The 130186-nt window shown below is 50.3% G+C and overlaps 4 long non-coding RNA genes and 3 pseudogenes across 12 annotated transcripts; 2 read left to right on the top strand and 5 right to left on the bottom strand.

The window, feature by feature from the left end:
- LOC147914261 (signal-regulatory protein beta-1-like) overlaps positions 1-7608 on the bottom strand; it is a 27859-nt pseudogene extending 20251 nt beyond the window's left edge.
- LOC101405616 (signal-regulatory protein gamma-like) overlaps positions 1-20735 on the bottom strand; it is a 66539-nt pseudogene extending 45804 nt beyond the window's left edge.
- Positions 20736-23913: 3178 nt separating this feature from the next.
- LOC147914262 (signal-regulatory protein beta-1-like) lies at positions 23914-29187 on the bottom strand (annotated as a pseudogene).
- Positions 29188-44766: 15579 nt separating this feature from the next.
- Positions 44767-48346, top strand: LOC147914263 (uncharacterized). Its single transcript, XR_015555625.1, has 2 exons — positions 44767-45344; positions 48119-48346. It is a non-coding gene; the product is annotated as an uncharacterized LOC147914263 (long non-coding RNA).
- A 314-nt stretch (positions 48347-48660) lies between these two features.
- Positions 48661-98409, bottom strand: LOC147914264 (uncharacterized). Of its 9 annotated transcripts, XR_015555617.1 has the most exons (8): positions 98313-98409; positions 97768-98004; positions 61859-62011; positions 54717-54873; positions 54509-54566; positions 52789-54410; positions 49315-49397; positions 48661-49212 (listed from the first exon to the last, which is right to left on the bottom strand). It is a non-coding gene; the product is annotated as an uncharacterized LOC147914264 (long non-coding RNA). The 9 variants fall into 9 exon arrangements; XR_015555623.1 differs by lacking the exon at positions 97768-98004 and having other exon boundaries at positions 54717-54812; XR_015555616.1 differs by lacking the exon at positions 97768-98004.
- LOC147914265 (uncharacterized) lies at positions 57805-58840 on the bottom strand. Its single transcript, XR_015555624.1, has 2 exons — positions 58639-58840; positions 57805-57966 (listed from the first exon to the last, which is right to left on the bottom strand). It is a non-coding gene; the product is annotated as an uncharacterized LOC147914265 (long non-coding RNA).
- A 9277-nt stretch (positions 98410-107686) lies between the features above and the next one.
- On the top strand, positions 107687-110177 carry LOC147914266 (uncharacterized). The gene is made up of 3 exons (XR_015555517.1): positions 107687-107930; positions 108230-108343; positions 110121-110177. It is a non-coding gene; the product is annotated as an uncharacterized LOC147914266 (long non-coding RNA).
- The last annotated feature ends 20009 nt before the right edge of the window (positions 110178-130186 follow it).

Raw genomic sequence — 130186 nt, forward strand, 5'->3', positions numbered from 1 at the left:
AGAAGGATTGGCATGGATGTTAGCTCAGAGCTGATCTTCCTGAAAAAAAAAAAAAATCAGAATGGGAGTTCATTTGTACTCAAGAGGCAATAGAGCAACTCAGTGAGGCTGGGGAGTTGGGTTAGACAGGAATCCAGAAGACAGAATAACTCTTGATGCATGGACATGAGTGTGTAGTTCATGGCCAAGTCCCAAGGCAATGGATGAGAGATATCCTGATAGATGTAGACTTGAATAGTTTCTCACATTCTGGGGAGATGTTGTGAGCCAGTCCCCAGAGCTAAGACCCATGGCCCCTCCTCAGGACCATGTTTGCAAACCCAGCTCTGGGGGCATCAAGGACTGGGAGATGGAGCAGCAGGAGTGTGTGAGCAGGCAGGTCTCTGGGGAGGGGAGGCATTTGGAGCAGAGTCATGGAAGCTTCTGGTAGGATCCTTCCCTTAGGCAGGGCCCCTCACAGAAGGAAGGAGACAGCAGAGATTGCGGGTGGCACACAGCAGGAAAGGAAGGAAGGAGCTGTGGGAAACATGTCCACATTTACTTATCTGCTCATCATTATAGAAATGTTCCCTGTGTGCCTCCTATGTCCCCGGTGCTGTTCTCCTCCTGAGAAAACTGTCATGAGACGACAGGTTGACCCTGCGATAGGACTCTGCTACCTCAGCCTTCCTCCCCGGGGCCTGATTCTCCTTCCCCATCCCTTCCACTCTGTCACTCAGAAGGTCAGAGCAGGAACAGCCCTCAGAGCAGCATCTAGGACTTCTCAACATTACTCTAATGTGTGGGTTCCTTTTACCCCATGAGCCCCAGCGTTCAAGTAATCTACAGAAGGTCTCCAAGGGAACCGCTCACTCAGCTCCCCTTCATTCAGCCTCCCGCTGCCCACTTCCTCCACAGAACCACAAGGACTCTGTGGACACCCTTTGAAAACCCTTGATCCAGCCCTCCTCCTGCAGGACCCCACACAGTTCCTCGGATGGAGAAACTCTGAGAGGGAACCACAATACTCCTGAGTGTATTGAGGGAGGTGTGTCACCTTCTCTTAACTCCATGTGGGCCCTGACCCAGTGTGACCTGTGGGATGGCCCCTGTTACTGACCTTCCCCTTTATGGGACAGACCTTGGCCTGCCCTCCCAGCCCCGCGACTTACAGTCAGGCCCTCCACTTCCTGTGGACGTAGATGGCAGAGACTCCGATGGCCAGCAGCAGCTTTGCGCTTAGGACGAGGACTACCAGAGGGACAGTAGACAGCTCTCGGCCTGGAAATCAAGGGACAGGAGGAGCCATTAGAGGGGCCACAAAGGAGCCATTCCTAGGGCCTCCACTTCCTCCATCTGAGGCTACCCAGGCCATCAACATTCTGAAGCTTTTGAACTTGCATCCTGCTCAACCTTGAGGCAGAAATTAGGGTTACGATGTTCCTCATTCTGACTCACCCCCTTCTCAAGCTACCAGTGTTGTCCCCCTGGAGGGAAGGGTGGAGAATGTGTACTCAGTGACCTGTAAGTGTGTCTCCTGGTTGACTTACTTGATCCTCATACCTCTATGGAGCAGGTGTTATCCTCATTCCGATGAGGCAACTGAGGCTCAGAGACATTAGGGAGGGTCACAAGACTAGTGGGATTCAATCCTAGGGAAATCCATCATTGTTCTCCTGTAGAATGACCCAGAGACCTTGCCTCTTGGACTAAGGCATGTCCAAACTGTCAGAGTCATAGGAATGAATGCCCACACAGCATGCAAGTGGAGTGAGGACAGGTTTCACAGTCAGTGGGAGAGATGCAAGGCTGTCCTCGTTCACAGCAGGGGCGAGGTTGGATGACCCCATGTTCTCAGGAGCTGAGGGAGCCCTCAGGGTGCCTGACCTCATGAGACCTGCTGCCTGGAGAACACCCTGGTGAGTCTAGGAAATGGGGTCTCATGCTTGGGAGGGTCTCAAACACCATCCAGCCCACCTGGACCCCAGTGAGGATGTCAGCTGAAATCTTTCTCTTAGACTCTGAAAATTGTATCTAAAGACGTACATTTGGGCTCTTTGCATTTTTAGAATGACCAGTTTTTGCTTTTAAAATTAAATGAATAATGATAATAAAATAACTTTTTTTTTTTTTTTTTTTTGCTGAGGAAGATTTTCCATGAGCTAACATCTATGCCAATTTTCCTCTATTTTGTTTGTGGGTCGCCACCACCGAGTGGTGTAGGTCCACACCTGGACTGAAATCCAGCTGCCGAGGGGGAGTGCACTGATCTTAACCACTATACCATGTGGTGAGCCCCTAAGATAATTTTTTATAAATAAAATTATCCTTAAGGAAGGAGAGGAGACCTCTTCTGGGGGTGTTAGAGGATGACAGTTCTCATTGAGCAGCTCTCTGAGACTTTCTGTCAGGTGAAGAAATTGCAATGCTCGAGTGCACCTCCTTCTGGAGGGCAGCTCACATCTGAGGAACAGGTGAACTGGAGTATAGAGGCTCAGCCCTCTCCCCTCCACTGAAAACAGCTCTGAAAGACCACCCTGGCTCCACAGCTCTGTGAGAGCACGAGTCTGTGTTGTACCTGTGCACAACACAGGTCACCAGCTCCCTGTCCCAGTCCTGCTCTCACTCCCACAGGCATGATGATCCTAGCTGCACTCCATAAGAAGCTCCACATTCTCATGTCCATTTCAGAGTCTGCTTCTGAGCATACTTGACCTATGGGAGTCCATCTGGGAGTGGTCGGAAAGCCAACTCTAAAATGCAAATATGGAACTGGACCACTCATCAGCTGGCTGGCCAGGAGGACCCCAGCACTGGCAGGAGGTGGAACAGGGGAGGCCCTGGCTCCCCCTAGTGGAGGAAGTGTTTAAACTTCACCAGTGGTGAACTGGGAGGGTGTAACCAGAGGAATGGAGTACTTTGGGGTCAGGCATTTGAAATTGATGTGGGAAATGGTAATTATAAGGACTATGGAATTAATGGCTGTTGCTGTGGCATCAATCCTTTGGAAAAAGACAATGAAAAGTAAGAGAGATGAATCACAAGGGAAAGGTCAAGTGTGAAAGCCAGAGGACTTCCAGCACTGCAGAGTCTCATCTCCCAGAGCCAGAGGCAGAAGAAGCTGAGGATGGGCCCAGGACATCATTATATTAGCAGAGCTACAGAGGAGGCTGAATTCTCAACTTCGGTGGGCCTGTCTGCCAGAATAGGGCCCTGATGGGGACGTATGGGACCCTGAGATGTGGGACAGGGACACATGGGCCAAAGCACTCAGGACACTTCAGTGACTTCTGGGCACTGAGGACAAGGGCGGCATCACACTCCTTGTCTCCAAAAACGGCGTCTCCAAACCAGAAGGAAACACAAAGGGGGGAAAGAAAATTCTACAGAAAACTAGATCTCTGTATTAGTTGCAGAGAAAATGCTAAAACTGCAAAATAACTGTGAGTTAAAGAAAAAAATCACCAAACCCTAGTGCACAACCTTTCACTGGGCTGCCATCTCAGTCTCACCCAACCACCAGGAAGAGTGATGATGGCTCAGGAGAGCAAAGTGGCCTGAGAGATATTTGGAAAACTCACCACCAATATTAAATCCATCATAAATTAGAAAATGTTTCAAAAGTGTGCTGCAGAGCAGAGCTCAGAAGGAGTGTCAAAGTATGCCTGATTGAAAAGGGCTGGCACAGAATCCTAAGAGTGTGTGAATATGTTACTTACATGGGAAAAGGCACTTGCCTTGGTGATTAAGTTAACTATCTTGAGATGAGGACATTGTCTTGGATTATCTGAGTGGGTCCAGTGTAATCACAAAGATCCTTATAAGTGAAAGAGGGAGGCAGGCGAGTCGGAGAAGGAGACGTGATGGCAGAGTCAGAGGTCAGCGTGAGGTGGGGCCCTTAGCCAAGGAATGCAGCTGGCCTCTAGGAGCTGGAAAAAACAAGGACTCGCATTCTCCCCTAGAGCCTCCAGAAGGAGCACAGCCCTGCCACCCACTGTGGACCTCTGACCTCTAGAGCTGTAAGGTAATAAATTTATGTCGTTTAAAGCCACTCAAGGGGCACGCCCAGTGGCGCAAGCAGTTGGGTGCGTGCACTCCACTGCAGTGGCCTGGGGCTCGCCAGTTCGGATCCTGGGCGTGCACCTACGCACCGCTTGTTAAGCCATGCTGTGGCGGTGTCCCACATAAAGTAGTGGAAGATGGGCATGGATGTTAGCCCAGGGCCAGTCTTCCTCAGCAAAAAAGAGGAGGATTGGCATAGGATGTTAGCTCAGGTCTGAACTTCCTCACGAAAAAAATAAAAAATAAAGCCAGTGAAAGTGTGGTAATTTGTTACAGCAAGGATAGGAAACTAATACAAGGAGGCTGGGACATTTCAAAAGGACAGATGTGACTATTGTCACTCAATTTAAAGTGTATATCTTCTGAGAGGAAAAGGCAAAAAAGAAGGAGGAAGTGCTGTTTGGCAATAGAGTAGTGAAAGGAAACAGGAAAACGGGGGGAAGGAAGTTTAAGGTCCAAAAAGACAAAGAGAAATAAAAAACTCAGAGGCCTAAAACCTTTGTCCCATTGTCAAAACCAACCAACCAACCCAAACTCCATTAACATGCCTGGATTATGCTGTGCTGAGAGAAGAGAGGGCCATTAAGCTAGGAATATTGTAAAGCGCACCAACACCGTAGAAATGAACACAAAGATGTGCATCCTCACGCTAGTCCCATTGGACCCAGGACTGCAGTGGCTGGAGCCCTCAGATGCCTGAGGCAGGCTGGACATCCTGCTGCAGCAGGGTCATAGAGGCATCTTGCACTTTGCTCCAGCCCGCCAAGATGGACAACCCAAAAACCATTTCCCTCCTCAGTACATTAGCGAGTGTGCTCGGTCAGGCACAGTGACAGCACCCAGAAGTAACAGCCCTGGTCTGAGCCTCGCGGGAGATGGAGACTAAGGAGCAAACCCAGGCTGGTCCAGACAGGATGGTGTGGACCCGCCTCTCTCTGCTCTCCCCCTTCAGTACAATCTGACTCCTAGAAACAATGGGAGGTACAAGCACAGGAGGACACTGACAGGAGGACGAGGAAGCAGACTGACTGGGCCCTGAACACTGGAGGGAGAACACAGTGGCCAGGGGTCTAGATCCCACTCTCCTGACTGCCCAGCACAGGAGGAGACCAGGATGGCATTAGACAAAGGAGAAGTGTATCATCAGTGATCTAAGTTCCTGCCTCAAGAAACAAGCAAAAGAGGAACAAAAGAAACCCAAAGCAGTAGGAAGAACAGAAATAGTAAAGAAAAGAGGAGAAAAATCAACCAAATAGAAAACAGAGAAGCAATAGAGAAAATCCTTGAAACAAAAAGCAGTTTCTTTGAAATGACCAATAAAATTGAAAAACTTGTAGCAAGACTGATGATGAAAACAGGAGAAATGACACATTGCCAATATCAGCAGTCAAAGAGGAGACATTACTACAGACCATGCAGATGTCAAATGGATAACAAAGGGAGATTGTGAGCAACCCTACAGACAACTTAGAGAAAATGGATCAAATTCCTCAAAAAGCACAACCTGCCACAATTCACCTCATATGAAATGAAATAATTTAAATAGCCCCAAACTCTTCAAATTCTTTTTCAAATCTGAAAAAGGATTCTCCAGGTCCAGATGGTTTCACACGAATATTCTACCAAGCATTTATGGATGAATTAAAACCAATGTTGGGAGACAAAAACAGCTATAAAAGAAATTTGGGAAAATGTGAATATATACTCCATTTTAGATGGTATTAAGGAATTATTGTTAATTGTATTAAGCGTGTAATGGTATTGGTTTTGTAGAAAAACCAATGTCTTTAATCATATGACCACACAGTAGTGAACTCCATTTGCACCTGGATGTGCATACAAGACTAAGTTATTAGTGAACACAATTATGCAACTTCAGTTATGTCTTTTGTTTTAAGGGAAATTAGACAATTTCCTATCTTCTCTTTTCTACCAGGCAAGGTCGTGGACACTCAGTGTCCCGGGTTGACCCAGCAGATGAGGACAACACCACAGGGCGTGTGGGAAGGGACGTGGCCCTTTGAAAGGTCCTCTGGAGTAAAGATTCCTGGAAACCTGACTCGACTCCCTTCTGTTGTTACCTGAGAGAGAAATAAGACATATTTTCTTCATAGAAAGAGGGACTCTGTAGGTCTTTGGGACAATGGCCAGCTGAGGGGAACGTGTCTCTAATTAGCACATATGTCCTTTACAGGCTGGTGGTCCCTGTCATCAGGGTCTCAGAATCACCTTGATTAGTTTAATCCAATGACCTCGTCTAATGGCAAAACGTCTTCAACAATATCTCCCCCATTGCTCCCCAAGTCTCTTCTGTAAAACTACAAACTCTCAGGGTGGTTGAAACAGGAAGGAGATCATAGAGGAACTGGAATTTGCATATAGTAAAGGTGCCCTGGTGGTTGTGATTATTGCTGGCCCATTGTCACAAATCAGGGAACAAAGGAGGCCTGTACTGTGACCACTCAGTGTCACCAAGGTGACTGGTCCAGACTCACACCCCACGTCCTCAGGGCTCTTCTTCCAGCATTTCACAGAGTAGGAGGTGCAGGCGTGTGCTGGGGTGACATTACTGATGTAGATGGAAAAGTCTAGGATGGAATAGAGACTAGGCAGAGGTTAGAAATGGCAAGGAGGAGGGAGGTGGCCTGACATGGATGGTGATGTAATCATTGTTAGGTGAAGAAAGCAGGAGGCAGGATGCTACGAACAGGATGAGCTACCTCCTTCCCTACTTCTTTCTCTAATGTGTATTTATGTCAAAAGACCTGTATTGGGGCCGGCCCTGTGGCGTAGTGGTTGAATTAGGTGCACTCTGCTTGGCGGCCTGGGTTCATGGGTTCAGATCCCAGGCAAGGAACTACACCAGTCATCAGCCATGCTGTGGTGGCGACCCATATATAAATGGAGGAAGATTGGCAGATGTTAGCACAGGGCTGATTTCCTCAAGCAAAAACAGAGGAAGATTGGCAGATGTTAGCTCAGGAGTAATCTTCCACGAAAAAAAAAAAAAAAAGATCTACAAAGACATGTACCAAAATCTTACCAGGGATGACCCTTGGAGTGTGGGATTTGGGGGAGGGCAGCTTACTTCCAAGTTCTACTTTATATTTATGGACTTTTAGATTATTCTGTGATAAGCATGAATTACTACTTTTAACGTAAAAAAAAAAGATGAGGAGTCAGGTCAGTAGGAGTGGAGGCCTCGCCAGGGGTTCCACCTGTGTCCTGCTCCTTCTGGTGGGCAGAGGCCTCCAGGGTCTGGCGTTTGGTGACCGCCGGCTGCCCATCATGCTCCACCTGGCAGGTGAGCACCACATCCTCCCTGTGGGCAGATGAGTTCACCAGAAGCCAGCTCATCCAGTTAAAGGTCCCATCCTTCTTCTCTACGAGGGTCAAGGCCATTTCTGTTCGGGACACATTTCCGTTCTCCAACCAGGTCAGCTTTAGGTGCCGGGGGTAGAACTTGTTCACCTGGCAGGTGACGTTCATCAGGTTCCCTGCCGTGGGGTGTCGCAAAACCTCCAAGGTGGGCGGAACTGAAACAGCACAGGGCAGAGGCTCTGACATTATGGAACAGACAGATCACAGAGGAGGGCTCCGTAACTTAGCTCCCACCACCACAGATGGGAATCACCCAGGACAGTGCTAGGCATGCAGCAGGCGCTCAAACACTGAGAGGACTCTCTGCATATGAATGAAATCACAAAGCACAGTGCCAGGCTCACAGTAGGTGCTCAGGGACTGGTAGCTCTTTTAGGGTCATAAGCACAGCCCCTGGCATACAGTGGGAGCATAATAACTGTATCAAAATAAATGAAATCACCAAGCACCTGGGGGCTGGGCTTAGAGTACATGCTCAGCAACTAGAGCTGCTATTGGTAAAGTGGACGACACAACCTAGCACAGAGCTTGGCATGGGGCAGGGGTTCACCTGGCAGCTGCCATTCGAATGGCTGAGTGACCAGCACATCCAGGTGCCTGGTGATTGGGAAGGATGGTCAGGAACTAGATTCCGGGAAATCCAGGCCTGGAGCAAACAGCAGGGGGAGGAGCGGACTTGGGGGCTTGGGGGCAGATGGGGGCTTGGGCTGGGGTGAGGGGCGTCTACCTCGGAGGGTCTCAGACAAGTTGGCCCTCCCACGAAGAGGAGGGCCCCCCTGCAGGGTGACGTGGACCACCTCGCAGATGACCTGGGAGCGAAGGTCCCCCGGGGCCAGCACCACCTTTGCTGTGCTGGACACGCTGTAGGAAACACTGTCTCCCTCTGGGTCCACGTTGGTCTGGGAGGCTGGGAGCTCATTCCCATTTTTGAACCACTTCAGGGTGATGTTTCTGGGGGAGAAGCCGTGGGACTCGCAGGTGAAGCTCACTGTCTGCTCAGGTGGGACCTTCGCCGTGGGGTCCGATACCACGGGGGCAGAGGGTTTGGCTAGAAAAGGAGCATTTATAAACAATAAACATGACTGTGATTATATCACTGACCATAAGTGTGTGACGCTCTTAAGAACCTTCACATACAGTATTTTTTTTTTAAAGATTTTATTCATTTATTTATTCTCCCCCCAAAGCCCCAGTAGATAGTTGTATGTCATAGCTGCACATCCTTCTAGTTGCTGTATGTGGGACGCGACCTCAGCATGGCCGGAGAAGCGGTGCATCGGTGCGCGCCCGGGATCCGAACCCAGGCCGCCAGCAGCGGAGCGCGCGCACCTAACCGCTAAGCCACGGGGCCGGCCCACATACAGTATTTTTTAATCCTTCTAATAGTGCCGGGAGGTTGAGTCATCATCCTCATCTTACAGAGGAGGACACACAGGTTCCCAGAGGTGAACTCTGAGGAAGGGGGTAGGTTGTGGGGAAACTCAATTTCTACCCTGTCTATGCAGGAAATTTGTCAATATCCAACAAATTAAAATACACACACCCACTGACCGAGCAATGCCACCTCCAGTGGGCATCTCCCACTGGAGTAGAGTGGTGCAGCACTGGTTTAATATCCCAAGGTTGGGAACAGCTTTGTATCCATCAATGGAAGACTGTAGAATGTATATGCTATCTCCCTACGATGGATGTTATGCAGCTGTGGAAACAATGGGCAGCTCTAGTGCTGACATGGATTGCTTGATTGGGGGTGATTGGCTGAAGGTTGGGAGAGGTTCCCAGTCACCTTGGGCCTCAGGTTCTGAATGTGAGGAGCTTTCTGAACCTTTGGAAAACTGACATAAAGGAGAAATGCTGGCTCCCTGTTCAGTGATTTGGTGCAGCGAGCTTTTATCCAGCATTTACTATGGGCCAGCCTCTGCCATCGAAAGAGTGTGCAATGTCAGCACAAGAAGTAGCCTGCCTGGAATCAGATCCAGGTTCTGATATGATCCCCTTACACACTGGTCCTGTGACTGTGGGCACGTCCACCATCATCTCTTGGCCTGAGGCTCCCCATCTGTACCTGGGGCATTGGGCTTGATGGGTCTGAAAGTCCTTCCTGTGCAAGACATTTCAAGATTCAGGATCCGGGGCCTCTGGCAGAAAACCTTAAACGAGTTTCTTTGCTGCCTCAACAGTGAACCCCTAAATCAGTCACATGGGGAACCTCTTCCCTGGGTGAGAGACATTCTGAGATGACCCAGCTCTGCCGGGAGCCTTCAGTGACTGTGTGAGTTGGTCTCTGAATCACACGAGGGTTTCCTGGACAGACACACAGCAAACACCCAACCTGTGCACGTCTCCTCCAGCCGGGCTGTCAGAGCAAACAGAGAGTCTGGGCCTCTTAGGGATTCCTCTCAGTGTGATGTTTCTGAGGATGAAGTGAAGAAACACACATTCTCTCCTCCCTGCCCTGCCTGGATTTCTCCTCACAGGAAGAGAAGGGAACGTGAGCTTCCTGGGAAAAGAGCCTTTGCCTGCTGTGTCCACTGCTGCTTCCACAGCACAGAGCAGAGCCTGGCACACAGTAGGTGCTCAGTAAGTGCTGAGTAAAGGAGGACTCGGCCACATTGAGGGGCACTCTCTGGGGACAGGGGCGAGATCTGACCGTATGACTGGGGGAGTCACTCAGACTTTCAGTTCCCTTCTCCCTGGAACAAAGGGCTGGACGGGATTGGAAAAGGCAAGGGCTGTGGAGCCAGGCAGATGGGGGTTCAGACATTCCCCCCCACTTACCAACTGTGGGGTCTTGAGCAACTAGCACGACCTCTGCAGGCCTCAACTTCCCTGATCTGTGGAAGGGGGTGAAATCAGATCATGAACATAAGCACCCATTGCCACACCTGATTCTTGCTGTTGCTAAAAGAATGGAGGGCGTTATTGTTGACTTGCTGTCACACACCAGGGGACGAAGGAGGCCCACGCTGTACTCACCACTCACGGTGAGCTGGGTGCCTGGTCCAGACTTAAACTCCACGTCATCATGGCTCCCTTTCTGGAACTTCACACAGTAGTAGATACCAGTGTCTGCTGGGGTGATGTTACTGATGCGGATGGAATAGTCCATGCTGTTTCTCTTTGTGGTGTCTGCAACATTTGTTACTCGGGGGAAGTGGCCTCCTTTGAAACTGTAGATTAACTCCCGGCCTGTCCCTGTCCCCCTGAACCACTGGACGTTCCCCACAGGGAGCAGGGAGGTCAGGGTGCAGCGCAGAGTGGACGTCTCTCCAGCTGCAAGGGACACTGACTTCTCAGGCTGAAGCACCTGCAGCTCCTCACCTGCTGCTCCTGGAGGAAAACAAATCCATTATTTATTCACCCCTATGTGATCTTGTAGCTTTTCTCAAGTGTTTATCAACAACAGCTTTCACTGACCGAGTGCACAGCACGAGCGGGCCTTGAGCTCAGCACATTGCATACCTTCACAAGAAGCCTGCAATATGAGACCCTAGTACAAATGGGGAACTGAGGCACAGAGAGGTTAAGAGATGTGGCAGAGAGTGGGTTTGAGTGCCTGTGCCCTCTCTGGGGGTTTCATGCTTTGCCAAATATTTCTGGCTGTCCACTTTCTGGCCTCAGGGCGTGTTGCATTTCTGGACCTTTGCATTGGGTAGGACCATGAGATGTTTTTAGACCATGAGTTGTGAGCAAGAGTGATGAAGGAAGTTAGTGGATATGCATTTAACTACAAGAACCTCTATGCATCAACTTCCCTCTTATGCAGAGATCCACATGCTCAGGATGGGTCTGCTCCATCAACCTGGAAACTTGAGTGGCACTGATGGGCAGAGCTCCCAACACAGAATGAAGATATAGTTTAATGAAGAAGTAAAACATTCTTTCAAGTACCTGGGATTTTTTTATCCATAGCATAATCATGTGGCATTAGTGTCCTAATCCTGCTGTAACGAATTACCAAAAACTTAGTGGCTTAAAACAATAGAAATTTTTATCTTATAGTTCTGGAGGTCAGAAGTCCACAATTGGTGTTGCTGGGATAAAATCAAGGTGTCAGTCAAGCCACATTTCTTCTGGAGGCTCTCTTCCTTGCCTTCTAAGTCCCAGCGGCTACACATATTCCTTTTCTCATGCTTCCAGTCTTCCTATCACTCCAACCTCATGCTTCCATTATCACTTGTACTTCTCTACCTTTGACTTTCCTGCCTCCTTCTTCTGAGGACCCTTATGATATCACTGGGCTCACCTTGATAATCTAGGATAATCTCCCCATATCAACAGTCTTAATCACTTCTGCAAAATGTAAAAAAATTGCCATGAAACGTAAAATATTCACACGTGCTGAGTATTAGGAAAAGGATCACTTTGGGGGGCCATTGTTCTGCCTACCACACAGGTCTCTTCTGACTTTCAGAAACCAGTTTCCATAACAAAAATCTGTGTATATGGCATTGACACACAGGTTGAATAAGGCAACTTATTGGAATATGGATGAAGGACTATTCAAGCAGTCCACTGGTGAAACACTCTGAAAAATAAAACTAGAAATCAATAAGAGAAGGAGAAATGGAATATCCACAAATACAAAGAAATTAAGCAACACACTCTTAAAAAATCAATAGTCAAGGAAGAAATCACAAGAGAAATTAGAGAATACCTTGAGACAAATGAAAACAAAAGTACAACATACCAAAATATCATAAATTAATAACTATATACCTTAAGACATTAGACAAAGAAGAGAGAAATAAACTCAAAGATAGGAAAAGGAAGAATATAATAAAGATTAGTGCAGAGATAACTAAAATGTAAATAGAAAAACAACAGAGAAAATCAACAAAACCAAGAGAGGTTCTTCAAAAATATCAACACAATTGACAAATCTTTGGCTAGACTGACCAAGAAAAACAGAGAGAAGACCCAAATAACTAAAATAAGAATTTAAAGAACACTACCAAAATTTTGCAGAGATAAAAGAGATGATAAAACACTACTATGAACAAGTGTACACCAGTAAATTGGATAACCTAGATGAAGTGGACAAATCCCTAGAAATACACGACTTACTAAGACTGCATCATGAAGAAATAGAAAATCTGAATAGACCTTTAACTAGGAAGGAGATTAATCAATAATCAAAAATCTCCCAACAAAGAAAAGCCCAGGAGAACCAGACTTCACTGGTGAATTCTACCAGACATGTAAGGAAGAACTAACACTAATCCTCTGCAAATTCTTCCAAAAAGTTGAAGATGAAGAAAGTCTTCCTATCTTATCCAGAGTCATTCTGAGACTCATTTGAAGGCCAGCATTTTCCTAATGCCAAAGCCAGACAAATGCACTACAAGATAACACAGACCAATATCTCTCACAAAAACTGAAGCAACAATCCTCAACAAAATACTAGCAAACCAAACTCAACAGCATATTAAAAAAATTTCACACCATGACCAAGTAGGATTTATTCCTGGGATGCAGGAATGGTTCAACATATAAAATTCAAACCATGTAATCTATCACATTAACAGAATGAAAAACAAAGGCCACATGATCACCTTATTTGATGCAGAAAAGCATTTGACAAAAGCCAAATTTTTTCATGATAAAAACAATCAATAAACAAGGAATAGATGGAAACTTCTACAAAATCATAAAGTCATATATGAAAAACCCACAGCTAACATTGTACTCAGAAATGGAGAAAGTCTGAAAGTTTTTCCCCTGAAAATCAGGAACAAGAAAAAGATGCTCACTTTTAGCATTTCTATTCAACACAATACTGGAAGTTCTAGCAAAAGCAATCAGGCAAGAAAAATAAATAAAAGGCATTCAAAATAGAAAGGAAGAAGTAAAACCACCTCTGTTTGCACATGACGTGATTTAATATGTAGCAACACCAAAGATCACACACATACACACACACACCTGTTAGAACTAATAAACAAATTAAGCAAATTTCCAAATCAATGGGTAAAAATCAGTTGCATTTCTATACACTAGTGATGAACAATCCAGAAAGGGAATCAAGCAGACAATTCCATTTACAATAGCATCAAAAAGTATAAAATTCTTAGGAGTAAACTGAACCATGGAGAGGAAAGACTTGTACACTGAAAAGTAGAAAACATTGCTGAAAGAAATTAAAGAAGACATAAATAAAGGGAAAAACATCCCATGTTCATGGGTTGGAAGACTTCATATTGTTAAGATAAATACTGAGTACTACCTAAAGCAATCTACAGATTCAATACAATCTGTGTTTGGATTGGTGGTTACCAGAGGGGAGGACGGGAGGGAGTGGGGCGAGAAGGATGATAAGGCACATGTGTGTGGTGATGGACTGTAATTAGTATGTGACTGGTAAACATGATGTAATCAGTGCAGAAATAGAAGTATAATGATGTACGCCTGAAATTTATACAATGTTACAAACCAATGTTACTTCAATAAAAACAAAAAATACAATCTCTGTCAAATCTCAATGGCAGGGGGCCGGCCTGATGGCCCAGCATGTAAGTGCACACGCTCCACTTTGGCGGCCCGGGGTTCATAGATTCGGATGCTGGGCACCCACCAACGCACTGCTTCTCAAGCCATGCTGTGGCAGCGTCCCATATAAAGTAGAGGAAGATGGGCATGGATGTTAGCCCAGGGCCATCTTCCTCAGAAAAAAGAGGAGGATCGGCATCGGATGTTAGCTCAGGGCTAGTCCTCCTCACAAAAGAAAAAAGAAATCATAATGGCAGAAATATTTTTTGAGGAAATAGAAAAAAGCATTCTAAAACTCGTATGAAATCCCAAGGGACCCCAAATAACCATTCTGAAAATGAAGAACACAGTTAGAGGACTCACACTTCCTGATTTAAGAAGTTAGTACAAATCTACAATAATCAAAGTAGATTGGTACTGACATTACAGATATATAAACCATGGAATGGAATAGAGAGCTTAGAAATCAACCCTCGCGTACATGGTCGAGTGATTGTTCAACAATGGTGCCAAGGCCATTCAATGGGGAAAAAACAGTGTTTTCAACAAATGATACTGGGAAAACTGGATATCCACACGCAAAAGACTGATGTTGGACCTTTACTTTATACTATATACACAAATGAACTCAAAATAGATACAGGCCCCTATGTGAGAGCTTGAATTATAAAATTTTGAGGAAAAAACCACAGGTAAAAGTCTTCAAGACATTGGATTTGGCAATGATTTTTTTGGATATGACACCAAAAGTACAGGCAACAAAAGAAAAAATATGTAAATTGGACTTCATCAAAATTAAAAACTTCTGGACATCGGAGGATACTACCAAGAGAATGAAAAGACAACTCACAGAATGGGAGAAAGTATTTGCAAAGCATGTATCTCATAAGGGATTGATATCCAGAATATATGAAGAACTCCTACAATTCAAAAACAATTTAACAGAAAACCCAATTAAAAATGGACAGAGGACTTGAAAGACGTTTTCCCAAAGAAGATATACAAATGGTCAGTAAACACAAGAAAAGATGCCCAACAACACTAGTCATTAGAAAAATACAAATCAAAACCACTATGAGACACTCCTCCACATTGCTTAGGATGCCTATCATCAAAAACAAAATAAAAAACAGAAAATAAGTGTTGGCAAAATCGTGGAGAAGGTGAAACTCTTGTGCATTGCTGGTAGGAATATAAAATGTTGCAGCCACTGTGGAAAACAGTGGTGGTTTCTTAAAAAGTTAAACATAAAATTTACCATATGATCACAACAATTCCACTCTTAGGTATATACCCCAAAATATCAAAAGCTGGGACTCAGACACACATACATCAATGTCCATAGCAGCATTATTCACAATAGCCAAAAGGTAGTAGAAACAACTCAAATTTCCACCAAGAGATGAATGGATAAACAAAATGTGGTGTACAAATATTATGGAATGTTATTCAGCCCTAAAAAGCAGTGACATTTTGATACATCCTCTAACATGGATGAAACTTGAAAATATTATGCCAAGTGAAATAAACCAGATGCAAAAGGACAAATATATGATCCCACTTATATGAAGCACCTAGAATAGGCAAATTCATAGTAACAAAAGGTAGAACGGAGGTTAGCCACTGGAGGGAAGGAGGAAAGGGGACTTACTGTTTAACGGGAACAGAGTTTCTGCTTAGGATGTTGAAAGAGCTCTGGAAATGTATGGTGGTGACTGTTTCACAACATTGTGAATGTACTTAATGCTGTTGAATTGGATCCTTAAAAATGGTTAAAATGGTAAATTTTAGGTTATGTGTATTTTGCCACAATCAAAAATATGTACTAACACAAGGTGATCGCCCCACGAAGAGCTTTCAAATTGGACAAAATGGCTCAAGGAAAAAGACAAAATGTGTGGTCCCAAAGGCTCATAGATTTGAGAAACCTGCTCTTTTTTTTTTTTTTTAAATTTTTTGTTTATTGCAGTAACATTGGTTTATAACATTGTAAAAATTTCAGGTGTACATCATTGTACTTCTATTTCTGCATAGATTACATCATGTTCACCACCAAAATACTAATTACAACCCATCACCACACACATGTACCAAATTATCCCTTTCACCCTCCTCCCTCCCCCCTTCCCCTCTGGTAACCACCAATCCAATCTCTGTCCCTATGTGTTTGTTTATTGTTGTTATTATCTACTACTTAATGAAGGAAATCATACAGAGAAACCTGCACTTGAATGGAGAGATAGAGCCGTGGGAGCAAGCATGGAAACAGCAGACGTCAAATTTGTGTTTCGAAAAGAATTGTGGGTGGTTGACTGTGTTTGGACAATGAGTTACGAGTTGAAGGGACACGAGTCACCTTTGGGCCAATCACTGAACTGCAGGGGCAAGACTTTCCAGTTCCATTTCACTGCCTCAGGGACTAGCCAGTTTCTGGACACAGAGAGAAATAGAAAATCATTCCTTCTTATCTTAAGTGTCCTAAAAAACACGCCTAGGTTCTGGTGGCAGGGATATAAATCAGAGGAGCAGGCTGTTGTGGCGCCACAGATAAATCCTGTGTTCTTTTCTATTTCTTGTCTACTCCTCAGGGAAAAAAAATGTGCTTTACCTTTGCAGAGTGTGAGCTGGTGACCCCCACCCACTTAGCACTGTTTATAACCAAACCTGCCTCCTAAGGAAGCACATGCTACTCCAGGGCAGGTCCTTTGGTGTGCCCAGAACATCAGGTGGTTTGGGTTTTTAAGTCTGGAGAAGAAGATTGGAACTGCTAAGAAAAAAAAAATGGGGAGAAATATGAATGAATCTTGGAGGGAGAAATGGAAGGAATAGAGGAGGGAGGAGAGAAGACGGAGCAGAGGGTTGAGATCCATCTGCCATCTGTGCATCTGTAATTCTTGTATTTACTTCTCTGGCCCAGGCCTTTCCCCAGAACTCTGGACTTGTATGTCAACTGCCCACTGGACGTGTTCCTTGGATGGAAATAAACATCTACAGTTAACATGACCCAAAGTGAACTCCTGAATTTCCCCCACAGCCCTCTGTGTCTCAGCTGAGGCACCCTTACTCTTCCAGATACTCAGGCCCCAAACCCTAGGAGTCTGTCCCTCTCATTCCAATCCTATGCATCAGGAAATCCTGTTGGCTCCACTCCAGCATGCATCCAAAATCTGGCCTCGTCCCCCTATCTCTACCAGCCACTGTCTTGGTGCAAGCCACTTCTTGTTTGCAGGAATGCAATAACCTCTTAAATGCTCTAGTTGTTTCTATTTATGTCCTGTTTAGCCTACTCTCAACCAAATGCTAGAATAATTTAAACTCATGTCAGATCATGTCACTTCTCTCTTCAAAACCTTGCAATTGCAGCCATGTCACTCAGCGCAAAAGCCCAAACCCTTGAGCACAGCAGGGAGATCCTACTCTCAGGGCCTTTGCACATGCTCTTCTCTATCAGGAAGGCTCTTTGTCCATACCACCACAGGACTCACCTCTGCACATTCTTTTTCTCTTTGCTTAAATTTCCCCTTCTCAGTGATTCCCCTACCCTATTTAAAATACATCCCACCCTACAGAAGCTCCCAATTCTCTTATCCAGCTATACTCCAATTTTCTCCTTAACACTTATCACTTTCTAATACGCTATAGTCTTTACTTATTTATTAAGTCTATTGTTTACAGTCATTTCCCCACTAAGACATAAGCTCCATGATGTCAACTACTTTGTCTCGTTTATTCACCAATCCACCCCAAATTCCTATATCAGCTCCTGGCACAGAGTAGGTATCCAAAAAATGCATGTATGATGTGTGACTTGCCCAGTGTGATGCCTCTCCAAGACCCTGAAGTCAATTTTAAATGGGTAATCTCTGTGGAAATTATGTCATTACCTGAGTTTCTCGTGTAGATGACTTGGTGAAAAACAAAAGCAAACTGCACTTACTCAGGAAGCAGAAGAGCCCAGGAGAAGAAAACCACAAACCCTCTTCCCCACACCCACCCTTCCCCACACCCAGTGGCAGAAACTGCAGAAATCTCATGGGATGGAAGGAGGGTAACGGTTAAACCCATGAGCTCTAGAGTCAACTGCCTGAGTTCAAATCACAGCCCTACTGTTGACCACTGAGTGGCCCTGAAGCTCCCTGTGCTTCTATTTTCTTTCTGTAAGGTAGAGGTGACAAGAGTATCTGCCTTGGATATAATGATCACATGAGATAACAGTCATAGGCATTTCCAACAGTGTCTGGACATGGGGAGTGTTCAAGAAATCAAAGTTATTACTCATTAGATTCCTGAGGCAAGGAGGCTTCAGCTGACATTCGATGATATAGACATGGATATGGATACAGACATGGTTATGGATATAATTATAGATATAGATCATATAGGCAGGAGTCTCTGTATCTTTATCCTCGTCTCTCCTCCTCACCTCTATCCAGCACGGAAGAGGGACTCCAAGATAGTAACACACGAGAGAGAGAAGTTTGCTTCTCTTAAGAGTTTGGGGAGGGTGAGGGGTAATTTAGAGAAGTAGAAGGAGGCATGTTGGCTGAGAGACAGAGAATGTTAAACATCTGTTCAATGTGCATTTCATGTAGACTGAAAACGATTTGAAGAAAACTATAAGGAAAGCCTTTTAAAAAATCCTGTGTGTGTGTGTTTGTGTGTACACTTCCTCACACCCACTCATACACACACACAGATGTAAATACACACATTCACAAATAGATATAAAAGTATGGCCTAGCATGGTAGTATACAGGTTTTTTTTAGCATTAAATAAAACTATAATAAATATTAAAAGGAAAACAATTGGCACATAGGAACCATGCAACACATCATTAAGAAAGGTTTGCGGTTACACACAGCAGAAATGGAACTCTGGTGATCTCTCAGCGGCGTGATGGTGTTGACTGTTCTTCTGTTTGCTTCTGTGTACTTTCTGATTTTTCTGCAATCGGCCTCCACTGAGAAGCCGAGCAGCATAACATGGTAAAGGAATGAACTCTGGGGCTGGTCATCCTGGACTTGAATTCCGGCTGCTCCACTGCATTAGGTAGGTGACACTGGGCAAGTTACTCTCTCTGCCTCAGTTTCCCCATCTGTAAATCAGGGATAATGCTCATAGCTATCACACAGGGTTGCTGTGAGGATTAGACGAGTTAATATACACAAAGTCATCCTTGTTGCTGTTTGAAGCACCATCTGTTTCGACGACTCTGGTGACCAGCTGCACGTGATGGATCCACAGAGAAAATGCTCAGATCCCTGATTTCATGCTCTCAGATAATGCCCGGTTCTGGGCCTTCTGTGGTAGCTCTGAGTGGTGCGCCTGTGTTTACCTGGAGGCCCTAAAGGTCCCCAGACAGAGGGAGAGGGTTCTACCCCAAGGAATGCTCACCTGTTAGTCCCAGCAGTAGAGTCAGCAGCAGGCAAGGAGGAGGGGGGCGGGGCCAGGAGGCAGGGACGGGCATCCTGGAGGCCTGAGGAGCCTGCTCTGTCCCAGTGTGTGTGCTGGGGAGAACCCTGACCTCTGTGCTCTGTGGAGAGGAGGAAAGGCCCGCCTCCCATGATATAAGAGGAAGCGCCTATGACAAGGTGACATGGCTGTGACGTTAACCTGCTCCTAGATTCTAGACAGTTCCTGCTTCTAAATTGTGAAACAGGAATCAGGTAGAGAAAGCGGCTACAGTTGAGGGGTCATTCATCTTCTGTTTTCAGACAGACTTGGACAGGCCTAGCAGAAATAATGCTTCTTTCCTGCCCGGGTCCTCTGCTCTCTCCACTGGGCCCCTCACCCCATCTTGAGGTCTTCATGGTGATTCCCCATTTGGGAGCCGCAGGCCAAGAAGGATCTGTGGCTGTGGGCTGTGTCTGTCCCAAACTCCCAAGCCCAGCATCCTAGGATGTGGCTGGCTTGTGGCCTCATTCTGCACCAGCCTCAACCAAGAGCTACTCAGCTGGAGGAAGGAGGAGGGTTTTCCAGGGCCTGCTCAGCTTTGGGACAAAACCAGGTCTGTTCCTGAATGACTCCCTATTCCAACCCTTTATTGATAAAAGTTAACCCAAATGCACTGTGCAGTGTGGACCTCAGAACTTGTATGTGCCCACATCCAACAGAAGGAGTCATATCCTGACTTCTTCCAGGAGATGAAGTGAGTTATATGACCCAGCAATTAATATTTTGGGCATTTGTCTCATAGAAATGAAAACTCATGTCCACACAAAAACCTGTGCATGAATGTTTATAATAGCTTTATTTGTATAGCAAAAACTAGAAACAACCAAAATGTTCAATAATAAGTGAATAGTTAGACAAACTGTGGTGCATTCATTACAAGGAAATACCACTCAGCAAGAAGAAGGAATGAATTATTCATATGTGCAACAAGTTGTAAGTTTCCTGAAGGCATTATTTTGAGTGTACAAAGTCAATCTCAGAACATGACATACTGTGTGATTCCACTTATAGAGCATTCTTGAACTTATAGAGATAGGGAACAGACTGGCATTTGCCAGAGATTTGGTATGGTGGGGATGGGAGTCACTCTAAAGGGCCAGCACAAGGGAGACCTTTGTGGTCATGGAATTGTTCTGATCCTGAGATGGTGGTGGTTACACAGACACACACATGAGAGGACCAGCATAAGCAGTAGGTGGGAATGTTACAAGATTCAGCATAAACAACAGTCTCATCGTCGTTATAACATAGACGCTGACTAGTAAGTTATCCAAAATTATAGTATAAATATATTAGGTGATGGAGAACAGAAAGTGTGCATGTGTGGCATGAAGTCAGGAGTAATAGAACATCATGTCCCCACCTTCATAGTGGCAAGTCAATAAATAATGCCTAAAAGTCAGAAATCAAGAAGAAGCAATATGAGGGCCAGCCCAAGTGGTGCAGTGGTTAAGTTGAAGCGTTCTGCTTCGGCGGCCCGGGGTTCACTGGTTCAGATCCTGGGCGCGGACCTGCTCACCACTCATCAAGCCATGCTGAGGTGGTGTCCCATATAGAAGAGCTACAACTCTACAACTATGATATACAACTATGTACTGGGGCTTTGGGGAGGAAAAAAAAAAAAAAAGAGGAAGATTGGCAATAGATGTTAGCACAGAGCCAATCTTCCTCAAAAAAAAATTCTTATTAAAAAAAAGAAGAAATAGCAATATGAGCATGCTGTATGTGATAGGGCAGTAAAATCTAAAATAATCAGTTAAAGAGTTGAAAATGGTTGCCCCTGGGAGGTGGAAGTGATGGGAGGTTAGGGAGGTACAGTTTTCATATGTAGAACTTGTAGAACTATTTGACTCTTAAACCCTGTGCGTATGTAACTTGCACAAAGGTGAAAACTAATTTTAGATAATTAGATTAATGTTATCAGAGTTACATATAAAAAGAATGCCCATACTATTAGCATTAATAAGAGAGTTTTATAAGCTTGCTGGATATAAGATTGATGTTCAAAACTCAATTACAACCCTATTTAGTAGTCAAAAACCACTGAAAACAGTAATAATAATTTTTAAAGATTCCATCAAGGAGAAAACATTAAAGATAGCTATAACTAGGGATGCATAAGACCATTATAGGGGGAAAAACCTATAAAATTGTGAGTTGAATGTCTTAAAAGCAAACCTAAATAGAGGTATATCATATCCGTGAAAGGGAAACCTCCATATTAGAAAGATGTCAGTTTGCCTGAATTAATGAATAAATTCAACGCAGTCAAATAATAATTCTAAAAGGGTTTTCATGAAACCTGACAAAGTGATTCAAAAAAGCATTTCGGGGGCCGGCCCAGTGGCATAGTGGTGAAGTTCCCATGCTCCGCTTCAGTGGACCAGGATTCACAGGTTTGGATCCTGGGCGTGGACCTATGAACCGCTTATCAAGCCATGCTGTGGCAGGCGTACCACATAAAATAGAGGAAGATGGGCACGGATGTTAGCCCAGGGCCAATCTTCCTCAGCAAAAAGAGGAGGATTGTCAACAGATGTTAGCTCAGGGCTAATCTTACTCACCAAAAAAAAAAAAAAAAAAAAGCATTTGGGCCAAGAATAGCCACAATAGTTGTGAAAACAAGAAAAGGTGGGAAGACTTTCCCAAAAGAGGAATCAAAACTTATCATAAAGCGATTCTAATTAATAGAGTGTAGCCTTGACAGAGAGAGAAACAAGAAGCTCAATGGAACAAAGACCTCATAAAACATACCCGCAAATTTATGGAAACTTAATAAATGGCAAAAGTGGCGGTACAGATCAGTGAGTGCTGGATAATTTACCATTGTGGAAGAAAAACATAAGATCTCTTCCACCTGTCATACACAGACACACACTCACATATACAGCTGAAAAGTATAACTAGATCAAAGGTATAAATGGAAAGAACAAAACTTGAATAAAAATTAAAAACTCCTTTTTCTGTAACAAAAACTCCCAAATGATACCAACACTGCTGCACTGGGGACCACGGTACAGGAACAAGAGGCACTCTCCCGTATGTGCCCAAGGAATCAAAGGTAAAAATGTTTGTTGCAAAGTTGTCCTAGGAAAATACTAGATAAAGCCTCAATATCCATCATGAGAAAAACAGATCAATCATGGCATATCCTTACAATGGAAATCTATAGGGCAGAAATTAAAAAGTGGAGCTACATATATAAACCTGACTAAATCCCACAAACTATTAACCATAAAAATTAAAATAAAGTTCTAGAATGCTGTATACAGTATAACCACAATGATATAAAATTTAAAACAAGCAAAGTAATATTAAATATTGCTTAAGGATTTATACATATGTTGTAAAAATATAAAATCATGCTTGAGAATGATAAACACCAATTCAGGACAGTGTTTTTAAAAGAAACAGAAGAACATAGTGGCACAATATTAATATTTTGCAAAGACAGGATGGTAGGTCCATGGATATTTTTTATATTATTCTTTATATATTTCAGAATAGAAAAAGGCTTCTTCAACTTAGTGATTTCAAAATTCATATGTGTTAAAAGGAAATCATACTTCAAAAGCTCTGGATAAAAGTACAATCTGCTCTGAGAATTAAGGGTTGTTCATGATCAGGGGCAGGATGGAAACCTGTTTTCTTGACATGCTTGATTCTCTTTGGGTGGAGGCAGGGCCAGTCTGAAGCTCCATGCATCAGGGTCCAGACATCCTGAGCCCCTATGACTAAAGTCCATCCCTGACTCAGCTGCAAATATCAGAGAAGGAACATCAGGAGGGTGTGTGGAGGGAGCATGTCTGGTGGAGGTGGGGATGGTAGAGTCAAGGGCAGGGCTCTTGGGTAACCTCCAGGTCCTTGCGGCAGCTTCTCCCTGCTTGAGCCCCTTGGGGAGGGCAGGAGGCAATGCATCACAGGGCATGCAGGAGCTGTAGGGAAAACAGGCATTCATTCATTCATTCATTCATCCATGTATCAATTCCACAAATATTTATTGAGCACCTACTATGTGGCAGGCACTCTGTTTGTCCTGGGTTCATGGTGCAGATCAGAAATGAAGATCCTACTCATTACACCCCAACACCTCTTTCTGAGTTCTGAACTCTCTCCCATAGCCATATTTACTTTGCCACAAGTCAGCGCCTCAGATAGGTTCTATGAGTTGACTTTAATGATACTTTCTTTATTCATTCCAAAGACATATCATATAAAAACTGAATTATATAACAGTTTATGGGGGGACTCTGGAGTTTGGCTTTCAAAACTTTGACCTTCATCCCACTTCCATATCTTGGATTCCCACCTTCATTTGAAAATCTTCAAACTCCAGGGCACTACACCATACATGCGAGCTGGAAGCCTCTGAGAATTCCAAGAGACAGTTGGAGAAACTAAGAGTGTTCACCACCTTTTCTTGAGGCTAGATGACTCTTGCAGGCACCATGTGACTTTGTGGGCTTGCCCTGGACTCCTCTTGCCAGCCCATGACGGTGGCCCTGACCTCCCTCCCTAAGGACTATGGCCTGCCCCCAACTCTCCTGTTACAGCTTCCGCCACCTGTTGATGTAGGTGACTATGAAACTCATCACCAGCAGCACCTTGAGACCCAGGAGGATAGCCACAAACATAAAGGCAGGCATCTCTGGAGCTCATATCAGTGAGCAGAAGGAGACAATAAATGGGGCTCTGTGAATTTAAATACCTCACTCCACTCAGAGGACAGAGGAGAACCAGCTGATCACAGGAGTAGACGCGAGCTTACCTGGGCTCCCAATGGGCTTGTGTGTGTGTAGGCTGCAGCAGACAGTGTGAGGTTGGCCCGAACGGGAGTCTGTGCCTCATACTGCACTTTATCTGCTAGCACCGCTCAGATCCCTGCACCAAGAAACTCACCAACTGCAAGCCTCCCAGGGTGGAGGTCCCATCGCTATTCTGCTTGGACGTGGGTTGCTCAGCTATCTTGAACATATGGCACTTCTCAGCCACGCGAGATGCACACTCTGTGGATAGAATCTCTGCACGTGGCAGGTAATAGCCACCAAATCCAAGGAGGGTGAAGACTGGGGCACTGCCACTGCAGAAATAATGTAGCTTGCTTCCCATCAGAAAGGACCAGTTTGGAGGTTTTCACCCACATCTGCATATCCTGCTGGGTGAACGTTTCTATTATTTCTGCTGGACAACAACAAAAAAAGGGCATAGAGAAACTGAGTGGTAAGTGGGATCATCCCATGAGAAAGAATTCTTACAGCAGGCAGCTGAAGGCCAGCTCTCTCAGGGAGAGAGAGAATGCAGGTCAGGCCCCTGTTGTGAAGATGTGTTGTTCTGCCAGCCTGGCATTCCCCTCACCCTCTCACTGGTAGTGACACCGGCTATAAAACACACAGGCAGACACAGAGGCTCACGTCCTTGTGGGAAGCTGTCCTTGCCCACTTCAGGTGGTTCTGGAGAGCTGTCAGTCCACACTTGGCTTACCCCTGTCGCCCCAGCCTGGCCAATATTAACCCTCCCTTCTCCGCCCACTCTCCTCCCAGCCAGTCATTCTTTCTCTCCAGCTGATCCTGCTGAACCAAGCAGTGCGCTCCTCTGGGTCTGAACTGCTAGCGAGCAGCTCCCCCTAGTGGAGAAAGTTATCTGAGGACACAAAGGGTGAGAGAGAGAGGACGTGAAGGAGGATTAGGACCCGGGTGGTGGAGGGGGAGACAGAGGATGAGGACGGGGAAGAGGAGGAGGAGGAGAGAAAAAGGGGCAGAGAAAGGAGAGGGAGAGAGAGCACACTGAGCAGTAGAAGAATGAGAATCCTGCACCTGCACGCACCCTGTTCCTGGCTGAGTTAAGAATTCTGGTCTCTCTTTAAAATAGACTTCCCGGAACTTCCAGCTGAACCAGTCTTGATTACTAGCCCTCCCAGAAGGCACTTTGGTGCCCAAAAGTCCTTACTCTCTGCCATTTCCTGCACTCAAGTGTTAAGACTGAGATCTTTCAACCTGAAGAGTGCGTGGAATTGGGGAAGGGGAGTCTCACTCCTTCTTCTTGGTGGGGGTGTGGGGGAGGGAGCGAGGAGTGGAATTTAGGGGGGAATGCCTGCGAGTTTTATCACCAGCTTAGGGCATCCTGCCTCCCATCCCCTTCATCCAGTGCTGCCCTGAGTCACTGACCTACTGTTGTCTACACCCCAGGCAGAAGGCCCCAGTTTCTACCCTGACCCTGCCAGACATGCTGCCCAGAGGGGCTGGGTGAGAGCCCGCACCCACTTTTCTCAGCCTGCTGCCTGAGCAGGGTGATATTCGCCTGGACTGGGGGCAGCTCTAGAGGAAGGCAAGCTCACTCCCGTCCAGCATGGCCTCTGCCTGACATGTGTGCTCCAGAGAGCAGGTCCTGTCTGGCTTTCTCGTGACCTGGGGGGACTCCACGGTCTGGATCTTGTGCCTGTTCTCCATCCAGATGAGCTGCAGGGACGAGGGATAGAAGTGGCTCTCGTGGTACGTGAGATTCACTCTCTGACGCACATGGACGTGTGTCCCAGAGGACTTGGTGATCTTCAGGGTGGGGACAACTAGACAGAGGGACAGAAAGAAACAGCTGATGAAATTACCCCTGCCCACCTGCCCCCTAACTTTCCCTCCCCCAGGAACCAGCACAAGATCTCTCACTCTCTCATCAGTTACCTTTTCTTTAAAGAAAGAAATAATTTTTTCTTGTATGCTCAATGTAAGGCAAATAGAGCTAAATGTTAATATTCATTAATATGGGTCCAGGTACATGAGTGTCTGATATTTTATTTTCTGTATGTTAGAAATATTTCATATCATGAACTATGACTTTAAGAATTACTAAAATACGATGTCCTGAGGACAGGGACTTCATTTTCATCATTGCTCTATCCCCAGTACCTAGAATGGTGCCTGGCACACAGCAGAGATTCACTGTATGTTGAATAAATGATAAATATTTAAAATTAAAAACTAATAACCATGATATTAATAGAGTAAAGATGCTTGGCATGGAAGATTGGGCCCAGAAAATAATAATAATAATAAGATGAAACACTCATAAACAACTCCCTGTGTGCCAGGCAGGATTCTAGGTGCTTTATAAGGAATAACCCATTTAATCCTCACATGAAACTTATAAGGTAGCTCTTAATTTTTTCCCCACTCTAAGAGGAAACTGAGGCACAGAGAGGTTAAGTAACTTACCCAAGATCACACGAGTTGTGAAGCGGGACAGCCAGGATTGAACCAGGTGGTCGGCTCTGGAAGCTATGCCTTCACCGCTGTCCTACGAGATCAGACATGGTAATAAGGAATTCTGGTCTCCCATTTGTGAGATGGGGCTTCAGCCGAAAGAATTTGAAAGCCAATGCTGCCAGGGAAACGATGACCCCCACACCACCCCACTGCCCGCTCACCTTGGAGCACTTGGGAGGGTCTCTGCCAGGGCCCCGCGGGTGACTTCATAGGTGACCTCTGATGAGACATCTTGTCGGGCCAGTGTCACTCACACCTTACTGGGGACGTGATGGAGTAATTGCCTTTGTTGTCAGTCACCAGGTGCTGAGCTGAGGCTGGATGCTCATCTCTGTCCTTCATCCAGCTGACATTGAAATCCCAGGAGCTAAAGGGGCCAGCGGTGCTATAGAAAGGCACCAAATTTCCTGGGGTTGTCCTCCGAGACGTGCCCGTCAGATAGATAAAGGGCTGCCCAGCTACGAAAGAGGGCATGTGACTGCACAGAGTGGGACACATCCAACACCAACAGCCTGTAAGAGATGCCCATGGTGGGTCAGGCCCTGCGGACTTACTGTGCGCCGTGTCTGGCTCCAGCCTCGGGGAGTGTATGAACAGATGATAACAAGCAAACAAGCAAATAAATCATTACGACTGGATCTCAGTGACTTCAGGGAAACGCAAAGAGTGTAGAGATGGAAAATACTGGGGGAACTTATTCTAGACGGGTGGTGGAAGATGGATTCCTGGAGGAGGTGACATTTTGAGCTGAAACTGAGGAATGGATAGGAGCCAGCCATGGGAAGGGGCAGGGAAAGAACATTCTAGAAAAGGGGAAGAGCAGATGAGAAGCATCTCAGATACGAAGAGCTTGGTGGACTTGGAAACTGAGAGTTCTGTAGGACTCCAGCATCATGGGCAAAGAGGTCCAGATCAAGAAGAGCCTTGTGGGACATGGTGACACTCTTGACTCTATTCTGGGTGTGATGGGAAGCAATCAGAGACTTTAAACAGAGGGGAAAGGGGGTCTCATTGGCATATTTTAGGAAATAACTGGGGTTACTGTGTGCAGAGGGGAAAGGAGAGTGGCAGGATGGGAGCAGGGAGACCAGCGGGAAGGCTGGCACAGACCTCCAGGTGTGAGGTGATGGTGCCTGGACTAGGGTAGTGAGACATGGAGGGACCCTAGACATATTTGGAAGAACAGCCAATGGGACTTCGTGATGGACTGGATGTGGGATGAGGGACAGAATGAATTATGGGTAAATAATTCTTAGGTTCTTCTCTTGAGCATCTGGGAGGATGGTGGTTCTAGTTTTTGAGATGGGGAAAACTGGACCCAGTTGGATGGGAGAGGTGTGATGAGGAATCAAGGTTTCCACTTTGGACATAAGTGTGAAGTTGAGAATCATTGCAGGCCCAGATGGTTGTCCTTCCTAATCAGGTCCTTTCCATCAACACCTCATTGGGCCTCCATCCTCTTGCTTGCTCACCTCCAGTGACGGGGAGCTCTCCACCTGAGGCAGCTTCCTGCATCCTCACAAAGCTGGGACTATGACAAAGCACTTCTGATGCTCACCTAGGATCTGTCTCCTGGAGTCATCCCAAGACAACTGCAGGACTAGACTCTTCCCTTCCCCTGAGGACAGAGATCTGACAGCAGGGACCTCTCCAAGTCTTCACCACATCTCCTGAGCACCTGCTCTGAGCCAGTATGGGAGTTGGGTGCTGGAGACACAGAGATGTGTCAGATGGGACCCCTGCCCTCGAGGAACATCTGGTCAGGTGTGTGGGGAAACGAACCAGCATTGACAACACAGGGTGATGGGTGATGAGGGCAGCTCTGGAGGCTTGGGAGCATGTCTTCTTAGCACAGAGCTCTAGTGCCTTCTGCATCATGCTCTCCTCTCCTCTGGTAATCGTCACCCCACCCCACACAGCACCCTGTGATTTATAAAACACTTTAAGGTGTGGGTGCTCATTTTCATCTGCATCTTCACCATGGGAGGCTGGTACTATTGTCCCCACTTTCCAGAAGAAGAAACAGAGACTCAGAGAGATTTAGGGACTTGCACAAGGTCACACCGTGACCTGTCAGTGGCTAAGAAGGGACGTTAAGCAGGTCTACCTGACTTAGGGTCATCACTCAGGGGGTTCCTTTCTCCCTCTGTCTTCCCACCCTCATGCCCTTTCTGACCTAGATCTGGTAGCCACCCAGACCAGAGCTGATGTCAGGGAGACTGGGTAGGAGGTGGGCTCCTCTTTCACTCCCTGACCTCCTCCTGGCCCCTCATCATCGTGTCACATTGTCCTCCTCTTGACCCCCAAGATCCCATCATCTCCATTTCTCACAAGGTCCACATGGGGAAAAGATGCAAAACAGCCCCCTGGCAGGCAGGCACATGGCTCAGCTAGGTCCTCTGGGCCTTGGTCTCCCACCTGCAACACAAAGTGGCTGGATTGTAATCCCCGAGGGCCTCCTGCCTGCTCTGAGGGTCTATGTGGGCAAGACTCAGACTCACCTGCGAGTCCCAGAAGAAGGGTAGGCAGGAGGGAGCCCAGGGCCTTCCCAGGTGTGGCACTCATGGCGAGAGGGTCACAGAGTCTCTGATCTGTGCGGGGCACCAACCCCCAGATGAGGCTCTACATGAGCCCAGGATCCACTGCCTGGTCTCCTGACTGCCTGGGGAGGGCCACGTGCTTCCTGGCCCCCCACCCACCCCCGGGCCTGGAGCAGTGGTTGGAGCCACAGTGAGAGGTGGTCACTGTAACCCAAGCCTCCTTCTAAACACCAAATCTTCAGGCCTGAGGTCTCCAGCCTAGGAGACGTCTGCTGCCTTTGGTCTGGGTGCTGACTGTCTCTGATGCCCCACAAGCCAGAGTGGGAAGGTGCTGGGCTCAGCCACAGCACTGAGCCACAGAGCTCCCTCTGATGTGGTGAGCCTCCTCCATGCTGAACAGACTGACGGAGAGCCTGCTCTGGTCCAGGCCCAGGCATGGCTTCTGGGACCACAGAGAGGATGAGATGGGTCCAGGAAGGGATGGTGAAGTGGGCCTGGACATGTATGACCAAATAAAACAAAAAGAGCGTAGACTTGGAAACCAAGTCCCTGCCCCACCACTTTACTAGGCTCCCACAGCGTCAGCCGGGGCTTCTCCTGTTGTCCAGAATCATCTACCAGGCTCCGAGTTGGGAGAAGATGAATGATAAATGCAGCAGCCATTGCCCTGGCCTCTCCCCTTGATCCCTCACCATCCCCTTACTCTGCTCTGCTCATTGGCTTCCCCAATGGCCAGACCTGACGTATACACCTATAGGTTATGATCTGTTTCCCCGTGAAAAACGACTGGCCATGAGGATTGCTGTCTTTTGTTTGCTGTTGTAACCAGCACCCAGCACTGTCTGGGCACAGAGTAGGTACTGGGTAATAATGAATGAACATGTGGGGCCACGTATGTTCCCAGGGCTGATAAAAAGCAGCAAAGTGTGGCCTGCGCCCCCAGCCATCCCACCTCCCCCTGCTCTGTACACTCAGCTAACTGGGGGGGGGCTAGTCTGCCTGGGGGAGACTGCTATGGAATCTCTCCCCTCACAACCCCCACTGCTGCCTCAGCCAAGCAAGGCACCCCGAGAAGATGAATCCTAGAGATCGGGGTGCCTGCAGGAGGAGGAGGCCGGCCTCTCACCCCCGGGTGTCTTCTGAGGAAGACAGTGGTCTTGCTGCCCCGAGCACGAGAGAAAGGAACTGAAGAGAGAGGGCAGGGCAGAGGGATGGGGTGGCAGGGGAGCAGCCTGAACTTCCCCCATGCAGAGTGGAAGGGGGCGAGGTCCTCGGAGAGACGCCAGGGTGGAGGGTGGCCCAGCTCAGAGCATCCTGTCGACAGCCCACTCAAGACGGCAGCATGGACTCCAGGGGCCGGAGCTGTGGAGCTGAATCAGATCATACCCGAGGGAGCTGTGCAGCTGGCACCCCCTACAACACACACACAAGTGCATGCACACACATGCACACATATGCACACACACATGCACACACACACATGGCCCGCCAAAGGATCCACACCTGCCACCCAATTCAGGGAAGGGAGGGGGAACAGAAGAACGCTTTGCTTCCAGCCCTTCCAGATCCCTCGGTGGAGACTTGGGGGCAGCACTGGCTGTGGTGAGAGAAGGAGGGTATGATGTTGACACTACGCTGGACGCGATGTTGACACTGGGAACCAGCCTAGCTTGGACGGGGCTTTAAACAGGGCCTGATGCAGAATAGCTTTTTCAGAAAAGTTTGATGAAACGATTCATCCATGGTTCCATTCTGCAAGTGTCCAGAAACGTGGGCTCTGCCTAAGAGACCAGAGAGAGGCAGGAAGGAGAAAGTTGACAGAGCCGAGGTGAAAGCAGCGCTCAGAGACCAATGAAACCAGGTCAGGTTGGTCCCCTGCAAAGTGCAGACAGTTCAAGGAAGCGGTCCCATCAGCCACCGGACCTTGGTCAAGCCAGAGCCTCAGTTTCCTCATCTGTCACAAGAGGCTAGTGACATCTACCGTGACTGGGTCTTGTGCGTATGAAGTCTAAAGTCCTGAGCATAAAACAGGAGCCAAATAAATGTGTGTTTCCACCCTAAGAAATGTGACCTGCCCCCATACCGCATCTTCACGCTGCTGCCACCTGTTAACTCCTCCCACACCCTTCTGCTCTTAGGTCAGCTCTGCCCATAGAAACACAGTGTGAGCCACAGAGGGAGTTTAGATTTTCCAGTGTCCACGTTGAAAAAGTAAAAAGAAACAGGTGAAGTTAATTTGAACTAATATATTTTATTTAATCCAACACCTGAAATCATAGCACTTCAACAGTAAACAATATAAAAAATATTGTGCTGTTTTACATTATTTTTTCCCTTAGTGTTTGAAATTTTCAACCAAGTGAAATGCAGTCCCGCCAAAACCATAAAGTTGTGTTTAACGAGAGCTATATATCTATGTTACACTGCTTCAGTTTTTAAATTTAAATGTCAATAAATTAAGATTAAGTACAATTAAAACTTTAGTTCCTCTGTGGCACCAGCCACATTTCAAGAGCTCAGTAACTACATGTGGCCAGTGGCTGCCGTATTGGACAGCACGGTCTTGGGTGACAGTTCCTTCCTCAGGAAAGCCTTCCCCACCCTGACGCCCCCCCCCAATAGGTTCAGGTACTTCCCTTGCATAGCATTCATCCCAGCTGTATTTAATTTTTAATTTGCAATTACAGTCATGTGTCACTTAATGTTGGGGACACGTTCTGAGAAATGTGTCATTAGGCAATTTCATCATTGTGCGAAAATTACAGTGTACTTACACAGACCTAGATGGTACAGCCTACTACATACCTGGGCTCTATGGTACAGCCTATTGCCCCGAGGCTACAAACTTGCACAGCATGTTACGGTACTGAATACTGTGGGCAATTGTAACACAATGGTAAGTATTTGTGTACCTAAACATATCTAAACACAGAAAAGGTACAGTATAATGAAATGGTACACCGGTATATGGCACTTACCATGAACGGAGCCTGCAGGACGGAAGTTGCTCTGGGTGAGTCAGTGAGTAGAGAGTGAATGTGAAGGCCTAGGACATTACTGTACACTGCTGTAGACTTCATAAACGCTGTACACTAGGCTACACTAGATTTATATAAAACATTTTTCTTTCTTCAATAATTAACCTAGCTTACTGTAACTTTTTTTACTTTATAAACTCTTTAATTTTTTTAACTTTTTGACTCTTTGTATCAACACTTAGCTTAAAACACAAACACATTGTACAGCTGTACAAAAATATTTTCTTTCTTTATATCCTTATTCTATAAGTTTTTACCTATTTTTAAAATTTTTTTTTTTTCTTTTTAACTTTGTTGTTAAAACGAAGTCACAAACACACACATTAGCCTAGGCCTAGACAAGGTCAGGACCATCAATATCACCCAGGTAGTAGGCCTTAAAAGCTGCTATAACTCCTTGATCCATTGGTTGGATCAAAGAGGTGGTGTTTAGAGGGAGAAACACCGCTTTGATATTGGGATGAAGATCACCAATCAGAGGAGGATGGCTGGGAGCATTATCAACAATAAGCAAAATCTTGAAAGGTATGCTATTCTCCAAACAGTACTTCATTTCATTGATAGCAATTCAGGAGGGCATCTTGGAAGAGGAGCTGGTTCGTCCATGCCTTCTTACTGCTCCTGTAGTACAGTTACACTGGCAGTGTGTGTTTACTGATATGCTTGAAGGCCCTGGGTTCTCACTGTGCCAGACCACAAAGGGTTTCAATTCGTAGCTGCAACATTGCCCCCAAGCAAGACTGTTATCCTGCCCTTAAAAGTTTTGAACCCTGGTATTGACTTGGCCTCCTTATGGATGAAAGTCCTTTTGGGTATCCCTTCCCAGAATAGGGAAGTTTCATCCATATCGAATATTTGCTCTGGCAAGTAATTTTCCTCCACAGTCAGGCTGATCTAGAATTTTCAAAAATTCTTCAGCTGCCTTCACATCAGCACTCGCAGACTCACCACTCACTTTCACATTATGTCATGAATAATGATTCTTGAATCATTTAAACCAGCCAGAGCTAGCGGTAAATTCAACATCATAGTCGGGTCCAGCCTTATCTTTCAACATCACCAACAAACTTTTTCACTTGGCTGTGATTGTCACTGTGCTGAGAGAGATACGCTTCTGTGACTGGTCTTCAATCCAGGTCCCTAGACGTTTCTCCATGTCTGATATGGGCCCTTCTTGAATTTTTGTTAGTCTCACTGCCTTCAATGAAGCAGATCCTTTAACAGGTCTCGTCACTTTGTTCTTGTTCTTAAAGGTCGTAGCTCTGGTGAGATGGGACGTGCCTGACTGGTGAGCAACAACCATCACTGATTTTCCATCTTCGCAGTCCTTAATCCCTTTTAATTTTGTTTCCAGGTCAGTCATCAATGTGGCCTCTTCCTGGCAACAATAGCAGTGGATTTTGTGGACTCTTAGAGGCCATGATGAACAAAACAACACAAGAGTAAATCAAGCACAAGAGAAAATGATGCAATCAAGAGACGCAGTAAACACGAGATGTGTGAGGCTGCTGGCAGCATAAGGTGGCACTCTGTTTTACAGTAACCTTTTCTTTTTGTAAGTAGAAAAAGTACACTCTAAAATAATGATAAAAAGTATAGCATAGTAAATGCATAAATCAGTAACATAGTCATTTATTATCATTATCAAGTAGTATGTACTGTACATAATTGTATGTGCTATACTTTTACACAGCTGGCAGAGTAGGAGGTTTGTTTTCACCAGCATCACCACAAACACATGAGTTATATGTTGCACTACGATGTTACTATGGCTATGACGGCACCAGGTGATAGGAACTTTCCAGCTCCGTTATAAGCTTATGGGACAACCATCGTATACACTGTCCATCATTGATGGAAACATCATTATGCAGTGCATGCTTGTGGTTGCAATATGACTCTTCCCCTCGTTAGACTGTAAGCTCTGCGAGGGCAAGGACCATGTTCTCGTTCAGTACTGTGAGTTAGTGCCAGGAGCATAGTAGGTGCTCTTTGAATGTTTGTTGGATGGATGGATGGATCCTTGGATAAATAAACAGGAGAGGGTTTGTGCTATTGGAGTAAGGAAAAGGAGGAAGCACTACCAATGAGAAAGCAGAGGAGACTCCCTGGAGGCAGTGACCCTGTATTCAAGGACCCCTGCATCCACACTTTGGCTTAAGTGCCCCCATCTGCAGGAAAGGAGGAGAGTGGCCACACCAGGGTGGGGCTATTGGGGCTGGGTAGACATGGGCGGCCTGCTCTGTGAGGCTGGAAGGCTCAGGGAGAAGTGGGGAGATTGGAGTCCTCTTGGGGTGGTAGGAGGGCCCAGGTGCCCACAGTCTCCCTCAGGCTGAGCCCCATGCCCACTAGGCAAGGCTCAGTCTCCTCTGGGTGCAGCCAAGCCAGTCTTCTTCCCGAGTCCAGTGCCAGCAGGAAGTGGGTCTCACCCAGTCTGTAAGCTCTGCCTATTATGGGGTCTGGGGCCCCAAGAGCCCTCATTATGAGTATGGGCCCCAGCCCTGGTGTCAGGGGCTGAAGGAACAGAGAGGGACAGAGAGAACCTAGCTCCACAAAAAGGGGACATCAATGCTCCCTATATCCAACCCTTTGCTGCAGGGAGCCATTATCTTTCACCCTCACCCCATCATCATAGACAGGCTTACACCAGCTTAGGCCACTCCTGTCACTCTGCTGCTCCCCAAACAAAGATCTATCTCTTCCCAAGATGATGACCCAACTCCTGAAGAGCAGGGAGCCGTTCCTGTCCATTTGCTCCATGTCTGAGTCCTCAGGGCCCAGCACAGCGCCTGACACAGAGTAGCCTCTGAACACGTTTGCTCAATGAATTCATTTCATTATCAGTTTCTTCACTCCTGCAACAGCTCTTGATAGAGCGCCAGTTATGTGCCAGGCACCATTCAAGGCACTGAGCAACTGAGCAGTGAGCAAGAGAGGTCTCCACCCTCGAGGAAGCTACATTCTAGAGGGGAGGCTGAAAATAAAGGGACAAATGTGCAATGTCATTTCAGGGAGGGTTAACTGCATGAAGGAAAATACAGAAGGCAGGGGAGAGAGAGTGCTGGGGTGCATTTGGGACAGGGTGCATAGGAAGACCTCTGGGGGAAGGGGCACGTGAGCTAAGCCCTGAATGAAGGGAGGAGGGAGCCACGGGGAGATCTGGGGGAAGAGCTCCAGAGAAGGAAGGCAGCACGCAGAGTAGGCATGAGCTGGGGCGTCTGAGCACCAGCAAGGTCACTGTGTGGGAGCAGAGGGGAGTGGGGCAGACAATCATGGGAGAAACCACAGGGCCTGGTCTTGTAGGCCGTGGTAAAGAGGTTGAATTGTAACGTGTGTGCAATGCATCGGTGGGCTGAGAGCAGAGGTGTGACAGGATAAATTTATAAATTAGTAACTCACTCTGGTGGCTGTGGGGGAGTGGGTGGGAGGGTCAGGGAGGAAGCAGGGGGAGGAGAGGAAGCCTGAGGCCCCTGCAGCTGTGGACAGCTGGACACAGGGTCTGGATCTTGGGGGAGAGAGACGGGTGGTGGGGAGGGGGAATAGACATTTGCAAATTGTCATCATGTGAACGGTTTCTAAAGACACTGCATAGGATGAGACCAACTCCAGAAGGAATGGAGAGGAAACAGAGGGAGGGTCCAGGGCTGTGATCTGGCTCTGCCACCAATTTGCAGTGTGACCTTGGGCCATCTCTCTGGGCCTCAGATTCTACAACTGGACATGGAGGGTTTGGGCCAGGAGATCTCTAAGGACCCTCTTCCCCGAATATTCACGGGCCTGGTTTCTTCTCCTGCACTCGGGGGTCCCAGGCCTCACTCACACGCGGCTGCTGAGCCTGCCTCCCGGGCACAGGGCCGGGGTCAGCATCATGGGTATCCGACCCTGAAGCTGCCCGGGGCCCACACTCAGAGAGGCTCAAGCTTGATTTACTGCTCCGCTCTCACTGTCTTGAAACACTTCCTGATTTTTGAACAAGGGCCCTGCGTTCTCAGTTTGCACCAGGTTCTGCTAATTATGTGGTCTGTGCTGCCTCCTGCCCTTGCCCTTCTGAGGTGAGGGGAGGCAAACTACCCCAGAGTGAGCAGGTCTGATGCGGGGGGTAGGAGCCCCCTCAGGTTGCTATGTGCCAGGACCAAGGACCCTGCAGGGCCCCTCTGTGGCATCCGTGTCTTTGACATCACCAGCAGCACCCTCCCACCACCCCTCAGACTCTGATAACCCACGCAGTCCCAACACTTCTCTGTTCCAGGAGCTGAAGACTCAGCCACTACGGATGGACTGGCCCCAGTGACCCCCACAAACACAACAATGGGAGATGATGGGTGGAGATCAGAGCCTTAACCCCAAAGACTGGCTTTGATGATGGGCTTTGAGGTGCAGTGCACTTAGGTGGGGCTCATGTGTGGGAGCAAGTGGAAGAAAGTGACCCCAGCGAGAGGAAGTGACCTGCTCGAGAAGATGCATCCAGAGAGACCAGCAAGCCAGACAGCACCAACCGGGAAGTTACAGCAGGCTCGTTTTGACTTCAGAGAAAGGACTTTCTAACAATTCCTGCTGTCCAGCAATGAAACTCTCACCTTCTGAGGGGCACTTCCCTTTCCAAGGGTTGAAAGTACAGGCTCAGGTCAGGGACACTGGAGGAAGACGCAGGCTGAGCAGCTGGACTAGAGAAGTGTTTTTCAAACCAGAGGCCACAACGCAATTGTGGTCACGAATCAATTTAGTGGACCTAAAGCAGCAATTGTTAAAACTGGAAAAGAGAGGAGAGGAAAGAAGAGACGAGAAGAGAAGCGAGGAGGAAAGAAATATCTGAGTTTATCCCACACAGTAAGGGAAAGTACCGTTTCTTGAAACTTTCAGCGTGTGTGTGTGTGTGTGTGTGTGTGTGTGTGTGTGTGTTTGCACTGGATGGCAACATAAAGTACTTTACTAACTGTGGGTGGTAGTCAAAAAGATCAAAATCCCTGGGACATTGGTCTCTAAGATCCTTCCAACTTTGCAGTTACCTGAGGCAAGATTCTTAGATTTTATGTATGAAATTGTGAGACCAGGAGTCTAAGATTCGGGGCTGGCCCGGTGGTGTGGCGGTTAAGTGCGCGCACTCCACTGCTGGCGGCCTGGGTTCCGATCCCAGGCGCGCACGGACGCACCACTTGTCAGGCCATGCTGTGACGGCGTCCCATATAAAGTAGAGGAAGATGGGCACAGATGTTAGCCCAGGGCCAGTCTTCCTCAGCAAAAAGTGGAGGATTGGCATGGATGTTAGCTCAGGGCTGATCCTCCTCACACACACACACACAAAAATGGATTCTAAGATTCAGTTATTTCTTTTTCATTCATTTACTTCGCATTTATTTAATACTTGTTCTCAGCCATGATGGATGCTAGGGGCACAGAGATAGTCAGAACTAGTTCCTGCCCTCGAGTCGGTGATAGAGACCAACACTGAAACAGACAATTACAGCACTGCGGGGTAAGGGCTTCACAGCCCTGGGCTAGGATTGGTGCATATTTCACCCCACCCTGTGAGGGAGGTGCTTTTCTCAGCACCATTTTGCAGATGAGAAAATAATCGTCCTCAAATGATCACATACAGGGTTAGTCAAGGATCCCTAGCGGAGCCATGATTTGAACCAAAGACCACGTGAGCACAGGGCTATATTTTTAACCACTAGACCACTGTGTGAAGGGCAGGGGTGGGGGGTGTGGAGGCTCAAGGAGGAAGGGACTGACCGGGGCACTGGGGTCAGGTGAGGAAGAGGTCAGCAAAAGTGTCACAGCAGAAAGGACCGTTGAACTGTGTCTTGAAGGAAGAGTAGGAATTTGATGGCTTCCTTTCCTTAAGTGACAGCCCAGAAGCCATGCTGAAAATAGGAGATAGTGTGGGATTTACAGCAGGAAGATCTAGTTTGATCTTTAGTCTAGCTTTTCCTAGCTATGTGACCCTGGGCAAGTCGCCTAATCTCTCTGGGCCTCCATTTCTTCATTTATTAAATGGGGGTTATCATGAAATTAGAGATAATGGATGGAGTGCATCTAGCACTAGCACAGTGCCTGGCAAACAGTGGGAGCTTCATGCTAATTGCAACCCATCGATGAAGTTTCCTGAGTTTGAATCCCAGCTCTGACCCTTACCATCTGGGTAACCTGGGGCAACAGGCCAACCTCACTGTGCTTCAGTTTCCTCATCTTTCAAGGGGAATAATAATAGTACCTATCACATAACGTTATGAAAATAAAATAAATCAATACCTGTGAAGTGCTCAGAAGAGTTTCAGGCACAAATCAGGTGCACGACAGAGATTGGCCACTGTTGATGCTTCTATGTGCTACACGCTATGATAAGAGCTTTATAATTTTATTCATTAATTAGATCAACAAACGTTCGTGGAGGTTTGCCATGTTCTAGGCAATGTGTAAGGTGCATCAGGGGATCTCAATTCGTTTAGGACATGGCGGGAACCCTGAGTGTGACACGGAGTTTGTTTTCTAGGGGGAGGGGCAGTGGGGACAGGATGGGGGTGGGGGTGACATAGGTTGTGAGAAATGAGGCTGGAGAGGTGGAACGGGCCAGACAATGAAAAAGACATCATGTGATGTCATCCTGTAAGCTGGGGAGAGCCATGGAGAGTTTCAATCTGGGCAATTTTTATTCTTAGAATTTTTGATTCCCCAGTTGAAAACTCTGAGTCTATGTGTCAAAGTCTTTGTGATTCCAAGAAGATTATAGTCCTTTGACTTCATGACCCTTAATGTCTTTCACTGGCTGTAGTTCGATGCTACGAAACTGGCCACAACGGGGCCTTCTGGTTTCAACTCTGACATGGAAAGAGCTCGAAGGTCATTACTCCTGTCCTTATGACAAGAAAAAGTTGGAGAAGCTAAAAATCAATGACTTTTCTGGAATCCCTCAGAGAACAGAGGTTGCAAGGCAAACTGTCACCCCAAAATCTGGGGAGTCAGGTGCATCCAAAGAGATATGGTGCCCAAGACTGGCTTACCTGTAGCAATTCCCTAAGTCGGGGGGACACTTGAGGACTAATTCTGATGAAGTGCTGAAGGCTGAGTGTGGGCTAACGTATGAGCCAGAAGCTCCTGGGGATCCTAGTCATGCGGAGTGCGTGCCTCATACGTTTGCGGATTCTTCCTCCAGCAACCTCACCTCATTCCAGTGGGGAGGTTCTGAGAGAGCTCCCCACGTGGCTCTGGCAGGGAGAGGTGGAGCAGCCATGGTGAAGCCTCCCAGACTCTTCTCCCTAATCTCCAGTGGAGAGGATTTTGCCAGAGGGCCATTCTGAGACTTTATCCCAGCTAAGACAAAAGGAACTCTGCGCCAGTCCAGCCCTCTCCAGACTTCCTGTCTCATCTAGGGAAAAAAATACATATAAAAGCCATAGATGGCAGAGGAAAGAGGCTAAGAAGTTGTACCTGGGGAAGGGACCAGAAGTGGGGGAGGGGAGGAGCTCCATTCCTAGAAGAGGAACAGAAATACTTCCAAAGGCCACACCTCTGAGACAAGATGTAAGCCCACACAAAGACTGAGACTTAACTAGAAGACTATGCCCTCCCTCCACCCCACTCTACCTTCGCACCAATAAGGCTCCAGTATAATAACAGAGATGACAGCTGGAAGAGCTCAAGACAGACTCTCCCAAGGAGCTGGACAAAGGGAAGCTTCTGAGCCAAAAGGGAGGAGAGAACAGGACACAGAGGAACAGGAAGCCCCGGGTGATTGAGCTATAGCAAGCATCAGATGCAGCCCAATTCCTAGCAAGGTTAACATCAATTCCCACACTAAAGGCCTATTTACCTCAGGACTTATCATCCTATACATCATGTCCAGCTTTCAACAAAAATTTACAAGCCACGCTGTATTAGTTTCCTGAGGCTGCTGTAAAAAACTGCCATAAGCTTGGTGGCTTAAAACAATAGAAATTTATTCTCACTGCTCCAGAGGCCAGAAATCCAAAATCAGTATTCCCGGGCTGGAATCAAAATGTCGGCAGGGCCGCACTCCCTCTGAGGTTCTAGGGGAGCATCTGTTCCTCACCTCTTCCAGCTTCCGGCAGCTGCCAGGATTCCTCGGCTTGTGGTTGAATCACTCTACTCTCGGTCTCCGCGGGCACATCACCTTCTTCTCTTCTGTGTGTCAATCTCCCCCTGCCTCCCTCTTATAAGGATTCATGTGGTTGTATTTAGAGCCCACCTGGACAATCCAGGATGATCTTCTCATCTCAAGGTCCATTATTCAGGCAAACGCCAAAAAAAATATATAGACTGAAGAGACAGTACAATCATCAGAGGCAGATTCAGATATAACCCTGATGTTGGAATTATCAGACAGGGAATTTATAATAACTATAACTAATATATTAAAGATTCTAATGGAAAAACATTCTCCAGGATACTATATATTAGGACACAAAACAGGTCTTAATAAATTTTAAAAGATTGAAATTACATAGAGGAAAAAGCAGTCTTTTAACAACTAGTGCTAGAACAATTAGATGTCCATATGCAAAAAAGAAAAAGAAAAGATCCTAGACATAGACCTCACACTTTACATGAAAAGTAACTAAAATGAACTCAAAATAGATCATAGACCTAAATGTAAAGCACAAAACAATAAAACTCTAGAAAAATCTCCTTGACTTTGGGTTTGGTGATGAGTTTTTAGATACAATACCAAAAATGCAATCCATGAAAGAAAAAATTGATAAGTTGGACTTTATTAAATTTTTGCTCTGTAAAAGACAGTGTTAAGAGGATGAAAAAAAAGGCCACAGAATGGGAGTAAGTATTTGCAAATCACACATCTGATAAAAGATCATATCCCGAATATGCAAAAAACTTCTAAAACTCAACAATAACAAAACAACCCAATTTAAAAATGGTCAGAAGGTATGAACAGACACCTCACCAAAGAAGATATCCAGATGGTAAATAAGTATATGAAAAGATTCTCAGCACCATTTGTCATTAGGGAAACACAAATTAAAATAAAATGCAAATTAAAACACTACTACATACCTATTAAAATGGGCAAATTTCAAAAAACTGGCACTACCAAGTGCTGATGAAGTTGCAGAAGAACAGGAACTCTTATTCATTGCTGGTGGGAATGAAAAATGATACGGTTACTTTGGAAGACAGTTTGGCAGTTTCTTACAAAGCTGATCATAGATTTATCATATGACTCAGCAATTGTGTTCCTAGGTATTTATCCAGTTGGTTAGAAATATGTTCACACAAAAGCCTGCACACAAATATTTATAGCAGCTTTATATTCCTAATAAAGCTGGAAGCAGCTAAGATGTCCTTCAGTAGGTGAGTGGATAAACAGTGGTATATCCATACTACAGGATACTATTCAGTGATCAAAAGGACCAAGCTGTTAATCCACAAAACAGTATGGATGAATCTTAAATGCATATTGCTAAGCGAAAGAAGCCAGTCTCAAAGGTTACATACTGTTTGATTCCATTTATATGACTTAGAAAAAGGTAAAACTATAGAGATGAAAAACAGATCAGTGGCTGCCAGGGGTTTGGAGAGAGGGAAAGGGTTGCCCAGGTGAAGCACAGCGGATATTTTAGAGCCATGAAACTATTCTGCATGGCATTGTGGTAGTGGATCCATGACTATCCATTTGTCAAAACTCATAGAACTTTACAGCCAAAGAGTGAATCTTACTGAATGCAAATTTTATAAAAGAATCTAACTATATTACAAATGTATAACACAGTCTCACTTAAGGGTGTGGGGAATACATGTGCTGACCTAAATAAGTTTAGAAATAGCTGGAAATAATAAGACTAAAAACCAAAAGAACTGTCCATGAGCACTGTACTCTAGTTGGTAAAGTTACATGGCATGGGCGTATGGGTTGACAATTCTGAAACTCCCGTAACATGTGCACTAGAATTGAATAATTAAGTAAATGGATGGCAGATGGTGGGAGGCAGATTTCTCACCATTCAAGCGAGGGGTTATAGATAAGCCAGGAGAAAAGGATAGAATGAACAATGTGAATGGATTCAAGTTGGAGATATTAGCATGAACTTGTGTTTAGCTTAATATAGATGCTAATGGATAGATATAGAAATAATTACAGTTATGTGTATACACAGGCTAGTATACATACATATATTTCCTATCTCTGCCCACTGAGAGTGGCACCCAGTAGCAACAAGCACAGATCTTGGTTTCTAATACTATTCTCCCATAAAGGATCCAGGCTCCGTTTGATTCTAGGGCTGGAGTAGAAAATATACTAGATGAGCTTGGAGGCTCTTATAGAGCCAGAAAGCAAGGAAGTGCTCAAAAAAAAGAAAATGATGAGGGTACATCAAAGGGACACAGGAGCCAACATTTGTCTCCATAGCCAAACCTGAAACAATTTGAGCAACAAAATACATAACATAGTATTAGATGATGATGCACAATATAAAATAAATATATCCATGAGTCTATATCGATATAATAAATGGTGGAATAAGCAAATAACAGAAGAATTCCAAATAACATATGCCCCCTCAAGGAGGTGGAGAATAACTCTAAGTGTGGGCAACGCATAGTGACTTCGTTTTACAGAGAACAATATGGAAAGGGAGAAGAAAAGACTAATATTCTAGTGGAGAAGCCTGGCAAACCGTGCCTCAGTTAGGTGATAAGGTTAAGATCATTAATGTCAAGTGATGTTGATGGCATGTTCACTCGATATAATGTGATGCAAAATGTCACAGTCACTCTCATGAGAAAAACAGTCTAATCATGGGAAAAACACCCGGCGAATTCAAATTGGGGGACATTCCACAAAAAAACCTGACCATTTGAGGAGTGCTGGTCATCTGTCAAGGTCATCAAAAACAAGGAAAGTGAGAAACTGTCACAGCCCAGAGGAGCCTAAGGAGCTATGATGTTTAAATGTAATATGGGATTCTGGATGGGATCCAGGAACAGAAAAAAGATGTTAAGATAAACTAATGACATCTGAACAAAGTATGGAGTTTAGCTAATAGTATGTATCACTATGGCTTCTTTAGTTGTGACAAATTCACCACAGTAATACAAGATGCTAACAAGAGGGGAAACTGGGTGTGGGGTCCACAGAAACTCTCTGTACTATCTTTGCAACTTTTCTGTAAATCTAACTATTATAAAATAAAAACATTATTTAAATACATTTTTTCATGACCACAATAGTTTATATCCCCTGTGTCATACCCTTTGCAATGTGACTTTGCCATTCCTCCTTTGGAGGACTGGTTTCCATCTCCCCACCTCTTGAATCTGTGCTAGCCTGTGATTTTCTTGGACCAATAGAATGTGATGGAACGTGATGCCGCTCATAGAGACTCCAGAGGTCTTGCACGTTGCTGGATGATGAGAGACACATGGCCCAGGGCCTCTTCTTAGCCAGCTGATAGCCAGCCAACTGACAGACGCGTGGTTGAGCCCATTCTTCCTAGACAAGCCAGCCCCCAGCAGACTCGCCCTCTGATCCCAGACACAAGGATCCAAGGCAAAATTAGCCCAGCCTGGCCCGGATCAGCAGGGCCACCAGTGATCCACATGAGCAATAACGAAAGCTTTTTGTTTAAAGCTTTTTGTTTGTTTTACAGCAATAGCTAAGTGATTCACTCAAACCCCAGCATATGTACAAGGTTATTTGTTGTAACACGGTGATTACAATTACAATGTTACAATGTTAATGGCTCATCAATAGAAGACTGATCAAGTAATTACAAGAGATCCATACAATGGAATATTATGCAGCTGTTCAAAAGCATGAGGCAGCCATGTGTGAATCAATATGGAACAAATTCCATGACACATTTTTAAGTGAAGCAGCAAGATGCAGAAGAGTATAAAGAGAAAGCTACTGATCCTGTAAAATATTTGTATTTGCATAGACTTTCTGATGGAGGATACACAAGAAGCATATGACAATGGCTGCCTCTAGGAAGGGGAACTGGGTGGCTGGGGAACAGAGTGGAAGAGAGACTTCTTTTCACTCTATTCTTTTCTTTTGAATCATGTAAATGTGTTATCTATTCAAAAATAAGCAGAAGAATGAAAAACACTCCTGTGCCTTTCAAATTCAGTCTATTATTCTCTATTCCCAAGATTCCCGAGATCTATCCTGACCACAAATAGCTGTGGGGGAACCAGGCTGCATTTTCTCCCTCCCCCTTCCAGACAGCCTCCACCACGTGCCAAGCGAAGCTTGTTTCTCTGGTTCACTTGTTTGTCAGCTTCACGGGAGCGGCACAACCTCGCCCGCCACTGGAGGGCAGCGTGAGGCCTCCTTCTCGGCTGGGAACTGCGGAGAGATCACGGTTGGCCCTGAAGAGCAGGCTGGCTCCTACAGAAAGGGCTCTGGCTTTCCGTATTTAAAAATAAATAAATAAGTAAAAATAATAATAATAATAAAATTCATCCCAGAACCCCATTCCAGGCACTGGAGCAGCCGGCCATACCTTTTCCCTTCCCAGGGCCAGCCAGTGCGTCTTCCGCGGGGCGGGGTGAGGGGAAGAACAGAGAGATGACGCGAAGCTCCTTGCCCCTCACCTCTACCCGGCTCTATAAAACCATTTGGGGAACTCGCCCTTCAGGCTGATGAAGACTAACAATCTTTATACTCAGGAGACCCGGGGGGTCTGCCACTGACCCCCTGTGCGACCTTGAAAAAGCTCCTTCCTACTTTGAACCTGTTCTGCATCTGTAAACTGGAAGTGATGATCATAAGAATGAATTAAGCACCTGATTTGTGACGTTGATTGAACTAAGCACCTTAGAGACTGTTTCAGTCCCATTTTACAGATGAGAAAGCTGACGCCTTAAGAAGCAGAGTAACTTGATCTCAGCAACACAGCTGGCAAGTAGTGGAGCAGGTTTTGAATCCAGGTTTCCCTGGCTCCTGAGCCCCTGCTCTCAACGCTTAACTTATCCTGCCTCCAAGGGCTGATGGGGCGTGGGGGGTGGGGTGATTTCAAAAGAGAGGTGGCTGAGAAAAAGGTTGGAAAGGGGCAACGGAGCCCATATTCTCTGAGCCCCTTCTGCGTGCCAGGCGCGCACACCTCAGGGAAGCTGCTGTCCCCTGGAGATGGCCTTGTGACATTCTCGCGCCCGGGTCGGACAGGTGAGGAGACCGAGGCCCGCCCTGCGGAGGAGCGGGCTGGGGGCCGGTGCCGGAGGCGCGGGGTGCCCGGCGGCGTCGCCCTGCTCCCGCGCCTCCGCGAACAGCCCAGATGAGTCGGCAGAAGCGCGCGCCGTCCAGACGGCGGTTTCCGCCGGCCGGGGAAGGGTCGGTCTGCGGGCCCTCGGTGCGCAGCGCCCTCTACCCACCCGCCGTCCGCCCAACCCGCTCCCGTCCCCGCGCGAGGAGGGGCGCACAGCTGTGGGGCGCTGGAGCGCACCGGGCACCCCCAAACGGGTCCTTCCAGCAAACGGAGTTCCTGTTTTCATGCTATTGCCTTTGTTCGCCCCCCGGGGACCGAGACGACGGAGCCGCAGCTGACGCGGGCTGCGGGCCGCTTTTCCGCCGTCGCTTCTGTGGGGTCTTGAAAGACAAACGCGCTGGGGACAAAAACGCCCGGCGCCGCGGAAACCGGCGGGAGCAGCGCTCCGAGCGCGTCTCTGGGCCGGTCTGGGAGAGCACTCTGCACCGCGCAGGCTGGTCCCCGCAGGCCCTCGCTCCGCTCCGAGCTACTCCACCCCTGCCTCAGTTTCCCCATCTGCACAGGGAGTGTTGTATCTAAGAGCTCAGCCCAGTGCCAGGTCCTTGTTGGAATTTGTTTATCCAGGCCCTGTGGGAGGCAGCGGGGAGCAGGGCAGGCAAGGAGACTGCAGTGGGGAGTTAGCGTTTCAGAGAGAGAAGGAAGACAATAAACGAGTAAAGAAATAGACAAGATAATTTCAAATAACAACGAGTGTTAATACAATAGCAAGCACAAATATACTGCTTATGCCAGGCTCTGTTCTAAATGCTGTAAATATGTGTGTTAGCTCGTCTAATCTCACAACAAACCTATGAGATAGATAAATTATCTATCCCTTTCACAAATGGGAAAACGGAGGTTGAATCATCAATTCAAGGAAAATGAGAAGTTGAATAATATATTCATGGGAAAACGGGTTGAACAATTTACTCAAGTGTCCAGTAGATAGTGGAAACCAGATTTGGACTCAGACAGTTGGCCCCTTAATCATTCCATTCTACCACTTCCCGGTGTGCTAGGTAGGACCTAAAATGTGGCATTATCAAGAGAGCACTGGGGCTAGAGGAGAGCTATTCTCAAAAGGGTGTCAGGGAACGTCTCTGTGTCGTGGGGCCATCTAAGCTGCCTGAATGATGAGAGGAACCAGCCATGCAAAGAGCTGGGTGCTCCGGGCAGAGGGAACAGCAAGAGCAAAGGCTTTGCGGGGAGAGGAATGGACTCGGTATATTTCAGAAATGTAAGGAAGGTCCAGGGGTCTGGAGCTGAGTGAGCAACAGCAAGAGGTGGGAAAGGAGATTGCAGATGGCCAGCCACCAGGCGGAGCAGGCTTTGCAGGTCTTGGCAAGGAGCTGGGATCTTATTCCAGGTGTGACGGGAAATCATGTTGCTGTGATGGCTGCAGGAGGTGTTGTGTGGATGAACGGGTTGGACTAGGTGGCAGAGGCCCTTCCTGCTCTGCCAGGCTTGGGCTGGAGGAGGAAGTTGATCACTCAGGCCTTTTACGTTTTTTTTTTTTTTTGCAGGGAGAGAGTCTCCCTGAGCTAACATCTGTTGCCAATCTTTCCCCTCCCCCTTTTTTTTTCCTCCCTAAAGCCCCAGTATGTGGCTGTATCCTGGTTATAAGTCGTTCTAGTTCTTCTTTGTGAGCCACCACCACAGCATGGCAACTGACAGATGGGTAGTGTGATTCTGCAACTGGGAAACAAACCCAGGCCGCTGAAGCGGTGAGAGCACCAAACCTAACCACTAGGCCTTCAGGGCTGGCTCACTCAGGTCTTAAACATGCCCCCTCCCACCTGATCTCCTGGCCTCTAGGAGATTCATGTTGACATTCACCAAGTCCCTAGACCTTGGTCTCCAGCACAAACTTGGAGACATCAGATCAGCTAAGCCCTCATCTTACAAATAGGAGTGAGGCTGAGGCCCAGACTGAAGGAATGCGTCCCCACCTTTCTAAGGTCAGGGAAGGTGTCTGCTTCATTCACTGATGCATGCCCCCCTTAGACCCAGGCAAGAGGGACCCTACCCTGGTCCTCATGTTTTAAAAGGCCTCTCTCTGGCCATCCTCCAGCTGCATATGTCCCCATGGGGCCAAGGCAACATACTCACCCAAGCCTGCGCCCCCTTTGTAGACATACTCCGTTTTTCCAGAATCCCTGAGTTCCCTGCCCAAAGGTCCCAAGCCTGCTTCCAGGGCCTGTGCAGGCCTCTTTCCAGTTTGTTCTCTGGAGGCAGAACCCTAGGCCCAGGGTTTAGCCAAAGGGCAGTGTGGAGCATGGGGGTGAAGGGAGCGTGGACAGGCAGCCTGGGGTGTCTACACACATGCATGTGGGTCTGCACGGTGCAGGGTGGAGCTGGGGATGAGAAGGGAAGGGGGCAGACTAGAGGCCAGGGGATGGGGGCCAGCTCTCCCCCCTCCACTCTACGTTTCAGTGCAGACGTCTGAGGAGTCTGAGGTTTCCAAATGCAACCTGGCCTTCCAGGTTGTTACGAAGTGACATTCATGGCGGAGAAGGATAGGACATTTTAAAAACAGTGTATTAGCTTGATTTATAACGTTTAAATATTTAGATTTTGGGGGTGAGTGGGGCCCAGGCTCCACCAATATCAGGAGCGGGTCTAGCCTAGCGCACCAAAGATAGTCAATATTTATCAAATAGATGGATTAATCTCATTTAACTTAATCCTCACACAGGCTGTACAAGGGAAATAGCATCGTCTGCGTTTTATTGATGAGGAAACTAAGGCTCGGAGAGATTTCGTGACTGGCCCAATTCATCACGTTACAAAGTAGCAGAACTGAGCCTCCAGCCCTAACACGTCTGACGCCGTGTCTGATTCCAAAATCCACTGCAATTGGTTCATGACAAGTTCACACCCATTATGAACACATTAAATATATTATAACTGCTTGAGCATGTCACTTGTAGGTCTAAAGCACTGTTTATATTACATGAAAATGGCCTTCTCTTCTTGATTCTTACTTTATCCTCTCAGGCACTTTAGAAGCTAATAGGACAGAAGCTAATGCTCCACTTAACAAGGTGGGGAAACTGAGGCCCTGAGCCATAGCCTAAGGTATCATCAAGGCTTAAACAGATAGGGTTTACTTTTCTTGTGTAACAAGAAATCTGGAGGTGGCCAGACCAGGGCTGCTGCAATTGTTGCATCATCCTCAGCAAACAGCTTCCTCCTTACGGTCTGTTCAGGTTATTTATTGCTACTTAACAAACTACCCCAAAACAACATCCATTTTATTATTTTCTACAGTTTTGTAGGTCAGAAATTTGGGCAGGGCTCAGCTGATCCATCTTTCTGATCCACGGGTGTCAACCACTCACTCAGTCATATTCAGCTGATGGTTGGGCTCATCTGGAGGGTCAAGATGGTTTTACTGGGGTGCCTAGGGCTTTGGTGGGGATGACTGAAACACTTAGCTCAGCTGGGTCCCTCTCCCCTTCCATGGAGCCTCAGGGCCTCTCCGGGTGGTCTCTCCAGCAGAGTGGTTTGACATTTTTCCATGGCGGTTCATGAATCCAAGAGGCCATAGCAGAAGATGCCAGTGCTCTTAAGGGCTAGGCCTAGAATTGGCAGAGCATCATTTCCACTATACTCTGTTGACCCAAGAAGTCACAGGCCAGCCCAGATGCAAGTGGAGGGATAACAAACTCTTCCAAATAGACTCTTCCTCTCGAAGGAAGGACAGTCAAAGAATCAGCAGCTATCTTTAATTCACCACATGGTCCAAGATGGCTGCTTGAGCTCCAGTCATCATATTTCAAATTCCAGCTGGCAAAGAAGAGAGGAATGACATATATACTTTCTCTTTTAAGACATTTTCTAGAAGTCACACAAAACGTTTCTCATTGGCAAGAACTCACATGGCCATACCTAGGATATGGAAGGGAAGCAGGGAACTGTAGTCTTCATCCCAGGCTGTCATGTGCCCAGCCGAAAATTAGGGATTCTATTGACTAAGGAAGAAGGGGAGAGTGGATATTGAGGAACAACTAGAAATCTGTTCCACCGTTGGATTTTTTGTACCAACAGCCAAACACATTCCTAATGGACATGTTTCATTTCCAATCTTTTCCCTCCTAGTGCATCCCCCACATTGTCACCAAAATAATCTTTCCTTTTTAATTATGTTTTATGTTCGTAAAAGGTAAATCTTTTCATCATTCCCATGCCAACGGCCAGTGGCTGAAGTTTTTTGTGTGAGGGCCATGGGATTTGTAAGGCCTGAAACAACAGTAATAGCATCTGCCACACACCAGGCACAAGCACGATATGAACGTATCTTACTCGATCTTCACAGTAACCCGATAAGAGAGGATCACATAGAGGAAACAGAAGCCCAGTGAGGTTAAGTGACTTTCCCCAGGCCACACATGAGTAGGTGCAGGGTGGAGATTCAGATCCTTGTCTGTCAGATTCCAGGGATGTGCTGAGGCCCCCACACATGTGAAGCCCGGGGACCACTGACTGGTAACCACCCTGGAGCATGGGCAAGGGCCATGCTTGGCACGTGGGTGTTAGAAGAGGCAAACGTGAGCCTGTAGGTGCCCCTCCTCCCTGCCATCCTCTGGTCCAGAAGCCTGCACCAAGCCCCAGCATATTTCATGAAATTAAACTGGCACCAGGACTTCATGCATTCCATTTCCCTTACACCCTGAAGGAAGCCCAGCCCCTGAGTAGGAGACTTTGCAGAACTGGCTGTGCTGCTAAACAGTGGTCAGGGGACAGGCCCAGTGATCGCCCGGCTTCTCTGGGCCCAGTTAAATGAGGCGCCTTCCAGCTCTGAGGTTCTGTGTTCTGACCCCAGGTTCTTCTTGCCTTGACTTCACCCCACTTGAGAACATTGGGTGGCTCCCAGATCCCCTCGGGTTCAGTTTTACCCTGCGGGGGGGTGGAGGAGGTTATGGGACAGCAAACCTGGATTCACATCCTGGTTCCATCCCTTCGGTGAGTCTCAGTTCCTGCATCTGTCAAATGGGAGCAATAACCCCTGCTCTGCTAACTTACCCAGGTGCTGAGGACCACACAGGATGAGGGATAGGAATGGTCTTTGCAGACCAGAGCTGGTGAGGCACGCAGAACCCACTTCAGCCCACTGCATTTAGGGGACTAGACATTCGTCCCCTTGGAGGGCAGGGAGAGCTGAGGGGTCAGGGGCAGGGAGAGTGCTGCACCTGCCGGGGAGTTCCTGCCCACGACCTCACAGAGAAGTGGCCCAGAGTGGGCATTTACACATAGGTGCCTGTCACGGGGTACAGTGACTCAGGGCAACGGTTCTGGAACCAGACAGAGGTGTGTTTGAGGGGCTCTTGGACAAGTCACATAACTTCTCTGTACCTCCATTTTCACATGTATAAGGTGGGACCGGAAAGGGAGCCTATCTCTTTGGGATTTCGTGGAGAATTGAATGAGAACATGCCTTTAAATCACCTCACTTAGTGCAGATACTGTCCAACTAGTAATAATGACAACAATAATTAACTTTTCTTGAGCTCTAATTAAATACTGTGCTGTAAGTGTTTCATTGATCAGATTATATACTCCTCAGCACAACCCGAAGATGTAGTTGACATTATTATTCTCCACTTGTAGTTGGAGAGGTGGAGGTACAGTTAGGTTGAATGAGCCGCCCAAGGTCACTGCGAGTGGAGGAGGCCGGGTTTAAACCCAAACCCAGGCTGCCTGACCCAGACTCCACCTTAATCCATGTGCCAGTGCTGTTATAATTACTGTTGCCGTTACTATTGTGGACCTTATATTCTGTACCCATAGCGTCTCCACAACTACCACAACAGCTGATTGGAGCAGGAGAAGTCACCTGACCCAAAGGCTGCCAAACTATAGGCTAGCCAACAGCCAATGATATAGCCTGATGCAAAAGCTCCACCCAGCAGGGCTGAGTGCAATTAACTAAACCAATCAGCACCAATCCTGGCTCCCATTTGGATCTGAATTGCAGAGAGTTGGGACAATGCATAAAAGCTAAAAGACCCAACAAGATCAGATAATGCAAAGACAATGTGATGGTGCAGGGGCAATGAGTAAGCCAAAACCCTGGGAGAGAGAAAGGGAGCAGAGAGGAAGAGGAGGTGAAGACCAGCAGACCCTTGCTGTGGAGGGGTCACGAACCAACTCAGTCCCTGGAGCACTGGGTCCTGAATGAGTTCCCAGTGGCTAAACCACATTTTGTGAGGCGTGGTCACAATTCCTGCCCTCTAATCCCCCCATGTATCTTTACAACAACTCCCAACTCAATGGCTGAAGTTAACCTGAGAGTTTCTGCTCTTTTCAACTAAAATCAGGCTAGCTCAGCCTTCACATTTAACCTTCAGGTAAATGCTAAGAATTGGAAGAGGCAAATGGAGAGGAGGAATATAGGACATCCCTCTATGACCCCCAGGCCTGACACTGGCCCAAGGCCCAGAAAAACAGCCCGGCCCAGTTCCTGCTACACGGGGACCCGAGGCCAGTCCTTGGTCCACATCTCCATCTACGATCATGCTCTTATGCTCTGCACCCAGACTCATGTGTCCAGCAGATGACTCCACATCTGCATTTTGTGTTGTCCAGGCATCTCAGATCTGTCCAAAATAGAGCTCCCAACCATCCCTCCAAAACCCACCGCTCCTGCAGGATTTCCATTCCAGGAAGTGCCAACCGCACAATTCTAGTTGCTGAAATCAAACAGGTGTCATCCCTGACAGCTCTCCTCGTCTCATACGCCAACATTCCTTTGTCAACAAATCCTCTTGGCTCTACCTTCCAAACGCATCCATAAACTGGCCACTCCTGACCATGCCCGGCGGGACCACCCTGGTCTGAGCCGCCATCCTCTGTCCCCTGGGATGACTGCACCACCCCCTGTTCTGTCCTTGCCTTCTACGCTTGTTCCCCACTCAGCAGCCAGAGAGATCCCGTTAAAACAAAAGCCAGATCTTTCACTCTTCTTGTTAAAAACTCACCAATCGCTCCCCTTCTCACTCAGGAAAAGCAAAGGTCTTTACAAAGGGCTTCATGTCTTGCACGCCTAGCCTCACCAGTTTCCCCAACAGACCCGCCTCCCTGATCTCACCTGCCAGCCCTGTGCCCCACTCTCCTCCACTCCAGCCACACGAGATGCTCGCTGTTCCTGGAGGGAGCACTCCTACCCCGGGGCCTCTGCGTGTGCTGTTCCCTCGGCCTGGAGTGCTCCTCCCGCATGGCTCCTCCCTCACCTTCTTTGGGTCACCTAGGCAGAAGGGCGTTCCCTGGGCACCTTATTAACAATTGCCGCCCACCCCAGTCTCCTTCCCCTGCTTTATTTTCCTCTGTAGCACGTGACTCGCTCTGACATGCTATGTATCTTACTGTTTATTGTCCGGCCCCTGCTCTGGAGTTCAGCTCACGTGGGGAAGCATCTTCAGCCATGGTGTTACCTCTGTGTCCCCACGGCCTAGAACACAGCGTCCGGCATGGAGAAGGTGCCCAGTGAATCTCTGCCAGATGGGCAAAGAAGCACACATAAGAGGACTTCCCGAGACATCCCGGCCCAGCTGCCACCCTTGGGGGGTTCCCACGCCTGTCCCCTTGCTTCCTTGATCCTTGTGGGGGTCAGCCCCAAGGCCCTGTCCCCAAACATGAGAACCAAGGAGGAATTAGTCCAAACAGGTGGGGATTTCTTTTTAAACATAACTTTTTTTTCCCTTAACACAAAAGTCTTTGTGTCTCAGCTGTTGGCTCTTCTGACAAAGCCCACCCCACCCTGAGAGCTTGGTGCTGGACTCTGTGTTCCCGCCAAGGATCCGCTGTCGCAGGATCACTGTGAGCAGGGCTGGCTTTACAGGCGGTTCCGGGAAGCTGGGGTGCGTCACCTCGCTGGGCACACACCTCACAACCCCCCCCGCCCCCTCCCCAGGAAGGACTCAGTGTAGATAACTGGTGAGGCTAGTGACAGATAATGGGTCATTGTACTATTCTCTCCATTTTTCTGTGTTTTGAAAATTTCCTTTAAAAGAAAAAAGAAGTGTTTTCTCTGAGGTTCCTTCTCCCCCGCACATCCCCAGAGGACTTCCTCATGCCCTCCCACCATCACCCACCCCACAACTTCTCTTTTCCCCTCCTTCTGGTGTGAGGAGGGAGCAGTTCAGTTCTGCTTACCAGCTGCCTCTTGATGCTCTGGAGTCGTCTGGGGACATTTAAAAACCTTTGATGCCAGTTGGCCCCCCACTCCCCAAGATTTGGAACCAAATGGTCTGGTGTAGGGGTGCTGCGCACTGAGTGTTGATAAACGCTCCCTAGGTAACTCTGGCACTTTCCAGAGTTGAGCAACCATCTTGTCAACCCAGAACCATCCCTGATTCTTTGCGGCACCAAGAGGCCTCCTATTAATAGGGCCTCCTTGGAAGGCAGGTTGACACCACCTTTTGTCACCTGAGCCCATCCCTGGGGTCCCACAGCAACCGCCTAAGGGACTTGAAGAGTTGCTTCTTCCAAACCCAGACGATGTGCTCCATTCACCACAGGGTGCCTGGTGGATGATACTCTTTCCGCTATCCTATGACACATGGGTTCGCCGTCACCATTTAGAAGGTGCAGAGAAGCTCACAGGAGCTGACCACAGCCCCACTTCAGGCCCAGGCCCAGGAATTCATGAACAGAAAGGATCCATTGTCCCAGCATCACTTTAAGGGAACAGCTAAAAGATACATTCAAAGGGCTCTGATGATAATGAGTATGCTAATGTGATTTCCATTGGGTGCCTGTGCTACCTCTAAAAACGCTGTCTGACCTTCCTCGTGGATTCAAAGCTTTCATTGAAGTCAACGGGGGATTTAGGTTAAAATAACATTAAAGTTATCACTTAAATGGATGAAACTGGGGAGTTGTCAGTGAAAGGTGAGTTTCCCATTGGCCCTGACACTGCTGACCTTGAGGGGGAATCCCAGGCCCTGGAAGGTTGTGAGCAGAGCTTCTGGCCAGGCAGCTGGTGCCTTCGGGGGGACCGAGACAGCAGGTGTTAAATGGGGGTCTCTTTTACATGACAAATGAGCTCTGGAGGCCTGGGTTCAAACTCAAGCTCTCTACTCACCGGCCAGGTGACCTTGGCAAGGCAAATCCTTTGTCTGGTTGAGCCTCAATTTCCCCATCTGTAAAATGGCATAGAAGAAACCTACCTTGCAGAGTTGCTTCCAAGGTTAAAGAAGTATGTATGTGGGAGGGGTCAGGAGCTCCCTACCCTCCCACCAGAATCCCAGGCTCCCATCTCCCAGCGCTTCCCCCCTTCACTCAGCACATACTTATGAAGTGCTTCCTGGGTACCGTGCACTGTTTGGGTGCTGGGGATTCAGCTGTGAGCAAAACAGATGAAATCTGCTCTCAGTGGAGCTGCCGTTCTGGTGGGGGAGACAGACACCAGACACACAAACAGGCATAGTCAGTAAATGGTGATGAGTGCTGTGGAGAAGGAAAAGAAGAGAGGTGCTTAATGAAAGGGGCAGATCTTTAGAATCAGACAGACCCTAATTCAAATCCCAGCTCACCCCTTGCCGCTGGGTAACCCTGGGGAAAGTGATTTTATCTCCCCAACACTCTCCTCATACATTCAATGAGATCCATTGATCATTCATCCACCCATTGAACAAATATTTACAGAGTTCTGTCTTGTGTCAAGCATTCTTTTGAGTGCTGGGGAGGCCACAATGAATAAACAGACAAAAATTCTTGCCCTTGGGAGCCTGAACTCTGGAGGAGAGAAATAGACACTGAACAAATATACACATATTGGAGGATGAAAGAAAATAAAGCAAGGTGAGGGGTAGAGAATGATGGCGAAGGATGCTATTTTATGTTGGGTGGTCACTGGAGGCCTCTCTGAGGAGGTGACACAATGGGAGGCCTGAAGGACCTGGGGTGTTAGCCCTGCGGGCATCTGGAGGAAGAGCATTTCCAGCCAGAGGAGAAAGCAAGAGCAAAGGCCCTGAGGTAAGCCCGTGCATGGCTGGTGGGAGGATTAGAGAACCAGAGACAAAGTATGGGATGCACCTGGCATGGCACCTGGCTCAACAGATAGCAATTACTATCTGTGCCCCTTTCATGAAAAATGGGGGCATAAGTCATTTTCCACTGTCATTAAACTTCTTGAGGGCTCTGCAGATTGACAACTTTTTCATTCGCTTTTCTTGTTTTCTGAGTGAGAACCAGCGAGTCAAACTCCCCAGCCCACCTGCCAGCCCACCCTTTCTGTCTTCAGTCTGAAGCCAACAGGCGTGTTTGACATGTGGTAGTGGCACTAGGGGGAGAGAGGGTGTAAGGAATGATGGTCATTAAATAATAATGGCAGCATCTTGCATTTCTTTCCTCTCCATAGCCTCACAAATTAGACGCCCTGGAAATGCTGTGCCCGTCGCCAAGATGCGCCTCCATCTGGGGTGGAAGGCAACATCTGCTAAACAGCTGCATCTAGTTTAAGAGCTGGTACTTAATTGAATTGCTCAGCTCTGCTTGGGGCGGGCAGAGCTGAGAAGGAAGGGGCGGACCCAGTCACAAGCATATATTCCACCTCTCCCCAAGTTGACCCACCTCCTCTCCCACAGTGGCCCTCCACACACCTGTTGATCCCGCCAACCCCGACATCTACACCTTTCTGGGACATGCCACGCTCGTTCATGCTACCTCCTTGCCTTTACTCAAGCTGTCCCCCTGCCAAGAACACTCTCCTCCTGCCTGTCTAGCTCCTCCATGTCCTTCAAAAGGCCCAACTCAAACACCAACATCTCCTCCAGGAGGCCTTCTCCAACTCTGCCGGCTCAGTGAATTACCTCCCATGAGCTGTCGCAGCACGTTGTGCATTCCTTCACCAGAGAATTCAGACCATTATCTTGCGATGCCATGTACCCTGCCATTTCGTGAGCTCCTTATAGTTGGTTACCATGTTTAATTCATCCTTGTAATCCCAGCGTTGTGCTGGACTCCCAATAGACACATAAGTTGGTTAATAAATGGATGGATGGATGGATGGATGGATGGATGGATGGAGGGAAGAGGGAGAGAAGAAAGAAGGGATAAATGAACAAACAGATGCATTGCCACTGTCTAACTCCAAGCCCCCATCATTTCTCGTTGGGACAAATACCAGTCTCTTACTGGTCTTCCAGCTTCCACTCTTGCCCACAATAGTCCATTCTACTCAGAGCACTCAGGGATCTTTTAAATATGGAATTACATTATATCACTCCTCTGTTTAAAACCTTCCAGTAGGTTCCAGATTCCTAACCCTAGCCTACAAACCCCTATAGGATCCAGCCCCTTCCTGCCCTTCTTATCTCATTTTCCTACACTCCAACTGCTTTGGGAACCAGCCAAGCTCTCTTTCTCACCTCAGGACCTTTGAATCTTCTGTTCCCTCTGACTGGGACTCGCTTCCCTTGGCTGTCTGTAAACCTGGCATCTTCTTAGTCTTCAGGTCCAGTTCTAATGCCACCTCCTCAGAGAGGCCCCTTTCTTTACCCTTCAAGTTAAAATATCTACCATCTTGATCCCCAAAGGCAAAGGGAGTCTGGTCCAGCCAACTAGGGCTTTGGCTGCTGAAATCCAGCCGGCTCCCCAGATCATCAGCCTCACCTGGTAAGGACCTCTCCCCAGGGCTAGCCACAAGCCACCCCTTCCCCTGGGGGCTCACTCGTCTCCATCAACCAAAGATCCTTCATGAATGGGCTTGTCTGGAACTGCTGCAATTAAACCATCAGAGCAACATTGGACCATTTGTTTACTACGGCACTTAGAGCTGGAATGGCTGCTTGTTTTGACAGTTTCTATTTTCAGCTCCATTTCCTAGGGGTAGCAAGCAGAGGGTGGGCAATGAATCCTGGTCTATTCAAGTAAAAAGATGCTTCAGTGAATCCTAGAATTTCAGAGTTACAGAATTCTAGAATCATTATCATGGAATGTGAGAGCAGTAAAAATCCGTAATTTTTCTTATTGGTTCCTAGATTCATGGGATTCTAGAATCTTACACAACAGAAAATAGAATCTTAGTGTCAAATGAGTTTAGACTCAAAGTCATAGACTGATGGAGTCTTAAGAGATTCTCTCACTTGGTTGAGTTCTCTGCTCCAGGATCATCTCCTCAGAAAACCTTCTTTGATGGATGACCTTATCCACAATGTACCCCACACCCACGCCCAAACGCTGCCCTCTCTACTGTTTTATTCTGGTTCATTTGTTTGGTAGCGCTGATCACCACCTAACATCTGATATCTTTCTTTGCTTATTTGCTTATTCCCTGCCTCCCCCACACGTTAAATTGAGGTCAGCACCTCTGTTTTGTTCACTGCTTAGAAAGTACTTAGAACAATGCCTGGCATGTAGTAAAGACTAAAAAAAAAGTCCATTCATCCAAAATAGTTATTGAGTCCCCACTTCACGCTGGCCCCTTGGAGATGATCTTGTCTGAGGATGGTTGGTAGGTCTCATTTTGCACTGCAAATCTGGTTGATAGTAGGCACCCAGAGGCTGTGCTGGGAAGGATTCTCTGGGCTCATCCAAGCTCTGTGGGGGAGGGCGATCAGTTAGCAATGTCTGGCATGGACCCAGCAACGAGAGAGGCAGGAATTTCTGCTCTGGCCTCTACTCTTACACTTAACAAAACTGAGGTCCAGAAGGGGAGGGGAGTTCACCAGGGTCTGCAGCTTAGGGGTGCTGCAGCCAGGATTAGGACCCTCCATCTCATGTCTCTGCTCTCCAGCCCCAACTCACAGCACTGGCTCCTGAGCCTGAGTCTCTCCCTTGGGCACAGGTTTAATGTCCTCCCCCACCCCCAGCCTTTCGGCTTTCCCTCCTCCCAGGCCTTCCCAGGAGTAAGAGGCTGCTGGACTCCCTGGCCCTGAACCCCAGCCTGGGAACCCAATTCTGGAACACTGCCTGAACGCACAAACCAGTTATTTTTAAAAATCCAAAAAGGAAAGGAAGAAAGAGAAAACTCAGTGCTGCAGTCTCTGCACCAGCCCCGGCTGAGAGAATAGAGACTTGAAAGGAACAAAGGGTTTCCTCAAACACGGCAGATCAAGGGCTTGGCTTGTGTGGAAACCGGTAACCGACCACCGCGCTTTGTGACAGATCCCTCAGAAGGCAGCGGCCTCTGTTCCTGCGGAGGTTTGGGCCCGGAGGGGGCGGGGGGCAGGGGACACCCTCCCCACCCCAACCCCAAGTCAGGCTGCTTACAATCATAGACTTCGAGAACTCTTGGATGTTAGGGCCTCAAAGGCCCTAATAGAACCTGAAATCTCATACCCTCTCCATCAGACGGGCAGGCAGAAGCCCTGGAGGGCTCAAGGGCACTCAGGGAGCCACGGGCCAGTGCACTTCCCTCCTGACCAGGTCCCCTTACTCCTGGAGTGGAGACCCGTTAAGTGCACCCAACCCCACTCACCTCTTGCACCCACCACAGCTGCCTGGGAAAGCCTTCTCGGGAACTCTCCCAGCCACGATAATTTCCTGTTCCCTTCCTCCCTCGAATTTCCCGTTTTGAGGTGCCTGTGGGCTATGGGTTTTACCCCCAGGTCTCCAGAGTCAGCATTGGTCAGTTCTGAGGTCACAGAAGGGTTGGAGTTGAGCCCTGGACTCCAGGATGGGTGACATTAACCGATTCATGTGAGGTGGAGCGCATCGCATCACCAGGTGCCGTGCCAAGCCCCTCACAGGTGCCACCTCATGCCGGCAGCACAACAACCCTACTATGTAGGAATCATTATCCCCATTTTTCAGATGAGAAAACCAAGACTCCAAAGACTGGATAACGTGTCTAAGATGACACAGAAGTGATTGGCAGAGCTGATGCTTGAACTCGGGTCCATCCACCTCCTAAGCCAGTCTCCCATTAACCTCTCCCCTCTGCCCCCACTTGTCCCCTGTGTATCAAAGGTCGGCAGTGCTTAACCTGAGTCATGGGACTGGGGCAGGCGCCAGTGGCGCCAGGCTGGGAGTGAGGAGCTTCCCTCCCTCGGACGCCATCCTGCACAGGAGTCACACGTTCGTCCCCAGCACAAGTCTGCCTTCAGCCTGAGGGTGGCAGGGGCTCCTCCGGTCACCCCGTGTGTCGCTGTCTCTCTGTGTCTCTTTCCTATGGCTCTTTGCTACGCCACCTGTCAGTCTGTGTCATCTGCACGGTTTTCTGCCTCTGGATCCCTGTGGTCTCCTCTAACCCTCCCAGTTTCTCCCTTCCTGTCTCCCCTTCCTCTCTGCATCTGTGTGCTGCCTTCTCTCTCTGTGTTCTATGTCGCCTTTATTCTTGGGCTCTAGCTGTGTCTCTCTTTTTCCCCAGTCCATCTCTGTGTTTTTATACGTCTCTCTCTTTCCCCCCAGAGCTGTTTCTCTCTTGTTCTCACTCTGTCTCTCTTCTCTCCCTCTCTGCTTTCTCTCTCTCACACTCTCTTTCTGTCTCTCTCGCTCTCACTGTCTCTCCCTCTTCCTTCTTCTCTCTCTCTCTGTCTCTGTCTCTCCAGCCTTCCTCACCTTCCGTCTCCCCACCCCTCCTGAGCCTGCCCCTTCTCTCTCACACCCTCACACTGACACATAATATTCCAGCAAATCTCAGCTTAGCTGTAGAGGGGCCAGGAGGGACAGGTCAGGGGTGCTCCAGAAGGCGGATTTGCGGGAGGACGGGGGTGTCATGTTACAGAGAACCGAGCCAGCCTCCTCCTCCTCTTCCTCAGAAGTGACTGGTCGCTTTCCTGGGAGGCAGATGAGAAAGTCCCTGAATAGGGATTTAAAGCACTAAGCTCTAATTCCTTCATTTTAATATTTATAAAGAGAGAAAGGGGATAATTTCAGGAAGATCATTTCAAGGCGAAAACCCACATACTTTCAATAGAATTATTCCAAAAGCCCCTTTCCAGCTCATTGGAGTGTATAATTTTGTAAGTTAAAGACACAAGGCCTGGTTTCCAAGTTCCCTAAAATGACGCAGCTAAGTGAGGGCCGGAAAGGAAGTGTAAGAGGAGAAGGGGCGGATGGCAACAGAGAAAAGAGACAGGCCTGTGCCAGGGCCAGGCTGGGCCACATCTGGGCCAAGGGGACGGCAGAGGCCAGCGTCCCTGCCCGACCCTCCTCTCCCCTGCCTGGGTCCCTCAACAAACCAGCCAAACTCAGGGCATAACCATTGTCAAATACCCGTCCCCAATCCTGAGACCTCTGAGTCCAGACTATAGAGCCAGCTGCCCATGCAGAGGGCCCCCAGGCTCCTCACAAGGGGTGTCAGAGCTGCTGCCACCATCTTCCTCCCCAAACCTCTTCCGTCCTTTGCCTTCATCTCAACCATCAAGTTGCACGAGCTGGCAATCTGGGAGTCAGCCTTGGGTCCTCCCTCACCCCTGCCACTTCTAGTAGATTCTACCACCTCATCTGGAATCTCCCTCCATCCACACTCCCATTGCCCAAGGTTGGGCCTCAGCATTGCTGGCCTAGACCACCGTAATGGCTCCAGACAGGGATCAGGACCTCTGGCCTCTGGCCAACAAAGCCCAGCTCTAAAGATGGTCCTCCCTTCCTCAGAAAGAGTCGCAGCTCCCCATCACTTCCAGGTGTAGACCAAATTCCTCTACCCCAGCACCCATGATCTAGCAACTGTGTTTCCTTGTATTCGCCCGCACATCACAAACTCTCCACTATGACCAAAATGAGCCGTTCTCTTCACTGCCTCCCCAAAAGGAATGAAAAACATTTTTCTACCTCTAAACTTTGGCTGAGGTTCCTCCCTTCCCCTGGAATGCCACCCTGTCATCTTGGCATGCACAGCTCCAACCCCACCTCAAGGTCCAGCTCAAATGCCTCCCGTCTGTGAGACACAGACGTAATTGCTCATCATCCTTCCCTCTGCAGGTTCTCTTTCCTTCCCTTTGACCCATGACATTTCACTTTGAACATGAGATGGGCTGCAGAGCCTGAGAGCAGGTGAGCTCTGTGGCCAAGACAGAGGAAACAAGAAGAAGGGACCACTCCCTCTGACATTCTCCCAAACTGAACCAAGCTAGATTCTGTGGTTCTGCTGGGTGCCTAAAACTGTTGGCAGGATCCCTCACTAATCATTACAGTTATCACAGTAATTAGCAATGCCATTGCAAAGACCAATTATTGAGCACTTACTCTGAGCTGGGCACCCGCTAAGTGCTTTGCACACGTTATCTCACATAGTTCACGATAACCCAATGCTGTGGGGACTATTATCACCACAGTGGTACAGCTGGGGAAACTGCAGCTCAGAGAGAGGCAGCAGCCTGCACAGGGTCACACTGTGAGTCAGAGGGTCAGGACTCTGGCCAGGCCAGCCCGACTCTGGAATCTTCGTGTCTAACCTCAGACACTCTGAGAACGCTGACACCTCCACATCAGCAGGAACTGAGCTACGCACTCCCTGACTCATTCCCACTGAAGGGGGCCGACTCACTGTGAGGCTGCAGTCACGTCCCCTCTCTTGGGCTCCAGCTTCCCCATCTTCTCCATGGTGTAGTTCCCTTTTGAAAAACACGCACCTTTCAGATGCCGGTTTTGCAAACCCTAGGGGCACAGCTTGTCTTCTTCTCCCTGGAGAAAGGCACAGCTGGGAGAGACAGAGCACAGAACTTCAAAAGAAGTCCACGGGGGCAAAAGCAGTGACCCCTTGCCCCTGCCCCAGACTTGGCTTGACTTGGCCAGGGCTATTCCCTGGTCCACCTCTGAAAGCCTTCAGGGAGGCTGCCAGGCTGTTCCCGCAAAACTTTCAGCCTCCTGTGACTCCTGCCAATTAGCCTCTAATTCCCAGAGTCTGGCTTCTTCTCTCACCAGGGCATCTGTACCAGCCTCCTCAGTGGTCTCCGCTCTAAGCCTTATCTGCACAGCAGCCTAGTCATTTCAAACAAAAATCACAAGTTCTCTTTAGTTCTTCAAACCCTCCATGGGTTCTCACCACAGCTAGACTAAAGCCCAAACTGCTCGTCCTGGCCTCCAGGTCCTGTTTGCTCTGGTCCCCAGGCCTCCCCAGGCTCTAGCCACATCAGCTTTCCAAAAAGGCCCAGGACAGACCAGGTTCTTTTCCACCTCGGGGTCTTTGTTCTTGCCCTTTTCTCGTTTCCTTTACTGGCTTCTTCCTTCTGCTCCTTCAGTTCAAAAATCATCCCTTTCCCAAGGCCTTTCCTGATCCCAATTATCCACAGTAGCTTCTGACCTGCATTCATTCACATCAGTGATGCTGTTCATTTCCCTGTACTGTGCAGTTAGATGTCTGAGTGTTTCTAATGTATTGTTCATCAGAGGCAGCAAAATGGCCGACTAGGAAGCTCCAAGCTCTCATCCCTCCCACAGAAGCATCAAAAAACAAACAAGAAAACCCCAAAACCCTAGGAACTGGGCTGAACTATTTTAGGAGCTTTGGAAAACAGTCAAGGGTCTACAGCAACCAAGTGAGCATCCAGTCAAGAAAAGGCAACCTTCAAAACAGCAGGGAAAGTTCTGTAGCAATTTTACTGGCCCTCGTCCCATCCTGTCCCTGGCACAGCAGTCTTGGTCTAGAGGAGGCAGCAGCCGGTTCCCAGGTCCCTACCTCAAATTAGAGGTTGCATAGCAAACCTTGTTTGCAACACTCTAACCTATCTGAGGGCTGCCTGGAGGACTGCTCCCTGTTCCACCTAAGTTGGATCTCAGGTGGGGACAAGCATCAGGCACTGCTCATGAAAGCTACAGGGAGACTGTAGACCCCCAGATGCGTGGGGCAAAATGGTGCAGGTGGACACATACAATAGACTGACTGTGGCCCCAAAAAGAATCTGGGGTGCTGAGGTGCGACTCTTCAGGAAATTAAGACATTCAAAGCAGCTGTGTATATGGGGGAATTGAGAAAGCCACACACAGGCTCAAGCAAGACGTGTGCTCAGAGAAGACCTGAGAAGACCTTAAGCTCTCACCTTGGGAGGACTACTCCAGCACAAAGCCAGGCTACAAAGATGGGGGAAGATGGCTGTTTATTCAAAGGTCCAATTTTCAACAAATAAATCACAACAAAGAAAAACAAAACATGGCTCATTCAAAGGAACAAAATGAATTGATAGAAATGATCCTTGGGGAAGGCCAGACATTGGACTTACTGCACAAAAACTTTACAACAACTGTCTGAAATATGCTCAAAGAGCTAAAGGAAAACACAGACAAAGAACTAAAGGAAACTAGGGAAATGATACAGAAACAAAATGAGAATATCAACAAAGAGGTAGAAATTATAAAAAGGAACCAAACCAAAATTCTGGAACTAAAAAAAAATAGAATAACTGAAGTGAAAAATTCACTAGAGGGGCTCAACCACAGATTAGAGCAGGCTGAAAAAAGAATCAGTGAACATGAAGATAGGATAATTGAAATTATCGGGTCTGAAGAGCAGAAAGAAAAAAGAAAATTGAACAGCCTAAAGGACTTGTGGGGCAGTATCAAAAGGAGCCCCATACATATTATGGGAGTCCCAGAAGGAGAGGAGAGAGAGAAAAGGGCAAAGAGAGTATTTGAAGAAATAATAGCTAAAACTTCCCAAATTTGATGAAATACACATGTTTACAAATCTAAGAAGCTGGATGAATTCCAAGCAAGATAAACTCAAACTGACCCACACTGAGTTGCATTATAATCAATCTATCAAAAGCCAAAGAGAGAATCTTGAAAGCAGCAAGAGAGAAGTGACTCATCACATACAAAGGATCCTCAATATGATTATTAGCCAAGAAAGAAAAAAGAACTTTCAGTCAAAAATTCTCTATTCATAAAAACTATCCCTCAAAAGTGAGGGAGAAATTAAGACATTTAAAGATAAACAAAAGCTAAGGGAGTGCATTACCACTAGACCTGCCCTATGAGAAATGCTACAGGGAGTCCTTCAGGTTGAAATAAAAAGATGCTAGACGATAACTCAAAGCTATATGAAGAAATAAAGATTTCTGGTACAAGTAAATACATGGGCAAATATAAAAGCAAATATTGTAATTTTGGTTTGTAATTCTTCTTTTTATTGTTTACAAGATTTAAAAGACAAAGAATGAAAAATAGTTATAAATCTATGCCAGTAGGTACACAATGTATAAAGATGTAATTTGTGACATCAATAACATAAAGTAGGAGGAGGGGTAGAGCTGTGTAGGAATAGAATTTTTGTATAAAATTAAAATGAATTTAATTCAATTCAAAATGGATTGTTATAACTTTAGGATGTTATATGTAATCACTGTGATAACCATTAAAAATCTATATTTTTATAGGAATTTTAATTATATATAGAACATATTTCTATAGATGTCCTAAATGTCTATAGAGTATACACGAAAGAAAATGAGAGGGGAATCAAAACATGTCACTACAAAAAATCAACTAAACATAAAAGAAGGCAGTAATGGAGGAAATGAGGAACAAAAAAAAACTATAAGACAGCAGCCAGCTCGGTGGCATAGTGGTTAAGTTTGTGCACTCCGCTTCAGCAGCCCAGGGTTCACAGGTTCGAATCCCGGGTGAAGACTTACACACCGCTCATCAAGCCATGCTGTGGCAGCATCCCATATACAAAATAGAGGAAGATGGGCACAGATGTTAGCTCAGAGCTAATCTTCCTCAGCAAAAAACAGGAGGATTGGCAATGGATGTTAGCCCATGGCCAGTCTACCTCACACACACACACACAAAAAAACTATAAGACATACAGAAAACAAATAAAATGGCAAAAGTAAGCTATTCCTTATCAGTAATTTGTTTAAATGTAAATGGACTAAACTATCCAATCAAAAAGCATAAACTGACAGAATGGATTAAAAAAAACTATACCGAACTACATGCTGTCTACAAAAGACTCACTTTAGATCCAGAGACACAAGTAGGTTGAAAGTGAAAGGATGGAAAAAGATATTCTATGCAAATAGTAGCCAAAAGAGTGCCGGGGTGGCTGTACTAATATCAGACAAAATAGACTTTAAACCAAACACTGTTACAAGAGACAAAGAGGGCCTTATATATTGATGAAAGTGTCAATTAATAAGAAAATATAACAATAATAAACATATATGCCCCAAACAGCAGAGCTCTAACATATTGTCCATCCTACTCCCTTGAATGTTAGTTCCATGGGAGCAAGAACTGGATCTGTATTGCTCACTGCTTTGCCCCAGTGCCAGGCACTGTGCCCACCACACATTTGCTCAGTTCGCACTGTCCTCAGCAGGTGACCACAGGGAAAATAGACAAATAGGATCTGGGTATTGTCACAAAGCCTCAGGCAGGGGAACTGGCCACTGACTGTCCTTAGCTTTCCCAGCTGCCCCTCTCCAGGAGTTTGGGATCCTTCCTTTGCCATCCTTGAGTCAATCATGTGGATGGAAAGGAAGGTGCTTAGGAACTGTGGGCAACTCAAGTCTCCCCAGCCAAGCACTTCCAGGAGCCAAGGGCTTGTGGCTGCACATCAGGGAATCCAAGGGCCCAAGGGAGGTGCACCATTGGAGGTCACCTAGTCTGACTGGCCGGTGTTACCTATGTGGACACGGAGGCCCAGAGAGGGCAGGGTCCACCAAAGGTCATGCAGCAAGTTAATGGCAGAGCTGGCATTCAGGCTCAAGTCTGCTGACTGCACATCACACGCTATTTCTGTAAGTTGCCCTGAGGACTGCCCAGGGACTGCCTACCACATGCAATTCCTCTGAGTTATCACCCCCTCTCCCCTTTCTCTTTCACTTTTTCCTTTCCTTTCTGTTTCTGCATGATGCTTTTTGCTCTCCATCCCCTCACCACACAAGCCCTTTTGAGTTCTATTATATTATTTGTCTCTCACAATGGCCCTGTGGAATAAGTGCCTTCTTAAGCAGCATTTGACAGATAAGATAACAGAAGCCCTGATGTGGGAAGAGGTCAGCCAGTGAAGCAACGTGGGGCTAGAGCCTTGCGCAGCCTCTTGACTCCAGGTTTTAAGGCCTTGTCCGCCCTATCAGATGCCCTTGCAGGTATTAAGAGACTTGTTTCAGCAAACACTATCATGCTCACTGCCAGCTTCCTGGGGAAGCCTTCTTCCAAGCACAAAGAATCCTGGCTCCCTTTCTCCTATCGATTTCCCCTTTCACCTCAGGAAGACCATGGGGTTTGGACGTTACTCTCCAAACTGGAGCATGCAGGGGTGCGGGGGCCCAGAGCAGGGTATGGTGTGCACCCAAGTCTGTACAACCTCAACCTCGACCAGCTCAGTGCACCTGACACTTGATAGGTGCTGAGCTAAATGCTGTGCAGATGTTATCTCAAGTTTATGTCCACCATGCCAGATAAGGTCAAAACCTCATCCCACTCTGCAGTTGAGGGCACAGGATCAGAGGGGGAAGTGGCTTGCACAAGAGTACTCGTGGTCATTAGCTGGTCTGCAGGACTGTGCTCGTGACCCCTTCACTGTCTTAGATCATGGACCACTGGGGTCTATGGGTGAGGGTGCGTGAAAACCCTGAAGATGTGTGGAACAATCAGAGCCCGTGTGAGCATGTGGATTTTCCCAGGTCACCTTGGCATCACTTGTTTTTTCTTCTGGGGTGTACGGAGCAGTGAGGGTTGCGGTTCAGGAGGCCTGGGATACTTTTGCTCAAACCACCTTTTCGAGGCCTACTTCTGAAGGGCCTTGACCCACATGGGGACGAGAGCAGAACTGTGAGATGATGGGGTCTGACCAAGGCCCAGTGGTGGGGAGGAGGGCTCGGAACTCGTCAGTTCCTCCCTTCAGTCAATGGTGGGGATCCCAGGACTGTGCGCAGCCATGGGGGCTGGAGAGGGCTGGGAGGATATGGAGGAGTAAGGAGTATTCCTGGGGGAAGACAGGAGACCCTGGTTCATCCCCAGTTTGGGGAAGGGGCCGTTGTGCCTTTAGAGAGGCAATGAGCAGTTGTCTGGAGGCCCCGTGTTTTGGCCGCTGGAGTTTCTCTCACTCCGGTCAGTCACTTGATTCACTTACTTTTCCTGTCAGTGAGGAAGCTGTTTACTCCCAGAAAGTCATTCATTCCTGATAAGATCAACCCCATTGTTAGCGAAAATTCTCACTTCCTGCCTGGGAGGAGGCAAAGGGTGACAGTCCAGCACTCAGAGCCATGTGTACTCAGAGCCATGTGAGAGAGGCTCTCAAGACCACCCTGTCCAACAGCCCTTGCCTTAAATGAGGAAACTGAGGCCCCAAGAGGGAAGAGTTGGGGAAAGAGTCAGTGTAAGAGCTGAACCCAAATCCAGCACTCCCGAGATTCCCAGGCCAGGAGTCGTTCTGCACCATATTGAAGCTCCCCACAATTCCAGGAGCTGGCTTTATGTGTGTGTGTGTGTGTGTGTGTGTGTGTGTGAGAGAGAGAGAGAGGAAGATCAGCCCTGAGCTAACATCCAATGCCAATCCTCCTCTGTTTGCTGAGGAAGATTGGCCCTGGGCTAACATCCATGCCCATCTTCCTCTACTTTATATGGGATGCCACCACAGCATGGCCTGACAAGCGGTGTGTCGGTGCACACCCGGGATCCGAACCTGTGAACCCCAGGCTGCCGAAGTGGAGCACACGAACTTAACCACTATGCCACTGGGCCAGCCCCCATGAGCTGGCTTTTGATTCTAAGATTCAACATGCCATCCCAAGAAAACATGCTAACAAAACATTCCAACTCAATATTTTAATGTAATGCTCTAATATACTATTATAACACAGTGTTTGAATAAGTACTCCATTCTGACACAGAGCGTTATAATTAATATTCTAATTCAACATTTTAGCACAGTTCTAACCCACATTCTAACACTCTAAAGCAACATACTATTCTAACACATAACATTACATAACGTCCTGCTGCAATATTATAAGACATTGTAACACAACATTCTAATCTAAGCTGCTAAGACCATATGACATTTCTGTATTATTTGAACACAATTCTAACGCAACACTCTGATGTAACTTTCTAAGTTATTACCCTAATACTGAGGGATCTGAGATTCTAAGCCTGTAAATTCCGCTGGACAAGCACGCTGAGAGCCCAGTCATGCTGACCGGTGCTCATGGCCTAGTTACAGACCAGGCCACCTCCCCCCACATCTGGCCATGCCCAGCCTGCTTCTGATCTGGGAAGCCAGAGCACAGCCCAGCTCTGGGGGTCCCCCCAGGACCTAGGTCAAACGGACCCAGCTGCCCAGCCTCATAGGGGGTACATCTTCCCCGAGGCCCGGGGTGGGGCTCCTTGATCCCTGGTGGCTACCTCTCCCTCCCCTTCTCCCCCAAGCCTCAAGCTTCTATGAGCTGGGGTGGGGTGGGGAGTGATGAGGGAGGAGGAGGAAGAGGCTGGTTCTGAGTTCTGATCCCTTTTTGAGCACACTGGGACAGCTGAAGACAATCCCAACGTTTGGATCAGGCCTTTCTTGCCACCTTCTACTCGGGTTACTAGGGCCAGGGGTAAGAGGATCTGCCAGGAAGATAGAGCAGGAAGGAGGAAGAGAGTCAGGACCTTGAAGCAGCATTAACTCCTTCAGGCCTGGGGGAACCAGGCTGCTGGAGCTTAAGGACCCGTGCGAGCAATAGTTTCAGAACTTCTCTTGGCCAAGGATCATCAGTTCATCTAGAATCTTACCCTGGCCGCTCCCCTCCCCACCCCCACCCACACCCCCAGCTTTCCCATGATTCATTCCCTCACTTCCTTTGGGTCCCTCCTGCAGATCCAGTGTCACCTCTCTGAGCAGCCCACTCCGACCAAGCTGTCTTCAATAGCACCCCCATCACGCTGGGCCCTCTTCCCTGCGAAGCTCATAGTCACAGTACGTACTACTGCCTGATACCCATTTTAGAGATTGGTTCATTCGTCTCCCCCCCCAAACTTGGGGTTCTCCAACCACCCCTGCGCACTGGAGTCACCTGGGGAGCTGTTTAAAATCCTAGTCCCCCACTACAGACCAGGTGAATCAGGATCACTGGGGTGGGGAACAGGGATCAGGAATTTTTAAAGCTCCCCGAGTGATTTCAATGTGCAGCCAAGACTGAGAGCCCCTGAGCTAGAATGTCAGCCCCCGGGGCCAGGATCTCTTCTGTCTTGTTTAATGATGTCTGATGAATGGTAGGTGCTCAATAAATATTTATTGAATGAATAAACACATTCAACAAAATATTTCCATTTAAAATTTTTTCCACATAGCAAAAATTTTAAACAGTACAAAAGGTTTCCCAATGAAAAGTGAATTTCCTCCTTCCCTAGGCTGAGTTGAGTCTAAAAAGACAAGGCAGCATTATCTCAACAAAAAAAAAGAAGGAAAGTGGAGGGCACAGCACGTACAAAGGCCCTGAGGTATGACTCAGCATTAGTCTCTGGCTCTCTCAATATTTCTGCCTTGGAGATTCTTTTACTGTCTCAGGATCTACCTGTGCTACTCAGAATCTTGCTGGTGCCCTTCCAGAATGCCTCAGCTCCCCAGTAGCTCAGATTCTCCAAATTTCCTTCAAGCCTCAGTTTCCTCTTCAGTCAATGGGGATGATTATTCTGCCTCCTGGATGCAGGTGGTGTTCTGAGAATACGATGAGACAATAGATGTAAAGTGATATATAAACTACAAAGTGCTGTGCATCCTAATGCTCTCTCTGTGCCAAGCATGTGCCTTGTTCTTCAGAGATGCCATCTCTGACCCTACACAACAGCTGGAGGTGAACTACTATTGTCCCACTTTGCAGATGGGGAAACAGAGGCTCAGAAAGGTGAGGTGACTTGTCCAAGGAACCAAATCCAAGCAGTCTGTTCATCTCCAGAGGCTATGGAAGCCTCCAGGCCTCTCGACCCCGCAAGTTCCAGGTCTGTAGGATTTGAGAATTCCCAGCTCCGCAAGTACCAGGTGGCCAGGACAGGGCAGACAGTCTGGTTTCATGATTTATCTCATTCCCCCCCCAACAATTGTTTGCCAAAGGGAGGGGTGGAGGTGGCTGGTGGCTAGGAGCCTGGCTGCCCGGTCACGGGGTGGACTTGTCTGACTGCCAGCCAATCCGGGCTGCTGGAGCTGGCGTTGGAAAGGCCCTGGCCCCATCTTGCCAGGACATTCTATCTTTGTCCCTGAATACAAAAGAGGCCTTGTCTTGTCACAGCAGCGCTTATTCCACATGCTCCTGACTGCCCCAGCCCCTCTGCCTTGAGAAAGGCCCACTTTGTCGAGTCAAAAGACTAACTTGTTTCTTTTTTATCAAAACGTGTTGACCGACCTGGTTGATTTATCTTGGGAAAGTGGTGGGTAAGGGAGGGAAGAGAGGTGACAGAGACCAGCAAAATCCAGAAGGCTGTTTAGTCCATCCTGACTTGGGGGTGAGTGCCCAGCCCTTACCTGAGACAGACAGATAGCTGCATACTGAATGTGGTCTCAGGCAGTCAAGACAGTCCCCCACTCTCACTAGTGACAGAGATTCCACCATTAGCGATTCATTTCTTTGGCTTCAACCTTTTATGGCAGTTAAAAATAAAAACTTCCTTTGAATGAGAGTGCTCTGTTATCACACCTGAGTGTGAATTAATTTTCCTGAGAATAGGGGTGGGACAGTAGCAAGAGAGAGCAAGCAGCAGTAAGGGGGCCACTAGGAGTCCAGAAGGAGGCCTGCAAGAAAAGAGGAGGGTACTACTCACAGATAAAATGGGATTAAGGGAGTGAGGAAATATAAATAGACTTTTTCTTTGGTAATTTTTCCCCAAGATCAGTTCTTCTCTTTCCCCATCCACCAACCCCATTACTCAGTCTTCCTTTTCATTCATTCATTCATTCATTCATCCATTCATCCGTTCAAGAAATATATGTTGAGCACCTACTCTGTGTCAGAGACTCTTAGGCGCTGGGGCCACAGTGGAGAATAAGACCCCTACCTTCAGGAAGCATCCACTTTCGCGGGGGCTACGGCCGATAAACGAGTAAACAAGTGAACTGACGCAATAATTGTGATGGACTACGTGCTGTGGGAGACAAGGCAGGGTGACGGGCAGAGTGACGACGGGAGGAAGAGCTGTTTTGGCCAGGCTCCCTGAGGAGGGCTATTTGTGATGAGACAGGAAGGACAGAAGGAACAAGCCATGGGGACCCGGGGAACAAGTGTTCCGGTCAGAGGGAACAGCACACAGGAAGGCCCAGAGGTGGGACCGACACAGAATCTTCCAGATACACTGATGACGCCGAGGTGATTAGAACCACATACATGAGAGGAAGACGGGTAAGAGGAAGGATCCAGAGGGGCAGAAGCCAGATCCGTAGGCCTGGTGTCTCCTTGGTTGTGCCCTTGGATTTTTATTCTGAGTGAGCTGGGAAGCTGTAGGAGTACACAGCGGGGTAACATGATCCAATTTTCACTTTTAAAAAGCCCCCCCTGGCTGCTGTGTGAAAAATGACTCGATAGATGCTGCTGCAGCCATCCAGGTGAGAGCTATCAGTGGCTCGGCCACCGGGGGTGACAGTGGTAGGGGGACGAGTGGGCAGAATTGAGAGAGCATTTTTAGTGGTAGGACACAGAATACAAATGAACGATTGAATGAATGAACGAACTCTGGAGGTGGGAGCTAGGAAATGTAGGTTCTAGTCTCTATTCTGCCACCAAGTTCCAGTGACTCTGGGCAAATCCCCTCCCTGCTTGGGGCCTCGGTTTCCCCATCTATGAAGCAAGGCCCAAGGAGGCGGGAAGAGCTGGCACCAAGGTCTCTGCAGCAGGGACGCCAGCCTGAGTTCCTGAGCCCCTGACACTCTCAGGGGCGGCGCCTGTGATCCAGTTACTAATCCAGTGGGGCTTTGTTGGCCCAAGGGCAGCTGTGGAAACCTGGTGTTGATGCAATGACTCACGCTTGGTCCCTGTGCTGTCAGCAGAAACTGGGACAGCCAGGGGTCTGAGACGCGCCCACAGGCTCGCAAAGGCTGGCGGGATGCCACCACACAGCCAAGGAAGGGAGCCAGCTGCCGGCACGGTGCTTCCTGAGCCCCTCTGGGAACTGATGTTCCAGCCACGGCAGCCACCACACCTTCCCACTCAGCTCAGGCTTGGCACCAGGGCTGGGCGCCCCCTCTGTGGGCTAACAGGAGAACAGGACCTACTGTGCGCCCACTCCATCTTCTCTCTGCCAGGCCCTTGATGAGGTAGATATGACTGCGCCCATTTTATTGATGAGGAAACCAAGGCCCAGAAAGCTATGAGTGGCAGAGCCATGGGTCCTACCAGATGTATTGCTCTGCTCTGTCTCCTAAGTATGGAGAGAATGGGAATGAAAGAGAAAGAAAGAGAAGCTAAATATGTTTTAATAAATATAGAAACTCAAACTCACACTCCCATGTTTAACCGGGGCTGAAGACTTTCAAACAAAAGCTGCTTCTTTTTATAGCCTGAGGACAGCCCTTTTGCAATGTCGATAAGCCACTCGGCCATTGTTCACAGCTCTTTTGCTGCTCATTTATTCATTTGCATTTGCAGCAAATATTTATTGAGAACCTTCTATGTGCCAGGACTATGTGAGGCTCTGAGGAGTGGAAAACCACAATGAACAAAAAGTGGCTTAGTATCTGTAGTCACTGGCTTACATAGTATAGAGGGGGAGACAGATGTTAAAAAATTTTGGAGATTCTACAGTCGTTTTCTAGCTGTGCCTTCAAGTTAGTTACTTCCTTCTCTGAGCTTCGGTTTCCTCGTAAAACGGGATGGCTAGAATTCCTCCCTCACGAGGTTGCAGTAAGGATTAGATAAAATATTGCCTGGCCCACAATATGGGCTTATTAAATATGAGTTGTGACTGTTCTCATTTGCTGTGAGTAGCATAACTTCAACAGCCCACCAGGTGGTAACCGTGTTAGCGTGGTCCACGAGACCCAGAAGCCAAGATTGGATTCGACAGGTAAGAGGTTTGGAGAGAGGGAGCTGGAGAAGACAGGGAGCGTCTGCAGACGGTAACAATGCGGGTGTGACAGTTGAGGATGCGTGGGGGAGAGAAGGCACGTTGGGCGGGAAGAGTCTTGGACTGCAGTACGGCTCCAAGAAAGGTTCAGCCATGCCCATGGGGAGTCCTTGAGCCAAAGTCACTCATTGGAGGAGTTCTGCATCTCTCCAGAACGAGCCTGTGTTATACTCCATGGTGCACAGCCATTGGCTGAGAGCAGCCCCCGGGAAGCAGGTGCTCAGCATGAACAAGGTGGTGTGTGTCCCAAGGGGCAGCACTGGGACTGTCAGTCAAACATGCTCCCTGCAGCAGGAGATCTGAGTGGGGCATCTTCAGGGCTGCCACGAAAACCAGACTTGGTCCTGGAGCCAGAGAGTCCCCAAACCCTGCACCAGCCCATCAAAATGAGTTCACGTAGCAAGGTGTGCCCTCAGTGTGATAAGTCCCCTGGCTAGGGGGACAATGGGGAGGGGGCTTGGCCAGTGTCAAGAGACACATGCCCTGCACAAGCTGTAGATTGTGCAAGTGGGAAATGTGACGAGAACCAGGCCCTGCTGACTTTGGGAAGGGGAAGTTAGAAGTACTCTTGCAATAGTAAAGCAAATCCAAAAATATACCAAGGAGACAGCTGCTGAGAGCCCTTGCTCCTCAGGGGAAATGAACTCTGGTGAGGGTGCCACCACCACAGAGGAAAGGCTGCTGGGTGCTTGAATCCCACCCAGCGGGAGGGTCTGGGATTTCTAAGGAACTTCCCCGCTCGTTGTGGGAAGGGGCCTTTTCTCTCCTCTGGTCCAGCCCTGTCATTGCACAGATGGGCAAACTGAGACCCGAATGGGGACAAGAGCTGCACAATCCCCTAAGAGTTACGGGCCGCCGAATGGAGTCTTGAGCCAGGGTTCCTGGCTCCCAGGGTAGGGCTGAGTCTCCTGCAGCCAACGCTGCCGGCACATACAGAGGGTCTGCTGTGGGGAGGGGGGAGGAGGGTAGAGAGGGGTCAGATGCCCTGAGAGCAGACAGGATGCTATCCAGAAAAGGATGTGGAGACTCAGCAGGGAGGCTGACATTCAGAGAGGGGTCTGAGAACTCAAAAGGGGGTGGAGAGTCAGAGGGGCGTGGGGCTCGGAAGACAGGAGCCCAGACAGAGGGACAGGGGCTCGGGGATGCATGTCCAGTGGCTGGGTTCAGGCTCCGGGGATTTAGAGGGGTCCCAGGCATCCTGGCAGCTCTCGCCCCACGGTCCCCCACCTCACATCCCTGTTCTCCAGGGCACCTGCACTGCCACCCAGAGCAGGAGGGACTGACACTCTGGGGCATTAGTCAGCTTGTGGTAGTTAAAAAAAGAAGCCTCGGTGGCACTTGTGAGGAATGCCTCTCCAGCTTCTGGTGCCAAGGGGCTGTCGCCTCCCTCTGCACCCAGCAGCCGGGCTCCAGCACTGGGCGGAGGTGGGGGGGTGGGGCACAGAGGATGAGGGGCCCAGAAAGGGCAGGGACCCCCACTCGGGTGAGGCCTTCCTCCCACCTTGCAGCTTTGCAATGATAATAACAAGGACAGGGATACCACGAGTAGTATTGTTTGAGAAATCATTACTCTCACCTCTGGCCCAGGTGTGTCAGAAGGGCTCTGATCCCCGCCCTGCCCGGGGGACATTCACATCCAGACGCCCCTCTCCTGGGCCCTGCGGAGGGCATGGTGCACATAGCCCTGCCCACGAGAGTGGCCTAGGTGCAGCCACAAGCCACAGAGGACCTCAGAGACCCACACCTCAGCCCCCACCTCCCACGTCACAGACGGGAGAGCTGCGGCTCTGGGAGGGCAGTGACGGTCCAGTGTGACCCAGCAAGCTGCCCAGGTCTCCTGTCCCCAAGCCAGGGGTAATTCCAGCAAACTTGTGCTCACAGAACCTGGCCCCCACAGAAGAGTGAAGAGTGACGGCTACCACTCATTAGCGCTGACCCTGAGCCAGGTGCACGTTACGATTCACGCGGTCCTCAGCAATGCTAGGAGGCAGGTATTACTTCGAATCCCATCTTCTCCGTGAGGAAGGTTAAACGAGGCGCCAAAGGCCGCAGAGCTGAAAGCCTGGAAGCAGGACCTGAGCGCAGGCAGGCCGGCTCCGGGGCCCACGCCGTCACCCACCGGCACCCTGCCTCTTGTGAAGCCGGCAGAGACAAAACTCAGGTAATAATGATTGTTGACTTGAAGCGACCATTCCCAGGCACTTACGATGGCAGGTGCCAAGTGCTCTACGTAAAGGCATTCATTCTCTCACTCACTCATCCACTAAACACTAGCATCTACTCTGTGTCAGACACCGGGCGTACAGCCATCAGAAAGAGAGGAGGGAAGCCTTTCTTCCTAGAGCTTATGTTCTAATCTCCACATGAGGTAGGTATTTTTATCCCCATTTTTAGCTGAGGAGCAGAGAAGTGGTGTCATTTGCCCAAGGTCACACAGCAAGGAGTGGCCAAGCCCACAGTTGAGCTTGGGCCTAGCTGAGGCCTTGGCCTCTGCTTTGAGGGACGCTTTTCCAGCAATATCCCCAGAAGGGACTGAACCAGAGATGGCTGCACTGGCCTCTGTCCAGGGCGCAGACCCTTTCACAGCCCCCGAGCACACCACCCCACCCAGCCTTAGCCTGGGTTCCCAAATGGCTAACAGGCTGATAGCCCCGCTCTCTGCAAGCTGTTGTGAGGATTCCTCCTCCCTCCCCTCTTTCCTAACACTAATTGTGATGCCTCCTGACACTGCACAGACATCACAGTTTATGAAACCCCTCCTCCTCTTCTGAAGGTTATTTTTGCTCCATTTTGCGGAAGAGAAAACCCAGAGGGCTCAGAGAGATGAAATGATTCACCCAAGGCAGTGACCTCATCAGAACTGGAGCCCAGACATGTGTGCCTCAAAGTGGTCCAGTGGGGGTCCCAGCAGGAGCAGATGGCACTGTCCAGTTGGGTCATTTGATTCGAGTTTAATAGAGGGATTATTTACAAAGGGATGGGCAGGGTAGAGGAACCCACAAAGGATAAGGCAGCACCCCAGGGCTGGTGCAAGTGGAGCTATTATCAGCCAGAAGGGTGAGAGGAGAAGCTGCTGTCATCAGAAGACAGAAAACCTCCAACAGCAGCTGTGGCCTTCAGTTGGGGGACACAGCCCATCTGAGATGACCCTGCAGGGAGGGAGCTGGGGAATAAATACCCCAACCTCACCATCCTCCCTCCCAGGTCTGGCCAGGGCTCCCCACAGGCCAGATCCAACTGGAGGCCAGAGGACAAAGGAGGTCATTGACACGGTCCCTGCAGGCCAACCTCCCAGGACAGAGAGCAGGGAGAAGGGTGGGAAGAGGATCCTGGAGGAAGACCACAAGATCCCCAGCCAAAATCAGGTGCACCTCCCCTGTTTACCGCCCTACACTCACACAGGCATGGCGGGTTCTGTTGCAAGGTCACTAATGAATGTGCGGTAGTCAGTATGGCTGGGTCATGATGCAGAAACAAACAACCCCCAATTCTCAAGGTTTCAAATGGGGTAGAAAATTTAGGGCCTACAAGCTAGCCACTTGTTTTTGTAAATAAACTTTCCTCGGAACACAGCCACGAGCATTCGCTGACACGTTGTCCCTGGCTGCCTCCTTGCTGCACAGGCCGAGTTGAGTGGCCACCACGAGCCTGAAATATTCATTATCTGGCTGAGAAAGTTTGTCAATCCCTGGCTTAAAAAGACAGGGCCGGCCCCGTGGCTTGGTGGTTAAGTGCGTGCGCTCCGCTGCCGGCGGCCCGGGTTCGGATCCTGGGTGCGCACCGAGGCACCACTCCTCCAGCCATGCTGAGGCCGCGTCCCACATACAGCAACTAGAAGGATGTGCAGCTATGACAGACAACTATGTACTGGGGCTTTGGGGAAAAATAAATAAATAAAATCTTTAAAAAAAAAAAAAAAAAAAGACAAAGCTTTGTTTCTTACTCGTGTTGTATGTCCCTCCCAGTTGGCTGGGCCTCCGCTCCATGTCGTCCTCACTCAGGCACCCAGGCTGGCGAGCCCCCCAGTAAAGAACCCACTAGTCTCTCCAGCAGGGGGGAGATGGCAAGTGCTCGGCAGCTCTCAAGGCTTCCACCGGGAAGAGGCCTGCCTTCCTTTTGCACACAGATCTTTGGCTCTATCAAGTCCCATGGGTCAGGGACATCAAGGGTCAGGAAAGTACAATCCCTCCGTGGGCCTCACGTGAGGAGAAGCAGAAATAGACACTGGACAGCACCCCTGACGACTGCAGGATATGAAGGGGTGAAGGATGGCGAGACAAAGGAAGGAGGACACCGTGCTGTGCAGCGAATCTCACCAGATTCCCACCCGGCTCGGGGCTCAGCGAAGCCAGGCAGGACATGCCCAGGGGTGAGGAACCGGAGAGAACAGACATGGCACCCCAGCCTTGCTCCCCACCCCGTATTCTGGCATCTTAACAGAAAGTTCTCAACAATCTCTAGACCAGAGGATCCCTGGGTCCTTTCCTTAGGCCTCGGCCTTGAATGTGTGTGTTTGGCTGGGGGCGGGGGGGACTCTTGGGCCCAGACTCCCAGGGGCTCCCTTCTCTCCCCATCGGGGACCAGAAGCTGGCCAAGGACCCAAGAGGCCGCGGCTCAGTTGCTAGCTTTCCGACCAGTCGCCTTGCAGCCGTGTGGACTGGCCGGTCACCTCACCCCCCTGAGCCTCCATTTTCTCAGCTGTAGCCATCACGTCATCATGTGTTTCTAAGGTGAGGTCCTGGGACAGGCAGCAGCAGTGTTGCCAGGGAACTGATTAGAAATGCAAATTCTCGGGCAGCCCCACATCCGCTGAAGGGAAACTCTGGCCTTGGGGCCCAGCATTCGGGTTTTAAGAAGTCTCTCAGGTGACTCTGGTGCTCTCTCAACTGTGACAACCTCTGGTTAAAGTGAGGCTTGATGAACTGAGATGTGCAGAGCCTGTGCAAGGACTGCGTTTCCCGCAGCCGCCCCCACCTCCGAGAATGACAGCTGCATTCTTGCTCAAGCCAGACGGCCCCGAGTCAGCCGGGATCCGGGCTGTCCCACCCCGAGCCTGTGGCTGAGTCTTTAACATATGTCCAAAGGTGCCCCTTCCTCAGCCCATCCTCCACTCCACAGCCACAGCCCCGTCGTCTGACAGCCACATTCCACAGTAACTTTCTAGCCCGTTGCCGCCCTTGCTCCCCACAGCACCTCCTCACCCCAGCAGCCAGAAGGATCCTCTTAAAAACTCAACCAGATTATTCCGCTCCTCTGCTCAGAAACTCCAAAGATTCCCATCTCACTCCAAAGGAAATCCTACTGGGCCCCTCTAGGTCCCGACTCCCACTGACCTCGCCACCTCCTCCCGGCCAACACCGCCCCTCGCTCGGCTGTTCCAGCCGCACGGGCCTGCCCTCTGTTCCTCCAGCATGCCAGACACGTTCCCACCCGGAAAGGCCGTGGCTCCGGCTGTTTCCTCTGCCAGAAACCCTGCTTTGGATTTCCCCACCCGGCTGGTACCCTCACCTCCTTCAGATGGCCTTTCAAATGTCACCACCTCGGGGAAGCCTTCTCTGACCCCACCATCGTGCGCCGTCCCCGCTCCTGATTTGTTTTTCTCCACAGCACTTATCGCCACCTGACACACAGCTTCACTGTCTCTCTGTTTATTGTCTGCCTCTCGCCGCTCGGACACGAGGTCCGTGAGGCCAGGGACGGCCTGTTGTGTTCACAGCCGCATCCCCGATGCCTAGAACCTTGCCTGCACAGAATAGGCCCTTAACAAATATCAGTCAAGTGAACGCATGAATAAATAAGGGAATTTTTTAAAAAACAACAAGCAGGTAAATGCTGGTTGTCCTCCCTGCTCCTACTGTCAACGACTCCGCCCGGGGCCCTGGCTGTGGCCAGCACAAGGCCACCCCAGTGGGCGCCCCCGAGACTCACACTCCAGGAGGATCCCAGGACCGACGGCGTGGGCTCCGGGACACACTCTGGAATCGGCAGGGCTGGGTCACATCTCTGCTCTCCCCATGTCCAGCCCTGAGACCTGGGGCAAATCGCAGCACCTCTCTGATCCTTTATTTCCTCTTCCCTAAACTGGGGGTGACGCTAATAATGTGTAGCTTATGTCTTACAGGGCTGCTGCAAGGATGGAATAGGGTGCGTGTGGAGGGCTCAGCACTATCCCTGGTACCCCTAAGACTCAACACCCCGGAACTACTATTGCAACCATTGCTATTGTTTCGCTTTCTTCTGCCCAAATACCCGATGGCCTGGGGTGTTCGGGCAGCAGGAGGGTTTATTAAGAATATCACTGGCTTCAGGGAAAGGGGACCTGAGTTTGAATCCTAGCAGCTGCCATCTTGCTATATGACCTTGCACAAGTCACTAGCCCTCGCTGGGCCTCCATTTCTCCATCTGAGCAATGGGAGTAGGGGTGTTGAAGGAGATAGTCTTCCACATTTCTGGCAGCTTGGCTCCCCATGTCCTTCCGGAGGACCACACCCATGCTCACCAAGCCCTCTGCGTGGTCCACACCGTGGAGGTCCCCGGGCTGAGCAGTCTGGCTCAGCTGCATGCTGCCTTTTCCCACCATCCTCATTGGCTCTGCAGCGAGGGCCGAGAGGAGCCCTGACTGGGGTGAGGGGCAATATCGAATTGTGGCTGAAAGTGCCCAAATTCCAGATCTAAACTGGAGTTCTATTTCTGGGAGCCCTGTGACTTGAGGTGAGTCACTTAACCTCTCGTGCCTCGGTGTCCTCATCTGTAAAATGAGAACAATTATAACTTGTAAGGATGAAATAAATTACTATGCACCAAGCATTCAGACAAGTAGTTGGCACAGAATAACCACTATTATTACTAACAGCCACAGCCAGTCTGGACCAGGCACCATGCTAAGTGTTTTACAAACTTTGATTTAATTCTCACAAAAACCCTACGACATTTTTGTCTCCATTTTAGAGGTGAACAAGTTTGGCTCAGAGACTTAAGCCACTTGCCCAAGGTCACAGAGCTTGCAGATGGAGCTGGGTTTGAACCCAGTGCTCTCTCAAGCCGGGTTCTTTCCACTTGTCATGCTGTTTCCCCTTAGCTCGCTGTTTACTGATGGGGAAACTGAGGCTCAGAGAGCTCAATCAGGGCTCAAAGTCTTACTGGGCCTGAATCCAGGCAACACGGTGCCTGGGGGCAGTGCTGTAGGGCCGTAACTCCCATTCGTGGAGAAGGAAACTGAGGCTCAGGAGACAAAGGAGCTCTCCCTAGGCTGCTCAACATGGGGCAGAGACAGGACCCGGGTCTGCTCGCCCACCAGGTGGAGGGCGAGGTCTCTGAGGGAAGAGGCCCCAGCACCCACCCCGGGGAATGGACCCCTCCCGCAGCCCTGCAGCCCCCACTCCTCCTCCCATTCCCTCTGCTTTATGACCTGTTTTATGAGCACAGCCTGGCTTCCACGTTGCCATGGGAACCAGCGCTTTGCGAGCTCCTGGCAGCTCAATCTGGGATTGGCAATTTTAAGTCGGGAGCCAATTCTAGGGGGCGGTGGGGGTCCAAGGGTTGGGGTCCATGAGGCCCCGAGGATGCATGGTGACTGCCTGTCCCTCTGCTCTGCTCCAGCTCCCAGGTGCCAAGGGGATCACGGAAATCAAAGCTGGGAGACTGCGGGGCTGCTGGCACCCTGAAGGGGCCCGGGGCCCACTGGGAAGTGAGATGGGCCACCAAGTGGGGGCATGGAGAGCCGACAGAGCTGGAGGGGTGGACACATGGGCTCAAGAACACACAGACACACACAGACAGACACAGACACACGGAGATCCAGAGGGATGCTCGAGCGCCGAGACACACGCAGACATCCAGAGACACAAGCAGATGCACACACAGACACACAAAGTGACATACAGACAGGCACTCTTCACCAGCTGTGTGACCCAGGCACATTGCCCGACCTCTCTGAGACTCAGTCTTGTCATCTGTCAAATGGGCATCACAATCCCCAGCTTATGAGGACAGGGGAGGAGTCACGGGGGAAATGCCTACAAGTGCTTTGAGGCCTTCATTCATCCACTCAAGCATTGAGTGCCTACTGTGTGCCAGGTACCCCCTTTGAGCTGCAAGGAGCGAGCTAGTGAGGACTTGCTCTCAGGAAGTTCACAGTCTAGTTGGGGAGAAAATAAACAAACACAAACAAAACAATTTTGAATTATGAGACTTGCTGTGGAAACAATAAAACAAAATAAGAGTGACTTGGTAGAGAAATGGGTTAGGGTAGTCAGGGAAGGCTTCTCTGAGGAGGCAATATTAGCCCGAGATGAGTGTGTTGGAGGCAGCCACAGAAGGGTATAGAGAAGAGCATTCCAGCCAGCAGGAACAGTGGGTGCAAAGGCCCTGAGGTCGGACCAGGGCTCCATGTGTCCAAGGAGCACTAAGGAGGACAGTGTGGCTGCAGCAGAGGAAGAGGGACAGGAGAGGGACAGGGTGAGATTAGGCAGGGCCCTGAAAGCCAAGTTATGGACTGTGGGTTTCATTACATATGAGATGGGACCCGCTGAAGGGTTTCCATCAGGAGATGACCTGGTCAGAACTACATTTTAATAAGCTCACTGCTGAGAGGAAACTGCCTGGATGGGGCAACACTGGACATGGGGAGACCAGAGTGGGGGCTGTGGCAGCATCCAGGGGAGAGGTGACTGCAGGCTGGACCAGAGTGGTGGGAGCAGTGGTGGAGAAAGATGGTCCATGAATTCGTGTACTTAGTGCATCTTTGGTGAGCCCCTACACTGTGCCAGGCGCTGTTCCAGGTACTGGAGACACAGCAGCAAACAAAACACAGAAATGCCTGCCCTCATGAGGTGTATGATCTAGAGGGAAGAGAAAGGTAAATGAGCAAATAAATTATAACAGAATGGTCAGCAGGTGATTAGTGCTCCTGAGTGCTGTGGAGAACAACAAAGCAGGGAAAGGAGGGGGTGGGGAGGCCAGGGAGAGGTGGAGCTGGTTTGCAGTTTTAACCAGAGTGTCAGGAAAGTCTTCACTGAAAAGGTGACATTTGAGCAAAAATCTTAAGGAGGTGCAGGAATGAAACCAGGGCAGAGAGTTCTATGCATAGGAACAGCAAGTGCAAAGGCCCTGAGGCAGGATCATACCTGGTGTGTTTGAGGAAAGCAAGGAGGTCCATGTGACTATGGTGAAGTAAGATGTGAGGGAGGGAAGGAAGACCACTAGGAAAGAGAGAGAGGGAGAGGGAGAGAGAAGAAGGGAGCGATGGAAGGAAGGAGGGAGAGGAAAGGGAGGAAGAGAAGGAGGGAGGCACAGAGGGAGGAAGGAATGGAGGGAGGGGCCAAATGGTTAGAGAAATCAAGGGACCCAGATACCTACAGGAGGGAGGGAAGCCAGAGGGGGAGGGCAAGAGCTCCAGGTCAGGCCTGGCCCCTGTCTCCATTTGCCCAGGGAGCCCTGGCCCATGGAAGCAGAATCTCCTCCTTTCATCCTAAACCTTCAAAAAAGTAAAAACACCAAAAAGTAAAAAAATAGGAGAGGAGGGAAACACGTCCCCAGGAAAGGAAGGCCACTGAGACCGTGCCCTCACTCAGGACAGACTCCGGCCCGGGTCAGAAGGGACTTCTTCCAGGGGCTCTGTCAGAACTCCCACTGCCCTAGGGAAGCAAAGGGGAGGTCGTGGGGGGTGTGGGGACAACCAGAGCTTAGAGTCAGGGGACCTACGGGGAGCCTACCTCTAGCACTTTCTCCCAGCTAGACCTGGGCAAGTCACCTGCAGCGCATTTGCTGGTACCCTCCTCCCTGGGGTGTCAGGATGGAGCAGGAGGTGTGCATAGAGGACCTGACCCAGGAGCTCCATGGATGCTGGCTGCCCTCATTCATCTTCCTGAGCAGATATCGTAAGGTGGACTGTGGCTGGGGGTGTGCCCTCCCATGGTCTGGGCTGATGGGGCCTCAGAAGGCACAGGAAGGCGTGCATTGCCATCAGTGACTGGTCTCAGGGCTGCTGACCTTGCCCAGAGACACCCCAGCCTTGATGCGGGGCAGCAGGGGGTCCCCAGGGGTAAGCCACCTAAGCTGCGGGTGAGCAGTATGGGTTTCCTGCCCGGCAGGTGGCTAATCAGGGTCTGCCTCCCATCGCTCTCCGGTCCCGGGACGCCCTGGGTCGGATTTCAGATTCGTCAGTGTCTTGGCACATATGGGCAGAGCCCCTCTGTCTATGAGCTCAGCGGCTGCCCAGCCCTGCCTGACAGGAGCGGGGAACTGGAGGGGGGGCTCGCAGTGTCGTGGTGCCCCCCCTACGTCAGACCCAGGCAGGCCCCGGGTTCAGGGCAGCTGGCTGAGAAGCCCTCCTTCTCTGAGCCTCACCCTTGTCTGTCCAGCGGGGATCGTAAGCCTTGTCCCACCTGACTCCCAGAGCTGGGGAGAGGCGACTTAAAGGATGGACGCAACAGGGCCCTGAATCATTAGAGACACGTGGGCCTCCGTGTGCCACCCCAGAGGGATCCCCCGTAGGACGGTGTGAGTGAGGCAAAGTGCTGTGTGGCAGGCCCCCCGCCTGCTGCTCTCCCTGCTTCTCCCCTTCCCTGGGGCCCCTCTCCCCCAGCAGCCCCGGGATTCTGTTACATAAAACGCCAGGTCCAAGAGTGACCGTAGGAACCGGCAATTCCACTTCTGGGTATAAATCCAAAAGAACTGAAAGCAGGGACTTGGACAGACGTTTGAAAACCATGTTCATTGCAGCATTATTCACAACAGCCAAGAGGTAGAAGCAACCCAAGAGTCCACTGATGGATGAACAGATACACACAGTGGAATATTATTCACCCTTGAAAAGGAAGGAAATTCTGACGCATGTTACCACATGGATGAACCCTGAGGACATTATGCTAAGTGAATAATGTAGTCACAAAAAGACAATTACTGTCTGATTCCACTTATATGAGCTATCTAGAGTCGTCAAATCCACAGTAACAGAAAGTAGAATGGTGGTTGCCAGGGGCTTGGGGATGGAAGAATGGAGAGTTATTGTTTAATGGGTGCAGTTTCAGGTTTTCAAGATGAATAGAGTTATGGAGATGGATGGTGGCGATGGTTGCACAACCATGTGAATGTATTTAAAGCCACCAACCTTACACTTAAAAATGGTTAAAATGAGTACAGCGATGGATCGTAATTAGTCATTGGGTGGTGAATGTGATACAGTCTACACAGAAATCAAAATATAATGATGTACACCTGGAGTTTGTATAATGTTATACACCAATGTCACCTCAATAAAAAATAAACTTAAAAAAAACAAGAACAATTATAGATGCTGAGGGAAAAAAAAGAACACGAGGAAAAAGAGAGTGGTCCAATCTTTTGGTTATGCTCTAGGTTCTTAAAATCTTATTATACTTATGAATCATTTGGATACTAGTTAAAAATTCAGACTTCAGGGCACCAACCCACCAAATTCTGCTTCAGTAAAACTGGATTTTTAAAACAAGGAGAAAAATAGTTAAAATGATAAATTTTATGTTATGTGTATTTTATCACAATAAAACAATTGCACATACCACACACAAAATCCACGGTAGATCAAGCTTCTCTTCTGCTCAACATCTTCCCATGGCTCCCACGACAGGACCCGCTCACTGCAGCCCCCTCTGCCCCATGCACTCTGCACCCCCGGACCTCTCTGATCCTATCTCCCACCCCTCCTCTCCCTCCAGCCCCAAGGTCCTCCTTGCTCTTTTTCCATCCCACTAATTTCATGCCAGTCTCAGGTCCTTGGCACCTCCTGTCTCCTCCGCCAGGAAGCCTCTGCCCCAGATTTCTACAGGGCTTGTTCTGCTCATCCTCCACTCTCAGGTCAAATGTCCCCTCCTCAGAGGTGCTCCCTGACCACCCGGACTGGGAGCCCCCAGCTCCACTCCTATCATTCTTTACCCCTTTCCCTGAATTTATGTCTCTTCGCAGCATCGATCACCACCTGAAATAATACTTTATACTTGTCTGCTGTCTAGTCTATCAGCATGTCAACTGCAGAGGGCAGGAACCTCATGTTCAGAGGCCCCAGACAATACCTGGCAGCTGGCAGGTGCTCAAAAGCAGTCGCTGAATGGATGGAGGATGACCCCGTTGATGCACCATGCATGCCTGTGACACCCACGTTTGGTTATATCCACGTAGACGTGAGTATACAGGAAAGGCCTAGAAGGATGCCCACAGGGCACACAGCATGAACCGAGAAGGAGAGGGGGCAGATGGGTTGCGGGCATGGCTGGCAAAGACCCTTCATGGTTTACCTGACACACTAGGTGTGCCTGAGACCTCCAGTGGAGAACAGTCACGTGGTACCTACATGATTTTCACAAAGAGCTCAGAGATAGCGATGCTGTGTCCCAGGTAGGAAGTGTCCACGTGTGATTTTTTCACCAACCCTCCCCACAACCCCTGGGGAGATTGTTACAACCACCCCCTTTCACAGTGAGTCTCCTCCTCCACTCCCCAGAGAGCCACTGAGCTGCTGCTCTCCACCAGGCGCTGTGCTGGGCTCAGGAGAAACTGTCCCGCTGTCCTGGACCTGGCACTTTAGTTGGGGAGAGAAGCAATTAACAAGTAAATAATTTGTCTGTGGGGGAAGAACGCTATGGATAAATGTAAAAGAGGGACGGGCAGGAGCAGGGAGAGAAGGGGAGGCGAGTGGAGGAGTGGTTGCAATTGAAGGAGAGAAACCAAACCCTCACTGGGATGGTGACATTTATGAACGACCTGAAGGAGGTGAGTGAGGGAGCAAGCTATGTGGATCCATGGAGGCAAGGCAGGTGCAAAGGCCCTGAGGCGGGAGCGTCCCGGGTGTGCTGAAGCACTCGCCAGGAGGCCACTGTGGCTAGGGCCCCTGCTCTAGGGGGAGGGAGGCTCAGAAAAGTGAAGGCACTTGCCGCACAAGTAGGAGAGCAGCTGAGAGCAATCTTTTGGGCCTAGCTGACTGTAAAGCCAGGGCTCTTAACCCCAGAGGGCCTGACACTCATCGTAGGGAAGGAAGCCGTAGGTGCTGAGCACGTGTTAGGCGCCAGGCACTGCACCAGGCTGGGGAATCACGGGGTGAAGCCCCACCACCCCCCAGGGCTGCAGCTCCCGTGGAGAGAGCAGAGGAGCCTGTAGAAGTCAGCTGAGAGTCAGGCAGATTTCTACAAGAACCCAGGTGATGGTTGTTCCCGTTTCTGCGTGTGTTGAGGGGGGCACATGTGCGCACAGCACGCATGTTCCTGCCTCTGAGTGTGTCTGCATGAGTGCACATGCTCCTGCGCGGCTGGGTGGGGCGTCTCGAGTTAAACGGTGGTTTACTCAGTGCTCCACATCTGAGTGTGGACACACTTGTCTGGTCCTTGTGAGTGGGTGTGCATCCTGAAGGGCTCCCTGTCTGTCAGGGGGCACAGATCTGCGTCTGCACATCTGAAAATGAGAGTGTGTCACTGCATGTGTGTGTCCAGGTATGTGCAATGGCTCAGAGGTCTGCCTCTGTAGTGTGACCCCCTGGCTTGGAATCTAGCTTCTGCCACTTACTTGGTATGACCTTGGGCAAATGACCTAACCCCTCCCTGCCTCACTTTCCCCATTGGTAAAATGGGGATGTTAGTAAGACGTACCTCATAAGGTTGTTGTGAGGATCAAATAAATTAATATGTGTGAAATGCTTGGAACAGTACCTGGCGCCTGCTGAGAGCGACGTGTGAGCTGTCACATTAGGGCTCTGCTGTGTGTGTGTGTCTGTCTGAGTGCGTGTCCTGTCCGAGTATCTGTGCAGAGCTTAGTCTCCTCTCTGGCCAATGAGAGCAAACGTGCTGGCTGGGATGGGGGCCGGGGAAGGACTGGCAGGAGGGGGCTCCCGCCACAGCCTGGCCAGCTGGACTTTTCACAGCCCAGTGACTCTGTCCCTCTGAGTGGCCAAGCGGCTGGGCAGGCAAGCAAAGAGGGGACGCCTCCTCTGGGCTGCCTGGGGCCTGTCCTGTCACCATCTCAGCCCCGGCCACAGGGAGCGGGTTTACAGGATGCCCCTCGGGATTGGGAGATCTCAGAGGGTAGAGCCATGTCTGAGCCACCTCTGTTTCCCCACGTCACAGCATTCACTCTTAGTGACAGCTGACACTTACTGAGAGCTGGCTGAGTGTCAGCCCTGGTCTGCACTCAGACATGGCCCAACTCGCTGAGTCCTCACATCGGTTTTCTGAGACAGGTCCTCCCATTATCCCCACTTTACAGATGGGGAAACCGAGGCACAGAGAGATGAATGGCTGAAATCACACAGCTGGTAAGTAGAAAGATCAGAATTCAAACCTGGTTGTCAGGCTCCAGAAGCTGCAACCTTCTGTCATGTCTCTTTTACTGAGTCCAATATACTGAATTAAATTTACTGATTAAATGAATGTTAAATGAGTGAATCAATGAATGAGAGAGACAGAAGAACGAGGTTCCGGGTGGAGTGAGGAGCCTGAGAAAAGGGTGGTGAGTGATTCTGGCAGAGGAGGGGACCAGCTGGGCACCCTGCTGGGAAGCCCTGGGGATGGGAGGGGAAGGTAGACGGGGCCAGATGGTGGGGGTCTGGAGGCCAAGCAGAGGGGCCTGATCTGAACTGGCTCCACTCTTCAGATACCTGGCCACACTGAGGTGCCCTGGGGACAGGCCACCTGGATCCTGCTTTGTGGATAAATTGGTGAGCTGAGTCCAGGTCTCCGGGAGAGCTCACAGCTGAAAGTGGACTAACAGAGTTGGTTAGAACAAAACCCTGCAGCCAGTCGGGTTGGCACCCCAGTGCCCTTGCTTCCTGGCCAGGGGACCGTGGGGCAAGTCACCTCCTGTTATTGAGCCTCAGGTTTCTCATCTGAATCAACTTGCAGAAAAGATAAAAGTCATCAGCCCCATGCCCAACATATAGTACTCAGTAAACGATCACCTACGAGCAAACAAGGACTTTCAAATAATGATAATAAATCAATTAAAGGATCTAGTGGAAAAGGTGGAGAACATGCATAAACAGACAGGGAATTTAGGAAGCGAGAAGGAAATTATATATATTAAAAAAAAATACAGCTGACTGGAATTGTCAGAACCATGCTAGAAAGAAAAATATGATCAGAGATGAAGAATTCTTTGGATGAGATTATCAGCAGACTGGACCCAGGAGAGGAAAGTGAACTTGATGATGGGTCAAGAGAAATTCTCCAAACTGAAAAGAGAAAATGAGAATAAAAATTTATAGCGCAGGCTTCCTAGATCTCCTAAGATGAAGCCCAGTCCAGACACATGATGCTCAGTGGTATCATTCCATCACTCATTTAACAAATATACATTGAGCCCCTAACGTACACCAGACAGCATTCTTGGTACTGGGACCTCAGCAATGATCAAAAGGACAGAGGTTCCTGCCCTTAGGAGCACACACCTGAGGGGAGGGTCAGACAAATAAATAAGTAAAACACATAGTGTGTTAGGTGGTGATGTGTCCTGTGGATAAAAAGCACTCCCCAACAGGAGGGGATCAGGAAGAGTAGGGGATGGGAGAGGCGATTTTAGATAGCGTGGTCAGGGAGGCCTCAATGAGAAGGGGACATTTGAGCAAAGAGCTAAAGGAGGTAACGGAGGGTAGCTGGTGATTTTCTGGTAGAGCATTCCAGGCAGAATGGACAGCTGGTACAAAGGTCCTGGGGCATGAGTGCTCACAGCCAGTTAGTGGAAAAGCCAGAAGGCCAGGGTGGCCAGAGCCCAGTGATGGAGAACCATGGGAAATAAGGTCAGAGAGGTAAATGGGAGGTGGGGGCTACTGGGAGGGAAGCAGATGATCATGCAGGGATTTTTACTTCAGCTGTGAATGAAATGGGATCCACTGGAGGATGTGGATCAGGGGAGTGACGGGAACTGACTTCTGTCTTTACAGGGTCCTCTGGCTACTGTGTGGAGAGCGGACTGGAGGGGCCAGGTGGACGCAGGGAGGCCAGTGGGGAATCTACTGTGATGATCCAGGAGAGCTTGTGGCACCTGGAATGCAGGTGATGGCAGTGGGGACAATGCGAGGTTTTGGGTTCAGGGTGCATTTTGAAGGCGGGCTGATGCCGGGAGGGTTGTAGTTGTCATCGTTGCTGTTGTTAGGGCTGATCAGCTCCCTGGCTTCTTCAGGGATCTCAACCCAGGCAAGCAGGGGCGTAGCTGCCCACCTGGCCCCTCCTGCCAGGGGAGTCTCACTGATCTTGTTGGGCGGCCAGTTGCCTAGGACCGTCCCCGGAGCTGGGCAGGGCGGGCTCCTGGCCCCCCAGGCAGCCTGGGGTGGCAGGGGCAGCAGGCTCAGGTCTGCTCCGCCCAGCCCCAGCTCCACAGCTGCAAGCCTGAGTTGTTTGTTTACTCAGAATTAGCACAGGTCAGCAGCAGACTCATTGGAGAAGCTGGTCCTTCAGCGCCAGGTGGCCCCACCTCTCCCCTGAACCCTCCTGGAGAAGGAGGCAACCTCCCCAAGACTGCCCGACTCATGCTCTATCCCCGGCCCTCCCTCTCCTTCTCCAGTCTGGCCCCCGCCCTCCTCCCAACTGGCTGTGATGGGCTCCTTGCTGGTGCCTCTGCATCCAGCCCACCCTCTTCCATCTCAGAGCAGGAAAAGATAACAATAGCGTGGAATTCCCTTCCTACCTTTCTCTACGTGGCAAAGTCCCATTCATCCATCACCTCCAATGTCAATGGCCTCTTCTCCAGAAGGCCTTCCTTAACCACCCCCAGGCTGGGTCTCCTTCTGGCTCCCACAGCCCCCTGTGCTCACTCCTCCTTATTCCACGCACATTGTATTACAAGGACCAGACAAATACTGAGGTGTGCCGCCCACCACTGTCCATGGCAGACATCACTAAACGATCAGGGCGTGCTTTCCCACTGAGCCTGGACACGGCTCAGGATATCAGCATTCTGGGACTAACAGTGATTGGAAAGAGGTGAACAGACAGGTTAAAACCTATTTTTTCATGCCCAATTGCCTGTTAATTATATGCAATCCCTCCCCCCACCCCACCCCCCCACAGGCTGCCTCCCTGGCGCGCGCGTGCCACGCGCGCACATACACACGGCTTCCTGGAGGGCAGGGTGAGGTGTCTTATTCATCTGTCTTTCTCCAGGACACACAGAGGGCCTGGCACTGGGGAAGTGCTCACAAAGGCTTATCCTACACCTAGCCCTGAGAGAACATCCCTGATGACCCGGCCCCACCCCCACAATTCAGAGGAGACACCTGTGGTCTGGAGAGAAGGCGTCCACCCAAAGCTACTGGGAGAGACACGCAGCGCCACCCAGGACAAGAATAACCCGTCACCTCCACCTCTCCTGCCCAGCTGAGGCTCTCTAGGCTACATACACTTCTCAGAATTTCCTTTGCACCAAATTTCAATCAGCTTTTGTGTCTGGACTGTTGGACGTTGGGCCTCTCACAGGAGGAAACTCAGACCATTCGGGGGAAAAATTTGGGGAACTGAAACTCTACCCTCTCTCGACTCTCCTCCCAACTCTGTCCACATTAACTGTCATGGCCCATCTCAGGTTAAAAGCCAAAGTTTAGAGGGTAGGGGTGAGGCTCAACAGCATTTCCCAATGATGTCCCATGTCCCATGATAAGAGGATTCTGGGGACAATATGTTCGGGAAATGCAACATGAGGTCTCCCTGTTGAAGCTTCACATTACATATTAGCTTATAAAAGAATCTACCCAAACAAAAAAGAGTTTGTCAGACTTTGCTTAATCTGGTTCTTCAAACTTATTAACCATGCAGCCCTTTTTTTTTTCAAAGTTCCTGTTTGCATCTCTATCAGTTACAGTTCTTTTAGTTGCATCAGAAACCTCAGTCGAGCTAGTTTATATAAGAAGGAGAGTATGTTAGTTTTTGTGACTGAGAAGTCTAGAAGACATGCAGGCCTCAGGTATAATGAGATCAAGGCCTTGGCTCCATTTCTTGGGAATCCTCCTTGGGTCTCTATTCCCTCCTCTATGCATTTGTCAGCTTCATCCTCAGTCTGGGTTCCCTCATGGCAACAAAATGGTTGCAGCAGATCTGGGCATCACGTCTGAGTAGCTCACTGCACAGAGGAAGAGGAGCCTTCTGTTCTCCCCATTATGGACTGGATATCCTGGCTCTATTTAGACCAAGTACTCAACCCTGAGCCAATCACTGGGCAAGAGGAATGAGCATCAGCCAAAGAGAGCCCACCCCAGGGATGAAATCATAATGTGTTCCACAAAGCCTGTGGCAATGTCGTCTCCCTAGTAGCATTCATCCCACCACCCCCACCCCATTTTTCCCTGCTAAGAAAACTTTGATTTGTCCCTATGGCACTGATGATCCACTGATCTTAAGGAGGGTAGGCCCCTACCTGAGCCCTGCGGTTAAATCTTGATTGGTCCAAAGACCATGTAACTTTATTCCTCTTCACTAACAATTGGTTCTGGAGTGGCTGTATGACTTGGTTCTGGCTAATGAGATGCAAGCAACAAATCTGCTGGAGGGGCTTCTAGGAAAGTTTTGCTTTTCTGATATCAAGAACGGACCTGGCTGGCATGTCCCTTTGCCCCATTACCATTTCTTCTTCTTCAAACCTAGAGTAAGGATTTGATACCCAGAGGTGTGGCAGCCATCTTGGAGCCATGAGACAACAACTGTGAAAACAAATGCCACCGTGCCAAAGACAGCAGAACAGAAACATGAAGCCTGAAGCCTAGACAGCATCCTTGGGCAGCTGTGCATAGCTGGGACTGCTAGCTGAAGTAAAAAATTAGAAGTTCACATTTGTTTAAGCCAAAGGCATTCCTAAGTGACACAAAGCCAAGTCACTTTTTGCCAACTAGCACTTGCGAGAGCATAGAGACACAGCCTTGGAGACACAGCTCAAGCTTCGTTGAATCCCACAGACCCTCTCAAACACATTCTGCCCCAGGGATGTTTGTGAGAAAGCGGATCATCCAAGCCTTTGCACTCCAAGCCACTCCAGCGAAGGGCCGAGTGTTCCCTGCTTTGAGTGGGGCGCCAGGAGCCGCGGAGCAGCAGGCTCAGGAAGGCAGCCACCGCCTCATCTACTCCCATCACAGGGTGTCCTGGGGTTGCTTTGGAGCTGATTTCAGAGGCCTTGGGCAACGCCAACACAAAAGAACATTCTTGAATCCAGATACCATTGGGGTTCAGCAAAATTTATCCAGAGTCTTCAACTTATCACCCCCTTCCATCCCAGTCATCTCCCTTCTGGGATCTCTTTTGAGAAAATAACCCAAAATAAGAGGAGAAAAAGCCAAGAACGTGAGCATTTTCATCACAGCCACATATCCAATAGCCAAAACACTAGGCAAATCTAAATGTCCTACACCAGGGGAGGGATTAAGAAACTGTCTGATGCAATATTACATGGACATGAAAAATTTTGTTTACAAAGTTTGTAACAGCAAAGGGAAATATGATATTCGTTAATGAGAAAGCCAGCTACAACATTTATATATGTGGTATGATCTCAATTATATAAAAATTGCAGGGCAAAAAATAAACCAAGGAAGAAATATACTGATATGTTAGCAATTGTCCCTGGTTGGGGTTATTATGGGTACCTTTTTGGGAAATTTTTCCTACTGTTCTATATTTTCCCATTTTGCCTATATGTTCTACTTTTGTAAGCAGAAAGAATAAAATTGACTTTTCTTTTTAAAGCTTTCAGGACCCTCCACTGTGTGAGATCATTGCTGTTGTCTCCTCTCCAGTAAAGCAGATAATCAAGGGCTTTCTAGAGCCAGGGACCCCCTTCTGCACTGGGCCAAAATAAAAACAGTTTCCAAACCTGGCATATTTGATTAATAGCTTGAAATTCTTGCAACAGGCGAAGGGAGTGGTTGGAAAAGAGGAAGATCAACACCCTATTTTTAAATGGTGACATGAGCTCACAGGAACTAAAGGCAGGAAAAGGTACACGCCATTCCAGGCCTTATGCAAATCTATGCAAATGAGACACTCCCTGGCTAAGGGAGAATTCTGGGTCGGAGCACCCCCCCTTGATTCCTGGGTCTCCTGAGCTGAGTAGGGAAGGGAGAGGGGAGAGGAGGGAATAATGATGACCCCCGTTCATGGAACACCTACTAAGCATCCAGCTTGCAAAGCATTTTCACAGCCGGGAGCCCTTCTGAACCTCACCATACCCTGAGGTGTAGGTAAGATGATTGGCCCCACGTTGCAGGTCAGGTAGAAGTTGGAAAAAGAAAAGAGCTGTGTAAGGTCATAGGGAGACCAGCTAACTCCAAAGCACAGTGATGCTTGTGACTAGGCTATGTAGCCTAGGGTATAGGAGCATGGCATTTCTGGTGGGGAGGTAGAGGATGAAGGGAAGGCAGATGCAGGCTGCCAGGGACCCACAAAGCACAAAGATCCAGAAGTTCTGGACTCCATGCCATGAGATTTCCTGGTGGTGTTCATGAGCAGACCTTGGTCCTCACTTGGCCTTTACACATGCTGTGCCCTCTACCTGGGACACCCTCCCTGTAGACATCCGTCAACTTGCTGTAACTCCCCAGTCAGCTTCTGTTCCAAGGTCACCTTTTCAGAGGGGCCTCAGCTGACCACTATACCCAAAAGAGCACCACCTGTCCATATCTCCCAACCCAACATCTCTCCCCTGCCCCACTTGGTTTCTCTTCATGACACCTATCACCTCTCTGACTTATGATATGAGTATTTGCTTATGCAAGAAAGTGCACTCCGTGAGAGGAGGGCACTTGGCATCCCCTCTGATTCCAACATCTGGTACATACTTGGTGTTCAAGACACAAGTATTGAATGAATTAATGAATAAATCAATGAATCTCACCTTCCTTAGGATCTAGTAACACAACCTTGGACAATGACCCAACAACAATAATAATAACATAATTATTAATGGTAGCTTGTTATTATAACAAACATTTCTGAGCACATATTTTTATGTTCCTTTCCTCATTTAACCCTCACACCAACCACCTGAGGCAGGAAACATAATTATTCCCATTAGACAGCTGCAGAGACTGAGGCTCCAAAAAGCCAGGTAAGTTGCTCAGACTCAGAGTGTAACCAACAGAGCTAGGTCTTGAATCAAGTCTGTCTGATTCGAGAACCTACTTTCCTACCCACCACGTGATGCTCCAGGTGGACTCTACCCAATGAGAACACAGGTGCCGCATCTGCATTATTCATCCTGTACTCCCCATGCCTGGCACCAAGAAACTTGCCCTGCATGAGTATTAGTTCAATAAATCAGTAGTTCCTAAAGTGTAGTCCCTGGACCAGCCACAGCAGCATCACTGGGAATGTGTTAGAAATGTTGATTCTCAGGTCCCACTGCAGACCTACTAGATCACAGCAATGCCTGACTACAGCGTGAGAACCACGAGGATGAAGGATGCCCCCGACCTGTTGCTCCATCCCTAAAGCAGGACCCATCACTCAGTGGAGTCATAGTGAAGGTAAAATGAGAACCTCACCCAGCGCTGGACCAACAGGGATTTAAGCTCTCTGGATTCCCTCCCACATGCGATTGGAGGAAAAGTTTTCAGCTCCAATTTCAGGCCTTTGATTTCTGCCTCATCTGGCCCAGAAGATGCCAGCTTGTCAGAGGGAGTGGGGAGCTGAGAGTGACGGAGCTGGAGCAGGAGGATCTATTATTAATTACCATGTATCATTGATTAAGAGCCCACAGGGCACCGCAGCTGCGGGAGCTTGGGAGAGCCTCCGCTCCTGCCTGGACGGGAAAATGATTAGCCACATTATGAAAGGAAATATTCCTCCTGTAGCAGCCAGGAGCAAACACTTCCAGGGGTGGGGAGTTCTCCCCCAGGGATCCCTCCTCCTGGAGTGGGGCAGCCGCCTCCGCTGCCCGGGGCAGGTTTGCTAGGGCAGGACCAGCTGACCTTATGGGCATGGGGTGGATTGACAGATCAGAGAGCACACGCTCCTCCTCCTAGTTCTAGGGGGTCGGAGACGCTCAGCTTGGCCTCTTGAGAAAGCAGTTCAAGGTGGCCAGATCTTTCTGATTTTTTGAGAGATAGAGGCAAACTGGATTCAGCTGTCAAATCTCCTCATTTTTAAATATGGCTAAGACAAATTCTGGGTTGGCAGATTTTCTAGCTACTCAGCTGCCATTGTCACATTTAATCCTTTCAATAACCCCATCTCCATCTTCTAGATGAAGAAACTGAGGCTCAAAGTGGTCACTCGCACAGCAAGTTGGTGGAGTAGCTGGGATTCAAGCCAACGTGTGCTTCCTGAGTCCTTGCTTTCTCCACTGGATCACTCAGGCGTCCTGCCTCTTGTGTCCCCAAACCACCTAAAAACAGTCCAGAAAGTCTCCAATTACTGCCCAGTCTCCGCCACACCCCTCCAAACTGTGTCTCACACCCAGACACAGCATAGAAACCCCTAGTCAGACAACACATCCAGGTGCCTGGATTGAACACCTGGCCATCCCACCTATGCTGTGTTCCTAGAGGTCACTCCCTGCTCCTCCCAGAGCCAAGTGCCCATAAGCCAGCTCCAGTCTCCCATGGGCCTGCTTCTGACCTTTGACCTCACATTTCCAAGAGAGTCAAGTGGGCCTGACCAATCACATCTCACTTAGGAACGATGAGAGCACCATGGAACTCTGTTTTTTCTGCCACTGACTAGCCTCGAGCTTTAAGCAAGACCCTCGCCTTCCCTGGGACACAATTTCTTCTATACACCAAAGAGGACTGTTTGGACCCAAGAGTCAAGTTCCTGATCTCATTACTTCTATGATCAAGCCACTGATCAAGTCATTCCTAAAGATGACCGAGAAGATGGACTTCATAGGTGGTGATGATTGCTGAGACACTCGCTAACATTGTTTTAATGCTACCTATGCGCCAGACACTTATGTTGTAGATTGTCTTGTTTAATCCTCACGCCAACCCTATGAAGAAAGGGGTATTGTAAGTGCCATTTCACAGAGATGAGATTAAGGCTCAGGGAGGGAAATTATTCCAGAGCGCATGTTCTGAGCCACCACTGTGATATCCACCCTGCATCCTCTCCCATGGTCCCAAAACATGAGGCTTGTTGGCTCCTTCTAAATTTCTCCATCTGTAATCCAGACCACACCAGGTCCCTGGGGGCTGAGCAAGCTGCTCTGTTTCCCAGGAAACCATTTGGAGCCCTGAGGACTCATTAAGGAGTTCACAAACTTGGGGAAGAGTTTTCAAACTGGTACAGGTGACCGCAGATCCCCAGGGAGATAGTGAGCTCCCCATCCCTGCAGGTATGCAAGCAGAGGTCAGGCAATGAATTTGGGGAAATGTTGTAGCAGGGATTCCGACACCAGATGAGGAGGCAGACAGGATTAGCTACGCCAGTGGCTTTCTGGGAGAAAACAGTAGTGAAGAGCCAGGCAGCCTGGGTTCAAATCCCACTTGCTGTGTGACCTTGGGCAAGGTACTAAACTTCTCTTTGCTCGATGTCCTTGCCTTTAAAACAGAGCTAGTAATAGGACCTATCTCATTGTATTGCTGTAAGACTACACAAATTAATGCATATGAAACATTTAGCAGAGTGCCCAGCACGTGGTAAGTCTATAAAGTGTTAGCAATTACTTTCAAACTTTTAATTTTAACTTTGGAGTCCTATCTTCCAATCAAAAATTCAGTAGATGCCAATACAAGAAATAGGTCAAAGAGAAGCTGCCTGCCCAAGGAGGTGGGGGCTGGGGGCACCGGGGCCTTGTCAAGTCTGACGCCATCCCACAATAGTCTCAACACCACATCAAGAGTCTGTGGGGCCGATGTACTGACTGCAGCCGATGCCACTGCGGGCCCTCCACCTCAGAGGCTCAGAAATGCTCCCTGCCCTCAAAATCCAGTCTGCTCAGGCCTCTCAAAGCTATGACATTCAGCTGCCACATTTCACAGATGGGGAAACTGAGGCCTGGAGAGGAGTAGGAGCTCACTGAGGTCACCAGCCAGTAGAGGGACCAATTCCCTCGAGAGAGCAGAGGTGCTTCTCAGCCCCCTTCCCAGAAAAAAACACACACCAGGTCCCGGAGGGGCCCGGGGAACCTCCTCAGAGCCCCGTCCCCAATGCAGGGCCTCCCCGTGCGGGGAGTTGGCTTCAGAGGACAGTTGTTGACTGCTGGGAAGTCAGCAAGAGGAAGTACTATTTAGAGAAGGAAAGGAGAGCAGCAGGAGCCAAGAGCGAGTGTGGCAAGAGGAGAGAAGTTTGAGGTTGGGGGTGGGTCAGGGAGGGTAGCTCAGGCCTCCCAGAGACAGAGGAGGCCCCGCCAGCCACTGCCCAGCACCACGCACCACACCTGGGAGGGAGGGGCCTGGAATCAGCAAACCTAGGAGAGACCCCAAATTTGCCAACATTTCCCTCCCCAGAACCAGCTGCCCTCCATAGTAAGACCCACCTCAGTGAAGGCGTGATCACAGGCTGCTGAGCGGTGACGTCAGCTAGGATTCTGTCTGAGGCCCAGTAGGGGAGGCCTGTACAGACCATCGGGTTCCAAACCCTCATGTACCGAGGGGACAGCAGCCCAGAGAGGGGCAGCGTCTTATCCAAAGTTACACAGCTGGTCGGGGCAGAGCTGGGACCACCTCTCAGACATTTGAGGCCTTATTGTTTTCACTGGCATCAAAGCCTGATCCTAGGAACCACAGTGATAAAAATAATAACAACAATAATGTAAGAGCTACCTTTGTTTGCATGCCCACTATATAGAGCAGGCACAATTCTAAGTCCTTCACAGGAATGAACTAATTTCATCCGCCTAAAACAGGCCCATGGGGAAGGTCCATGATCTCCACTTTAAAGAAGAGGAAACTGAGGCACATCAAGGTTACCAGAACCTGCCTGAGACCACACAGTTGGTACGTGGGGGAGCAAGGATTAGGGCCCAGTAGTCTGGTTACACCACATCTTGATCGCTACTCCATCACGGGGGAGAGGACTCACCTTCAAGAAGTTCAAGCATCAGTGAGCATGAGGGAAGGGAACTTCAGGGCTTGGGGAACTGTCCTAAGGCTGTTGAAACTGTGTGTGGGCAGCTGCCTTCTACACTCATACTAGCTACAAAAAAACCAGAAAACTAATTTTCCCGGCTTCCTCTTTGGCTAGGAGTAGCATGTGACACTGATCTGGCTAATGAGATTTAGTTAGAAGTTCGAGAGACAGCATTTCTGCACAGTTAGCAAGCCCTTTCCTTTGCACTTATCCCTTCCCCTTCTTCCTATATGGAACAAAAATGCAATGCCTGAGACTTGGCAGTCATCTTGCAACCATGAGGCACCAGTAATGAAGACAAGGGGCTACCAGCTAAAGATGTCAAAGACATTGGCAAGCAGAGCTTGGATCCCCAGTGGCATCAGTGAGAGCCATATTGGTCCCATTGAACTACCCTGGACTTCTTGCCATATAGGACAATAAGCACCAACCAGGTATGCCTCAAGAGCAGGGTTTCTGTTATATGTAGGCGAGTGCATTCCTAACTTTCCTAATGATGGAGACAAGATGGGACCCAAGCCCGTGCTCCCTCTGTGGAATCACACTGCCTCCCAGGGGTCACACTTTCTCCCCTCCTGTCTCTCCCAAAATGCACTGCATTAGGCCTCTGCCTGGATCAGGGCTCAGAAAAGTCCCCTGAGCAGTTGCCCCTCAGGCCTCAGTGTCACCAGCCACCAGCCCAACTGATGTGAACCCACCTGAGAATTGTGAGGAATGGAGTGGGGGGTCTTGCCCTGAACCCACCTACTGTGAAAATTCCAGGTTCCGAATCAAGCCTCCAGGCACCACGTGTGATTTGGCACAGTGACCACGTGCACCCATCATTCATTCAACTACTAAACAAATATTTATTGAGGGCATGCTGAGCTCCAGGTGCTCACAGGTGAGTGAAGCCAGCAGAATCCCTGCCTCGGAGCTCACATCCTAGCGGAGGACGCAGACAGTAAGCAGGCGAGCAGATGTATTCTTCTTGGCACCACCCTCGCCTGTACAAGGCACTTTACAGTTTACACTACGTAACTTCATCTGCTCAATGACCCTGCAAAGTAGAGGCCATTTTCCCACTTTACAGAAGAAACAAAGGCACCAAATGGGACCTAAGAAGAGATTCCCCCGCCAGGTCACCCTGCCATGTCCAGGAGGCAACAAGGGTTTGCACCTAGGTTGGTCTGGCTGCAAACCAGGTGCGCCCTCCGTCCACTAGAGCAATCCAATCAGGCCCCTCTGCCTTCGGGATCTGCTGCTCCTGGCGCCACTGAAACAGCCGTCAGAAAACAACGGCCTCAACCCAAAAACAGAATAGGCTGGGGCACAGTTTTGCCAGCTACACAACAACCCCCTCGTCAAGCTGTTGGCGCCTGATGGTTCTTTAATTATTCATCCCTGCTGAACACGCGGGCCCAGGGCTTCAGCCATGCTGTTGGAGCTCACCCACGGGGGAGCCTGGGTAATGAGTCCAGACCTGTCAAGAAGTTTGGAATCTGTCTGCCCACAAAATGTTCCCTGGTCCTCCCACTCCAGCCCCATCAGGCGCGGTGGAGGATGACAATGAGCCAGGATGCTTCAAAGACACCAGGGCCAGGCGGGGTTTGCAATCTTGATGGCTAATACCTTTTGGCCTGATTTCTACTTAGCTCTGACTTTGAGCTAAGCAGGGTATTACACAAGTTGTGAGGGTCAGTGAGGGTCGAGGGGGGATTCATTTCTTCAGGGGGATGGGTGGGAGGCAGTGACTCAAAGAAGCCTCCAGATAGGAAGATTTCCTTTTTCAATATGGACAGAGCCAAACAGACCTGGCTTAAATTGTAGCTCTGTCACTTGCTAGCTGTGTATCCTTGGACAAGTCACTCACCCTTTCTGATCAGGCACCTAGAATACAAAACGGAGATTCATTCATTCCATGAATGTGTATTGGACCCCTAACATGTGCCGGGCCCTGGGATACAGCAGTGAAGACAATGGACAGGTCTCTGCTCTGACAGGGGGGCTTCTGTAAGGATCAGAGTTCATATATCTAAAGCATTGTGCTCCTAGTAATAAGGGCTCAATTTGTGGTCGTTATTAGTACTTTTGTTATTATAAGAGAACTTAGGCTTTATATATACAATTATTTTCTATCACCCACCCTGTATGATCATTTTTACCATAGCAGAAAAGAATTCCCCTGTGCCATGCGCACACACACACACACATACATACACACATGCATGCAGATGCATACACACATGCCAACCATTTTGAGGGAATTTCCTCCTTCAAAGTTAACTTTGACATTCATTTTTCCTAGCCTGTGGGTTTTTTGTCTTGTTCATTTCCCCTGAGTCCTAACATCTCCTAATTGGCCCTAACCTAGTCTGGCATTTAGCAGGGACCAATAAATATTTTCTTCACCCACTCACTCATTCATTCATTCATCTGGTCCTACCCTGTGCCAGGCCCACTGTGACCAAGACAGATGAAGTCCCTGCCCTCGTGGAGTTTACATCCTGGAAGGGAAGACAGACAATAGACAGACAAACAAAAAGTACACTCTACCCCAGGGCGTGATGGGTGCAGGAAGAGAGTGGGGCAGCAGGGACACTTCGGATCGGCTGGTGAGGGAGGGCCTTGCTGAGGAGGTGACATCTGAGCAGAGACCTGGGTGGGGTGGGGAAGGGAGCCTTGTGAACTTCTGGGGAAAGAGAGCTCCAGGCAGAGGGCACAGTAGGTGCAAAAGTCTGAGGCAGGAAAACGGTTGGGAAGGAAAGGGAGCCCACAGGGCAGCCCGCCCCGGGTTCCCAACCTGCATCAGCGACAGTCAGGCAGAAGCACGAGCATAGGCACCAACGATGCCTGACAACTCCCGAGACTCACTCAGACTTCTAGAATAGGGGCCTGAGGGTTATCCGAGACTCCCACCCCTCCCTGAAGAATTGGGAGAACAGGCACCAGAGAGGGAAAGGAGTTTCCCAAGGCCACACAGCCAGCAATGGCTGGGCTGGACCCCAGTACCATATCTCTTAACTCCAGCTGGTGTTGTCTCCATGAAACCAGGCATTGCTTTTCTGGGTGTCAGATGAAGGGGTCCAGGAAGATCCCGGGAGACACACAGGGTCACAGAGGTTCAGAGACAGGCCGGAGAAAGAGAAATTCAAAGTCTCCCTCCACCCCCAGCCATGCTGGTCCTCGTGCTCAGAGAACCACAGGAACACGGAGAGAGTGGCCCCCATCCTGGCTCTGCATCTGGGAACCATGGTTACAGCTGCCTTTTGATTGGCAGGGGTCTGGAACGCCTTTGAACCACCCCCTGGTTCCTGGAGGTTGTGTGCAAAGCAGGAACAAGGGCCAGGGTACAAGCGGGGGGTCACCAGCAACCCGGGGATACCACTTGCTTCACCATCCCCTCCTAAGCCGTTCATCCGGGCACCTCGCACCACCTCGAAATCCTTTTTAGAGCTCTGAATTAAAAATAAATTTGCAAGCACATAACCAGATGTTACATGGGGAAAAGATAAATAACTCAGCCTGTCAAGGAACTGCCTCATCTCAGTCAACCCTCTCTCTTTCACAAGGTTTTAATTTTTAATTTCACAGCGGTAACTATAGCAACCTACAAAAATAATATATTCCAAAGCAAAACAACTTTCTTGGCTCTGGCTTGGCATCTCTGTGTTCCCTCCTTCCCTCCTCTCCACCAACTTCACGCAGGTCTGTGCCCAGAGTGGATGAGCGTTCTCAGCTTTGGACTCTCTTACTCATCAAGTAATTAATTCATTCATACACAAGTACCTCTTGCCACCCAAATCCACACCACTCCTAAGTTCAGGTTGCAGGATGGTGGACAATGGGTTCAGAATCGCGAGGGATGCCATGATATCCTAATCTATTTGGTTCCTAAGCTTTGAGTAGATAGGAGCAATAGCTTGGCTAGCGAAGGAGACCTGTATTCGTTGGAAGCATGATTTGTCCCAGGGACAGTGCTGGGCACTGGGGCGAGGAGGCCTGGGCCTGCCTTCAAGGAGTCCACAGTCCTGTGGGGGAGACAGACATACAAACAGATAATTACAACAAGGTGAGACAAGTCTGGGATAAAAGGGGTGAGTAATGCACAAAGGGGGCACGGAAGAAGAGAGGGGTGGTCAGCAGCCAGGGAGGTCTAGGAAGGCTTCAGAGAGGAAGTGACTTCTGAGATGCATCTTGCTGGATGAGTAGAAGTTTTCTGAGTGAGAAAGATAGGAAATGGCATGCCAGGCAGGTGGAACAGCAGGTGCAAAGGCAGAGACATGAGAGACAGGTTAGTAGGGCTCAAGCACGGGGCGAGGCTGTGATCCCAGAGGCCGCTGGAAAGGTTGATGGAGTAGAAACACACAGAGCCTGGAGTGCCGTGCTGAGGACCTCGCTTGGAGACAAGAGGAAATCAGCACAGTAGTGGGGGTGGACAAAACATATTTTAAAAAGGTGACTTTGGGGACAATTGTGGGGAATGATTGGAGGGGAGAGAGCCTGTGGGCAATGCAGGTGGGAGAGGCCTGAGAGGGTGGTGGCTACAGGGAAGAGGAGGTGGGTAGAAGTCTTAGTTTGGGATCCCTGAGAAGCAGACCCTGAGCCAAGGATTCTGTGGGAGGCATCCCGGGAAGCACTGATGGGAGCTGGGAAGTGAGACAGGGAGGGAAGGAAGCCAGTGAGCACTCATTATCAAGCTACCGGGGCTGTGCCCTGCTGGGGAGGTCTGGGAACCGGTGCCCCCTGAGGGCAAGGGAGCTGCAGTGTGTCAGTGCTGAGTCATGTACTAAATCCTGTATCAATGAGCTGAGACCTGCTCCCAGCAGCATCGGTTCCCTGCACTTCTGATCTGCCAGGCCGGCTCCGGAGCAGAGCAGGCTCCAGTGCCCCGCACACAGACTCAGGGGCTGGCTGCTGGACGCAGTGCCTGTGCCCCGAAACAGGAAAGAAAAGCCAAAGGGATGTGGGCGGGACCTCAACAGCACCTGCCTGGTGAAGTTCTAAAGATACAAGTGGACGTAACGGAAGACCCTGATGTCTGGGAGGGCGGGCAGACGCACTGGCATGTGCAGCCTGGGACAGGGGCAGGACAACATGCCCCAAGGAAGGACGCACTCGAGGCCATCCTGGATCCAGGGAGGCTAAGGCTGGACAAGTGGGCACTGACCAAATGCTGGGCAGCAGGCCCCAGCGCAGGCCTCAGGGCCCCGCCCGGGGTGGGCCAGAACTTCTTTCCAAGTGGAGGGTCCAGAGCTGCCTCCTCGGTCTCTGGGTAGAAGTGGAACGTGGCAAGAAAATGCGTCGAGCGGGGAAAATGCACGTGCAGGGATGTGTTCACGCAGAGATGCAGCAAGGACGTGTGACCTTGGAGAGTGACTTCCCCCTCCCTGGCCTCAGTTTCCTCATCTGTAATAAGATGTGGTTCATAGAAGCACCCACTGCATAGGCCCATTGTGAGGACCAATTAGATGATGCATCGTGATGCCCAGAAGTCACCTAATAAATATTACCGCTTATTATTGTTATTTTCGACAATATCTTTTGAGCATGGCACACTTGCTAGGCCCCGGGGACACAGAAGTCAACAAGCAGACACAGTTCCCTCCCCTGCCCTCATGCTGCCTACGGCCTCGTGGACATGCTGAAAGGCTTTATATAGAATGTTAAAGAAAGCAGGATAGGAAATTATGCAGAAAGCATGATTCTAATTTTGTTTAAACACACATACTCATAAAGGCCCGAGGGATAGACACCAACATGTAACAATAGTTAACACTTGATGGTGGAATTGAAGGTGGCTTGCATTTTTCTAATTCTTCTCTGCTTTGTTTTTTTTCTTTTAAAATTTCACAGTGGATTGTATCATATGAATAGCCATTTTCCCAAAAGAAAGGAAAACAGACGTGCCTCTTTTTCTGACTCCCTGCTCCTCACAAATTTCATCTGCTTCCTCAGGAAGCAGGAGCTCCCCTAATCCAGGGACACTGGCTGGTCCTCCCAGGGTCTCAGGCCTGACCTCATTGCCCCCACCACCCCCCTGCAACCCTCAGTGCACTGTTGGGAAGGGATGGGGGCCTCCACCATCAGAGCAGCAGTCCTGGGTTGACTGACATGAATAGAGAGGAAGCGCTGAGCTCCCCGTCAGCCCGCCTGTGAAGGCATGCTCTGCCCCAGGGGTCTGAGGACAGTGGTCGGTGCTCGTCCATCTGCCTGTGCCTGGAGAGGGAAGGCTGTCCAGTCTGAGGGTCCATGCTAGCAGCCCATCTGCCTGCATGCCCAAGCTGTGTTCTCTAAACGGCTTTATCCATAAACCAACATTTGTTCGTCATCCCTTGAGTCCTTGGTCTTTTGAACTTAAGTGGGGGAGAAAGAAAAGTTATGTTGATACCACAAAATTATATCGTCCACGCCCAGCTCCCAGAAATTGGCTATTAATAAAGATATCTATTAGCCACACCAATCTAGGACTGTGTGATAGGCCCAACATTCTTGGAAAGTTCTAGTAAGGTTCCCTGTAGTGGACTTCCTGGTATTATCTGTCTGGGTCCCTTTTTGGGAAAATGGCTCCTCCCCCACACCGTATGGGCTTCACAGGCTTCCATCAAGACCACCCAAACAAGGGTGGTCAGGGTCCCAGGCAGGACCAAAGTGATTTTCCGGGATTGGTATATGGACACCCACATGGCTATGTGACATACAGGAGACAGAAACCCTCTCTCCTGCCGGGTTGCTGATCCTGGGGCACGTGAGTCTGGGCCTACCTGTTAGCGGGCATTTTCCCCACCACATGCTGAGAGCCTGCTGATAGGGTGAAGCCAAGCAGAAAACATGACTTTGTTGAGTCCCTCTGTCCAGCCACCCCTAAAACTGCCTTCCCTGGCCAGAACCCAGATATTCTCTTTTTCTCTTAAGTGAGTTTGAGTTGGGTTTTTGTCAATTGAAACTGAAAGGATCCTGACTAGCAGACTGGAGTGGACACCTATTGGTTAGAAGTCTGTGGCTACTCAAACTCATGCCCCCTTCCTAAGCATCCTCATTGTTCAGGAAAACTGTCTCTCCCCCATTGAAAATACCTAGAGGAATTTCTGGGTGCTGACACCCTCCCTCCTGCGCTCCTAGGTCACCACCTGGATCCCCAAACAGACCAGGGGAGTGGGCCAGGAGTCCCTTCTAAGCTGCCCATAAAACCTCCCACACAGTCCTCCATGCCCTACCCTTTCTTATCCTCCGCTGGGGGATGCAGGAGATCCAGAAAAGAATCCCAGGCCCCAAAGGATGTCAGAGCCGCTGGCTGGAAGGGCCTGGCTCTCTGAATGACTGAGGAGTTGACCCACAGAGGACTGTGACTTGAGGGAGAAATAAACATTCTTGTGCTGAACCACTGAGATTTGGGGGGTGTCTGTTACAGCAGCTGTCCTACCTTGATTAATACAGTGGGGTGGCACTTTGGGGAGCCACTCGAGAGCCGTGATTCTGTGAGAGTCTCAGAGCCTTTCATTCAACCACAAATATTTGTTGAGCTCCTATTCCCTGCTTGCATGGCCCCCTGCGTTTCTCTCTGTCCTTCTCCGCCCACAATTGCCTGTGTCCTCATCTGTCTGTCTGCTCCCCCTGGACCCTAAGCTCCCCAACAGTTGAGTCCTTATCTGTCTTCTTCCTCTCCACTGTGTGCCTGCTACTAGTTTAGTGCCAGACACATAGTAAGTGCTCAATAAATATTGATTGATTGACTTTGCAAAATGACCAGATGCACAAAATCGTTGTGAGGCTTAAGTGAGGTTCTGATTGTGACGCCACATGGTGCACAGTAGGTCCTCAGCCAATACCCACCAAGTGAAAAGGAGCTAAATAAAGACAGCTGTGGGCTGGGGAAGGCTTCCAGAGGGAGGGCAGACGTTAGCCAGGACGTGTCCTACACACACCCCCCAGAGTCAGCTCTCTCCGGCCCCCCGCAGCCCCAGACTCCATGTGGGAGGCGGAGCCTGGGCAGAGCAGGGCAGGGGAGGTGACTGACTGCTTCTCTCAGGGATCCCCAGCCCAGTGGGTGTGGGCCACGGGAGGGGCGAGCCAACACCAGGAAAGAGCATTCTGAAGGCTTCTGCTGTGCGGGCAGACTCCTCACTCAGTGTGGAGGTGAGTGCGGGATGCCCGATATGCTTCTGGGGTACAGCTTCTCTCTCGCAGCGTGAAGTCTTGTCTCAGGAAGGGTCACCTCCTGCACCCGTCCTACCTGCTGGAGACAGACTCCAAGAAGTTAGCCCAAGACTCCTAGGATAACGTCCGCACGGCACCTGGGCTGGGGCTGGAGCGGGCTGTCCAAGCGGCGTAAGTAGTAGTTAATAACCAGAGCTCTGTAACCAGAGCGCCTGGGTTCAAATCCCAGCTCTGGCTACGTATTAGCTACTTTGGGCTACTTAGCTTATCTGAGCCTCAGTGTTCTCATCTATAAAGTGGGAGGATAATAATAGTAACCACACTAGAGGGTGTTGGGACGATTAAATGAGTTCATACAAGTCAGGGACATGACACCCTGTGACCACTGAGCCTTCTTCCAGTGGTGGGCAGTGTTTCATGTCAGCACAGACCCACTGAGAGCTCCCATGTTCATTACTCTGCTGCATTTTACATAGTGGATCTTTGGGATTCCACTTACTACATGATGGTGGGTTTTTAATGGTCTGCTATCATTACCCCCATTTTACAGATGAAGAACACTGAGGTACAGGGATTCTCAGCAGGGAGGATTTGCTTCCGGAACTTCGGTGCGAAGACCTGTCCCCTGATCCTGCTTCCCGGTTGGCTTCCTGGAGGAGTAAGATATGGCCGGTGGGCCGAGTAGGGCTGGAGGGCAGAGTGAGCGGAGAGCCTGGGAGCCCCTCCACATGTTCTCACGCAGAGCGGAGGAGGCGGCAGCGGCTGCAATCCCGTCTTGTCACCCAGGTTACGCTCCGTTAGTCAAATGAAGTGAGGTCACGCCCTCCTCTGCTCAGAGCACTTCTGTCGTTCCCCATTGTGTGCAGAGAAAAGCCAAAGTCCTTGCAGTGGCCTGCAAGGCCCTGCCCTGCTGCCCCCTGCTGCCCTCTGACCTCACCCCCAGCAGGGCACCCCTTGCTCACGCGGTTCCAGCCACGCCTTCGTGGAACACGCTCCTGGCCCTTCCGCCTGCAACGCTCTTCTCTAAGGTATCCACGTCGCCCCGTCACCTTGCCAAATCCTTTTCTAGAGAGGCCTTCCCTGAGCTTCCTGTTTAAAATTGCACCCTCCCCACCTCGCTCCCTATTCCCGTTTCTTGGTTTAATTATTACTCTTTCTGAGCTCTTATCACCATCCGGTAGGCTGTGTATTTTACTTATTTGCTTAGTGCCTGGCAGCCCCTGTGATGACGTCAGCTCCATCAGGACTGGAGTCTTGTCTGTTTTCTTCACCATATGCCGAGCCTACCACACTGCCTGGCCCATAGTAGGTGCTCAGTAAAAGCAACTGTTGAACAAATACAAATAGCAACAGTGATCTCATTTCATCGTCATCATCGTCCCTCCACAGTCATTTTCTCTATTTTGCCAATGAGGAAATTGGGACTCAGAGAAGGTAAAGGACTTACTCAAGTCCACACAGCAAGTAAGCGGGCGTGGTGGGTACCCAGCTGCCCCAGGGGAGGGAAGGACTCACTGCCCAGCTGCTGGGATGTAGCAAGCGGCATCGCCAAGATCCACTATGTAAAATGCAGCAGAGTGCAATCACAGGGTAATGAACTTGGGAGATTTCAGTGGGTCAGCGCTGACATAAAACACCGCCCGCCACCACCAGAGAAAGCCCCAGTGGTCACAAGGTTCATTTCCTAACCTCTCCACCCCATTCCCACTGACCCAAGACCATCCACATTTCAGAACAGAGGCTGGACCAAGGATGGCTGCTCATCTCCACCCAAGTTATGCTCCCCGCCTGTGGAGAGGGGGATGAGTCCACACGTGGAATGTTTGGGCGTGTGCCTGGTGTGTTTGGTAAGTGTCACCTGCTGCAGCACCTGTCACACCAGGGGAGGGGCCTCCTTCCTCTTCTGCTTGTCCCCAGCCTGTGAGAGGGATGCAGGGAATGACCACGCCCACACATATCACCCATGCCTGGTATACAGCAGTGGCTCAATAAATGCTCATTGGAGGCAACCAGAGCACAGCTAGAGACAGGTGTGTATCCTGCTTGTACCATTTCCCAGGTGTGTGGCCTGGGGCAAGCTGCATTACTTCTCTGAGCCTCAGTTTCCTCGTCTGTAAAATGGGAGGACTCATTCCCCCCGCCGAGTGAGTGGGGCATCCCCGGGCTCCCAGGCCCCAGCTAGGTCCCTCCCCAAGGATCCCAGAGGATACCCAGCAGGGGCCCAGTGGGCACCGGGATGCCCATCAGAGCCGTCGCGGGTTGGGGGCTCCCGATAAGACCTGGCGAGGCTCACAGGGCTGGGGGCCTGTAGCAGCAGGTGGGGTGGGCATGGAGTCATTGTTTCTGCTCCACCAAGGATTCTGTGTTCGGTAGTCTTTCCCTGGGCTCAGAGACAAACAGGACTCGCTGGGAGCCTCTCCCTGTCCCTTGTCCCAGTTCAGGCAAAGAGATGGGTCTTACTAGTATCTGGTATCTCCAATTTGCGGATGAGGAAACCGAGGCACAGAAAGGCTCAGTAGCATGCCCAGGGTCACACAGGGAATAAGCGGTGGAGCCAAGCTTTGAGCCCAGTTCTGAGCCTCTGCTTGGTCTGCCTAGTGGGGGAGTGGAAGCAGGAAGGCCACCAGCCTGCAGCTTCCAGCGGCCTGGGCCTCAGCCCGCTCACAGCTGGCCCAGACCCCATCTTGGGGCTGTCAGGGTCCACTCTGGGGATGGCGGTGAGCTCTGCTGCCCCTCAGAGCTGAAGCCAGACTCTCCGCCTGGCTTCTCCTCTCTTCATAATAGCTTTCCACTTAAGAGGCAGCCTAGCCTGGTGGTTAGAGCCATGATCTCTTCCAAAGCCACGACCGGGGTTCAAAGCCTGGCTCATGCCTCAGTTTCCGCATCCAGGAAATGGGAGTGATAGGGTCTACCTCATCAGCCTATTGTGAGGATCAAGTGGGGGCTGTGTTTAGAGAGGCAGACAGCCCACAGCCAACAAAGTTCGCTCTGGTCCTACCAGATTGCTCCTTCCCTTAGTTCTGCGGACTTCTCCCCATGTGTCTCTTTCTGCCTGTTTCTCTCTCTCTCTTTAAGCCTTCTCTTCTGAGGCATATCTGTCTTGCTTTGCAAAGCTTCTCTTTGTCACTTTCCCTCTTTCTCGCTCCCTTCTGGGTCCTAAATCCTGGCTCTGCGTTTACATGCTGCATAAACCCAAACAGAATGCAGGACGGCCATCCCAACAGTGGACACTCTCAAACTTTACTCTCTAGAAAATTCTCCCGGGGAGCTCACAAATGCAGATTCCGGGCTCCAACCCAGAGATTCTGATTCTGTAGGTGCAGGGTCGGGTCAGGGAACCTGCATTTTAACCAGCACCTTGCCCCCGCCTCCCAGGGGAGACAGGCTGGCTCTTGGGAAGCACTTGGAGAAACACTGTATTTGCCCTCGGTTTCCTCATCTGTAAAATGGGAGTAAACAGAACCCACCTCCCGAGGTTGTAAGGATGAAATGAAATCTGTCTGGAAAATAGTGTGTGCTTCTTCATTTTTTCTTCTGTCTTGGTTTTTGTAATAATTTATTTTCTGGTATAATTTCCTTTTGTGTAATTTCTGTTTCTGGTGTTTTCATATTTCTTTCTCCCAGCTCCTTCCCCACCCTCTGCCTGGAAGTGAACCCAACACCAGAGCTAAAATGGAAGAATTGAAACAGAGTGCCCCTTCTCTGAGGGCTGGAGGCCCCAGGACCGTCCCGATGGCCTGTCCCGCTCCTCGCCGCCTCACACCCGCTGTCCCCCAAGCCGGAGCATCTCCCGCCCCTGCAGCCCCACAGCAGCAGAGCCCAGGGAAGATGGGGAGCTCCACTGTGCAGGAATGGCCCTGCTGCCATGGAAACCAGCGCTTAGGAACCGCTCAGAGATGATCCATTCCAGGGAGCAGCCCGGCCTTGGGGGAGGGGGAGAGGCCAAACTCTGCGCTTTGCACTTTGCCCTCCCATTACCGCCCTGTGACGCTGGGCAAGTCACTTAACCTCTCTGAGCCCTCTGTCCCTCCCTGGCCTGGGAGCAGCAGCCCCATTAGCAGCGGGTAATAACGGCCGCCAATGACTGAACGTCGCGCTGCAGCTTTCAAGCCTGAAGACACGCCAAATTGCCATTTGCTTTCATTACCGCAAGCTCAAAATATTCTAGTGCCAGCTTGCCGTGCGACCCCGTGCCACCCGAGGGCCACCAAACGATTTCCACGATAGAATCCCCTCGGGCAGCGGCGCGGGGTCCTCTCTGTCACCCTCAAAGGCACGCCTGCGCACACGCCCACACACAACCAGCCGGCTAGCTAGGCTGCCCCACAGCCCCCTGACCCCAGTTGAGAAACACTGGCGCTGGGGTTCCTCTCCGAGGTAGGGAAGGAGAAGTGAGCGTGAGGGCTGGGCGATTACTCCATCTGCAGCGCCCAGCGCTCTGCAGCTGCCACCACAGCGCCTGCAGCCAAGGAACTTCTCTGCCTCTCTGATGGTGCGTTTCCCCTCCTTGAGGCCTTGCTGGGCTCCTCGGGCCTCCGGGACGAGGTCTGGGCTCATCAGCCTGACCTTCGAGGCCCCCAGCACCGCCCAAAAGGCTCCCCAAAGAGGCTTGCCCTGTGCCTCTGCTCCACAGCATGGCCCCCTGCATTTGGTCCCCAGAAGGGGGTGGGAACTGCCTCCACCCTCCCCCTGAGGGGCATCAGGCGGGGGCTGTCCCCTCCCTGTGCCTCCCTCACACACTGAGACACTCACCACACTCATGTACATTCCCAGACACACACTCACACGCACAGAGATACACAGCACTCACACACACAGTAGCACACCCGCACACCACACTGTAGGACAGCACTGGTCCATGGGCATCCGGCGTCCCCTGAACAGGCCGTGTACTTTACGCCCCTTTGTCTTTGCTCACGCAGTTCCCCCTCCCTAGAATCCGCTCCCACGTGTTCCTCCAGGATCCTCTGCGCCCTGCCTCTCCTCACTAACCAGTCTAACTTTCCAGAGGACACTGTAACTGGCCCAAGAACACACGAGGAGAGTGTGGCTACAGAGCCTGGGTGAGAAGCCAGGCCTCGGGGGAACACTGAGTCCAGCTGCTCCAGAGACCGTCCGTGCACTCATTCAGCAGCCACGCGTCTGTTTGTTTGTTTTCCCAACAATTATTACGCCCCAGGCAGGCTGCTCGTGCTGGGGACCCAGCCATGAGCGAGGCCAGCCGAGAATGAGCACGCAGCCCAGAGAGGCAGACAGATGCTAAACAAGTAATTACAAGCATGATGGATGCCACAAAGGGAAAGCAGAGGGAGCCCTGGGAGGGGACAGGAGGGGGCCGCCATGTCTCCCATTTGTGCAAGGGTTTACAGCAGCTTTGCCCCAGGGTGGTCCTCCAGGCCCCTGCTTCAGAATCCCCTGGCAAGCCTGTTTAAGCCTCCAGGCCTGCAGACTCAGCATCCTAGGGTGGGGTGCTTCCTCCTGAACACGGGCCCAGGGAAGGCTGCACAGAGGTGAGGAGCACAGCTTTAGAGGCTGGAGGGCTGGGGTGTCAATGTTTTCTAATCACCCACCAGGGCCTGAGCTCATCCGCCCCTTGCCAGGCCTCTGAGGGACGGGGAATTAGCCCCAGTCTACAGATGAGCAAGCCAAGGCCCAGGAAAGCCCAGGGACTGGTGAGTGCAGAGCAGGCCTGTCAGACTCCAGGTCTCCAGGAAGGTCCTTAGAGACGGCCCAGCTCCTGGACACCCAGCACGCAGCCCTGCTGAATGTGAAAGGGAAAACAAACCAGCACCCAGGGAGCCCAGGGTTACTGTTTACAAGGTGCCCCCTGTACTTCATAATTGAGCATCTTATAACACGGCGATAAGAGGCTCTGCATCAGAATGAGTGGGTGTCTGTCCAGGTGCCTCTGTTTACCAGCTGTGTGGCCTCAGGCAAGTTGTCTAACCTTTCTGAGCTCAGTCTCCTGGTCTGTAAGAGGGAGATGATGGTGGGACCACTGCCCAGGTGGTTGTGAGGAGTTTCACCCCTCTGGCCTCGTCACTTACCCCTCCCTCTCCATCCTCCACTCCCACCGCATTGGCCTCCAGCCTCTTCTCAAACACGCCAGGTCCTCTCCCTGCTTACCAGCTTTGTGTATGCTGTTCCCTCTGCCTGAACACTTTTCCTCAGCTATCCACGTGTCTCTCTCATTCCTGCACCCTTCAGGTCTTGGCTCAAATATCACCTTTTCAGAGAGACCATCATCCTGGCAAAAATAGCCCCTGCACCATCACCCTGCGTTCCCTTGTGCTGCTTTATTTTTCTGCCCTGCACTGTCCCCAGCTTTGATGCCATCTCCCTGCACGAGAACGTAGGTTGCACAAGAGCAGAGACTTTGTTCTGTTCGCTACTGTTTCCCCAGCCAAGGCACGTGACTAGGGCAACACAAGCACACAGGCCTTCTGCATCCTCGTGCCCTGCGCAGACCCCTGGCAGCATGGTGGAGGTGTCTGTGGGGGGCTGGTTCTGAGCATTTTGCCCTCAGTCTGGCAGACAGCAAGGCCTGGGCAGAGCATGTCCACTGCTCCACAGACCTGCTCAGGCCTCCTCCTCGATCACAGCTAAGACTGGAGAAGACTGGGGCAGTGCCTCCCCCTCAGCCCCTCCACGAGTGCCCGGGAACTGGCAGGCGGTGGAAAGCCGAGCCTGGGCTTGGCAGGGGCTTGGAAGGGGCTCAGTGCCGAGGGGCAAGGCCCTGCCAACCTCACTCCCCTGAACAGCGACCGATTGTCCCAGCAGCTCCCAAGTCCCCTGAAGACCTCCCAGCAGTCACCGTCTCACAGAGACAGCCGTTCTGAAAGGGGTAGGCAGCCTGGCTGCTTCCGGTTACGATGGGGCATGGTGGTCCCGGGCTCCCAGGAGGCCCCGGGACTTCCGGGCCTGCTGGGAACTCACAGCCTGGTGCTTGGCAGAGAGCAGGGGAGGACAGATCCCAGGGCTGCCCGTCCTCTCAGCATTTGTATGCAGGTGCAGGCCCCGAACATGAGCTGGAATCCATCACCAGAAATAAAAAAACACTTGGAGAGAGCAGGCCTCAGAAGACAAACGGCTGCAGGGCGGGGGAAGGTATCAGCACCCTTGCTTCCTGAGCGCCCACTGGGTCTCACTCTTGGGGCGCCTCCAACCCTCACAACAGGGAGGTGGGAATTTACAGGATCCCACTTCTCAGGAGGGGAATAGGGCACAGAGAGGGGAGGCCATGTGCCCAGAAGAGGGGAGCCAGGAGTGAACCCAGGCCTCCTGGCCCTAGAGGCAGGGCCTTGACTGCTTTGCCACATCCTAAACCTTCCTTGCTAGGGCAGCAGATGGGGGCAGGGGGCTGGTCACTGGAGTCACGTGTCCATGGCAAAGCCCTGCTTTACTGTCTCCCAGAGCAAAGGGTCTGATTCCGGCCTTGGATCACCTGCATCAGAATGGGATGCAGGGAGCTTGCTAGAAAGCTCATTCCCAGGCCACCCCAGACCTTTTCACATGATTTTGGTTAATTCTGATGCTTACCTGAGTTTGAGAACCACTGGCTTAGAGACAATTCTGACACAGACAGAACTAGCTGTTTACTTGTTGGGTGACTAGACCTTCAGAAGAGCTGCCTGTGTGGGATCTGGAGGTGAGAGTAAGAACGACTGTTTATTAAGCATCCACTATGTGCTAGGTCCTCTTCCACGTGCTTCGTGCTCGTCTCATCCTCAAAACAACCCCACAGAGGAGGTAATAGGAATGTTTTGCCCATTTTACAGATGGGGAAACTGAGGCACGGGGAGCTTAAGTTCCCTTGTACAGGGTTGCACAGCTAGAGAGTGGCAGAGCCAGGACTGAAACCCAGGACCACTCAGGTGGAGGCTCCGGAGCCTGCCCTCTTACTGCTAAGCTAACGTCAGTGTCCTGTCTCCAACTGCCCACTGCACCCACTGCAGCCCCATCCTGGAGCCCACAGTCTAGCGGGAAAGGAATAAGCATGCACAGGTCACCAACTTCATGGGGACATTCACTAGGGGAGGGGCATGCATGGGCTGGGGGAGCACAGGAAAGGGACCCCTCACCCAGAGCAAGAGCTTGTTGGAAAAGCTGTCTCAGAGCAGGCGCTTGAGAGATGGGCTTTGACAGATGGGCAGGAGTTTGCTGAGCAGACTGGCGAGAATGGTGCTCTTGTACAGACACCTGGAGGCATATTCAAAGAATGCTATGTGGCTTAGGAAGGCCTTGAGGTCCTGGATAAGGAGTTGGACAGCACCCTGAGGATAGCAGAGGTGCCACTGAAGGGTGGAGGACACAGTCTTAGCACTCAGAAGCCAGGCCTGGGGCATGGAAGGCTGGATTGAAGGCAGAGAGACTGGAGGCAGGAAGATCCATGGTTCACGGAGCAGCTGGGGCTGAGCTGGGGCCTCAACAGTGAGCGTGGTAGACGGGACTGACAGGAGAAATGCCTGTGAGACGGGCCAGACAGGACTGGGGCCGGGGATCTCTGGAGACGGAGGGAGAGGGAGGCAGGCAAAGGGGTGTGAGAAAATTCTGGAAACTGGGAGGGCAAAGCACCCAGGAGGAAGAGAGCAAGTGGGGGAGATGCCGAGTTTCTCTACAGGCGCTTTGAGTCTGAGGGCCCGTGGGCAGCCAGCAGGGGTGTCCAGGAAGAAGCTGGAGATACGGGGTGGGAATCATGAGAGTGGGCACAGCTTCAAGGCTGAGGACGGGTGAGGTCACCCACCGAGAGGCACAGCAAGAGGGGAGGCCCCTCAAGTTCCAGCCTCCCAGACTTTGCCCACACCAGGTGTCCCACCTCCTGACCAGACCTCTCTCCATAATACTGTCACATCAGTCTCTCCTCCCCACATCCTGAACTGGGGAGGGGAGGGGGAGAACGGTGGGAGGGGAGATGGGTGGGGAGGGGCAAGTGCTACTTGTCCTGCTGTCCATCCTCTGAGGTTCACACAATCTTTTGGAGAAGATCCATCTTCTGTCTGGGTGACCCTAGCAACTTCCAGCTGTCCTGTCCATGCTGGAGGCACTTAATGTGAACTAGGCCAGGCAGGTTTGGGCAGAGTGGGGTCACAGATGGAAGCTTCCAAGGGGAAAGCTTTGGGAGCTCTCCTATCCCCCACGATACCCTCACACTCACACATCCACCTTCCCGGGCTCCCCAGCAAGAGCATAGAGTCCCCCTTACCAACAGTGCGGCTGTGAGCCAGTCACCTCCTCCTCCTCATCTGTAAAGAGAGATGCTAACGTGTAACTAAGAGAGAAATAGGGTTTAAGGGATCACAGGGATAAAGTCTTAAGGAATGAGTGGGGGATGGGGTCAAGCCCTGGAGTGCATGCCCAAACCCTAGCTGGACCGACCTCCATTTGAGAGCAACCAGACTTCTATCTCCACGTCTGCACAGTGCTGGTCAGAATTGCAGGTAATTATGTGAAGATTAAGCATGCGAAAGGCCGTGCACAGCAGGCTTCGCCGTAAGGTAGCTGGAACAAGGGCTGGTGCCTCCCGGCCCCCTCCTTGCTGGGCCAGAGCACTGCAGGGACTTCGAGGGGATGCCCCCTGGCCTGGCTGGAGCCAGGAGCAGGAGGCCCGTGGGCTAGGTCGCAGGGAGATCAGAGCTGTAAAGCTGGCGCTGGCAACAAAAGATATTTGCATCAGATAATGGGTAAAGTGTCTTCTTATTCCATTAACTTGTGTAGCAACGCCTGGCGACTGCCACTGCGGCAGAGGAAAGGAGCACTGGAAACCCACAGGGTGGGCGGGGGCTGAGATTGCTGACCAGCAACCAGACTGGGGGCTTCCAGGGGGCTCAGCAGCCCAGACAGGAGCTGCAGGGGGTGGCCTTTGGGCAGAGGGGTGTGGGTGAAGGTGGGCTTCATCCTAGACTCTTAGCCCCCAGCCTCAAGGCAGGAGACCCTGGGTTCAGAATCAAGAAGCACATCCCTGACGCCTCTGGGGCCAGCAGTCGTGGGAAGGTCTCAGGAAGAGGGAACAGCCGGCACAGAGGCCCGGATTAGACTTGACCAGCACGTCGAGGACGGGAAGGAGGCTAGTGTGGCTGAAGCAGAGTGGGCAGCAAGGATGGTACAACCTCAGGATGGAGAGGACGGAGGGACCAGGCATCTAAAGCAACTTTGGCTGTAGGATTTGGGTTTGATTTTAAATAGCATGGCAGCCCCTGGAGGTTCAACAGCAGGGGAGGGCCATGACCCGATGTATACTGTTCAAAGGGCTCCTGGCTGCTGGTTGGGGATGGACTGCAGGGCCCAGGGTGGGAGCAGGAGAGCTGAGAGGAGGCTGGTGCAGCCGTCAGGTGGGAGCAGATGGTGGTCGGTGAGGACGGCACTGGGGGAGGTGGAAAGGAGCAAATGACTGGAACTGGGTTTTAAAGGTGCCGTCAACAGGCTCCACGAATGGGTAAAGATGGGAGGGAAGGAGAGGGGACAGAGATGGCAGAGATTAAATGTGATTAGGTATGTGGGTGAAGGGCTTATTTAGCACACACCTTGCACATAGGAAGTGCTGGATAAATACCCCAGCCTCCTAAAGGGCCCCGCCCTACAGATCACACAAGTGGTGTTTCTGCTCTCAGTTTCCTGGGTTGATCCAGATGGCCTCTCACGGGAGAATGGAGGGCTCTCCATGCTGGAAGGGGTCACAGAGTCACGCTGTCCAACGTGAGCAGTGGCAGCATGAACGCCGGGCAGCGATTTGCCTGATGTCACTGGGCTTGTTACGGGCAGAGGGTGACCCGGAAAAGAAGTCTCTGACCGTGGGAAATTCCCTCTGGGATCTGACAGGTCTACAATTCTCAGGCGTGAATTCCATCAGCACCTTCCCCAGCATCCGCTGAGAAACTGGCTCTGACTGCCATTTCCTGACCCTTCTCTGGACTCTGAGGCTTCAGCAGTGCCGAGAGTCCAAACTCAGAGTCTTTCCCCTTGCTGTTCCCTCTTCCTGAACCTTCCCATGACTGCCCCTCACCCTCTCACCCTGGCGATCCTGCAGAGGTTGGCCTGTAGAATGTACCCAGACCCCACCCTGGGATTTCCCAGAGCCGGGTAGCAGCTGGGGCAACCCCGAGGGTCAGGTCACCACAATTGCCTCATCTCCTTCCATAGTCAACTTGGAAGTACTCCCCAGCCCTAAGCCAGAAGAGGCCGGCGTGGCTGCCAGCACACATTCCGTGGCACCATGGGCTCCCATGTGAACTGGCCCAGGCTCCTGGGGGCCGAGCCACACGGGATAGACCCACCTTTCCTGCCGGGACACGGCCGAGGCGGAATCCCCCTTTCTCCCTCCTCTCCTAGCTCGGATGTGAGTCAAGGAAGATTCCATTGACATCTTTCCTCTCTCCTCCTCCGCAGCCCACAAGGGCATGAATAGGCACAGCCTTATGTGGCATGGAGGAGAGGTGGAGCCAGCTGGAGCCAACACCCAGCCTACCTTGTCTGGTAAGGTCCTCCAGGAGCCTCAAGCCAGCGGGCACTCCTTCCTCCTGTCCCTGAGGCTCTAGCCTTATGCTGGCCCCAGGCTCAGAATATGGGCTTTATACTTCACCCCAGTGTGGTCCCTGCCTCACCCAGGGCCAAGTTCAGACAAGAGGCAATCAGGGGCTTAAGTGGCTGCCAGAGAAAGCCAGCCGCCTGGTTATTAAATATTAAGTGGCAAGAGCTTGGTAACGTGTAATTGCAAATGAGACTTTGAAGCAGATGCTGCCAACAGCTTGGACCAGCGCTGGCAGTTTGGACCAACAGGGGATTTCAAGTTGCCAAGCTGGACTTCTGGCAACTGCTCTGCATTTACAGGGCACCTACTGGGTGCCAGGCTCTGAACTGGATGCTGCAGGTAGAAAGATTGACCAAACATGGTCCCAGCTTCAAGGAGTTCCCCACCCAGTAAAGAAGACAAAGTAAGCAAAGATTCACAGCCTAGTATGGTAAGTTCTGGGCTGCAGGTGATCCTAGGGCTGGTGCAGGCCCCAGGGAAACACTTGTCATAGAGGGTCCAGAGAAGAAATGAGCTGATTTTGAAGGATACATTCAATCAGTTAGTCATTCAACAAACATTTATTGAATACCTGCTATGTGCCGAACATTGTTGTAGATTCTGGGAATCTACATTAAAGCATTAATTAAGTCAGACTCTTTCTTTCACGGCATTTATAATTGCAGGAGCTTGCACTCGGTGGATGAATGAGTTTGCTCCATGAAGTAGAAGGAGAGAGGAAAGAACCCACACAAAGATGTAGAGGCATGAAGAAGTAAAAGACATTCAAGGTGAGTGGGGAGTTCAGTGTGGCTGGACACATGTGGGAGGGAGGGATGGAATGGCTAGTATAAGGGCCTGAAAAGCTGCCACGCTGAAGAGTTTGGGTGAGTCCTAGAGGAATTCAAAGTATAGTGGAGCGACCTCCCTCAGGGACAGTCCATGGCTCCCAGCATCCCTGGGATAAGACCTAGTCTGGCCTTTTAAGCTGCCATCCTGAGAAGCAATGAAGGGCAGGAGACACCCCAGTGGATGTCCTGGGGAATGTGGCTGCCTGGTTAGCCACTGCCCCACCCCGGCTGGGTTCCTGAGCCTCCACAGATAAGCCCAGAGGAGCCCCGCCCCTTGGCTCTCCTCACACCTGCAGCCTGTTAAACCAGCTCCTGAAGGGCTGCAAACACGTCCTGGGAACATAGGCGCCTTTGTCTTTGAGGGGAACGCAGTGCGGGCAGGCAGAAGGTGGCGGAGGTAACAGGAGAGCCCAGACCACTCAGGAGACACGTCCTCGGCGAGGGAAGAGGCCAGTTCCACATCCCCAAGAATGTCCCAGCTGACTGGGTGTGTCCCTCCACTGCCCTGCCCACTGGAGCCAGGGGGGTGGGCTGAATGAACTTTCAAGGTCATTCCCTGGCCATGATTCTATGCAAAGAAAGGCAAGAGAAGGCAGAGGAAGAGAAGAACTGAGTTTGAAGATGCTCCGATCCCAGGAAGATTAGAATCCTTGAATACGGTTCTAAGAGTCTAGAGTTGCACAAGGCTGAGATTCTAGAATTCTATAGATGTAAAAGTCTAAGATTCTAGAATCCCGTGATTCTAAGACTCTAGCTCGATTAGAGGAAGGAAAACATCACAGCCATCACGTGCTCTTAATAAAATTCATGCCTCTAGAGAGAACCCCACACCCCCAACACCAAAGCCAAGCAGGCTGGTTTTCCCCTTTCTGCTTTTAAATTGTCTTCTCGTTCCTCGGTGTCTGCTCATCGGCGCACCCCTCCACGGTCCCTCCTCTGAGCCTGGCAGCCGCACATTTGCCATCTGCATGTAACCCAGTGATTAGCACAGCCGAGCGGGAGAATGCGGGGTGTGAAACCCTCACTGCCTGCCAGTCAGCCGGCCGTAAGTCGACCAGCCTGCAGGTAGCCACCCCCGGTCTCTGAGCTGGGGCTGAGCAGGGGAGAGGACACTCACACACACAAGCTCATACACATGCACACAGTGAAACACACAAAGAGAGGCCCCAGGCACACTGATACACAAAGACACAGGGAGAGACATGCATAGCACACGTGGATATCTGCAGACAGCACGCACTTACACACATGCAAACAAACACATAGAGGCAGACACACAACCCCACAGTGACATGCCCCAGACACGCAGACACACAAAGACACAGAGAAAGGCATGCACAGCACACATGGATATTTGCAGTACAACACACACACACACACGCATCCATAGAGACAAAGCCGCACAGAGAAGTGCACGCACACATGCAAACAAAGCCAAACAAACAGATGTATATTAACTACACTAGACACGCTCCCAGGGGGCCACAGCGCCGAGTTGTTACTGCACCCTCCAGGTGAAAATTGGTGGGAAAGTCACCCTTGCTATGCCCATCTCATCCCTCTCCCACCCCCACTCATTCATGGGACATTATTAGAGGCCTGCTATGCACACAGCCTGGCTTTGGGCCCTTGGGAGATCCCAGAGCTGTGACAGTGGAGTGGGAGGGAGCAGTTCACTTAAGCCAGGAAAGCTCAGAAACAGCTGGAACACATGTAAGCATTGAGTTCTGGAAACTTCCCAGAGCTGTACCAAATAGATTGCCCAGAAAGGTAGTGAGCTCCCCATTGCTAGAGGCAATCAAGTATAACAGAGAAGTTTGTATATCAGATGGGAGGAGTGCAGGGGGAACTGAAGGCCTTTCAAATCCCTTCCAGCTCTAATAGTCTCCATCCATTTCTATTAATTCCACTGGACTTCAAAACAGTGGTCTTCAAAAATTTTTTATCATATTTCCTATCAGCAAAAACATTTTAAACATGCACTCCCAATGTATGTTTATTTGTTTATTTACAAATGTATTATGTGTTTTTTGGACTAATATGTACTTCATAGAACATACAGAAAAATAGAAAAACTTGAAATAATGAGATAGAAATACAGAAATACATAGATCGCTACCTTAAAGGACAAGAGAGAATTGGAGGGAGAGTGATGTAACATTTATTGAGTACCTCCTGTGTGCCAGACTTTTGATACATATTATTTCTTTGAATCTTCAAAATAGCCCTGTAAAAGGCTATCATATTTTTTCCTTTTTACAAATGAGAAAGTGACCGGGGTGGAGGGCAAAGTCTTACCCAAAGTCACGCCACCTGTAGCAGGCTGGCTCTGAGCCCATTGCTCCGCCCCGATGCTCCCATGACATGCAGGGAAAGGGGGGCTTGCATGGAGGGGGTGGGGGAGGGGAGAAAGACCCATTCCGGTCTTGTAGGCAACAGTTGCAAGGTTCAGGCCCTCAGCTGAGTGGGAGGGGCTGCAAAATTTGTCAAGAGCCTCAGCTGACACTCCCAAGGATTTAGGCTTGAAACTGAGCAGCAGGCAGGACACGGCACCCTGATACTCAAAGTGTGGTCGGTGGACCAGCAGCTTCAGTTTCAGCTGGGAGTTTGTTAGAAATGCAGAATCTCAGGCCCCACCCCGGACCTCCTGAGTCAGAATCTACGGTAAACAAGGTTACAGTTTGAGAAGCCCTGGATTACGTTCAACTCATCTGCTCTGTGATCCTATCCTATCCGGATGACGGGAAGCAAGCCCAACCTTGTTCATTCTGGGGCTCCCTCCTCTCCACAGTTGGCTCAGTTCCAGAGTCTTAGAGAGTCCCGGAAAATCTGAGGTGGCTTCCAGGAATCTGTCTACACTGCTTTCCCTGTAGCTCCTGGGCCCCATCTTGCTCTAAGCAAAAGCCAAAGGCCTTGCCTTGGCCTGTGAGGCTGTGAGGACTGGGCCCCGCTTCCTCTCAACCTTGTCCCCCGACACTTCTCTCACTCACTCTGCTCTAGTCTCCCAGCTGCCCCCATGACCTTGAACACACCACCCCAGGGCCTTGGCACTGGCTGTTCCTTTCGCCTGTATTCCTGCGGCTCTCCCTCTCACTTCCTTCAGGAAACTCCGTTTCCTGAGCCAGACCCTCACTGCCACCCTGCATAGACTAGCAGTGCCCCTTGACCACCATCAATCTCTGTCCCTCACCCTGCTTCCTTTTTGTCACCAGCTGTCACTGCCTACCTAGTATACAGTGTATTTCATATCTCATGTGTTCATTTTTCCATCTCTTCCTCTAGAATGTGAATGCCCCCAGCACCAGCACAGCCCCTGGCCCACAGCAGGTGGTCAATCAATATCTGTTGACTGAGTGAAGGCCGTGCCCCTTGTCCCACCCCACGGGAGCCGGCTGGCTCAGCAGCACTGTGAGGCTGTGGGGCCTGTGGTGATGCAGAGGCCTTGGAACAGGTCTGGCTCTCTGGGGCTAGCAGGAGGCCTGCCCCTGAGGCCTTGCCCCCGCCACCCAGTCCCGCTGGGGGAGGGCAGCGACCCGCACCAGTCTGGGACCCTCAGCTTCTCTGTCACGTTCTCCTCTCCTCCAGCCTCCAGGAATTCTTGGTTTTAGACTTTACTAAAAACCAAGAGGGCCTTACTATGGGCACCCTTCTACCAAAATCCCCACTTTGGGCCCCCCATTTCCCTCTCTGCGCCTCAGTCTTCTTCTCTGTTCCCCAGGACAGTCACTACTTTCTTTCTGGACAGGGAATGAGACAGGGAGAGAGGAAACTCTAGTGGTGGAATTTCAGGGATGAGCCAACCAGTGCCCAGGCATGTGGGGGGACAGGGAGGAGGGAAAATTAGGGATAAGGATGCTGAGTGAGGGATTTGGTATCACAAGACCTCGTTTGCCACTGACCCAGGCAGTCTCTGCCTCTCACGGACCCTCTCTTTGCTCATCTGTACAAATGCGTAGGAGTGAGTGGAACAACTCCAGCCAGGCGAGGCTGACCTCCACGCCTGGCCTCACCCAGCATGGCTGCGAGCCTCCCATGAGACAACAGGCCAAAGAGCTCTGGAAATGGGCTCTGGGGGGGTTCCCGTCCCATCTTCCTCCTTGCTCCAGTGGCAGTGGCCATCCGTTGCCCCAAGGCCACAGTTCTGGCCCGTCAGAAGCTGGGAGCAGAGAAAGTGGCGTATGTTGCCTCAGCTTTCCCTGGGAGCCAGCTGGTTCCTGCCCGGGGACGGATACTTCCTCTTTGGAACAGGAATGAGGCCAACTGGACGCCTGGCCTCTCTGCCTGGGAAGGAAACCCGAGTTCAACCAGGACATCTGTTCCTCGAGGAAACCCAGGCCAAGCTGGGCCAGTGGGGCAGGGGAGCCTGCACCCCTCAGCTGAGCTGCCAGCGCCTCACGGACAGAGCTGCTGGCTGCTCGGCTCCTTTCGCTCTGTCAGCAGCTGTCTACTGAGGCCCTCTCTGTGCAGACGCAGCTCCCAGTGATGGAGAAGGAACACCAAGACCCCGTGTGGGGCTCGAATTTGAGTGAGGAAGAGCCACAGCAACCAAGAAGTATATAATGTTTACATGCTATCAAGAAAATAAAGTGGGGTGAGGGGAGAAGAAATGACAGGACACTTTTAGATAGGGTGGTGGGGACAGACTTCTCCAAGGACAGGACATTTGAACAGAGAACCAAAGGAAGAGACAGACCAAGCCAGGCAGCTAGCTGAGGAGAAAGGGTTCTGGGCACAGGGAGCAGTAAGTGCAAAGGGCCTGAGGTTGGTGCGTGCTGGGCATGTTCAGGGAATTCAGAGAAGATGAGTATGGCTGGAATGGAGGGATCCAGACGGAGAGATAATGGCTGGGATCACATGGGGCCTTGTGCGCCACATTGAGAACCTGGGGTTTTATTCCAAGAGATGAGAGGGAAGGCTATTGGGAGGTTTTGACTGAAGGAGGGACAAGATGGGAGTCCAGTGTGGAAGCAGGAAACCAGTGAGGAGGTGACTGCGCTCATCCAGGCCAGAGATGGAGGTGGGTGGGGCCAGAGGGTGACACAGGGGTCAGCAGTGGTCAGATTCTGGGTGTGTTTTGAAGGTACACCCAAGAGGATTGGCCAGCAGGACTGTGAGTGGGGAGGAAGAGAAAGCAAGGGCTCAAGGAGGGCACCAAGGTATTTTGCCTGAGCAACTGCACAAGAGTGGAACCGAGATGGAGAAGAGCGGACAGAGGCAGATGCCGGACATGGTCTCAGCTGCTACTGGCAGATGCTGTCCATCTGTCTGTCTGTCTCTCTCTCCCCGCCCGTCCTTTCTATCCATCAGTCCTGCCCTCAACCTGTTTTCAGATGAGGACTTTGAGGCTGAGACTCCCCCAAGATCACCCAGCTGGTGAGGGGCAGAGCCTGGAGATGACCGCACGTCTCTTGGCAGCTGAGCCGTACTGTCCCGTCACAACTGGGCAGAGAAACTCCCGTGTTCGTTCGTTATTCATTCACCAGACACCTGCCTGCCTACATCGCAAAACAGGCCTGGTGCTGGGCACCACAGAGGGCCTGGGAATCCTCAAGCCAGCCCCTAGGTGGTGAGGGAGACCCAGAGAGGGCACTGCGGGGCCACCAGGCTCATAGCAGAGTGGAAGTCTGAATGTGCAGAGGTTGGGAGCAAGGGCTGGGGAAGGAGAACTGCTGGATTCAGAGCCTAACTCTGCAGCTCACAAGCTGTGTGCTTTTGCACAAGCCCCTTAACCTCTCTGTGCCTCAGTTTTCTCATCTCTGAAATGGGGATAAGAACTGTGTCCATGTAAGAGAGGGAGTGAGGAGCAGGAGGGGATCCGCTGAAATCCTTCGGGCCTGGGCTTAGTGAGCACTCCGACATCTTAGCCGTGATTAGTGTTATTATGGGGCAGAATCAGCACTTGGACTCAAGTCTGCAGTGTACGCTGAGGCAGTTAGCTCTCTGTCCCGCCGCCAGCCCTTGCATCACCACCCTGCAGGAGACTCCTACCCAGAGCTGTGGGAGGAGGCTCGGCTCCACACAGCTGGGCTCTGCTCAGGCAGAGCCAGATTCCCAGAGCCCGAGAACTGTGTTTAGGGCCCGACAGTGGGTCTCACCCCTGACGCGCTCAGGCGAGCTGCCTGCCTGCCTGCCAAGTTGCTTAGTCGCTGACTTCCCCTGGAAAGCTCTAATTACAGCACGGCTCCCCCAGGCCCTGGCTCCGTGATCTGTCACAGTCTCTCAGCTTCCGGGCCCTGGCTGCAGTCTGTGAGCCACCGCTATTGCCCCTGTGCTTTCTCCTGGGTGGGGAGGACACGAAACAGAGGGACAGACAGAACACAGACAGACCAACAGGAAAGCTGGGACTGGGCTCACGAAACATTCCCACCAGTCTATTCAGTGGCTCTCAAAATGTGGTCCCCGACCAGCAGCTCAGCATCACCTGGGACCTTGTGAGACATGCAAATTCTCAGACCTCCCCTGAGACCCACTGAATCAGACACTCTGGGCTTGGGGCCGTGGGATCCGTGTTTAACAGTCCTTCCAGGTGATGCTGATGCCTGCTCAGCTGGAGAACCACAGCTCTGACTGCTGTGCAGCTGTGGAGGGAAGGTGGAGGGCTGTGGAGAGGTGATCAGACAGTGGGGTGGAGTGGAGAGCACAGGCGCAGAGACCTGCCTTCAAATCCAGGCTCTGCCGATTCCTCACCGTGTGATCTTGGGCAGGTACTTCTTTAATTGAATACATATTTATTGACAACCTGCTGTTTATTGTCGAAGGCCTGCAAGAAAACAATGCTTTCTTGTTTTCTTGCAGGCCTTCAAGAAACAGTGCTGCAAGAAAACAACGGCAATAGCCAACATCTTTTCCTATATTAACTCATTTAACCCTTACGAGAAAACTTTTAAGGTATGGTTCCATCAGTCCCCGAATCTGGGCAAGTGAGGCACAGATGGGCAAAGTAACTTGCCCCACGGCCAGTCTGAGGCAGCACTGGGGTTTGAGACAGAGGATGTGTTTCAAGAGCCAGGCACTGGGCCACTGGGCTGGACTGAGCTGTGGCTAGTTAAGATGCACAAAACGCCATAAAGACACACAACACTGGCAGGCCGTGATGCGTGCTATGAAGACATGATAAAGTAGGGAGAGGAGGAGAGAGCATCTGGGTGGGGGGAGGTGACTATTTTAACGGGGTGGCAAGGCCTCTCGGAGGAGGAGGTGACCTGTGAGCAGAGACCTCCCTAAGGCAGCTTTCCTGTCTGTAAAGTGAAGGAATTACCAGCACCATCTCCCAGGTGTGGTGTGAATGTCACAAGAATATGCCTGTAAAGCATAGCAGATGCTGAACAAACAGGAACTTATTATTATTTGGAGAACCGAGTTTGAATCCTCACTGGCTCCGCCACTCACCAGCTGTGTGTCCCGGGCAAGTCACTCCGTCCCTCTGAACTTCAGTTTCCGTGGCTATAAAATGGCTGCTGTGAGCCTTGGGGACAGCCCAGTACAGGTCAGAGCAGAGAGCAGGGGCGCCTTAAGGACGCTCCCAGCTCCTGCCCCCCACGGCCCTCTCAACAGCCTGTCAGCAGCCCCTCTCTGGGGCAGTTGGTTCCCTGGTCCAGGAATCCTTGCTGTTTTTATTTTTATTGTTCTGGCTCCACAGCTGAGGCCTCTAACTCCAAAAGGCTCCTCTTGCCCAGAAAAATAGGTCGTTGGCAGCTCCAGTCCTGACAGGCCCCACACAAAGGCGGCCCGGCGGGCCTGCGGGCTGACGCCAGCCCAGGGTTATGGGAAGCGAGGAGGGAGCCGGGGCCTGGCTGGCGCCAGGCAGAGCTGGGTCCCCGTGGGTTCCTGCAGGCCCAGGCACAGTGACCCTGGCCCAGTCGCTTTCTGTCCCTGGCTTGTTTCCTCACCTCCGGGACCACCTTCAAGGAGGCTATCCATGTGGAAGGGCCTGGCACACACAGGGGCGGAACCACCCACCTGCAGAGGCTAACTCCAGGTATGCTCCCCCCCGTGGTGGCTTTCCCATCTGTGCCACCACCGACCCCTCGTCTCGTCTTGAGGGGGACCTGCTTATTCCTATTTCACAGATGGAGAGACTGAGGCTCATAAAATCAATTTTCCCCAAATCACACAAGTCAAATTGGCAGTCTTGGCTTGGAAGCCCTTTGCGCTCATTCAAGTCTTCTCTGCAGCGGACCCTGGACAGCAGGGGAGGGACATGATCTGACCTCTATCAAGGGATCCCTCTGGCTGCTGAGTGGAGAATGGATGGGGGAAGAGGAGGACAAGGGCGGAAAGAGGGTGCCGGTGGGAGATGGTGGAGGCGCAGACAGGGCGGAAGCAGCAGAGCAGGCACCGGGAAGTGGTTTGGTCTTGCATGTGATGAGAAGGGGGAGCCCACGGGACAGGCTGCAGCGGGGAGTGACAGAGAAGCATCAGGAGCAATGCAGGGATGGAGCCGCCGCCCGTGCTTCCCATCTCCATCTCGCAGGTCTTTGCTCAAATATCACCTCCTCTGAGGCCTCCCTGACCCGCCCCCCTTGTTGGCCCTGGGTGCCTTCCTGCTTTCTCTCCCCCTGTAGCCTTATCCCCATCACAGAGACTAAATATTTCACATACCGTTTGTTTGTTTGCCCCACTAGAGTGTCAGCTCCTTGGGGGCAGGAGTTTTTGTCTGTTTTTTCCCACCTCCTGCATCCCCGGTGCCTAGCACAGAGCCTGGCACATAGTAGATGCTTACTAAATATCGTTGAGTGAGTGCGTGAATGGATGGTACATGTATGAAGGCAGATCAGTTTTAATCCAGGGGAGCCCAGGACGACTCCTAGGGAGGTGGCTGATTCACCTCAACTACCTGCCATAATCTCTCTGTGACCTCAGGTCCCCTGACCTCAGATGCTCAGCTGCCCATTGGTCTCAATGAGCTCCCAGCCCTGACGGTCGGCCAAGGGTGATTTTTATGTGGAGGCTGGATCAGGAGGAAAGGGCCCAGGCCGCCTCCTGGGGCAGAGGTGAGGATGAAAATGGTCCCTGTGCTGGGCAGCCCTCCTGGGCGCCTTTGCCAAAGGTGCTGTATATACATAGCAGGTGGTGCGATTATTATCCTGGCCTAATCTGCAGCTTCCTAATCCCAGGCAGGGTGTGTGTGTGTGTGTGTGCGTGCACGTGTGCGTGTCCTGGGGAACAGCGAATGGCAGAGCCTTCTGGAAGCCCAGGCCAGGAGTCTACCTCATCTCTGGTGGTCATCAGTAGCCCCTGCCCCCACTCCCACCCCAGATGGATTCGTGTGATGGATTTTCCCAGGAGCCTCAGCTGGTCACCTTCACGGTCTCAGCCAGATGTGGCCTGAAGAGTTGGAGACTCCCTCCCCCCACCTGAGATACTAGGAGGACCCCAAAACAAACTCCTCACTGGTACCCTGATTCCATGCTCCCCTCTACTCTCAGCCACAGTGGCCTTTTAAACACACCAATCAGACCATGGGGCTCCCCTGCTTAAACCCTCCAGTGATTTCCTGTCTGCAGAATAAACACAGGCTCTTTACCAAGGTCTGCAAGGCCACCCAGCCTGACCACTCTCCCCCATCCTTCGCTCATTCCTCTCCAGCCAAGCTGGCCCCAGGGCCTTTATACGTGCTGCTCCCTTTTTCTGGGAACAGCAAATCCCCACATCCTCACCTTGCTGCCCCTTCTTGTGATTCAGTTCTCAGCTTCCCAGGGAGGCCTTACCCTTATTTAAATCAGCGCACCCTTCTCACTCTCTAAGCTCAATCTTCTGTTGCTCATTAATTATTTCTACTAGTGTACTTATCTGTCTCCCCACTAGAATATAAATTCCTCGTGGACGGGGCCTTGTGTGGGTCACTGCTGTGTCTCCCACGCCCAAAGAAAAGAAAATCCCCTCGCCCTTCAAACACTGCCCAGAACTCTATGGGTTCCGAGGACTGTTGCTGAACACTTTCCTTATTTATCAAATGCTTACGTAGCCCCTGGGACATGCTAGGCACTTTTTAAAATGTACAAATATTAAGTCATCTAATTCTCACACCAGCTTTTTTGGTTGATATTCACATTGGCCTCATTTCAGATGCGAAAGCTGAGGCACCGAAATAAGTTCTTTTCTCAAGTCGACACAGCTCATAAGAGGTGGCTGGCAGGATCTGAACCCAGGGAGTCTGCTTCACACTCTCAACAGCTGCACCCTGCCTGCCTCCCTGTCTTAGCCCAACACCAGAAGCAGGCATTTGACAGGGAGGCAGGGCTAGGGATGGGGTGTGACTTTGCAAAGGTTTTTAGCCTAGAAATCAGGAATCAAGTCTTGTTTCTATCCTAGGCCTTGCTGTGTGGCCTTAGGCAAGTCCACTCCCTCTCTGGGCCCAGACACCCTCTAGATGTACAAGGCTGGCCCTTCTCCCACCCTGCTTCATTCATATCCTCTTAATGGCCTTGTGAAGCAAAATTGGGTATTGCTTACTTCCGAGCCCCAAACCCTCCAATTAGCACAGGGTCTTGGATTCCTTTCCCTCCCACAGCCCAGAGCCTTCTTTTGCCAGATGACCAGCATGCTCACTCCCTATCCCTGACCTGGCTGCTCCTGGGAACACAGCCTTTCCTCACGGAGAAAGAGAGAGGGAGAGAAAGGAGCATGGGCTTCTTTCACCTAGGCTATCGCCCCTCTCCAGGCCCCTGCTCTCCTCTTCCCCTCGTCTTCCTCACTGCCTGTCATTTTCCTGGAGCCCAGGCCGTCAAGTCCTCTTCTCCCCGCCCCCAACCCTGCCTGAGCCTTCTGCACCCCCTGAATGGGCCATGCCTGACAGAGAGGCAACTGGGGGAGAGCGCCCACCTCCCCAGGGAGGCCCGGACCCAGACCCTTCCCCTCTGGTTTCCAGGCCGCAGCCCCCCTTCTCGCTCCCTCTCCTCCCTGCGCCTCTTTTCCAGGCGGTACTGAAGTCCTTCCTACACACACGCTATTTTTGTACCATCACTCTCTCCTTCCTCTCCCCCTTCCCCCTACATTCACTTACTTCCTGCTTTTCCTTCACCTCGGGCCGAGCTCTGAAAGAATTGGGCCCCTCTGGCCGGCGCCCACCCCCAAGAGGGCCCTTCAGCTTTGGGGCACAGGGGCAGGGCCGCTTGGCGAGGGGCCAAAGGCAGACACCCCCCGTGTCCCCCTCCACTCCCCCACTCCCTCCCCGCCTCTCCCCAGCGGGAAGCAGGGACAAACCCCGGCCGGAGTCCGGAGGCGAGGGCAGGTCGGCCGCAACTTCCCCAGTCCACCTTAAGAGGACGGTGTCGCCAGCTCGCGGCGCTGACCTTAGGAAAACAAGTTTGCGCTAAGTGGAGCGGGGGGCCCGG

The sequence above is a fragment of the Ceratotherium simum genome, chromosome 21, assembly GCF_057802395.1.
Source record: "Ceratotherium simum simum isolate JZ-2026a chromosome 21, ASM5780239v1, whole genome shotgun sequence".
NCBI classification, from domain to species: domain Eukaryota; kingdom Metazoa; phylum Chordata; class Mammalia; order Perissodactyla; family Rhinocerotidae; genus Ceratotherium; species Ceratotherium simum.